Source organism: Astatotilapia calliptera, chromosome 16 (genome assembly GCF_900246225.1).
Source record: "Astatotilapia calliptera chromosome 16, fAstCal1.2, whole genome shotgun sequence".
Lineage (NCBI taxonomy): Eukaryota > Metazoa > Chordata > Actinopteri > Cichliformes > Cichlidae > Astatotilapia > Astatotilapia calliptera.
The window spans coordinates 25,421,194-25,565,372 of record NC_039317.1 but is presented as its reverse complement, the minus strand read 5'-3'; the positions used below and the strand labels follow the sequence as shown (position 1 = coordinate 25,565,372).

Here is a 144,179-nt window from a genome sequence, read left to right as displayed (position 1 = left end):
GGCTCTTTTTCCAGGGCAAGGTGTGGAGGGTTGTGTCCGAAGCACCTGTTCTTTTCTTGCCTTCTTCCCAGCTACATGAGAGTGAGCCAACTCTCTTGCAAGCTCCACCAGGAAGTCCACCCGTCTTTCCTTCGTCCCGGTGCATGCTAAGAATATAGACTGTCTTGGCCGCATACGCGTCAGCGTGGCAGCAGAGGTTGAAAACACCTAAGAAATAAGATAAATTGTTATTTCCATAGCCCTTTTACACACAATGAAACACATAAACATAGAACCACAAAAGACCTGCAACATACCTGAGTGGTGAATTCACTGCGATCTGTCTGTCTAGCGGATTGAGGAATTTCCCTGCGAATCTTGTTGACTGTGCCGAGGATGGTGGTTTTCCGTCTAAGATGTTTTTGTGCAAGTGAAAGCGATGTGAAGAAATTGTCCGTGGTAACATTTCTGCCCTTGTCTAGGAATGGTTCCATCAGCCTCATCACTACATTTTCAGACAGTCTCTCCCCACTGGGACGATTGGGGTCCTTGCCAAGATATGGGAAGACATTGCAAATGTACTTGGATTTTAGGTCGCAAGCCACCCAAAACTTGATCCCAAACTTGTCAGGTTTACTTGCAATATACTGCAGGGTTAGGGTTATACTGTGGGTTTCCCAGGTTTGCTGACCAGCAGTCATGTAGTGATGGAACCCTAGTAAACCCCCGCATGATGACAATTGCATCCACCTCAACACAAAAGGAAGTTCACAGCTTTTAGCAGCTCCCCACCCCCACACACAAACAAAGAGGCAGTTGGCAGTTAGAAATCAACAATCATTCACACACCCCCACTTCTCAGGTAACGACCTAATTTACATATGAATTGAGGCTAAAAGACTAGCCAATTTAGCTTCCACTTGGCTGACAGAGGGTTAGAAAAGCCTGGGACTACCAGCATGAACCTTGACCTTTTTCTTTACCAAACTTTAACCAAAGTGCTTTTTGACTTCTGTCATACAGTTATTCTAGAAATTATTTGGATATTCTTTTTTGTGTGTGAAAAAATTAACCAGTAACAAGCACAATGTATAGCCTCAGCAGGTAAGAAGGTGGGGTAGTCTGTTCACATGGAAAAATGGAGCTATATTGATTAGTCGATTAATTAAAACACAACGATTTATGAAGTCGCCTCAGGAAAACTGTGATGGACATTTTCACTCAGTCTTGTCGATGTCTTATGAACCAAACGATCATCTGGAAAAAGAAAAGATGAATCAATAACGAAAATAATTTTCAGTTGCTAATACAGCTCATGCTTTGAACTAATAAAGCTACTTAAACCCTGGTTCAGATGCATGGATTGCTGCCTTTGAATTTCCTATGCTTTGTCCTACATACTGTATATCCCATAAAAATGAGGTGGTGCTCGCAAAGCAAATGAATTAAATTACTTTGTTTTACTTTGCACTCCGATGGCGGTGTAAATTAACAGCGAAATCGGCAACAAAAGCCTCCACTAATGGTGACACTACTTATCAAGTACCTGCTGAACACAATCACTTCTTCGCCACTGAAGCGGTATGTTTTACACACCCCCTGTGGTGCTTGTTTTACAAAATTTAGTAGTTTGATGTGAACAAACAGAAAACAAATGCAAATTTTTGCTTTCTAATTAGCAATATATATGAATTCTCACTGAGACTGATGCAAAGCAACCTTTCCTCCTCTCTACTAGCAGCATGCTGTTCTCCAACAGAGAGTCTCGCATCAGCAGCAGAGGGAGGAGGACAGAGGACAGGAGGGTGCCACCAACTGTTAGCCTGTCATTTTTAAATTGAATTTTTCAAAATCATCGACTGGGGCTTTGTGCACTCCTAAACTTTCCCATTGTTGCGACGGTTCACGGGATGAGAGGAACCAAATGGAGCACACCGGAGGCAGAGTAAAATCCAAATGTTTAATCACCAAGCAATGGTCATACACAAGCAATCAGTCAGTGTGGCTGAACAATCCCCGCAAGGGGCAGACAAAAAGGTTAAGTGCCAAAAAAAAGGCTAAAGTAAAAAAAAAAAAATACTACAAACACAAAGCCATAAAATACATCAGGAAAAATAGGAGAACACGAGGAATAACAGCTTGAAAACAGAGCACGTATTTATACTCAGGTTGAAGGCTGAGTACAAATATGATCTGCCAAGTGCAATTTGAAAAATGGCTACAAAAGTATACTGCTTAATTTAACATATATGGTATAGAAACAACTCGGGAAGGAAGAAACTTACAGTTATAGTGACAGAAATAGATGACAAACAGGGACTATAAAAAAAAGGAAATAACTGAGCTGATGAAATGGTAGTGGTGTTGATTACAAATGTTTTTATCCTTAAAGATGGCACTCCTGAAAATAAACCACCAAGAGGCGATAGAGATAGATGGGCGTTACCTTTCTCTTAGAGCGAGCAACAAGCTAAACACACATAGCTCATTTTGGTTGTACTGCAGAGCTGCCTTAAGGGGTGCACATTTAGGAACTGAGTAAACATCTGATCACTTATTTTACACCGTTTAAATATAGATTTAGATTTTACAAATCCATAACGCTCTACAGAATCTGTTTTTCACCTTTTTTCTTCTTGCTGTAACACGGTATAGCCATTATTGGATCCAGTGAGAACCAGTGAGAACAATGCAATAAAAAAAAGCAGCCTTCTGCCTTTATAGCCCCGAGCTCTCAGGTCGTTGAAGGTAGCAAGCTCTTCTTGTTGGAGTTAAGTTTGACAGTCAGCCATCTCACGTATCACCTACATTAGATATTCTGACAGGATATCTTATTATATCTTGTCATAATTTCAAGCGGTTGGGATAATGGTACTTTAATTAGTTAATCTAACAATCCTGTCACAGCCATACAACATGCATCAGGTCTAGCAGTATTCCAAATTACTCACCAAAATGCGAGCAACCACTATTACAATAATTTATTAACTGGTGCCAATTCATTTTCCAGTGCAATAGCCTGAACAATGTTTGTTCCTTATGCTTTATTATGCACTAAGTAGCTGTGATCCTCAGATTCTCCTTAATGTCCCCTTTTATATGAGATGAAGTTGGTTAATAAAACTTTTGTGCTTCTTTTTTGTGTGGCTTCCTCTGACTGGAATGAATTGCCTTCAGATATCACCTCCTAGTTATCATTGTACATTTTTTAAAAAGGTTTTGTTTTGTTTTTTTATTCAATAACAAATTGCTTTTGTTATTAGTAAAAGCAACATTGTTGCTATTGCTTTTTATTCACTATTTAATTGTTCTGTGTATTTACAGTTTTGTCTCTGTAATGCTGTTTTTGGTATGTGATTTGTCTTTGTGTCTAAAGTTACTTTGTTTTTTATTATTTATATCATTATTTATATTGTTTTTTAAATGTTATTGTTTATTTTTCATTTGTGAATATTAGTTTGGACCTGCTTTAAACGCATGAGGATGGTCTTTAAGCAATTTATTCAGCTATAATTGTATTTTTTTTAATAATGGCATATTTTAGAGCTAAAGCATTTGCAGTCACTGAACCCAGTAAAACTCTGTCCACATATAAGGCCATTCATTGGCTCCTGTTTGCCCCGTAGATGACGTTACAGGCTACGCTTGTGTGTATGTACTGTACAGTAACTCTCATATTTTAGCCAACAATATCCTTTGCTTCTTCTGATTTTCTCACCTCAAAGTGAAGATCAATTTATCCTGCTCTCTGTTGCATTACGTCACTAACACTTATTTTGCCTGTAGCTTCATCTCCACAAGACACTGAATTTCATTGACATTTCATTTTTTCTGGGTGCTGCTTGTCACCTCTTGTGGGTACTGTATTTAACATAGCGTAAGAAAAAGGGCAGGGCCAGAGTAAAACACAGAAAATGTAACCAATAATCAGAGTATGTGCGGGAGTTGCATTTCATTAGATGTTGATTATTGCCTCATAAGCATTTTCCTATAAATATATGATTTTTTTTATTCTTTTCAGCTTCTTAGGACACTTCAAAGCCATCAAGTCCTTGGAGTGACATTAGTATTCTGCTCATATGTACAATTGCCTGTAAGCAATGGACTTTGGATTAGAGGAGAGGTTTATGCTGAAGGTATGGCCATAGAGCACATTAATCTTTTATTTTCTGTCAATAATGTGACACGGTAATGATGAGGGAACGATTAAGCTACAGTGAACACAACATGTTACACAGCGTGTAATGGTCCAACCTTTATATATAAGACCACATTATGTTATGTGTGTGTGCATGTTAGTATAATTTACAGACAACTGGACAACAGGCTTAAGGCTCATGCATTGTTTTGTTAGGGGCCTACAGAAAGCTCTAAATGCAAGGTTCAAATAATATAATGTTCGAATATATTTGATGTCCAAAAGGTTGTATCCTTCATGTAGAGGGGGGATGCTGCAAAGCACAATGAAGGAATTCAGGCTTTGAACATTGTGATGATATCTTGGACACATATGTCACACAAAACTATAAAACAAGACGTTCTTCATTAACAGGAAAGCTTATTCTAAAGCCGAGCACTTCAGCACACAGAGTGCAAAGGGAAGGAGCTCTTGCCCCAATGCCAGTGATGGCATAATTCTCTGAATGAAAATCGGTGGAGTCTTGGCACAAGGCGGCCTTTTGTTCAAGCGTAATGTAAGCCCTTGAGCATAATCAGAGTGCTGTGGAACATTTCTTGCAGAGGACTGTGCTGAGTGGAAATCCACTTAATGTCTTCTTGTTTGCTGCTAAATAGCAGATTAACCCCAGAGGCTTCAACTACCCCACAGCTGGTGCACAGTATTGGAAGAAGGTGTCTAGGGACCCCTCTATCTTTAATCTTGGGGTTTTTTTTTTTGTTTTTTGGGGGGGGGTGGAATCTGAATTGCAAGAAGGAGATTTTTTGTCACAAAAGGTCAACAAATTTCAGGTTATCAGAGGAAAACAGACAAAATGGGAAGAGGATCAAAAGAAAGAGGGTTTATACTAATGATGAGGTTAATTTTTATCAGAGAATTTGGATTTTTTTACAGCTTCACACTGACTAAGAGCTTCAGTGTTTAATTAAATCAGATCCCAGTCTCTCAAATGCATAGTTTGACAATTTTAGGACTTACATGTTTTTCTGTTTTCAAGTATTAGGTAGCACTAAATGCTCTGTTTTACAGATAGTTTCCCTTTTCTAATCTTTGTGCCAAACCAATCCACACAACCGGATTGGTGTCTCTCAAAATGTGCAGGTTTTTTCTAGCTAGCAGTAACTTGCTTACAATTATAAATATACACATTTTACTAATCAGTCCATACGTCCATTATATTCCTCTTATCTGAAGTCGGGTCATACATCGCTTCCAAGTTTCTCCTGCAGGATCCCAAAATCTTCTCAGACCAGGTGAGCTACATAATGTCTGCTGTGAGTTCTGGGTCTACCTCCTCGTCTTCTCCTAGTTTTCCATGTCTGGGAAAACCTACAAAGGGAGGTATTCTAGCCAGATCCCTGAACCACCAGAGCTGGCTCCTTTTGAGGTGATGGAACAAGGGATCTAGTTTGATATCATTCAGGATGTCTGAGCTCCTACTTCTATGGCGTAGCTTAGCCACCTCAAGTAAAAAGCATAGATGCTATTCTGAGGCCCCTCAAACCAACACCTTCCTCACCCTGACAATGCTTTGAGATGTTGGAAAAGAAGATGACAGACAGGATTGTAAATAAGGGGCAAGCCTGGTGCAGCCCATTCTCCTACAGTACAACATACAGTACAACATATTGTGAATTTGTGTTATTGCTGTTGATAACATTGATCCCCCCCCCCATTACAAAGCTGACATCTTTAAAAAATGCCCCCCCAAAACCTACCTGTTGTTGCCTGAAAGCTTAATTTAGATTCATTTTAATCAGTACACTGGCTGCTGTCAATGTCAGCTTCTAGGCAAGGTACTTATTTAGAAACATGTTTACAGTAGTTTAATTTAAGAGTTTGTGCATGTACTTTTTATACAGTTCAGTTGTAACTGCCTTAGGTTATTGAAGAGTTTGCCTCGACACGCTGACAGAGACTGTAAACATTGTTGGGGTAATTGTCTGAATAAGACAGGGTTCAACTTTGATATGCTTTTTAATGTCAATTTATTTCCACCTGCTTTTCTTTTTTTTAAACAACATGATTTTTCATGTGTCATTTTCTTGATACGTCTTCCTTTTTCTGGTGCTTTTTACTAGAAGTTTTCTGCCTAGAATGAGTCCTGCAATGTGTCTTATGAGAGCACAAACTATACGGGGGGAGTATTAGAGGCCCTCTGCGTTTGGGAAGAAAATTGGCAATTTGTCAGTCACATTCGAGCCTTTCTCCCATTACTTGTACAGACCCATTACAAGCTACAAGTGCAGTAACGCCTCGTGATCTATGACAGTTAGATAGCAACCAATGAGACACGTGAAACGTGTGCAGGCGTGTTAGCTTTATGCTTATGTATATGTTCCCACTGTGGGTTTTAAAGCTTTGTTTATTTTCCTTCTTTAAGGTTCAGTTTGTAGAGTGTTTTCCTGCTTAAAACCCCCAAAGACTTAAATTCTTAATGTCTGAGATTTTTTTCCCCCCCTATACAGCGTGGCCCTACTTCCTGAGATTATAAAGCCAATGACATATTCAAAACCGCAGAACTCATTCCTTCTGCTCAACAGTTTCCATCCCCTTTCAAGTCCTTGCCACAGAAGGGGAGCTCATGCAGAAAGGATTTGCCCTATCCAAGTATTGTACCTGCTGTAAATGATAGATTTAGAGAGAGGGAGAAAAACTGCACAAAAAATAAAATAAAATAATAATCTCTTTGACGCAGGACACGACAAGTGAACAGACATAAAAAAGAAACCAAGCACACAGAAAATTGGATTTTCAAGAGTGCCTTGTCTCGCAAAAAATGACCAGTCAGAGGGTGTTAGTGAGGCACACTGGCTTTCATTAGTGTAGTCATTTGGCATCACTGAACCATGAAGATGGTTAAGTGATATTATGTTAACCTCCTGTTTTACATCTAGAGTTGAGATTAAATGTAATTAGGTGGCTTTTGTACTTCCCACATAGTCTTCTGGGTAATTGATGACTGACTGACTGAAGTCCTTTAGTGACCGTCTGTGCTTTTGTTCTGATCACAGTCCTGCTGTATGCCGTTTTCACAATGATTGGCCGAGACCACAGACATCAGCTAGTTGGCTACGGCTTTGACTTTCACTGTGGCCACATCAAAAGCAAAATGGTGTGCCCTGTTTAGCAATTTCTGCTATCTACGCCTTATTTTTAGCCCAGGGTTGGCTGAAAAGATGTGAATAATGTTGAATTTCTCTAATATGCTGAAAACTCTCAAACACATACAGAGAAAAGTGCAGCCAAACACTGAAGCATTGTCCCTAGTGTAAGGATATGTTTGACACACTATTTCTGTTTTGAATTATAATTGATCGATCTGATTCAGGTGGGAGTTTTACTAGACACATCAACTCTTGCGGCGAGGAAGCATTTTTTAAAGCTTTACTCGGTCTGCACTGCAGTATTACACAAAATGTGCAATTTTTAAGCAAGTGGTAACCTGAGGTGAAAGGCTAAATTGTCAAAAGTCGTTTAGCTGCTAGTCCCAGAGGTCAGTCAGTCTCCACCTTGCTAAAATGCTCCATTTTACATTATTAAAAAACATGTTTACAGCCTTGTTAAAAAGCTGCAAAACCATCATTTCTGTCTTCATAATAGCTCCAGGGGGGTGAAACATTTATAACTCATCCACCTGGATACTGGCCTTAGGGGTGGAGCTTCAGGTAGTTGTAGCCTCACAGGCCACGCCTCTTCATTGTGTTTGTTGGTAACATAACAAATATTACGCTTGCTTTGTGGAACAAGCTGTCCCATAATTTTGTGCGTCTGTTTTGGTGAGTAAACCTCGAATATTTTATTGGTCCGTTTCTTAGCAGTGTTGTGTTGCAACTACACAGTTTATGCATGCAGCTTGCAAGCCAAGTATGCTGGAGATAACCGATAACTTTGCACTCTGTCTTTTCATCTAATATAGGAATGTAAAAAAAAGATCAATGTCCAAAACCAGTAATGGGTGGCATCACATCCATATTTTATAGAGTCTACTCTTTGCAGTTATGCAGATTAAGGCTATTTTGAGTGACGGGTGGGTGTCGGCTAGGCCACTAGCTGTCTGCTAGGTCACCTCAGGTAATTGGAGTCACTGAACTGGAGCTCTGGACCATGTTGTTGTTGGTTAATTGTCTATACAAAAAGTTTGAGCTTCCATTTTGGCGTCTGAAATTGTAGTTTTAGTAGTTTTAGAATCCTACTTGACAAGCAGCCATATAACTTTAGGATGGAGCTTGATAACAAGACTTGCTTGCTATAGTTGATGATTTGGCATTCCTGCCTACATGCATAACTACATACCTGAATTAATGAAATCCAAATATGCCTGCACAAACCAGTGGGTGAGGTGATGGTGCCCACATTCATTTTTTTCCGTCTTGAGGACTAATGGAGGAGGAAATATGCCACGTGCAGAGACAGCTAGAGTACCTAGTCAGTTGTGAGAGGAGTGACGTAAATAGGTTGGTGAATTATACAGTCCCTTAATTAAATCTTAATGCTATAAAGCAATAATTTGCACAAGAGACTTTTAATCACACTTACATAATATAATCAGAGGTTTCTGTGGCCCATTTAATCTACAGGTGTCAGACTGGGAGCAGCTGCTATTTTAGGAGGGCCAGTTGAATTAACCCTAGGAGCTCTCAGTGAGCAGCAATAATGTAATCTTATAGCTTCATTTACGTCTTCAGCTCTGTAGAACAATTACAGTATAGAATAAAAGCAATAGGAAGAAAGGGTGTAAAGATTCTTCAAACTTTTTGTGAGATTTTCAGAGAAACTGTTTCATGGCCCCAAATTTAAGTCTGAGTTTAATTAATTCTTAGCTTGCATACAGACATGACTTCTTACTGAATCGCCAACAAGCATTGCACCAAGATATAAAGTTTATAAGAGAAAAGCTTAGAAATAATGCATCCAAGTCAATGCTAACTCAAAGACCTTATACTGACTTTGCATTGCAGTTGTCCATCCACTCTGTGTTTGTGTCAGCGCACATTCTCTTGAGTGTAATTGCCTCATGCTCAAGTGTCTTTCTGGCTTATTAGCGGTAGATTGTGTTTCTCCGTAGCCTCAATTTATTGTAAGGAAAGTTTCAATGTTGACTAGTTTTAAGTGAGTCAGATGGTTGCCTGTTTGTAAAATAATCACGCTGTTGCACATTGACCCAAAAAGAAATTAATCTCATCCCCCTTTTTTTTTTTTTTTTTAAAACTGTCTACTTACTGTAGAGCTTTGGACCCTCTGGTAGCTCGGGTGCCAAAAGTAACGAGAAGTAAACTCAGTGTGAACCAGAAGGCGTGAACAAATCAGACAGTCAGTGACTGAGTTTGATTCATTAAATCGTACTCTACGTTTGCTGGACGAGCTTGGAAAATGCCATGGAGAAGATTGTGAAGTAACTGTTAGAGGTGATGTTAACTGGCAAGCTGAGACTAAATATTTAAAAGCCTCTGATGCTTGTTATTGCACATATGAATACAAACCTGCTGAGAGAATGTGTCAGTTTCCTGTCACTATCATTATTTACGCAGGGCATGTGGGAATTTTCCGGTATTCCAGCAGAAGTTAGTTTTAAATCAGCCCAGAGAATATTTGCAGTGCTATAGCATAAGAGATTAATAATTTGTCAGTTATTATTTTCAGTAAACATCACTGCTTACATGCAGTGGTTACTTTTAAATCTCATCAATGGCTGTTTTAGGTGTTTGTTTACCTGAGTTTTATGAGGGTTGTGGCCTTAACATGCTCATCGGTTGACAGGATTTTGGTTTATCCCGTGCATTCAAATCGGTCAGCATTTGTCTACGATCCTTTACTTCTCCTTTTACTCCCACTGAAGACCAATTTTCAACCCGCTTTGGTCCATTATCTTGATTATGACCTTAGTTTGCACAGTTTTCTGGAACAGATTTCATACAACATATTTCTGTTGCTGCTGGCTAATCTTTCCTCCTACTTTTCTTCCCTGCTGGATGATAAAGATGATAATCAGAGGAGCCTTGGGGCTATAGAGGCAGATGGACCCTCATCCCTCCCTCCTGCCCGCAGCTGGTCTGACCTCACCATCCCTTGAAAGCATGATACCTGTGAATACCCTGATTATGGCCAGGCCAGACTGCACAGGCCCACGACCCCTCGCTGTGCAGCTGAGTGTTGAGGCAGTAGAGTGGGCATGATTGACTCTCACTGCAAACCCTGTTGGAGAGCTGCGTTCCAACAGACAGACAGAGCGAGTGGGAGACGAGGGGGCAAAAGAGAGAGCCCGCCCTGCATTCTCTAATTAAGTGTTATTATCCTGCACAACAGGAGGTACCTGTGAAATAATTGGCCACAGCCACAGCTAAATGTTCCAATCTGGAGGTGAATCCAGAAGTACAGCAAAAGGTCACATGCCATTATGCATTGTGCTGATCTTATTAGTGCAGCAGTCCATCAAAAGACCTACCATTAATTCATAGCGAAAATACCTCCTGGATTAAACTGTAGTGTCTTTCCTTGATTTAAAGTCAGCCTTGTTTAGGTGAGAAAATCTTTTTTTTTTTTTCTGACCTCCTAGTCAAAGAGAGAGTCCCCTTGAATTTTATCTTTTTATGCCCACTTACCTCCTAATAGTTGACTCTTTTGTAGTGCTAATGTCAATTTGAGAAAGGAAAAAAGAAAAAAAAAATATATATATGAATATGTGTTTCCTCAAATAAAGGCAGTAGTGAATTAAAAGCCGAGTCTCTAATAATGCCTGGGTCATGGCTGACATAAACAAACAGTCAATCTTCTAATACAGGCAGGGAAAAATGTTTTTACCAGCAAATGTCTCACAATAAAAGCCCATTTAAGAATTAACGTTTCTCCTACTGAAATGCCTTTGATTTAAAACTGAAGTGCTGAAATGCACGTCTTCATAGAAAGACGAAGTCGTTGTGTATGATAAATACGTCTGTGTTCATAAATGCGTACAATTTGTCATAAATCAGGGCAACTCGTGATAGATCGGCTGTAAAACAGCTCTGTAGGAACTCTTGGTTCACTGTCTTACCCTGTCAATAATTTCTTGTTATCATCAATCACTTGAAGATATTTTCAGTGACATTCAGACTGAAACTTTCAGACTCTGGTGTGAACTCATTCATCAGCTCCTTCAAATCTTTGTATGGACTGTCTTCAGCAGTATTGCTCATAGTGGCCATAGCCATGCCAACAAGCTGGGTCGTTGTTTACGCAGCTGGTCTGGTCTGACACTCGGTGCTGCTGTGTGAATGGAGAGAGGAGTCCCAGCTAACGTGGATTTATTCTCCCGGGAGCTGTTTTACAGAAAAATTAATTCAGTACAGCATCTTCATTGGACTGGGCTCCTGCATGCACGCCTCTCCGCAGCAGGGTTTCTGACTGACTGAGGAGTCAAAGGTCACTAAAAAAGATTCCAAAAATATAAATACACAAAATTAAATGAGTATATGCAAAAAGATAAATAAAATACTACTACTAATAATAATGACAAAAGCAGAAAATTAATGAGGATGGATTTTCTGTGGCATATACTTTTTATTGTAATATACCATTTGCACTCAACCATGTGCAGTGTATGCACGTCACAATACTCTTGCAATAGCGTGGGTTACTCTGGTGAAACGAGTAACGCCACGCTCTTGAGCTTCTAACGCCATTTTCTCATTTCATCGTTCACTGGAAGCACGAGTAAATGCTGCCAACCACTTACACAGTTCTCCATCGAACAAGGTTTTGTTACCTTCTGCAGTTGAATTTAAATAAAAAGGCAAATCCACCAAATTAGTGATGTACTATTTGATCAATTTACTCCTGTGTCCACACAAATCGTTCTTTATAAGAATTTTGTGGGAATTTTATCAGTATAAGCAAACACTAAACCAAGTAGCTGTACTTGTGCAATATAGTCTTCTTTCATTATTAACCTACAAATATCAAACTGTTGATTAATGACTTCTTTAAAATGTACATTAAACATTCAAATATAAATTATCTTGATTATCAGCCATAAAAGGCTGGATTTCGGTGCTGCTAAATTGAATATTAAGCTGAGCCTATCGGCCTGCAGCTGTTTATTTATCATGCTGGAATGACGACTTTCAGTCCGACTGCGTGGCTAAATCCTGTTGGAGTAAATGTCAGCAAGGCAGAACACACAAACTGAGCCAAACAGCTGAGCAAAATATTGAAATAAAATCCCTCCAGCTACTTTGCTTACTAATTATCCCAGATCAGCATCCATCACTATGCATCATTAGGTGGATACTACAAAAAATAAATAAATAAAAACCACAGAGAATCTTCGGTTTGTCAGACTGTGTCAGTTTTTGCAGAATACATGAGCCGGAAGAAGCGACGTGATACCCGAGACTGAACTTAGCAGGGATTCCAGCTGTTTGTTTGGGTTTTGTTTTTGTTTTTTTAATCGAGTGCTGTTCTTTGCTTTTGTCTCCCTGCATTTAGAGACTGCAAGTGCTTCCGGGATATGTGCTAAGTTTCTTCCGTTCACATTAAATCTAATATGTTTTTGCTCATTTCACGAATATAATTGTGCACCTTTTAAAACTTCTGCTTTACTTTCTGTGTGAACACGTTGCAGCAAAAAGTGCGTTGTGTTTAGGTTCAGGGTGATAGACTGGACTGAGTCTTGTATGAGCTGTAACTGATGATTAAACTAGATACTGCAGTGTCGACTCTTAATCTATTGCAGGAATACTTACTATTAATTATAATTTATAAGGGTCAGGGTTATGGGAGGGGAATAAAGCGAATGCTATAACAATAATAAGGGTTTCAATTCATGAGGAGAAATGTGTCTTTTAAGAAAACAAGTAAGGGCTCTTTCAATAAGAAACACTCCTATTTTATTTAAATAACTCTGTTTTGTTTTTTGTTTTTTTCTAACTGTATAATGGACTTAATAATATCACTGTTAAGGCAACAATATAATCACACTGTCAGCAATGTTGCTAAGGTCTTTGAATGCATGAACATTGTGTTTTTGTCCACCCATTTGTTCTTAATATGTGCTTTTTTCTTTCTTTCTTTCTCAATTGCTTTATTGGAAATCAATCTTTTATTCTTGGCAACAAGGCTGTACTTGTAATTTGTGTATACTACATTCACGTCTTTACTGAGCTACACAGATGTATCTTCTTAAAGTAGGAATTTAAACTGGATTTGTTTAAAAAGAAATAACCCTAATGTGAGCTCTTAGAGGCATATTCTTTGATGGAGAAGCTCGATGGTCAGTGGGCTGCTGTGGTTATGTAACATGGCCTCAGTTTCTGATATAGCTCTATTTAACTACTTTGGGCTGTTGTGTGGGCGTGTGTGGTTCTTCTATCCCTCCTGTGTTTTCTCAGGTACTACTCTTCTTCCTGTGGGGTTGGTGGTTTGACCAAATCTGACTCGACTCAGTCAATAGCCTGGGGGGTACATATAGTTGAGGCACATGAGATGGCTAGGGCCAGTGTAGTTCAGGGCAGCGTGTTTGGGGCAAAGTATGACCCTCGTTTGACCAGTATTTTTGATTTGTTAGTTTTAGAAGCATTTTCGAAGCTCTCTCAGTAATTCAATAATAAAACTCTGCTGTCTTCTTTTATTCTCCGGAGTACTTTTAGATTTCTTTCCCTCATCCCACGGACTTTACGGGGGGTTTAACCCTCTCTAATGACCTTTAAGAGCAAAGGCCTTTGGTCAACACTTACGGACACTCTGTCAGGACATCTTGACATCAAGTTTTAGCATAACCTTTAGCAAAAATTTTCAACATTGTGATGCCCCCCCCACCTCCCCCAAATAACAACAACAACCCAAAAAAAAACTTAGCAAAGTAGCTTTGGTTGTCTGATCTGACCAAATGGTCAGCAGACATACAGTCATGTCAATAAGCTAGCACACACTCATTCAGTTCTAAGGTTGTACATATACAGGACATTATACATTCTTAGATGAACAACACATGACATATTACACATAGCTATTATTTAACAAAATCTTGGCCAAAATGTAGAAATGTGTGTAGAAGGAAAAGTTTTAAAGTCCACACCATGATTTAGGAGCTTACAGAACCACCTTTAGCAGCAATAACTTGAAGTACTCGTTTTCTGTATGACTTTATCATTGTTGGGGGAACAGGTTAGGCCCACTCTTTTTACAACATTGCTTCAGTGCGTTGAGGTTTGCAGGCATTTGTAAGGTCCCACCACAGAATTTCTACTGGGTTGAGATCTGGACTTTGACTGGCAAAATTTGTTTTTTGGTGAAAACCAAAATGTGCTACTGCGTATTTTAGGAAAACGTATCCACTCTGGTCTCATCTGTCCAAAGGACATTGTTCCAGAGGTCTTGTGGTTTGTTGAGATGCAACTTTGCAAACCTAAGCTGTGCTGCTGCTTTTAGAGAGAAGAGGCTGTCTCCTAGCAACCCTTACAAACAACCTATATATGTTCAGTCCATCCATCCATTCGCTTCCGCTTATCCTTTTCAGGGTCACGGGGGGCGCTGGAGCCTATCACAGCTGTCATAGGGTGAGAGGCGGGGTACACCCTGGACAGGTCGCCAGTCTGTCGCAGGGCCAACACACAGGGACAGACAACCATTCACACTCACATTCATACCTAGTGACAATTTGGATTATCCAATTAACCTATCCCCTCAAGCTGCATGTCTTTGGACGGTGGGAGGAAGCTGGAGTACCCGGAGGGAACCCAAGCAAACACGGGGAGAACATGTAAACTCCACACAGAAAGACCCCGGCCTGATGTTGGAATTGAACTCAGGACCTTCTTGCTGTGCGGCAACAGTGCTAACCACCATGCTATATGTTCAGTCTTTTTATATTATTTTGTAATTGTACTGTCATGAGATTTTACATGAATATGCTAACTGAGCCTGTAGAGTCTGCGTCCCCTCATAGTTGCTTTTAGGGTTTCAGGCTCTGTAAACAACACTTCCATGGATAACGGAAACCTTTACTCAAGAATACATATTTTATGCCATTTTCCATAGTCATGTATCGGGATTTGCTCCTCCATGCCTGTAGTCCGTTATGCATGTCAGTTCAACAGTGGCTAAAATATAATCCATCCATGCTAAAGGTAAAAGTTTGCCTTTACAAAATAGAAAGTTCTTGCTCTGTAAACAACCAGGCATTGTTGAACTTTTACTTTTTGGAACAAAAAGGTCATAGGCCACTTTCACAGTTGTAAACACTCATGGGTGTTACTAATTTGATCAGTGATGGCTCTGTTCTGCCCAAGTATGCCAGTGACCTTGCATTAACAATAACAGAATCTAAAACTGAAGTAGCTAAATGGAATTCTTCCCATACTGATGTTATTAACCTGGGATTTTCTACTGTGACTTGTCAAAATATCTTCTCCGAAGAGCAATAGGAACAAATTACTGATGACAATTTAAGATGTCATTGGGGAAACAAACAAACAAACAAACAAAGTAAACCCTCTTAGAGTATTGCCTTTTAAAAAGTATAAAGCCCCCGAATTGAGCAGTGTGCCAATGTGTTCAGTAAAAAGCAAAACGATTCACCGTAAAGTTAAAATGTTCCCTAATGAGCAAAATAAGAAAATAAGATTTCAGAGTGAGACTCTTTGTTCCTGCTGTGAGCATGTGTGACATGAATTAATGGGCAACTAGTAGCACAGTGTGTTGTTATTTCACAGAGTGCTTTGATGAACTGAAGGAGCCACAGCAATACTTTTAATACACAGGATTATTGCTTTCTTTATCTTTGCTCCGCAGAACAAAATAAGAATCGACGCGCATTCATAACCTGCCCGAACAATATGGGGTGTTGTCAGATAACTGAACATCATGCTGTGAATGGCCACATTTTGTTATTAACAACTGACCTCGAGTAGTGTATTATTCAAACAAATAATACACAGCAACCTTCTCTAAAGTTTGCACAGGGCTGATGCACAGACCAAATGGAGTAAAATGGCCCATCTCTATTTGTAACAGCAAGTTTTGTTATTAGTGTGTTTTGCTTTTCACCCCTTGTTGCCCTTGATATAACAGCGTAACCCCCACCAAGCTTTTTGTCAGCCAATTATTCACCTGATGCTAATGACCAGTTGCCGGCTGTACTGTCGCTCAGATATTGTGCCTGAAGACTGATATATTGATCAGGTGAGATTGATCAAGAGAGGGATGATACAGCAACATTACATGATTTATTTGGGTTCTAATGTCTTGCGTCAGGACTGCCCTCTGGGAATCGGCTGTCTAGGCCCAGTGTGCTTTCATCTTCTGTCTAAGTATCACACCCTCTTTATAGCCTACAGCTTCACCTTTTCCAAAAGCAAGAGGCAGACAAGGTAGTAGAAAGAAGAACTATTTAAATAAATCCCGGCACAGCTTGAAAGCTAACATATTATATTGTTGATGGAGGAATGTTTTTGCTTTCTGTCTCTCGTTTTATTGGAATAATTTGCATTCTGTGGATGGAAAAATTTAAAGCATTCAGATAAGCAGTTTTCCATTTCACAAAAACAGGCCTTAACCAAAACATGACAATCTAACCTGTCAACATAACATTAGTATTCATCACTTGGGGAAACTAATTTGTGTTGCATTAGACATTCTGACTACATGCGGATGTTTTACTTAGTGTACTTATTCCATTTGTTTAGAAAATCTCAGAAACGTAATGAACACAAAATCAAACCGTCTCCAAGTGGCAAGCAATGAATTTGTTCAGGTTTCAGCGGGGCAGTGAATGAGGCTGCTCTGCAGAGCTGACAGTAAACAATTTCAGGTTTTCGCTCTGAAAAATATATATAAATAAATAATTAGAAATGACCATATGATGCCCAAGGCTGTTTGAAGAGCAGCTGAAGCATTTTAGTCTGCGAGAGCTCCATCGGGGTGCCACAAAAACCTCGCACGGCTCGTTCACGACAGCGAGCGCGCTGTATGTACAAATTATATATGCAATGATGCAACATTTATTTCCGAGATGGAAATATGACCAGTTTGATTTAACTTTGAATATTATTTCTTTTTAAAATACTTTGTGAGTTACTCAGTAGACCTATGATCTAAACAGCACTGAAATAGCATTTGGGAAAATGCACAGACTGTCCCTAAACCCACAAGCACACAACATTTAATGAACATGAACAAACGCATTAAATGATAATACAAAAGGATGCAGAGGAAGTGGAGAGAAAGCGAGAGAGGTCACGGACATGCATGACTGGAGAGTGTAACGTGATTATAAAACAACTTCTGTGCCTGCCTGAACTACCAAAAGCTCTGTTATGTTTCCTTCAGTGGACAAACACCAGTTTATCACTATTATTCAATCAAATATATCATTAAATGAGCTTATTTTAAATATATATGATACTACTTTGCACCATCAGCCCTTTTTTCCCCTTGCAGTCTTTTTCCAATAATAGATATTTATGCCATGGTTAATAAAATGTCAGATCCCTAATGAACAGGAAGTCTCCCAGTGGCGAGCAGAGAATTTGTTCAGGCTTCAGCGACCCAGTAGCTCAGGCTGTTCAACACAGGTGGCAGGCAAAGCTCACGCTGTTGTTCTGAGGGGCTGGAGGGCAGGTGAGCTTCTGTCAGAGGAGAGGATGGGTCGGACCCGTGAAGCATGTGGCATGTTGTTGGTGCAGCTGATGGGGAAGGGAAGGGGGTCGGTGGTACCTCCCAGGCTACCCATCCTGTCCCCCCCATCCCATCTGTGCTGCGCTGACAAGATGTGCATAGAATAACAAGTCAGCATCTGGCCAATAATGAGGTTCCCAGCTCAGCATCAAGATATCAGATGCTAACAGGTAGATGATTGTAATTATTTAGACTCACTCAGTTTAGTCAAGACCATGTACTAATAAGCACACTTAAAGGCTGATCAAAGTGTGGTACAACCAAAAAGAAAAGGGAGGAAGCCACAGTTATCTTTTATTATAGTTATTCCTAAGCACTAGAAAAGAAGCCATAATGTTTCATAATCCTACATGTGTTAATTAAAAAAGACAAAAAAACTTAAAGTACAAGATAAATATTCAAAGTCAGCCTGATTTACAGACCAAATTAAAATCAAATTAAGTTTTCAAATACGTTTTCTTTTTTCTTTTTTTAAAGTGCAGTGTTGGTGAGGCTCTGATCTGTGCCGTAGTTGCTTTACACCAGTGTTTCCATGTCTGAGTGTACGGACATGAGCTCTTGGGCACGAGTGATGCAAATTTTATCCTCAGAGGGCAAACACGAGGCACCATGTTTTGGACTTGTCCATGAGACACAATGCACCAGCTCCCCATGCGTCCTTCAGACAGATTCTAATTGAAAATAATACAGTAGGAACAGCTACTCATCCACAGCAGCTGTCCGCGTCTGTGTTTGTAAGCGAGCATAATTCCAGCCTAGGCCTGGACCTTAGAACGGCGAGGGGCATCTGGTTGACAGACCTCAGTGATCTTGTGGAAGTGTGCAACGTTAAAAGATCAAAGAGGTGTGGGAGTGGGTGCTATCCCATTCATTGACTTAAAAAATAAAACCAGTGAGCCAATGTGGAGAAGCTCATGTGAAATGAGCCTGTTAGGCACTGAGCGACAGCATTTTAGATCACTTATGGGTGAGAAAGCAGACTGACTGTGTAAAGCCCGTAGTGTCTGTGTTGTGGTAGTCAAGCTAAGATAAAATAAAAGGCTCAAGAACACAAAAAGCTTAACCTTTAAAAAAGATACGTTAAAAGAAACTGGCGCTTTCAAATGCAGTTATTTGTTTATCAAGTATCAGTATTTTCACAAATGTCCTACAGTTTGTTTTTCTTTGTAAAACCAAGGCTTTTCATAACCCTAGGGGTCAATGTCATCAGTTAGGATGGCGTAGAGGTTAGGGGGTCGAAACAACACATCTGTTAATTGAGATTAGGCATGTTTTGTACCATCCAGGTTGTGATGTCCTCCAGGCAGTCCAATAAGGCCTTCAGATAGGTCATGGCTTTACCTTCTCCAAAGCATATTAAAATGTGAGTCATCTGCACAGCAGTGGAACAAAATATTATATCGCTTAAAGACTATAACTTTAGGCAAGCACATATACAGCTTGTATTTGGACAATAACACATTTTATTTTGTAGTTTTCCCTGCAAGCTACAAACAATAAAATTAAAGTTCTCAGAGGCTCAAAAGCAGACAAACCGTCCATTCACACAGCAGTCTGTTTGAGAAACTAATATCATTTGAAATAGAATTATTGTTGCACACTGATGAAACTTATTTGCAGTCATTGACTATCTAAAGAACCAGTGGATCTCATCTAACATTTCCTCCCTTCAGATGCTCTGCTAGACCCTTACTGCAGCCACCTTCAATTGCTGTTTGTTCGTTGGCTTGTTTTATCTTTAATACCTAAAAAGCATCCTCCTTTGGGTTGCGATCAGGTAACTCAATTGGCCATCAAACAATATCCAATGTTTTATGCCTTGAGAAGCTCTTAGGTTCCCTTGCGGTATGCTTTTGGGTCATTTGTAATGTGAAATGCCATCTGACCATTTGGCTGTCTCTGAGCAGAGAGTATAACCCTGTACAGAATACATCCTGATACTTCTATCAGCAGTCACGTCATCAATAAACACTACTGACCAAAGAATTTCTTTTTTCAGAACTGTGCCGACTCAGAACAAGTAGTTTAGTATTCTTAGATATACACTTGTTATTTGTTGAGACGATTGATAAGGCTACACAGTCACTGTGGCCACCTGCTGCCTTTTTGCATTTCTGTTAGTGGATGCATTAAACACATGGGACATGTTAATTAGGAAGTTTGAAAGCTGCTATGTGATTATGGTTTTAGTTTGGATAGAACCAGCGAGATCTATACTTGGTATACATAAATTACTTAGATAAAACCTCCTGTTATTTTTTAAGTTTCAAAAAGAATAGTAAAGTAAAAAACAAGCAAGCTCCTCTCTGACTCCAAGACCATAGGAACCCTACATCTTGTCTAATTGTCTTTCTAGGTTTGTTCTCATTTACAACCAACTAAATTAGCTATAGCGCCGGTTGTGTTCTCTCCCAGCTCTATCTCCTCATTTTGCCACTGTGACTCAAGAAATCTGACACCATGAACTTTGAAAAGTGTGTGTTAGTGTGCTTTTCTTAACAGGCTGTTGGGAAGTAAGTTCATTTATTATTTACGATAAACTTCATATATTGTAGATGTTTCGCATCGTTGGTTTGTCAGTCAGAAAAGATTCAGTGGTGACATTTAGCTTTTGTTCCACTTGCTTATAGGAAAGAGGATTTCTTTCATTTTTTATGCTGGGGTCAGTTTAGAGAACTAACAAATGCACTTTAGAAGCAGGAGGCGGAGACTCGCCTCAGTTACCTGTTTTGCTGCCATGACCTTCAGTTATGAAGGTAGCTCCCTGCTATTTTGCAAGTCGATTACTTGGTGCCCTTTGACAAAGGCTGTCTTTTTTGTATTTACTGTTGAAATAAACTACTTTTACTTGTGTATTTATTGTTGTCAAGGGAACAGTTGTCAATCATTTAGAAGAAAGCGCTGTTGTATATTTAGTGCCAGGAATATAACAAGTTGGTACATTCAACTCAGTGGAGACACTATTGCAAATGACAGTATGGTTGAACTGAATGTTTAACTTCTTTCCCTTTTTGTGGGCACATAACTATTGAGGGTGTCTTTGAGCATTGTGTTGCATTGCCGCATAGAACAGCAATCTGTTTGTAGTTGAAGAGAAGTGATCCTCAGGGCTATAAAAAAGATCACTGAACCCTGCTCCTTGCACTCATGTGCAAAGCATGGCAATTCCTCAGTCCACTGCACAAGCTTCCCATATTTTCCCCTTCCCTTTGGGCAGTGTGTTCTTACATATACAGAAATATGAGTACCCATATGGTCCTTCAGTAGATAGTACAACCTTAATAATGAGAGCTCTCATTAGGCAGTGAAACCTCTGACTTTCATCTACTATTATTACATGGTAGCAGAATTTGTGCTCGCAAAGGCTGAACTAAGCTACTGAACCACACCATGTCCAATCTCAGCATTAATGCAAGCTGATATGTTACCTAGCAAGCTACACCAGTCATTTCAGCATTTTCAGAGATGAAAGGTACAGTAAAACTCAAGTGTTCTGAATTTGTAATGAAGTGGTGAGTAAATGGCTCCAAATTTTCTTTTGCAGATGCACAGTGAAATCAGCCTAAACCAAAATGAACAAATGAACAGAATTTCGAAGGATCACAATATGCTTTGCTCAGATAATTTTACATCACTGTGCAAGCAGTCATGGCAAACCTAATCCTGCAATTTAAACAAAATCCACGGCCTTCCTCTTTTACATTCTCTTAACTGGGAGGATGTTTTGCTTGATCTGCTTTGGGACTTTTGCTCAGTGTAAATAATCGGTGGCTTGCAAAGCTGCTTGTGTTAACCACCTTAACCTTTTATAATAAAACAAGCATACAGACAGCAAGTTAAAAAGCCGGTATCTTGACCTAGAATTTATAGAAAATAATCAGTTGCAAAATGAATTAACCAAAGCAAAATTGGTGGTTGCACATTCTGTTAAGACTGTTTATGGCATGAAGCAAAACAAAAGCAAAGTAAGAAAATCCTAATAAAATAAACACAACTATATAAATATCTGTCCATATAAAGGACAAGTCATAGAATAAGATTAAATACTCTTTAATGCCTTCAGGGAAATTTATTCTCTGCTTTTACCTGTATGAAGTAGGACCAATGAGCAGCCACTGTGCGACACCTGGGGACCCAGGACTCTCTTTCTGTGAGGCATCAGTGCTGCTACAGCTGCCTAGAAGGCAGATGCAAAACAGAAGCACAACTCATGAGTCATAGTTTTATTAGTAGGTCATGTCAAGCGGTGTCAAAAATAGTCTTCACACCGTCTGGAGATTGACTGAACTCTGTTTGCTATAATGGATCTGTCCTACCTCTTAAAAACACGGAGGGGCAATGATGGAAAATAATATTTTTTTTCTTAGCTGCAACATGCCTCTTGTTCTATCAAGTATCATAACTGTTTAAAACACACCTGTATAAATCTGTATATAAAAAAAAAAAAAAAAAAAAAAAAAAAGGAAAGCTGAACTTGTCTGCAGTACATACAGTTACTAATGTTAATTGTAATCCAGAGGCATTTATAATTTTCTGCACATTTCAAGTTTTCCACACCAGCATCACCACTGCAAAGCTCAGCATCTGTGTGCACTCCCTACACTGCAGCGGAATAGTTTTGAATTGAACCAACCCATCAAATAAACATTTCTAAGGCTCAAAACCCGACCAGTTGGCTAAATAAATATTACCAGTGCAGTGATGTGCAAACTATGTGAGGCACAAACATTTTCAGTATGATTTATATTCAAACCCAGTTGATGGCACAAACCTTAAAACTATGGTTAAAAAAACTCCCCAAATTTGTTTAAGTAGAGGAGGAGTAGATCTGCAGAGCTGATTTTGTGTTCTTGTCAATTAATTGTACTGTTTGCAGAGTTGCAGCTGGTGCTGCCTGTGTAATCAGCTGAATGATTGCTGTCAGTGGCATTTACCGTTGCTTCTCAACTTTCAGTATTTACACATAAAAATAAATAAATAGACATGCCATCCATGACTTACCACATGAACATGACATTCCCGGGAAAACATAAAGAACCATTGTACCAGGAATTCTGCCAATGCACCGATGCATGATCAAATAGTGAGATTTGCTACAGCGGCAAGAAAAAAAAAAACTCCTCCATTTCCCTCCTTCTGCAAACATCATTACATTCATGTATAGAAGAAAAGCACACTCATTATTATTTATATTCAGTTTTCCACACAAACTATTAAACGCTGATAACTGCTACCTTATTTTAAGTAGTTTTATGTATATATATATATTTAAAAAAAATCCAGTTTAGTGCAGGTATGGGAAAGGGGGCAGAGCTTTTTTTTGTTTCTAGAGTAATGCAGCTCTACGGTGGTCACAGTCCTTTACTGCTGTGATGCTCTACATGCTGCCATTTTAGCAGTGCATGGGAAATTCATGTTAAACCTGAAGAAAAATATTAATGTAACACAACAGATGCTGCAGATGTTGTAGCTTCCTTGAAATGGCTGTTGCTAGTACCCCATTTTCAATGTTGTTATCCAGTTAAATGGCTGTTACCTCATTTTAAGGTGGCTATGTTGGCCCCAGAGTTTTAAAAGAGAAATTGAAGTCTGCTTAAGGGGACAGGAGGAATAGCAATTTTATCAGTTTTATCTGCTAAACTTGAGCATAAGATCTATTACAAATAGGATGGAAGGTCTTTACTTTGCCATTACTGTATTCTGCCACGCATCGTGTAATAGCACCATTTCATTTTTTTAATATATACATCTATGCCTATTTTTTTTCCTATATCCAACAACTCTGCAACCAAAAACTGAAAAACATGTTAAAGAAAAATGAACTAGCAGACACATTTTTGAATCCAAGTTTTGTTTCGACACACTGTTTGCTCAGTTATTTTCAGGCACCGCAAATATTTGGTTATGGCAGTAACATTATATCAGGAATAGACATAGCACTGCCCCCAAAGAGCCAATCATCAGCAGTGTTGGTCAAGTTACTTGAAAAAAGTAATCAGTAACTAATTACTGATTACTTACCCAAAAAAGTAATCCCGTTACTTTACTGATTACTTATTTTCAAAAGTAATTAGTTACTTAGTTACTTAGCTACTTTTTAAAAATACGATTTACAACCTGAATAGGTAATAAAGCGATAGATCTGTCAGGCCAATTCTACTTTTTCTGCATAATCCATCATACAAAATGTAATCAAATGGAAAAGTCTCTTTTTAAAACTTGTTTTATTAGTTTTAATCTTTTAACTTTATGCATCAAGCAAAAATTTAATTATATGCAACATTCTCTGACTTGAAAAAATTAGTTTAACATTTAAACCTATTTTCTGCACATTCCAGCACATAAAATGTTTTTTTGTGTGTGTTTACACTCACTCTTTCAAATAGATGCAAGTAAAACACAGCAGAAAATAAATAAAGTCACAGACTAGCGGTCCTGTTGCTCTATTTTCACCTGTAAAGCAGGAGCAGGGTAGGCGGAGGTTTACCCTGGTGCAGGTGTGCCGCAGCAGTCAGTGGAAGAATCCGCGAGTTTCTCTGTGAATTTCCCATTACTCATAGCGCACTCGGTGCTTGCTTGGAAGTTTAGGGATTTTTTTCACTGTAAAAAGAAGTTTTCTTCCCACGCACAATGGACGCTAATGTTTTTGTCACTTTTTATGGAATCAAACTCAAAATAAGGTCAGTACTTCCACGCTTTAAACACTGCACGCTCATACTCTCTCGCACTTGATATATTATCCATTGTTGATCTGCACAACAGCTGTTGTCGCTTACGTCACTGTCATGAGACATTCTTGCAAAAAAATCACGGTTTTAGTAACGCAGTACCGCAGCGTTCCTACGGGAAAGTAACGGTAATCTAATTACCGTTTTTGCAATAGTAATCCCTTACTTTATTCGTTACTTGAAAAAAGTTATCGGATTACAGTAACGCGTTACTGCCCATCTCTGATCATCAGTCAAAACAGGAAATTTTAACCAGTCATGCTGCATTGACAACTACACTGAACAATAGAGGTTCATACCTGCATGCATAGTAGAAGTATTAGAGAGAAAGAGGTGGTTTATATGGGATTTTTCTAATGTTTGAATAGATGTGGTTTTTATAGCACTACAACTAAAATAATGTCTCTCTCCCTATTCATTTACATTAGGGCTTCAAAGTAACCAGCTATTGTTGTGAGACTTGCTTGTGAAAGCGTTTTGTTAGGGTTTGTAAAAGATTGTGCTTTGGCCTTTGACAACATAACACGTTACGAAGCTCAGGTTTTTATACATTTCTAGGATAATTCCAGCAACTTCTAGGCGCCTCTTACATAATCTCTGTTTCTTTCTGTTTATCAGGGATTAGAGTGAATGATAACACATCTTTAGGGAGGTAGGTGCAGGAGGGCACCTACTAGCCACTATCTATGTGAGTGATTACAAATGATGCGAGTCACTCAAAAGGATGATAACATCCAAAGCAGGTGGACTTGTCAAACTGTCTATATAACATCCTTTGAAATATAATTGTGCAGGTCTGCATCGACAATGGCTGTCATGACCACTGATCTTTTTGTGATTTTTGCATGGGTCAGATATAAATGGGTTTTCAGGATGCACTTCTCTCTTATTTTTTTTGCTCACACAGTGATGAAGACGGCTTTTTGCACGAGCAGTGCTGTTTATCATAGCTTGTTTATGCACGTCGTGTTGAAAATACATTTTTTGTGAACAAGACTGAAACTGGTTGCTTTTAGTTGAAGCCCCCAAGGCTCAGAAACAGCGGAAATTTCCATCACAACATAATTATACTGAATAGAGTTCAGTGTATAAAGCTCTACCCACAAAATAGACTGAAGAGGTAAAACTACAAAAACTATGACATTGATTTTTAATGAAAATGTTACATCAGTTCTAGAGATGAAAGAAGTTGCGCATAATACAGAATATCCTTAAAACAGAGGCTTTAAAAAAGGTGAGTCCAGGTTAAAATCAGATGTCAGGTGGGAATGCAGTAAAAAAAAAATCACAATGAGAAGCTTCGTGGAGACAGACTTCAGTAACTTAACTCAAGTACCCTTCAGTGTATTTCCTCCCTAGATTGTAACAGTTCAATCTAAATTTCCCCCTCATTGAGCAGAGATCTCTGATGTTTGCTCAAGGAAAAACAGAACAAATATCAACCCGCTGTCTGCGGCCTCTACAATTCTACATCTTCAAATATGAATGATATAAAAAAAGAAGAAATACAATATTTTGTGGCATTTATGCAAATATGACATTTCCCCTGCTGGCTCCACAGAGCAGGGTTTTGCTGTTGACCACAGATACCTGTCCGTTTTGGTGCTGAGGTAGGAGCAGCCTCTGCTGCACTGGGTCTTCATTATTTGTTATCAACACATTAATATATCAAATACAAATCACACACATGCAAGTCTAAGAGCTAGGCTGTTTGTGCTCTTCATCTGAATAGAAAATACATTACATGTCAAAAAAGTGCACAGGCATATCTTTTGGCTCCACATTGCAGTGCATAAAATGATTTTTATTTCATTCAGTTTTAGTGAGAGAAAAAATACTTGTGCCATAGGCATAAGCAGAATAGATCTATAATAACAATCGGCACCTGTGCTTTGTCTTCATTTCCTGACGAAAAGTAAATACAGGCGATTCACAATATCCATGATGCATCGACATTTAAAGAAACGACTGTATTATTAGGCGATCGAGTGAATGTAAGTCTTTTTAGCAAACAGTGCTTTTAACAAAGGTAATCAAGAGTAAAAAAATACACTTTGCATTTACTGTCTGTCAGTTTAATGGAAAATCTAATGTTTTGTTCTTAAACCCTTTAAATTTTAATATAGACCCTATATCGTTTAGATTCTTAGCTTATGTCAATTTTGTTTTTTTGACTTTTAAATTTTAGGTCAATTTCAATTTACTCTTCATTATGCAGGCATTTGTAGCTTCTTTATAATTTTAGATGTTGCACTTGAGTCTTGCATGGCCTATTTTAATTGATATCCACCTTTTTATACTTTACCTCTTCTAAGCCTATTGTTCATGTATTTTTGAGAAACATGCTGTTTTTTTTTTTTTATAAGTGGTATTTAAATAAACTCAAATTTTTATTTTTAAAATTATTATTAAAAGAATGAGAAAAGAAGAAGAATGCCCCATCTATTTATACCCATTTAAAATCTTGTTTGTCTTACACCACCAACAATGCCATATTCAAAGCAACTTTTCTTACCTTTCTGATACTTGGTTTGAACTTCAGCAGATCCTCTTCACCATAGTTACGATCAAACAGTCATTTGTGAGTCTGAACTTTCCCAAATGAATGAACTGAGTGAAATTTGCTGAAAACATTCATGCTCTCAAGGAGATAGATACATCTGATTTGAAAGATCTCTTTAAAGTTTAATGAACACTGCAACCTCCTGGGAAAGCTAGTGAGGAAAAATTACAGTACATTAGTGCGGTCACTCGCAGGGTGAACACTGTGTCTTTTTAACTTGAAAAGAACTGAACAGTCCCGCAGGTTTCACATTCAGCAGTCTAGATCAAAATAATGCAAATGTCTTCACTTTTCCTTTAGTTTCTCCCTTAATTTACACACCGTGTGCATTTTATGCATCCTCATATTTGGATACTTTAAATTTAAAAATTCTTTTCAGTCCATCATTGACTAAACTTTTAATTTTCTGCTTTTCCCCCACAGCTTTCTGGGAATACAAGACCATCAGCTCACACAGGTGGGTACTGTTTGGTTTAGTTTAACCAAGTCTTTAAGTCTTATCCAGTGTAAATTTTGAGCTTGTAGATTGCCTGTAGTTTAGCTTTAAGGCGGTGAAAGTTGAGGTTCAAACCACAATTTAGCAATAATCGATCTTGAATGGTAAAAAAAAAACTTTACAACGACCATGGCTTCACATTTGGCGCTGGTTTAGGCTTTGCGGATGTGTCAAGGAGAATTTTCCATAGGTAAATGTTTGGTTTCTCAACCAAACTTTACAGCTCCTACAGTGTATCTACACGTTTGTAGTGTAAGCAAAGTGCTACTTGTCTGGTGAAATCTACAACCAGACATTAATTAAAACCTAAAGCAAAGCAGTATTTTGTCGTGCATCTCAAACAGTATTTTGTCATAAACCGTTTAGCTTGTTTGCATCCATCTATTAAATTACTGCCATCTAGTAGGAAGTGTTGGCTGTTCTCCCTGGAAGCAAGATTAATTCTGTTTGACTCTGACCATGACCATGTCCCGTTTACACTGGCTTGAGCTTTTCAAGCCAAGTAGCATAGACAGTATAAAAGTAAGCATAGCTACCGTGATATCACTGTTTCCATCTTGGTTAGAAAAAAAATGATGTGATGAGAAGAGTTCAGTGTGAATGTGAAACCACTTGTGCATTGGTTTGTCAATGAACATACCACAGATAATTATCCTGTATGACCAGGATTTACAAAATTGACCCCCCCCCCCCCCCCCCCCCATTAGTCAGAATCATTTTTCTGCAGAATAAATGCTTTCATCATTTATGTAAAGTTTGCCAGTGATATACTTTAACGTCGAGTGAAATGCTCTAAACGGTTCTAAAGACATTCGTCCATCACTCGTCAGTGTCAGTTAATAGTAAGCACTTTGATGATCCACACCAAGAAGACTTTCCATGAGGTTTAGGAGAATGTTGATGGGAATTTTTAACCATTCCTTCAGAATGGTCAGACACTGATGATAGGTGAGAAGGCCTGACTTGCAGTCGTGGGTCTAACTTATCCCACATATTGTATCAGTTTGGGTTGAGGTCAGGACTCTGTGCAGGCCAGTCAAGTTCTTCCACACCAAACATGCTTGTCCATGTCTTTATGGACCTTGCTTTGTGCACTGGTGCGCAGTCTCGGTAGAAGTGGAAGGGGCCATCCCCAAACTGCTACCCGAAGTTGGGAGTATGAAATTGCCCGAAATGTCTTGGTATGATGAAGCATTAAGAGTTTCTTTCACTGGAACTTCACTGAAAAATAGCCTCACACCATAATCCCACCTACACCAAACTTTACACTTGGCACAGTGCCAAGTACAGAGAAGACAAGTACCCCTCTCCAGGCACCCAAACTTGTCCATCAGTTTGGCAGATGGAGAAACGTTTTTTGTCACTCCAGGTAACACATTTCCATTGCTCTGGAGTCCAGTAGTGGCATGCTTTATAGTGGCATGGAAACCCATTCCACGAAGCTCCCTATGCTCTGTTCTCTGCTTGTCTTTATATAAAACTCAGCCCATTTTACTTCATGTTGATATACATAATACACAAAGAATGGAAGCCATGGTTTTTCCTGAGTGGACCTGAGATACACAGGGTGAGTATAAACAAGAAAAGGGTGTAGCCATTTAGGGAGCACACAAGTGAGTCAGGAATAAGAAAACTTTGTCATTTCATCTGTGGATTTGTTCTGTTCATTTGCAAAAGTGAACCGCACAACAGGAAATTGCAAAGAACAACTCCGATACGCAATTTTCACAATCATCAAAACGGTATTACAAACAATGCAGTCGTTTTTGAGTCCATCACTGATTGTTGCGGTAAATGCTCTCCAACACCTAATTCGTTGTATTCCTGATTTGGATCCTTAGCTGGCCACCTACCACGGTACCTGGAATAGAGAGTCTAAAGCAAATATAAAAACATATTTTTTAAGTGCAAAAGTTTTCAGTGTAATGCCAGATGTTGTTTCTTTAAACATTTGTAGTTTTCATATGCAAATACAATCAGTTAATTGTTTTTTTTTCTTTGGTTATCATTGGAATGACTGCCCAAAACCATCTTCTTAAAACTGTAGTTGATGATTTGGACATTTCTCACTCTGTTACTCAGTTGACATCAAAGCAAACACTGAGTACAGAGACATCCAATAGATGGAGCTTTTTGGACAAAATGATAAAGCTGTCAGCCTTTTCTCTAAGGGAAGGCATCATGTATCCACATCTTACAGCTCTGCAAACTGCTTTCATTTCTCAATAAACAGACCAAAAAGAGCGATTTTCAACAGCCATTTTGAAGCATTTTCTGTCTCAACTGTACCTTGTATTTGAAAAAGAGAAAAAGCACTTTGTGTATGACTTGACCGTGATGCCCTACAAAAAGCCCCTGCTGATGTTGTTGCAAAATGAGACATTATTCATAGTGTCAAAAATAACTTGAAGGTCAGTGACATTTAATCCATTGTATCTCATTTTTAGGGCATCAGACACAAAGCAGGCCTGGGGTTTGGAGTGTAATTGACTCTGACAAACATCATGACAAATGTAATGCCATCTACTCCATGAATAGTTTTCATGTGCCAGATGTGTCTGCATGTTTTTTATTCACATTTGGTATTTAGTCATGGCGTGGACTGTGAGCCTTCATTCCCTCTGTGAGACAGTAAATAACCCCAGCATCCTCTGGGAGTGACTACATAAAACACTCTGTGGTTAGAAGGGCTCTGTGCCTGCCAGAGGCATAGCTAAACCGTGGATGCTTAACTTGTATCAAGTAAAAGCAATATTCTACATATATCTGTTTATCTAGCCGAAAAACACAACAATAAAAACAAATGTCTAAAGATCTGAAATGACAAAACAAGACATAAAGAGAGAAAATGGCAAAATTGGGAAATTCTTCTTTTTTTTTCAGTGTCTAAAGAGGAACATTGTTTTTATAACCAGCCAAACAGATTACAGTTTTATTTTGATTATTTCTAGAATCTTATGTCAAAAATGATTCTTCTGTTGGTTTTCACATTTTATGTAAATCACAAGACCTCTTTAAGCTGATTAAGAAAATGCAGGGCATTTTTCTTTTCTTTTTTTTTTTTAAGTCCCCTTATTTGCTCCTTTTGGTCTCTGGTGCTCTTTCAGACTTGACTTGGCACGTGTGTTTAGAGCGGTTGAATTCACTTTTAAATATGCCTTTTCTCTAGAGGTCCCAGCCCCTTGTGATGTGACCCGCATGACTAATTCCATTTAAAGGGGAATAACATGCATTAGGGCTCTCACTTTTCTGCCTTCCATTTGCATAATTTTGTTTGGCAACTTGGAAAAGGGCCATTAACAGCACTGAGACACGCACTGTAAAGGGTAGGGACGGAGGCAGATCGATACTCGATTTCAACGTCTTTAGCAGCATCGGGGTCCAGATCAGGATGCATTCACTAATTCAAATTCGTGCTGGAGTCTTGTGATGCTACTATTAGTTCCTGATAAGGAAACACCGTTGTACTGCCTCGCTTAATCTCTGACAGACACATTCGCTCGATCGATAGTCTTTTACTTTTTTGTTGCAAAGACAAGATTGATTGCCAGGGGTTAGCTCGTGCTCAATTCCACTGCTTGCACCGCTCATTATTGTTTCAATTAGGCATTCTCTAGAGACCTTATTCAGTGTGGCATGAAAATGCCGTGACCCTCTGCAATTCACATCAAACACCAGATGTTTGCCAGGAGAACCTCTGACACCAACTTTATTCAGGTTGAGAAGTGAAAGCACCATCCAAACAAGTGGATTAAGCAGGAGGTGGTCTGTCAGCGGGGAAGCATGGGGATGACCGGGGGAAGTTGCGACTCGCGCCAGTGAGGAGGAAATAATGACAATGTTACCTTCTCGTGAATTATTAAGTGCCCTGTTCTTATTTTAGCCCGACTCAAAATGCTGCATTTTCATCTGTGGGTCTGAGGCTGTGTGCAAGGGTATTTTTTTTTTTTTTTATTTATTTATTTTTTTGACAGCTGTATTACTGCTGATAAGCGAGACTGTGTGAGCTGATCAAGTAGTGAGACAAGCGTTCAGAGCAGTAGCAGCACAGCAGCAGCAGCGCTGTAGTCACTAGGAGCCGTGGCAGCAGAAGCAGCAGCAGCACTATCAGTCACAGCACAGGCAGCAGCGACAGCAGCAGCAACAAACTCTCTCCCGTCTTTTTCTTTTTGGAGTTGTTTCCTGCACAGACGACAAAAGGCGAGGAAGTGGGAGAGAAGTGATCCAGGGCTTATAGCTGTCATCAAAAACAAAACCAAAACGCAGACCTGGCTGCCCCCATGCCTATCGAATTTGTTTGCAAAATCAAATTTGCAGAGGAGGATGAGAAGCAGAAAAGCAAGCAGGATGGGGACAAGGAGAGCCTGATCGAGGAGAGCTGCACACCTCCGGCCAAGGACCTGGCCGGGTTTGCTAACTCCTGCTCCCTTCATGGGATTAACCATATCTTTGTCTCTGGTCGGCTGGGCATCCGGCAGACTCTCTGGGCTCTTGCCTTTTTGACTTCACTGGCACTCTTTCTGTACCAAGCAGCTAAGTGTGCCATCTCTTACCTGGAGCACCCTCACGTCACAGCTCTGAATGAAGAGGCGACCCCCGAGATGGTTTTCCCCGCTGTGACCATCTGCAACATAAACCGCTTTCGCTTCTCAGCGCTCACCGATGCTGACATCTACCACCTGGCTAACTTGACAGGTCTGCCCCCCAAAAACAGGGACGGGCACAAACCCACTGATTTAATGTATCCTGCTCCTGACATGCAGGACATTTTCAACAGGACAGGACATCAGTTAGAAGAGATGCTCATGAGCTGTAATTTTAGTGGACAGAACTGCTCAGCCGAGGACTTCACTGTGGTGAGTGTAAAAGTTTCCCAAAGTTTTGTGTTTTGCTCGCTCTTACAAAGTGACACCACTCAGTTGTGATTTATTGGCTTCAGAAAAAAGCTTTTATTGTTGTTGTTGTTGTTGTTCCTGCAAAAGCAACCTTGTTAAACAAGTATTTGAAACATTAAAGGGGCCACAAGTGTGTAAGTGAACAATATCCTTGTTCACACAAAACTACCTGTAAGGATGAAAGCGGTAGGATCTCGTTAAGACGAGCGGTTTAAATTCTCTTTGTGTTTCTACTCATCTCTTGGGGCCATGTGGTTCCCACGGTACAGTTCTGCATGCAAGATTCATGTCTTTTGTTCAGTCATCGAGCTGTATCTCTTCTCACTAAGTTCTAAGCAGCAACAGTGTTTCTCTTCAGCCGTGCCTCCACTAGAATCTATTATGTCAAAGAACAAAGGCTGCTCCCAAAGAAGAAAAACAGAGAGCTGTTGTATGTGGTTGTGTACTTTTCCAAGGCAAACTGCGCTTTAGTGCTGCCTCCAACCCTACTAGCTGAGAGTGCATGGCAACAAAATTGCCATCAAAAATAGCCGAGTCTCTTCTTCCTCTCTTTTCCATCTCTCCCTGTCGCTTCCACTCTCTCTTCCTGACATTGCAGAGCAGCTGCCTGCCTCTCTCTCGCTCTCCCTCTCGCTGGGCTCTTGTACCTTTCAGGAGGGAAGGAAGGAGTAATGCTTCTTCAACGTTGTATTTCAATCTCGCTGCTGTTAAGATTAAATATTTAAAGACTGACATACATGATTTTTGCATTAGCCAGATTGACTAAAAGGAATGAAACAATTTCCATGAGAGGGAAAGTGTGTGTGTGTCTGTGTGTGTGTGTGTGAGAGAGAGAGAGAGATGGAAAGAGAGAGAGGATCAGGTGAAAGAGGGAGAGTTTGTGCCTGTGTTCTGTGCACTATTTATTAAAGGCACTGTCCTTGCAGGAGATGGATTTCCCCATCTCTCCTGCAGGAATAGGAATATGCAATTGCTTTAGTGATGATAAAGTGGGGATGTCAAGTCTTAATAGGGTATGTTGAACATTGATATGCTCACCTTTCTGAGACCTGAAGATTCTGTCTTATCACAGAGATGGCACTACATTATGTCTGATGTGCCAAATTACGCTGAAGAAATAATGACGTCTCTCTGCTTCTCATTTGATTTTTCCGACACTCTAGCACGGTATTTATTTTTTCTTTATTTTGTTGGCAAGGCAGCCTTTTACATATACACATAAAATTACCTGTGACATGAGCGTGGATTCCCCTCCAGAAAATGTTCTCAGTTGTTCTGTCGAGCAAAAGAAAATGTTGTGCTCCTCAGGGTACCCAAAAAGTTTTGCAGTATTCAGTCTGATGCAGCATCGCGACTCTAAAAGTTTGTAACGTGCTTCTGGCAGGTTTGACGGCAATATCCTCTGACACTTTGACACTCACTCCTCTCCGAGTACATTAATTAGCAGACAATTCTGACATCCAGGAAATGTCTGTTCCATGTCGATGAAACGTCCTGTAGCTCTCTTTGGACACTGGGTGACTTCATCACAGATTAGGATCCTGTTGGAAGTTCCCTAAGCTGCTGTTTCCTCTCTGTCAACTATGTGATCTGCATTTTCAGGGGCTGTCAGTTAGATTTGTTACAGACTACTTGCTGCCGCCACGCATGAAAAATCACTTACTCTGAGTCCTGGTGGGAATCTGCACTGGGAGTGCAAAGAGAGGAAGGACTGGGAGTTGTGGGATCAGACTGGTGGGCAGAACGCAAAACAGGACAATGCCAGTGAAGCTCATTTACATGCATGCGTGCCTCTGTTTTTATTTGTGCACGTGTATATTTCTAACTAGAAATTGCATGCAGCAAGAAGGCCATTATTACAGGTGATGTGCTATTAATCACATGCAAGCATGTTCAAAAAAACTAGAGTCCTGCACAAACTGGTCATTATTCTTCCTCGTATAGGGCCCTGCTTCAGGATCGAAATGTATTTTCTTTTGATTGATCATTCTGGGAGCTCCAGATGTTATATTTTGATAAAAGCTTCATGGATGTGGGACTCTTGGGAAAATTGTATGATGAAAAATAATTGTGACATTTTCTGACATTTGAGCTTTTCTGTAACCAGACCGTGTTCTGTGTAATAGACCTCCGGTTTCCAGTTTTCCTTTTATTTTTCTCTCAGAATCTTTATTATATCTTTTAGTTTTTTTATTTGAATTACTATAAAATCCCAAATCTAAATAGCCATGACTGAAACGGTTTCTGCAAAAACACTAAAATCTCAAAAATATATCAATATTTTTCTCTCTTTTTTTAAGTTTGTTTATTTCAGAAATCATGACTTGCCCTCTGTGCATTCACTGATGAAAGAGTCAAATAAATATGAGTCTCAAGGCCAGGAAAAAAAAAGGTCTGGCTTCTCTAATTCATGGCAGAAAAATACATAATCACGTAGCAGAGAAATTTGTTTTCCTCTTTCCAGCATCGTGGACCGGCGTGATTATTTGACGTAGGTAATAAGGCCATTCTTTATAATTAAAGATTACATTATTGACTTGGATTAATCACAGAAGATAAAGCTGATTCAACAAGCCATGAATAAATAGATTAATATTTTTCTTCCAGTCTAACTCTGAATAATTGTTCATCTATTGTGTGGTGCTGTCGCACAGATGAGCAGCGAGCCCTTTGGCTTTTTTTAAACAGAGCTCTGAATTGGTTTGCTCTGACTCTCAGCTGTGTTTGCTGCTGCATTATCAGATTTTGCTCTCAGCAAGGACAGATCCCTTCTGCATATATTCATGGAGATAACTAAACAGCTATAGGGTGGCATGCGAGGTGATCTATAAAAACCTGGGTTAACGGGGACAACACTGAAGAGCTCTCCGCCTGCAATTTGTCATTTCACTGACTGAAGCCTCCATTGTGTGTTTTATAGATAATTGAATGTGTAATGGTGTAAGCCACAGATGATTTTCACCCCCTTCCCCCGTCATATCCTTCATAGTAGAACAAAATCCGAAGCCGCATTAATGTAAATCAATATAATGTAGAAAATGGCACAAAAGAGACATAATTGGGAGTTGATCTCAATAACTGTACTGCTCCTGTGTGGGTCATGAGAGAAAGATGGGAGGCAATGAAAAATTATAGTGAGAGCGTAAATAGGGAAGCGAATTTAAGTCTCGATGGTAACAAGCTACAGAACTGGCATACACCTAGACTTAGAGTTTTATATGTAGCTGGCGTGGATTCACATAGAGCCGACTTTCAAAACAAGTTTTTACATTTTTCTGATATGCTGAAGCCATGCACAGTCTCCACAATCTCCTACTTGGGCCTGATGTGTAAAATGTGTCTCCTGAGCCCTTGCATGAGTGTGACATTCCATGTTACAACAAGAAATACATCCCCGACCTTTGGCGTTGTCTTTGAGCCCCGCAAAAACTCAGTTACAGGATTTCATTCTCACTTATATATACGTGTGTGTGCATGTGTGTGTGTGTGTGTGTGTGTATGTATGTGTTTGCGCTCGTGTGAAAATCTGTGTATATGTGCAGATAACTGTAGGAGTGACATCCGCTTCCCTAGAGGCTCCAAAGTGTAACAGCACATACACACACACACACACACACAGACACACACACACTCTTCTCCCCCAGCCTGCCGTCTTCCCTCCTGGTGGAGAGCGAGGAGTGTGGGAGCGTGAAAGTGACTGGCTATCTGGACTGGCTTCGTCTTCAACAGCCTGTCAATTAGCCATCTACAGTTCCACTGCTGTGGGAGTCCCTGCAGCTTAACATGCTGTCTGATATCGGATTCAACCCTAGAGGCCAGCGGTGAGCGTTATTACATCCTCCACCACCCATAAACAAACAACTCTTTTCTTGTCTTTTTTTATCATCTTTTACTCTTCTTGCAAAATGCAGGAGGGAAAAAAAAACCCAAAAAACTGATCGCATATTTTTTCGAGGCTAAAGGGGGGACTGCTGCTTTTGCAACCCAATTCAGTGCCACTGCACTCCTTTCCCACCTTCTCCTCCTCTTCCTCCTCTTCCTCCTCCAGTGTATCAGAGGAAGATGAATTACAGTGCATTTGGTCTGTTGCTCCTCCTGATATGCATCACCACTGTCTAATCAGATTAAACCCACCTGTGACCAGCCAATGGATAACACCAATATGCAAACTGTTTATATTTGGGAAGATTTACCTTTTCCATCGCTCCCTGAGCTGGTTTTAAAACCTCTAACTGTGCCTCGGTTTAGAGCGCTCGGCGTGATGAGGAGAATCTGCGGCTCAGGGATGGCGGTGGCTTTTAACTCGACGATAAAGGCTTCCGATGTTGTGGTACAGCTAAACCCCCTTTCTCTAACCCCTGGGAGTCTTTTACTCACACAGACATTTGTCTCTTTCTGACAAGTCATAACACTGAGCTGTTGGTAGTGTTAATGTGGCTGCACACAACACACGCATGCACGTAGGCACCCACACACAAACATGTGTACCAAAGGGTGTATAGTGTAGATGGAATACTTCCCCACACAAACACACACAGGTCTCATCACAGATTGAGAGAGTTGGCTTGCAAGATTGATCATGACTCCTGACTGGGTGCCCCTCCCTCTCTAGAGGATCAATACATCCTTCAGTCAGATTGCTTCCCTGCCCTTCCTACTCCAAGCCTGGTGTGACTAATTATCTTGTGCTTGTGTTTTGGGCCCAGTCTCAGCTGCATTTGTTAATGCTGCCAGAGTTAGTGAAGAATCTGATCTTTGGAACAAGATATCTGTTTGTTTTAGCAAATATCCAACCCAAATCAATCAATATACACTGTCTACCTTTCCCCTAAAGGGCGCAGAAATTATCGAGCAATATAAGATGACTCACGACTAGAGCTGAGCTGAGATGAGGAGGAAAGAGCGTTTTGATAAAGCAATATAAAATTTACAGACATATCTGAAAGCCAAAATGCATATTTTTCATACAGCTATAGGACTCCCCCCCCCCCCCCCCCCCCCTACAAACAGGTCTTAAAACGGGTATTGCTCCTCAGGCTCCACCAGATTAAATGGAAGTCTTTTTCTTGAAAAATAAACCATGTGTTTACACGTTGTGCAGGTGATGGAGCATCTAAGCAAAAATCTTTTGCTGTCTACCCAATTTTCATATCGCAGATGTTCTCCATATTAGCAGGTGTGATATTTTCAAGTTGGGTATGTCCACATTACCAATTTAAAAAGTTTCTCTTGCAGCTCTTCTGCAATATGAACACGGTTTGCACCATCGATTTTTGAAAAAATGCCACAATTTGTGTAGTTTTTCCTCAGTACAGCACCACAGTGGTTTTAAATCAGTTACTCGAGATATGATTCAAATGCAGACTTTCGCTCTTGGGTTGATTTTGTGGTATGCTTTGGGTCTGTCAGATTAGTTTTATAGCATTTGTCTGAACATGACAAGAGAGTGTGCTGCTTCTATCAGCAGTCAAATTCAAATTCAAATTTTATTTGTCACGTACACAGTCATACACAGTACGATATGTAGTGAAATGCTTGGACAACTGCTCGTGACCTAAAGAAAACAAAACACTAGTCAATAAACACTAGTGGCCCAATTAAACTGGAAGCCATACATACCGATGCCATAACACAGCCTCTACCATGTTTGACAGTGAGGTATGCGTTAGACCATAACACTGCCTTTCCTTCTCCATACTTTTTTAATAAATTTCTTTTTTTTTTAAAATCGGCTAGAAGTTGATTCTGATTTCACCCGCTCAAAGAATTTTTCCCCTGAAATGTCCAGGCTGTTTTTAGATGTTTTCTGACATCATCTATTCTGGCCTTTGTGTTCTTCAGCGTAACCAGAGGTTTGCACCTTGTTGTAAACCTGCTGTATTTAAATCATGTAGACCTTGACACCTACCTCCTTAAGAGTGTCCTGGACTTGACTAGATATTGTAAAACGTTTTGTTTTGTTTTTTTTAACCTTGGAAACAATTCTGTGATCATTCACTTTAGTTGCAGTATATGGTCCTTCAGGTTTGGTTTTTGCAGACCTGGTTAGTGCATTACTTGCTTTAAGAATTTACAGACTGCTGATCTGAGCAAGGTTTTTTATTTTTTTTATTTCAGTTTTTGTTAGTGCTGTCAGCGTTATTCTCGTTAAAATGACGTTAACGCCATAACTGCATTAACGCGGCAAATTTCCGTTAGCGAGTTAGCATGGATTGTCCAGTGCATGCACAGTGTCAACGTGTTAGCGTGGTTAGCTCATTAATGGATTAGCCCCGTGCGTTCGGTGCGAACTCGCTAACTGGGGTTTGCCCCGTTAATGCGGGTATGGCGTTAACGTCATTTTAACGAGATTAACGCTTACGGCACTAGTGTTTTGGTTTGTTTGTTTGTGGTTTTTTTTTTTTTTTTCCAGCCTAATAATGCTTCCTTTATTTGCATCAACATCGCTTTTTGGAGATCCAGCTACCAAAAGTTCAACACTTAAACTCCTGCTCTTTGTCTACTTATTTTGTCATGGAATAATGTGAGTACAGGCCTCACCAAAAATTTCCAATTACTTTAGAGCAGGGGTGCCCAATCCCGGTCCTCGAGAGCTACCGTCCTGCAGCTTTTAGATGCATCCTTGTTCCCACACACCTGAATCAAATGAATGGCTTGTTGTCAGGCCTTTGACAAACATGATGGCATGCTGAAGAGATCAAACCATTTGATTCAGCTGTGTTGGAGTAGGGATGCATCTAAAAGCTGCAGGACGGTAGCTCTCGAGGACCGGGATTGGGCACCCCTGCTTTAGAGACTCTGAAAATGTTGACTGTGTATAAAAGTAGCTCTAATTCCTAAACAGTTGATGCAATACTTTTGTTGAAACCCTCGAATTAAACCTGGGAGTCTGCACTTGAATTGCATCTTGATTGATTGTTGTAGTGTACAGAGGTAAAATTACAAACATTGTGTCACTGTCCAAATACCCATAGACTTACCCATACAGCTTAACCACAGCACTACCCTCAGTACTGCTGCTGCTGTTCCTCTGGGTTTTTTTTTTTTTTTTTTTTTTTTTTTTAAAGAACCCTCATTAAGCAGTGATTTTGGAAAAAGTTAATCAGTTATTTAAGTATGCATTTTCTTGAGTAAAGTTTAATGAAGTATTTTTGCACATGTGTCATAATAAGGCTTTTTAAAATACATTGCAGTAATGATGAATGGCATTCACTGTGAAGATAAGTATGATTATGAAAGTCTTTGGCCGAGACACTTTAAATCTACACTTGTCTTCCTAGCTGCCAATGTGAGCCTTTTATTTTGTCATGTTTCCTGGGCTCTGAATACATTAGTGGAAATTCCTCTGAAAAATTAACCAAGCTTGCTTTTAGGCCACCACATAATGGGTTGGTGCTTCTTCATCCCCCCAAGATTTAATTACTTTGAGAGAGATAGCACATGCAGGTAGACAAAAAAAACAGAGACACCTTACAAAGTAATTCTGTTTTATACACTTGCATTATTTTAATCAGTAGAAAGTAACGTAGAGTTCTGAAAAAGAAAACATTGGTTTTATGAAAACTGCAATGCTACAGTGGTGGTAAAATAAACAACACAAAAGTGTCTTGGTTTTCTCTTTGTTCTTTTAAAGCCTCATCCTAAAACACTGGAAAAAAATGTCTCATAGGACTGATATTACTTGAGATCATGGGCTTGAGCTACCAAATTAAAGGTTTCAAAGAATTTATTTTTGTGGGATAATTTTAGTATGGACCAAAATTTGTATTTAACATAAGAGCATGCCTTCTGGCAGCCATTTGTGGATTGTAATTTAAACTGAAAGACTAACATAATATCTTTTAAATGCATCCCCACTCCCCCAGTAATGAGGTCTTAAAAGATTTTAGGAGGGGAAATACAAGACAGAAAACAGCTGTAGTGACTTTCTGTATAGTATACCATGGATGTCTAGCAGAATATATGAAATAATGCACACTGGTGCATTGGTTTAATGTTACCACTAAAGTGTAGATGGTATTTCAACCAGAAATGCAATTCAGTTTTTACTAAAAACTATTCAAAGTTTCCATTTCACTGTCAAATGATTGTGCATAGATATGGCAAACCTACTTTTTAATATAATTTAATAACTGTTTTACTATTTGAAGCCATCCTGACTTCAAAATGAAGTAAAACTGATGTATTTCCAAAATAAAACTTCATTGAAACAAGGGAGGAAAACTAAAAAGTAAATTAGATGAAATCTTTGAATACTAAATGAAAACTGCGGCTGTTTCTGAGGCTGTCGTTGCATTGCTACTTCTACTGTTAGGTGGTCTCAATGTGTGCAGTCCCATTCTGTCTGATATTTTAAATAGACAGAAGTGGAGAAATCGTGGCCAGCGTTACTTGGATAAAAATGTCAGTCGGCTACAATTCAGCCGATGGAAATCGCACGCAGCACAAATGTCATACCGAATATTTACCCCTGGCACAGTCTGAACATGAGGGCCTTGTCTATCCGCTTGGCTGGACACTTGGCCCTTATTCTGAATTATGTCTAATGTCACACACTTGGCTGTGCCCCTTGCTGCTTTTTAGAGTTTGCGTCCACATATGCAATGTTTTCTCAACAAGCATGCTTATTAATATCCTTTTGCTTTCTTTTTTTATTCTACACTCAGTTTCCCTCGTTACTGTTTCCTACAGTTAATGCAAACAAGGTTAGAAGTCTAGTACATAAACGCTAAGGTGTTATGACAGGTGTGATATTTTGTCAGAATCTGAGTTTGTTTTGTGCACCACCTGAGCAGCCCTTCCAGTATGATGATTTTTGGTATACCTTGTTGTTTCCTCTCAGGAGACACGAGCAATGATTAGTCAAACGGCTTTGGGGCCGGCTTTCCAGCAAAAGCACTAAATGCATTTTTTAACCTCAGTTTAATATCGGTTCCTTACATTGTATATTGCTTAATAATGTACGCCCTGCCTATAGAACAGTATGCTCTGATAGAAAATGCTGAATTATTCAAGCTAATGCTTTCCTAATGCCAATAGCTCCTGGTGGCCATCTTTGAGACCATTTGCTGTGGAGGGACCTTTGTTAAGTCTTTATGCAGTTTTATAGGCTGCAGCTTGGAGGGAAAGATTAAAAATTTTCCACCAATATCACCTTTTCAAGAGCAACTGCACTGCTGTAGACACAGCTTAGACAGCTAGAACAGAGCCACTCGATTCATAATATCCAGAGATGAGAAGAATTCATCTGTACCCTGGTTGTCCAGTCGGCTACAGAGCCGAGTGGGAATCATCTGTCTGCAAATATGTTCTATGAAGTGAACCAGTGCACATTATGTATAAACAACACATTTAAACCAAATTTATTTCTGGATGAATATGATCAACTAAAACACCATAATTGCTGTTCAGATCCTCACAACCTCATCTTTTATGAACCAATCAGTCAACTTCTGTGCTCACAACCTTCGGATATAGCACTATACAACCATATTTGCTGAATATCATAATGGAAAAGCTGTTGGTTTTGCTGACAACTCACTGTTGACAGGTCTGCACTGTAGCCGGCTGAGCTGGCGTTACCTTCACACACTGACAGGAGAAGCTTTTTCACAGTTCCTGGAAGTCCTTATTCAAAACTTTTAAGAGGAGATGAAAGAAGGATATGTTTTTAAAAATTTAACTGAGATTTTCAACACAGTTCAGCTGTCACTTACACTTGGGAACTCAAGCTGGTTCCTAGCTGCTCAACCGTAATATATGTAAGGCCATGATCGATGTTGTTTACATTGTTTATGTATGCTGTAACAGAAAAGATACGGCTTTTATCACTTTGTTTTCTTTGCCTTTATCCAGTTGTTTATAATGCATGCACCAGCATACTGACAGAATGTTAATCAAACAACACCCAAGATTTCTATGGTTTTAAGCTAACTAGAGCAGTACAGTGTTTACATTTTCATTGGGTACATTTTGTGAAGATAGTTATGTGTCCTTATTTATATATAAAATTACAGTTACTGTTGCAGTGGTTGATGCCTGTTTTAAACATGGACAAAGTTTCAAATATTGAGGGCTGGTAGTCAAAAACCATTCTCTAAAAACACTTCTTTTATAGCTATTATCAGTTATATATGTGTATGAAATCAAAGCAAGGGGATGTCCTTAATATGATCAATTCAGACACCGGCTATTAACTTGTAATGACACTTAAATTACAATTAAATTGCAAGTTTCAATATAAAAACAAGGCATTGCCAATTTAATGTAAAAGAAATTGTGAATGCAAAGGGCAAAAATACAGTCATTCAAACATTTTCTCCACTTGTAGCACATGCTGCACATTAGTATGTACCTTGAGCATCCCCTTCTTTTTCCCTCAGTGCAGAAAAAGCAGCCGTCACCCAGCCAGGATTTCTTCTTAAACACAATACTTTCACGCCCCTGTTTTGGTAATATGACGACATCAAATCTTTCACCTGATGTTGGCAGCTTTATCATCTGGGTCTGTCCTCTGCTGACAAAACACTTGACCTTCAGGTGTGGTGAAATGTCATCTGATTTAGCACGGCCAGTTTGAATTGCCACCACTCGTTTTGTTATCCAAGCGTTGCTTTTTGGATTGCAAGTGTCAGAGCAAATGCATTACAGTGAAATAAGCCTGTTTAAAAAGGAGAGTCACGCCAATGGGGATTTCTAGTATCATTTCAACGTAGCATTTAAATAGCTGTTACTGTATATTTATGCATCTGCTTCTGTGTAATTTTAAAGAATGCGATGATGGATATTCAACTCACATTGTCTGGTAGCTTTGGTGATTTGTAAGTCAAGTAAATGTTGAAACAGCTCGACCTCTTTTTTTTTTCCCCAGCACGACAGAGACACTAGATTTATGCACTACAAATCTTTGAAGTGGCGTTCAGGCGGAAACGCGTGATTTTATCCAAAATGACAGAGGGGGAAGCCATGATGCACTCAGGTCTTGAAACATTGAAGATGATATTGTGGATGGCGTGTTTTCTAAATATAAATGAAACATCGCTGCCTGTGCTCGTCCCTTTTTTCTTAATTTATGCTTCTCCTTCAGTTGGCACAGTAGTAGCTTTTTGTCCAGTATAATGTCTGTCAAGCTGCTTTTACCGATATTTTCACCTCGCCATCACCAAGTCACTCTTAGGCGTGTTTGCTTAAACAAGCATGTAACTGTCATCATGTTATCCGATGGTGTTGTCAAGATTAATTCTCTGTTTTCTTAATGCATGCTAATGAGAAAGTTGTGTGCATTTGATTGTCAATAAAGTGAAATACGGCTCTGCTCCCTAAATGCTGGCTCCGTTCAATATCCTATTAAAGTTGAATCACAGATAACTTGGCGCGCATCAGGAAAGCAATCTGAAATTTGTGCTGACATTGATCCAGCAGGAAGGAGACCTATTGCTCCGATTAACACTGCTGCCCCAGGAGAGGAGTCCCTTGGCCATTAATAGCCCTCTGTCCTAGATTTTACTTAGACCATATAAAATGCTTTTATTTATGAGACAAATACTGCAAAGCATTATGGATGTAGAAGACGAGTACCAACCTTTTTGGCTATCCCTGGGAGCTCTGCGTTTCATTTCCAGGTAATACTTTAGCCCATATTATTTTTCTCATCTGTTAGCATGACATCTTTGCTGATTGTACAATGTTTTAAAGATTACTCTGGAGCACACATATAAATCTTAACCATGCTGTTATTGTAGCATTGGGAGTCATGTGTATTCTGAAAAATCTGTTGTGCTACCATGTTTGTCTGGTGTCGGTATGTTGCTGTTGTTCCTACAAAGTCATATTAATGTTGCTTCAGCACCTGACCAGCTTGAAAACTCGGGTGTGTGTCCCATTTGGTGACTCGGTGAACCTCTTATTTTCTGTTTACAAAAATATTTTCATTTTTCAGACGCATGTTAGTTATGCATAGCTACAAAAAACTACTTAACTTTTTATGAAATGGTTTGTGTTTAGAGAGATCCACAGTGTTTTTGGCTTGGCCTTCTGGTACAAAGCCCTGAATGCTTTGCGTGTGTAGTCTTTTTTTCTACCAGGTTTCAAAGCTATAACAAAAGCATGGCTGATCAGTTGTAGTGATGATACTGGGGCAGCATTGATTACGTTGCAGGGAGAACACCAACACAGGGATGAGCTGACATTTGGTGTAGCCTTATCCTCACAGTCAGAGTACGAGGCTGACCTCAACATAAAGCTAATGGCTCAGAGGAAAAACAGAATAGCAACCATCGTGGGACTAGGAAAAAAAAAAACAGTGATTTCCTTATGATTGAGTTGATTGGGGGTTTTTGCATGTAGTGACCAATTCCAGGGAGTTTTTGCAACCAACTGGTAGACAATAGGCAAAGAGACAACTCTAGGGGAACATTTGCTCAGGTTACCCGATGGGAGGCAATGTGTCACCCGTGTTCAATGCAACCATTTCAAAGACAACAAGAGTGCAGGTTTATTGCACAGGGTCGCAGAACATGTAGCAATACTATTTTGCAGTTTGCTAACATTCATATAAAGGGGGGAAAAAAGGGAAATCTGTGTCCAGAAGGGAAAAAAAGGAAAAATTCATAAACGGAGTAATAGATTAAACTGAGTGAATACTGCTCAGTAATGAGTCCTGTGGATGGTGAGTTCATTTTATACCCTCATGGTCGAAAGCCCATCTACTGTGCATATGAAAATAATATAATCAGCAGAAACAAAACCTTGGAAGGAAAAAAACAAACAGGCAATTTTTGTTTTTTGTTTTGTGTATTTTATGTTCAATATAGGTATTTGTTGTGCCTGAAAATGAATAAATAAATGAATGAAATGAAAATGAATGAAGTGTAGCTCTATTTTGGTTGTGACGAAACACAGCTACCGTAGTTTTTTCTTTTTGGTCAAAAAAAGAAAAAGTAATTAATTTTTGGGAACCTTTTTTGTGTGTGTTTTGAAATTGATTACATTATGCATTATCAGATTTGTTTATAAACTCTTTTTTTTTTTCCTTTTTTTTTTTGTCTCTATTTTTTATTATGCTTCAGAAATGTGGAATTGAAGGTGTGGTTAAAAAGGAGGCTGAGCATTTGCAGACCAGGATTTCTTTAATTCTCGAATAGATTTATTTTTCACGTTTAATCATCTCAGATCCAACTAATGGGTGTCTCGACAAATTTTAAATGGTTCACGAGAACATCTGTAAAATGCCACGCACCCTTTCTAAGTGTGCCAATTATTTGAATACCAGATGTCTGCGTGCGGCTGTAGTCTAATGCCAACTCAGGGGAGGCTGCGATAATTACACCCACTCATAATGTGATTGTCTGATCTTACGACGCGACGAAATACATGTAACATGCATCGTGGCAGAAAAAGACAAATAGCTTATTCATTAGGCAAACCCCAGGAGCTTGGAGACAGAAAATGACACATCTTTGTCTTTCTTCTTTCTTTAACTGTGATCTCATCTGTTTAATTACAAACACTGTGATAAGGGCAGCGTCTTGGAATAAATATGACCAGTAATGAACTATGGCATCGCTGTTTATGCATGTCCTTGACATTCACTTGGAGAGGGGGGGGAGGGGGCTAACAGCATCCTTCTAAACAAATCTTAAAAGTCCACTGGAAGGGATAAATGTCAGTGGGCCTCACTGAGAAATCGCCGTGCTTTTTTCTTCTTGTTTGACCTTCACTTTGTCTACTCTAAAGAGAATTAGCAGGATATTAATAAATAATTGGTATGTGGTATATGAAAGTGATCCCCAGAGACAGATTGAATATGTCTTCCATAAAAGCATGCCCTTAAACTGACAATTAATTAGTGCGTTTAGGTAATGATAAATAATTAATTAGTATGACATTGAGGGACTTCTGGGACAGCGCGACAACTAGATAAATTACCAAGCTCCAAGATCGGCTAAATAAGCCTAAGACGTGAGCCCACACCACATAAATCCATTGTGTATTTGAATATCAGTGTAATCTAATTGGTGTCATCATATCTCTCTTGGCAAGTGCTTCGCCTAAGGATACTATTTGGCTGCTTCAGTGGAAGTGTGCTGTGAACAGATCAATAGATGTAGTGGGCATGATTATGTTACGATTATACACTGGAGAGAGTGAGAGAGAGAGAGAGAGAGAGGTGATTTGAAGAGAGGTGCCACACCTCTTGGCACAGTTCCTTCCGCTGAAAAAGCTCAGTGGGAAACAGAGCGGTCAGCGAGCTTGGCTGCAGCCCTGCTTTAGGACCAGCTGGCTGGAGAGCAGAATTAGAGCCTCCCCCCTTGTTTCCACCTGCCGTATGCTGCTCAAGTGTTCCAAATCAAGCCATTATTTGCTTCATTTCCTTGCTGTCTGACTCAGCTTGCAAGTAAGTCAGCTGCCCACCCCGTGGCATGACATGTGACTATTCTGAAAGATAAGTCTAAAAGAAATCTAAAGGCAAAACAGAGCACACTTATTTAACTACAAACAACAGGAAAAACAGCAGGATGAAGTGTGTTCTTTAAAGTCTGGGTAATAAATGTAATTCATGTTTGTCATGCCTCGAAAAAAGTATCGCAGCCTAATTCTAATGATTTAAAAAACTGCTATAAACTGTAGTTGGTGTTCAAAATTCTGCTTTGAGGCCACTGATCGACAGGTTGCAATCAGCCCAAATGAACAGCACTAACCTGCAAACCTGCAATAAATGTGCAATATTTGCAGATGTTTTCGAGTGTGGGACATGCAGAACCCTGAAAAATTAACTGCTGATGATGTCACTGGAAGATTTCTTGATATTTAACATTAAATGCATAAATTCTTATCAAAACACAGTTACTGAACCTAAAGAGCCACCGTGGACCTTGTTCCCTATGATACTGACTTCATGACTCCATAATGTGGTGGTTTACAGATTCATCTAGCTAGAAAAAAAAACCCCTGGTCGATCTTGGAAAGAGACACAAATTGGAGTTCATCAGGAAGTTCAGCTGACACAAAAATCTGCCAAATTAAAGCTGTGGCACATTGTTATGACCTCTTGTGGATAAGGGAGCAGCTAAAAGTAGCTTTTAACCTATATTTAACAATAAGGCGTCTTAGACTCATTAGCAGATGTGTAGTTTGGATGACAGCAGATAATGGCGGGATATCAGGATGTCGTTCAGTTTGTCCTGTTATGAAGCAGCAGTGGATTATTGATCAGTATCAGTATAAAATGGGGATGCTGGTGGAGATTTTCAACTCTCCATTAATTGTCTCATTTTTGGGAAATTCAATTCAGTACATTGAGTTGATGCAAATTCTAGCGTCATGAGAAAATGCATTTGCATTAAGAAGGCAAAGCTAGCAAGCGAAACTATATGTTACTGTATAGCACCAGTAGGTGTAGTAAGCAAGGACCAACCTCCAGAGCTGCAAAAACAAAGTCAATGCGAAAGTAGCAAAAACTGCAGTGGCAAGGTGCCAGATGAAGCTACGCAAAAAGGAAAGTCAGCTCCGCAGACTTCTATGTAAATATGTGCAACTTTATAGCTTAATGCATTTTTACAGCCTGGTAAAAAATATAGTTTTAGCCTCTGTTGATAGTTTTCCCCTTTTATAACATCTCTACTTGGGCTATTTCTTTTTAAATAAATCATCCCCCTAATTGATTTATTTAATTGACTAGTCACTGGAGCAGGCTTTGTTTTCATGTTCAATTTTGAAGCATTTTTAATTGATTTCCAGACTAATATGTGGCTTTCTGTGTGGTACAGCCCACCCAAGTTTGTGCTACAGATTTGATTCAGTTCAGTTTTATTTATGCAATGCCAAATCACAACAACAGCTGACTCAAGGCACATTATATTGTAAGGTAAAGACCCTACAATAATGCAATTAAAACAGAGAAAACTCCAACAATCATATGGCAAGTGCATTGGCAACAGTGGGAAGGAAAGACTCCCTTTTAACAGGAAGAAACTTCCAGCAGAACCAGTCTCAGGGAGGGGCAGCTGTCTGTCCAACTGGTTGTGAGTGAGGGGAGGAAGATGGAAGAAAGACAATCTGTAAAAGAGAACCAGAAATTAATAATAACTAATGATTAAATGCAGAAATTATTATTGTTATTTTTGTTATTTATTATGGTTTGATGCTACAGTTCAGCAAAGTTGAAAGCCCATCAATTCCATTCACACAAGCCTTAAAGTTCTTTTTTTAATGGGACCACAACAGAGTCTGTTTTCATTCCTACGTCTCTGAATAATTGAAATCAGCACTCCTAAAAGCTACGGTGTGGAAAAATGAACCAGACCTGATCCTCACAGAGGTTGCGATGATCCTCGGAAGAGGTCACCTTTAACTGTGGCTCTTTCTCATGGCCAAACTCTGGTCTGATCTCACCAGACATCGCCTTTGTACAGAGTAGATGCCACTGAATAAATAAAACCCTCACTCTTTGAAACGAGAGTGTAAGATTCCCGGATTAGCATCTCATTAGACAGAACTTGCACTTGCACTACGTGGACAAAGAAGTGAGAAAAAGAGACTGTTTATGCCAGTGTCTTTGCAAAAGATCAAATTTTTATGTCGAGCTTGTTAGAGGCTTGATCTCCTGTTCTGTTATACCAGCTGCATTATTTCAAAAATGCTCTGGGAGAGTTGTTGGCTTGGGGTACGAACCATTTCACAAAAGGAAAATTCACCCTTGTCATTCTTTAAAAGTGCAAGATTATTGCTTAAACCCAATCAGCTAAGAAGACAGTGCAATCTAGTTGATACTTGCGCTGAAAAACTTAGTGACAGTTTGCTTCTGAGATAAATTGGCCCCGGCAAAAGTGTCTCCTGCTGGTGGCCAGTCTGTGTTATCTGTGCCATGAACATGCAATTTCTCCTTGATTGTACTCCCCACGGATAAGTAAACATATTCAGCAGAGCAGTAAACTACAAAGGACAAGCATTCAAAAGACAGTAGTAATAATCTGGCTGAGGAGACAAATTCAAACCCTAATTCACAGAGATTCAGAAGATTTCAGGTACTCGGATTGTCAGCCGGCAGTAAACGCGATTTTATTTTTTATTTTTGGGACGATTCATTTATTAAGATAAAACTTGCTGTCAGTTTGTTCTTCCTGCATGGCTGCAGATTACGAAGCAAAGAACTTTTATATCGTTCTGATTTCCTAGATGTCTCTGAGAGATGGACTATACCTGACAGATATGAATGAAATATGAAATGCCTTGGCAGCCCGGACTATCCCAAACAGCACCTCAGTTTTGCAGTACAAACAGCACTTTGCAGTTTTACATGGCCGGGTTAATGTTGCAGACTTGCATGGGAAAAAAGTGCAAGAAGAAGGTTAATGCTAGCATGTAAGTCCCAGGTGTGCCGTGCAGCAGATTTAACCGGAGGGGTTTTGTCCCATATGGATTGTGAAACATGTATTTTCATATCAGAGGGGAAACGATAGTTACGGCACTCTATGTTGTAGCGCGTATTTAGATTGAAATGGCAACGGCATGTTTACCTCTGGCTGTTGATAGAGCCATAATCTCTTTCAAACTGTGAGGACTGTTCCTCGTTAGTGTGCAACAGTATCATAAAAATCTTTATGTCACCACGAGCAGCACAAGAATCATACTTTGAATTTCACTGAAGTTAAACTGCCTTCTCTTGTCATCCTGTAGGCAGTCTGAAATTAACTTTTTTGCTCACTTCCAAAGGCTGTAAACTAAAAGAATTACCTGCCAAGAATACCACCTCTTATCAGGCAAAATATATATATATATTTTTTTTCATCAAAGTACATCACCCTGTAACTTCTTTGCCTTTTTGAAGCGCAGCTTTAATACACACTCACATAAGCACTTGTTTCCTCACTTATTTTCCCATAATAATTTAATGTGTCAGACCTGCCACGAACAGTAATCGGTGGGATACTGTTAAGCGAGAGATGACATTAATTTAATAATATGACATTTGTACTCGATGGTTCACTGAACAGTAGGCTTTCAGTTGTTTTGATTTACTAAAATATGTCACGAGTTGATTTCGCAGAGAGAAATATTAAACCTCCCCTCCTGCTGACGGGTTGGAAAGGGTTTTGTTTGAGCACACAGTGAACAGTCCATTAAAGATTTTTGAAGCTGATACAAAAGGGCAAATGTGGCGAAGAAGAAAAAACCCCAGAATTACACAAAACACTGGAACAGCAGTGTGCACACTACTGTGTCTACCATGGAAAAGACATATGTGGTGTTTTAAAAATGTGTGCCATTTCATTTGCCTTGTAGTGAAAAAAAGAAGATATTCAGGATACGTTGGCTATTACTTTGTCTCTTCTGTTTGGTTTCTTTGGGCTGGAACAAAGGTTCAAAATAAGTTGTTTTTCACCAAAGACAGTTTTAGCAAATTTCCCTGCATCATGGTTGGTGCTGTGATGCGGGGACTGTTCCTAGGAGCCCGTTCAAGGCTGTTTTCAGGGGAGAAAAAAGTACCTACAGCAGCGTAAGTGCTCCTAAACAGCCCTGAAATTTTTCCAAGCAGGACTTTGTGCTGTATTATGTTTTTTTAAAAAAAAACACAACCCAAAAAACAGTAGCATATCAGAAACAAGATGAAAAATAGCAGACTGCTGGTCTCTCAAATAACTGCCATCAAAAACACAAAATTTGCCATGCACACCGATGCCAAGGTTTTATTTCATTCATTGTATCAAAGCAGGAGCAATTCAGAAGCTGAGAGTTTAGTCCGGAAAGGGTCTTTTATTTAGAAAATTGACCACATTCTCCATGCCTCCTCCCGACTTCCTCCTCTCCTCGTCTGTTTTGTACAGTCTGACCTATCTCCTATCAAAAATAGATTAATAGACTCGCTGTGTACTTTTAGCGACACAGAGCAGAGAGCTCTTTCTGAAGCACTTCCAGGACACGCTGTGGCACTTCTGGTGGAAAAGTATTGTCTTGAGTGGGAGCAGTCAGCCGTGTAGCAGCGGTTTTACGTCCCCCCCCCCCATTTTCACAATTGTTTTGGTCTCAAATTAGAAATCCTGCACTGTTTTGGGATGTCCTAACTTGGTGTCGTGGCAGAACCTATTCGAATTATTCCACCTCACCTCTGGAACGCAGTGGATCCTTCATTGCCATGGAAACAGATAGCCTGAGAGGTCCGTAAATGTTCTGGCCACCGAAGAAGGCGGCTGCACTGTCGTCCTTGAGTTGTGTCCATTCTTTGGGTCATAGCGACGTATTACAGACCACATGAGCTAGACAGGAAGATACGCAGACTGCAGGTGACTCTTTTATTTGATAGTACTGGTCACTAATCACCTCGCTTTGTTAGGACCTGCAGGAAAAGCAGAAAACACAGTTTATTCTGGTGACTGACAGCGAGCCTGCACTCTATGGCTTCATTAATCTTCTGTGGTATTCGAGGAAGAATGGCAAACATACTAGAGCTTACATCTGTGACATGAAAACCACAACTTGCATCGTGTGTCATGTCAGCTTATTTGTAACTGGGGCGTGTTGACATCAGCCAAATAGTTTTTGTGCTTTAAAGTTGAACATTAGCAGCGTCAGAATAATTTCATCTGAATTACATCTGTAACAGTCATTTCATGTACACGGAAAATGAGTTTTTTAAGCATTTTTAAATAATCAGTTGTCTTTCTAAAAAATTGTCTTTTATCTTTTTTGATCAATATAGCTGAATGTTGCCTTCCTGTTTTTCATGTCCTCTTTCACTAGCAGCAAGTAACCAGTTACCAATTTTAGTTTAATCTTTTTTGTTTTTGTTTTCATATCTGACAAATACTGCAGGATCATCATGGAAATGCTGGAGATTATCCGTGGAATAAGCATCTCTTAATAACTGCTCTATTTTTCTTCTGTTTTGTATCCTTACCTAGAACTGTCTATTATGTTACTAATTATTCATTTAAAGCCTCTTGAGATGCACTTATTTTATGAAAAAAAAACATGGTTGCGTAAAGGCTTCATTGAAATTGTGCATCTGTAAGATTTCCTGTAAATGCAAGAAAGCTCTGAAGAAGAAGAATTACAGTGTAAAACTAGTAATAATTATCATCTCAGGTAGGAATCAAGAACGCTTTCAGCCTCTTACTTGTAACTATTTCACCCATTTTATCAGCTAATATTTGTGCCATCAGAGATGTAGAGATGATAATGAAGTTCTCCGCTTGTTTATGTGGTTAGTATTACTCGGGATCATGCTAGCTGGAAAATGTATTATTGTCATAACTCAAAAGGAAAGAGAAGGGCCATGATCATATGATGGGAAAGTGGTGGGAGGCACTATCATCCTCTCTCGAGGCCAGCCATGTAATTTCTTTTTTAGATTCACAGGCACAGTGAAACATTATCAAAGGGGACGGAACTGAAACCAAAAGGCTCCAGTTGCCGAGCAAAACCAGGCGGTGGAAAAGCAGAAGTTTAAACGTTGCGGTTTTGTATGGACTGAATAATAGAAAGCCACTCGGAGTCATTGTTTTGCTTTGATGTAACTAGCAGACAGTGCATGGAGGCAACGAAGAACAAAGAGTGAGAACAGAGACATTCAAATGCTGCTGTTCTTTTTACCAAGCGGTAATAGATACGCCAGTTAGAGCTTTTAGGGTCCTGATTAGCCATAATTGGCTAAAAAAAAAAAATTGACATTTTTGAATTTGTGTTTCCAAAAAGATAAAGGAAAAAAAACAGTGCAACAGCATGGAGGTTTTAAATGAGCTGAAAGAAATGTCACTGTCTGTGCTTCTGATATCTCTTTCTTTTATGCAAGAGTTGCACATGAACACAATCTTTAAACATTTATTATTATATAGTAGAATTGTGTAAAGAGTCTGTATATATATAATATAATCTTCAAACCTCACTTTAGTGGGATCAATGTAGCAGGTGAGATTTAAACTATCTTAAAGCTGCACCATCCGCCTGTGAAATATTGATAATTGTGTCTGGGAACTGCTACTCCATCAGTCTCCCCATGCTGGAAAGTTAAGATCATTTGATCACCCACCTCAGAGACATCCCCGGCAGTGATTTACTCCCTGTATTTTATTTTATATTTTATCCGGCCGATCATCTATCTTGGCCTGGCACATGGAGCTTGGATTTGCCCTCTGTATTCTGTCTTCCAGATTACACCAGGTTCAGCAGCCTGTCTGCCGCCCACTGCTCAGCTGAAGCCTTCTGTGGGGCTTGTGGCACATGGCTTGGTGCCGATGATCCTGAGATGTTGCTTGAGGTTTAATCCCCGGCACTGTGAGAAATGAGGTTCTCTCGCCTCTCCTCCTTGCTCCTGCAACTTTGATCAAGCTCTAATGTGATTAGGCAGTGACCCTGACATGACTGGCCCAGCAACTTGTAAAAGAAGTGTGGAGAGAAGGGGAGAGGGGGGTGGGAGAGCATATGATATGACCAGTAAACCAGGAGAAGAAAGGAATTATTCTGAGGGTGTCTTTTCTCTGTTGCTGCTCTGCCTTGTGGGTAATAAAGGTTTCATGTATTCGTTTTACCCTGGCAAAAATTGCGATCTATAATGACCTGACATTTCTTTTTTTAAAACTAGCCAAGAGGCTCATGATTTGAATGTTAACAGGGCTTTACTTGACGTAAGGTGCAGTCTACTGGGAGGAAGCTTCTTTTGAATTCTACACAATCCGGCCCCCTGTCAGACGAGTCGTCATGGACACTGATGTAAATCTCCCGCTTTCTGTATGACAGAGCAAAACATTTGCGTTCACTTCTTGTCACGAAGCGTAAATAACACATTTCAGCTACTCGCATAAGATTGGCCTTCGCTACACCCCTTACAGACATGTCTTGTTCCGAATCATGCACTGAGCCTGTTTACTGTGTCGTGTACTGGACTGCTCCCATATGTGCCGAACATTATTCTTGCCGTCAACTCGCTGATGATGTGTGGGGTGAAATGCAGTGCCTTAACATCAGAGGCCAAATGTGTCAAGTCTCGATATATTAACTTCACTCTAATGGACTTTATCAGCCATAGTGCAGAAAGTCATGGAGATTAGAGTGAGAGGGAGTGGATGCTTGATTATTTTTGCATTCTGTTTGGTTCCCTGCACCATGTCAGCAGCTGCATGCGGATAGTTAAAATGCCTCTTGGAAACAGTTGAATGCAGCTAGGGCTGGGCCATATTATACCGTTCACGGTAATACCGGTATAATGTTAGGCAACGATAGGAAAATGAAATATCGTGATAGAATGGGAGTAAAACGCGCATGCGCAGTGCCTTTGTTTTCATACGCACATGGCCGATTGTTGAGTGAAACAGATGAACCAGAATTGGTTTGTAAAAATGGTGCAACTTCCGTGATGTGGAACTGGTTTGGTGTTTGTCCGTCAGATACACAACAAAGCACATTTTTTTGCAGAACATGCAAGCGGCCGTTGTTATTGTCGTATTTGTCGGACTAAGATGCTCTTAAATCTGGGAGTAATCTGGGTCCTAAACTCCTTATACTTCAGGTCAAACAACACTGCAGCATCACTTAGAGTTAAAAACTGTCTAAATTCTTTCATCTTTAATAAAACGATCAGCATTGCTGCTTTACCAGGTGTAACTATAAAGTTTAACTTCCAGGCATCCATGAAAACAAAAGTTATTACATTTAACGGAGTTAGAAGTTAGCAGGAAGCTAGCGGAAGTTAGCTTGCTAGTTTCGCTAGTTACCTAAGCATGATATAGCATGTTCTGACTGAGAGATTTCTGAAAAAAATCTAACGTACAGCTCTGCTATCACTTCCAACATAAATGAAGACAGGAAACTAAACAGCAGTGACGTTTGTAGGGTTACTGAAGTTGGGCTAGCTGGTATATAATGATGTGCTACGTGATCGCTAGCGACACAGCTATGTTAGCATAACATAAACAGTGAAGCTGGAGGACGAACACTAACACTTTTCCACTTATAAAAGTTAACGTGAAGGTTCTTCATGGTTAGAAACAAATGCAATCGCATGGCAGGATGCTGTAAACGGACCAAACTTCAGTCAGGAGAACAACTGAGATAATCCATCCACAATACGAGGTTAGTCATTAATATACTGCAACAACATGGGAATAGAGCAGCTGCCAGAGAATTCAACATTAATGAATCAATGGTACAGAAGTGGAGGAAGCAAGAAGAATGAGTTTAATAAAGTTTGATTTATCTGACTGCTTTGTTTCGCTTAATGTGCCTTATAATCCCGTGCACCTTATGGTCCGAAAAATGCGTACTGCACACTGCAGTTTAATGTTGCAAAGCACCTCTTTTTAACTTCAGTGGATATTATACATGGTTATGCTCAGTATATGTCAGCCCATTTCTACTGGAAATGCCTTTTGGTTAAACTTTCAGCAAGGAATTTGCATTTGCACTGTTACATTTTTATAAAGCTTTAATGTACATAAAAACCAGCTTCTTGTTTAAGTGAAAATAAATGGAAGGTTGTCTTTTTGCGCTAGTAATGTTGTGGAGTTGTATTTTGTCTCGCATCAATTATATCGTCGGTTATATCGTTATCGCAAATTTTCAAATATATATCATGATAAATATTTTTGGCCACATCGCCCTGCTCTAAATGCAGCATTACCTGCATTTCATGTGCTGATACAGAGCTGGGCCACAACCCCGATTGACTAAAACTGAGTTTGAAACCTGATACAATTTTGTGTATATTTTATTACAACTATGGGAAATATGTCAAGCAATTTATTGCAATGTGAGTTTCTAGAGTTCTTATGAGCTTAAAAGTCAATATTTGGTATGATCACCTTTATTCTTCAACACAGCCTGAACTCTCTGAGCAGCTTTCTTGTAATTTCTTTTAATGGTCTTCAGGAATAGTTCTCTGGGCTTCTTGAAGGACATTCAAAAAGCTCTTCTTTCGATGTTTGCTGCTTTTTGTTCTGATGCTCCCGCACTGCTTGAATAATGTCGCGATCCGGGCTCTGGGGAGGCCAATCCAGGACTAATAGTGTTCCTCTGTGTGTTTTTTGTTTGTTTTTTTTTGTTTTTTTCTATTCTGGTATGCTTTTACTGCATTGGCTTGTGTTTGTAATCATTGTCATGCTGAAAAATGAAGCCACTCAGATGTTTTCTAGATGATATTGCTTGGTGGATCAAAATCTGCCGCATTCGTAATTTCTTAAAGTTTGGAAACTAAACTGAACTAAAACAAAACTATTTAAATATACAAAACTATAAGAACTCGACACCCCCTCAACCTTTACATGCAATGGGATCACTGCGTTTTTCACTTTCAGTGTGCGTATACAAATGACTGTGTTCGAGAACTGTATTAATATTAAAGTCAAGGTAATATATTCTACATGTACACTTTTCCTTAATATGTATTTCAGTCAGACAGCCTAGCTTGCACCTATGTATTGTGCATTTCTTGCTTTCTTTGGCAACTCCAAAGGGACAATGTCAAAGAAGAGACAGAATGTGAAAGATGTCCTGTACAATTGGCAGTGAGATGGAAAAAGATGCAGCACCACCAGGGATCCTTCGCCATTAGTCTAGAATGAGAGAGCTGGTGTAGAATGGAAATAGGCTGATTTACAGCCACGATGGTGCTTTAGATCAAGAAAAAATGTGTCAGATAACTCCCACTGGTGATTGCATTCAGTGTCTAATTTTGACCAGGCATAAAACAGTAAACAGTATTTGTTCAACAATTAAATATGGACGCAAACCTGACAAAGGCCCATTTACTGAAATACATACAGATACAGCATATGCAGCAACCCTGTGGCATGTTTGGATTCAGTGCATTTATAATCTAACAGTGGTGTCTAAATTAATGCACAAATATCAATTATAATCATAATATGATGTGTATTTGTGTGTGCATGTGTAAACAGAAAGAGTAACAGGTGCATGTAGGACTTTGTTTTCTATGCATCAAACTAACTGTAATAGTTTTATTTTGACAACGGTACAGTTTCATATTATGTATGTTATTGAACTCTGGGGGAACCTGTGACTATAATAAACAAGAGCAGTCAGAGAGCACAAGTCCTCCCGAAGGGCAGTGACTTTACTAAAACTTTGATGTTTTAAGCTGGTTTTTATTAAAACATGCTGACTTCAGCCTCTTTTTATTATAGTATGATGACATAGATATTGTGGCATCATTGTGAGATTGTTTGGCATTATATTGGAAAAAATAGAAAAAATAAAAAGTGTGTTGTATATCTTATGCATCTGCATGTCTTTTTATGCTAAATGGTTTCTTCATATTTTTTTCAAGGCCAACTTTTGACCTTGTGGGCTGACGATGAAGGTCAAAGTCAAACGCTTAGTCACCTTAGGTACTCGTGTCTCTCAAGTCCTAGTAATATTGGTGTGGAGTTTGATGACTTTCCATAAAAACTGTGGGTAATATAAGGGCTTTACTGATTTTCACATTTGTGTGACCTTGACTTTGACCCAATTTTCAACAAAATTAAATCAGCTGAAGCTGTTATTGGTATCTTCAATCACACAAAATTAGAAAATCATATCCTGAAAATTCTGGATGCTAGACTGCTAACAAACAGACTGACAGACAACAAACTGAAATGATTATATGCTCCCTTCAGGGGGAGAATAAAAGCATGAGAGAATGAATAGACCTGCAAATCTACGTATGCAGACACATATAGATACGTACGTTAAGAGATCAAGAGTTTTCCTTTTGGGACTGAAAACAGATCAGGAAGGGAAAATTAGTCACAAACATCAACATTGCGAATTTTCAACTGAGCGACTTTTGTGCCCGTGCAGATTAAAAGAACCAAAACAATACAAATAAAAGTGGTATTTGAATGTTTAGCTGGCACCGGGAAAGTTATTTGCTTTATAAATGTCATTATAAACCAAAGGTTGATTGGCTAGCGAATAATGACACATCTGCATTTAGACTGGTTCCCGTTTCTCTTTACCTCTCAGTATGAAATCTGTGTAAATGAAGGCTCGACTGTGCCACTGAATCAGGAAGACGGTGGTATTTTTGTGTTCTGTGTTAGCTCATGGTAGCTTTCTGGAAGCTCGCAAAAGAAATTAGTCCCTTAGGGAGAGGGATAAAACCAAAAGTTAAAAAGGATCAGCATTCAGTTGATAAATGGAGCTTAAAGCCATTATTCTATAAGATCAAGCCTATTGATCACAGCAGAAGGTGGAAGGGACCTGGTCTTTGTAACACAGGTAGGTATATGGAGAGTGGATTTGACCTTTAAAAATGTAAGTTGGGATCAAATGTAAGTTTAAAAAACTTTGATTTTATGCACACATCTGGGGTGAAGTAGACAGTTTAGCATAATATTGATTTTAGCTGGCATCATGTCAATCTAACCTTACCACATTTTTTTTTACATTTTATATATATATATGTGTTTGGTGGAAGGAGATTTATGTGCAGAACCTTTTACTCCACTTTGGCATCCAGCGAAACAACATGCATCAGTAGAGCAAAAATCTTCCTGAAAAACGACTTTCAATTTTGACAAAAACCTGGAAAACGCTCTTCTCTGCTTCATTAGGACTTATCATGCTTCCACATAGCACTCGTCGGGCACTGGGAGTCCAAAATCACTGTGTGCCTCACTGCATCCCAAGTCCCACCTCGTTCAGAGGCGTAATTTGACACTGTGGAGCTAGACAGGAACATAAACTAACAGAGATGCCAATGTGATGGCCTTTCCTAGATAAAGTGACAAATGCATCATTTGAGCGAGGTTCATTAATTTGGCTGGCCTATCTTAAGATTGTTTCTGCTCAGTAAATGCAAGATCATGGATTGAGTCATTTATAATGAATTAAGCGCATCCTGCTGCAGCGTTTCGGTTGTGCACTTTGCACAGTTTACTTGTCAATTGTTGGATTAATCAAGCTGTTTTGAATGGATGAATGCATCTGTGGCTTATAGAGAGTGAAACTTTTCCAGAAGGAGAGAGAGAGACTTTTGCTATTAAAGTGAAAATACAGGTTGAATAATGTGTCATCTATCTTTTTTTAAGTTTAGAAAGTAGAGCTAAAAATTTGGAAAATTTCTTTAGGTGAGAAATTCAGTGTTCATCGCAACCGACAAGTATGCTGTTTAAATTCTCTGCAGGCCTGAGTGAATAGATGTGGACATGAACAATTATGGTGATACCTGTGCTGTTCTGCTAGTAGATGCTAAGCTAAACTTCAGGTAAACACAAAATATTCATACATCATCTCCTCTAAAGCGATTCTAGCAAATGAATGTGGACCTGTCTGTGGAAGGTAATCTTCAGGAACATGCTCCACTTTTTAAGACTACTGAAACCACTGATTCTAGCCTGGATGTGACATCATAACTCAAGCTTCTTAAACCTATATTCACACATGAACTCCTGGCAGTGTTGAGAGAATCAGGAAGTGGAGAGAGACTCGTTCTCACTACTGGAAATACATTGTTGGGTTTTGGAGGGACAGCTACCTGGAGACCAGAGGCGGCATTCCCACAAGCTCGATGTGAACACACCACACTGTTGTCCCATGAGCACAAATCTGGCATCACACAGATTTTGGACTTAGAAAGCTGCCAGGTTAAACATCCATTAATGTCAATCTAACTGCATCAGATTTCATATGCACCTATGGTGGGTAATGGTTAGAGTAATTCAGGGCGGCTGTGCATGTGTGAAAATGGCATAGGAGTCAGAAGTCAATGATGGACAGGAGCTAAAGAGAGCAACAGCTAATTGCTGGTCTGGTGCTTAAAGAACTGCTGGATTTAAATTTCAAAGACAAGTGCATCACTTTGCCTTCAGCTAGGCCAGACACTGTGTGTAAAACTTTAAAACCAGATAATTCTCAGAAGGACTGAATGTTTTTCAATCGAATGATTCTCAGAACAGTATCCTTGGAAAGTAAAACAATGTGTATCGTGTCTGAGTGTTCAGAGCAGACTGAGTTTCTGAGGCAAACTGTGGCATTTGGGGCAGGCTTCTGTTCTTTTTCCTTCGCTCAATATCTTTGTCTCATGTCTTGTTGCCCTCACTGAAACTCACTGTGCAACCATATGGCAGTCTGAAAACTTCATTGTGGTATCACTGCATGTTATAAAAAAAGAGTTGCGGTGCATTTGTTTGATTAAAGAACATTGTGGATTTTGGCTTCTCAGATGAATTTGCAGTCCTGATATGTAAGCCTTGGATTGCATTGGCTCTTACACTTTGTTCACGTTGTGTTGTTCATTTCTTTACCCTGTACACACTTTATTTTCCATGTTGGAGCTCTGAGCTAAAAAATGAAATGCATGGCAGCTTTCCTTTTCTACCCAGAATAGAAAACTCGTTTACATCCCACACAGAGTGGGCCAGACATTTCACCTTCTCCTGTGTTGGCCTTTTGTTACTTCTATTCTCCAACATTACACGCACACACACACAAAAATATATACCTGCTTTAGCTGCATCATGGACCAGTATATAAACAGAGACCTCAAAGTAGTCCTAAGTCAGTGTCCTCCCCAAGGTAAGTCAATCAAAGCCTCCCAGCAGTGAGCCATTTCTCCAAGCCTAGCTGATCATTTTCCCTCTAATATCCTCGGTCCCAGCAGCTCAGAGGCTGATCAGTGTTGTTGAAAACAGAAAACTGTCCATTCTGTCTGGGAGCAGTGGGTGAAGTGAAAAACACACTGAATTGATGACTTTGTAAATGAAAGCTGGGGTAGACTTTGTGAGACCAATATGCCCCCCACCCCCACGCCTCAAAACACGTCTCCCATCGCCCTCATCACAAACAAATTAGCAATTCAGAGCGTTGCCCTGGGGTTGCCAAGTGTTTATGTGGATGCCTAGTGTGATGAAGCCTCACATTTGTTTTCTGTCACTGACCTGTCACTCACTTGGCTATTAGACCCAAAGGCTACACTGATTTTAACCTTAAATAGTTAGAAAGACATTGGTAGTGACCAAAGAGGGGAGGACGGAAAGATAGAAGTGAGAGGAGAAATGTTTACCAACCCACTCCACTCCCCCTAATCATCCCGTCACACACAAACAAAGCGGGCGTTATATCATCAAGGCTTTCAGGGAGAAAATGCCCTTCACAAAACTGGTGAGCTGGCACACTTTCACACTAAATTATATGGTGTGAGACTTGCAGCCTGTTTTGTTTTTGTCTTTTTAAATATTGTTATATGGGATCAATATTTTTAATTAACACATCTAAAGAAGACTGAAGTACTTGTCAGGTTTTTTTTAGATTATGGTTTCCAGTGAGTGGATCAGTTAGCTCTTTGAAGTGCCATTTCACCTTGTGCATCGTAGTCTTTTAAAAGGCTGCTTAACTTTGCATTAACTTTACTGTAGTCGAATATGTGGCCCAGCCCCGACGCACGCACCTCTCATTGTGAAGTTTTGATTAGCTACATGAAAGTGGAATTTAATGCTGTACGTCAATCTGATGCAAATACCACCTACAGGTGTTAAATGAGATTCAGTGTGAGGAATGCTATAAAGGTATCGGCTTGTGTTATGCAGGAGGTTATTTTATGCATGCCATACCGTCGTTTTACAGTGTCTGCTCAATGTATGTTGGTTTTTGGCCAATAGTATGAATTCAAATGAGAGGTTTAAGCTTACGTGACAGTTGCCTCCCTCCTCTTTAATTTTTGTCCATTAAACCTGTTCATGATTAGAGGTAAAGCAGAGTCTGTCCACACACAGATTTTTATTAGTGCGCTTTTTTGACCTGATGGAAAGAAATCCATGTGAACAAAACAGTCTATATTTAGTGTACAATTAAAACAAGACAGCTACAGCAACAATTATACAAAATTATACACAAACAACATATTGCCTGCACAGAGAAGACGAAATACAACAAAATATCCTATAAAAAATGGAGAAAATACACGAGGACCATAACTAATTAATAATTGCTCTAGGTCCTGACATGGGAGGAGACATATAATTAAAGCAGGAAAATTTTAAAAGGGCTTTATGGCATATTATTAGTATTTAAACAGTGTGGCCTCACTGTGTGTGACTTGTATGAATCCAAAAAGAGTTTCTTTTCCTAGATTACAATCTTTAGGAGACTTTTTTCAAAAGCCAGTATAACTCTGGCTGCTGATTGCCGGGCCCACCTACTTGAACTGAGCTGTTTCTGATGACGCCAGCACAGCTGCAGCTCTGTATGCCCTGAAGTTTGTATTTTTGCACCCATAATGCAATGTACTATCCAAACAATAGTGTAAGCGCCTGGTTACTACTCCCAGCACAACAGTGTAGTAATATCGTCCAACAAGGAAAAAAATAAATAAATGGGAAATGTGTTTTCACAATCATCTGTATTTTGTATTAATGTTATGAAAAGAGCCAACAAACCAAAGTCAAACACATAAACCTGCAAGGCTGTGTGTTATTTATTTATTTTTCAGCTCAGTTTCTTGAGATGTTTTTAAATGTGTGCATAGAATGAATATGTAGTGTAAAAGCACGTTGAGTGCTCGGTAAGAGAGGGGGAGTGCAATTTATTAAAAAAAGAAAATTCAACATCGCGTCGCTAGTAATGACACTAAAAATGGCGGTTTCGGTCTCTTTTAAGACCTCTGCAAAGGATGGTCTCCTGTATTCTCACTCACGCCTCCACTCGAGCAGCCAACCTCTCACAGGACTGGAAATGGAGACATCCCTCATTGTAGCAGACCATATTGATTTCCAGGCCACCCGAGGAGCAAGGAAACGTGAAATAAAGCAAATTAGGAGAAGCGATTGTTTACATCCATGATTTCTTGCTAGCGGTTTTCTTCATCCTCGCCCTTCTTCCATGTTTTGCCATTTGTCGTGTATTACTTACACATTTCCATCTCCACCTTGCAGTGGAAATGCGTCAAACGAACGACGGGCCTGCATACTCTGCCGAGCGAGAGAAAATGCGTGTGTGCACGAGATATAAGAAAACGATTGCTCCACAGGGCTTTTAACCTGCATTAACAGCATATTTAGGCAGCATATGTGTGCAGCATCCGAGGCTTTAAACACATTTTATCACATGATAAAATATGCCGATGTGTTGAATTAGTTCTCAGAACTCTTACTCATCCAGCATATGACATTAGCAGATATTTACATTTCTTTTATTTCTTTTGTGTTTATTTGATTTTTGTCTCATGTCCTCTAACACTTAAAAAAAAAAAAATGCTGAAAACAGGAGAAAAAAATGAAAACACATAAATGGGCTCAACTTTTTAATTGTACAGCTTAGTTATTAAATGTTTCACCAGCTGGCCAACCGTTTTCAGCTTCCAGAAACATCACACGAGAGAGCAGTAAGAATTAACCAAAGCCCTTAGGTTAAAGCAATAAAGCCAAAATAATTAGCTGAAAGAAGCTAAAGCTCTGTAGGAACGCCTGTAGAAATAATAGGTGGGCAAACAGGGAGGCAGATGTGTGATTTTTCGTGAACAGTGGGACCTTGAGCTGTGTGTGCTGCTTAAACAAACTCTGGGGGAAGAAGGGGTGAACAGTGGGTAGCTCAGAGGCGGCTGTAGGCTGCACAATTGCATTTTTTTTTTCTATTGGCTTAAATCGATCTTTTTAAATTTTGTCACCGAGACTCGTAGGTGGGCCTAGCTTGCTTGTAGCAATCTCTGGCTTAGCTTACGCATTAATTTGATCAGTTTACAAAACATTGATTTCTTTGACCACTTTAGTTGCTGTTTTCTTAAATCATTAACTGCTGTCTACCACACTTGCATCACCAGTTGTTAGTTAAAGGTTTGCACTCGTTTATTCACATTATAATAACAGAGCAATCCTTTTGCTTGTGTTCTGCTACTAAGTTATTGTCTGATAAATAGAAGGCTTTGCTGCTGAATTATTATCATATTAGACACCTTTAAGATTGTGTTCCTTTTAACATTCACTTGTATATTAATGGGATTCAGTATTTGTGGATCGTGATAAAACAGAGTGCTGCTTGCTGCAGAAAGAGCCTAATCAACATGTTGTTTCCTACCTCATTTTTATCCACCAGCTCCATATAGGATGACAGCTCATTGTGGCTGCACAGTCTTATTAAATTCAATAGCAGTCATATCAGCTCAGGGTTTATATATGTGGTGTTTGTCCATTGCTGACCCTAATTATTTAAATGTAGCATTAATCCTCAGAATCCGGGGGATTGTGAAGCTGAAATAGGGTCAGCCAGAGGTTAATGATGGTCAGAATTACCTGGGTGGTTCTCTGCACAGTCTTCTAAAAATCCTGAATTTAATGTGGCTGCTGTGTGATTACACCCCGCAGACTCGCTTTTCACCGCTTTGTGTATGTCTCGTTTGTGTCCCTATTTTGTCTGTGTGGCCATTTTTAACCTTTACTTTGTTTAAATATCAGCTGTATTTTTAGGCCCACTTCCAGATTGTTCTTTCTGTGTTTGCCAGATGTTATCTGCCAAACAAATAGCCCGTTTAATAGTATAGATCTCTGTGGGCAAAGTGTCAAGGTTTGACTGTTTTTGATTTCTTTGAAAGCGTTGTGAGTGTCTGGTGTTTCAGTACGCTATTGCCTAATCAATAAGAACTTGGGTGGCCACTTACATGTTCTGCATGAAGCCATTCACTCGGCTACAGTTCTTTGAAAACAAAGCACCAAACGAATTGAATGAATTTTGGTAGGAAGAAAAAAACAGCTGCGATCCTGCAGGTGAAAAACTGTGAATATTAATTCAATATGTCTTGAAAGCCCTTTGATGTGATTTTGATGTGAGTTTTTCTTCAGGCCGCACTTCACTCTGCGCGATTAGCAAGTGTTACTGGAAGGTGAGCAAGTCTATCAAGTGCTCCTTATGCAAGGTTTTTATAAATAATACAAATAATGGTATAAAAGACCTTCCAGGTGTTTTTCCATAGTCTGCTATCAGATAAAGTGGTTGTTTGCCTTTTGTTCATTCAGTATTAGTCTCTCGGCAGTGGCGAGATGTGCCTGTGTGTTGGTCAGATTACCACGAGACATAATGATGATGATAATAGTGAAGTTTTTATTACTCTGTGATGCATTTTAATATTCCCAGGCCGTGCTGGCTTAAAAGACTCCGCTAATTAATATAGACTAGATCGAGACTGCAGTGCAGCCATTTCTTACAGAAAGCAGCAATTTCCTGGACTTGATGTGTGCAGCACACTTCACTATAACCTATGGAAATGTAACCTGCAGTAGTTTTAGTGAAAGACTGCATCCTGCATTCATTTCTGTTTCTTCATCCCGTGTCTATTTGCCAGAATCAAGCTTTGGCTCGTCTTTTAAACTCTCAGTCTAAAGTCGTACCGCGGTTTGGATGCTAACAGGTGCTGCATGAAACCAAATTTCAATTGGAATATCATTACCCTTCATGTTTGTTTTTCTACTCATCTTGCATGTTCTTTTTGGCGGTTTCACCTGCACTCCTGAGTGTTGACCTGCTTTTAAACACTGTACAAAAACAACAATTACGTGACTCAAATATGCAAACAGAAGTCTGGATTCTGGGCTCATTATGGCAATACTTTAAAAAGTCCCCAAATCACTGCATTTTGAATTAAATTAATTTAATTCATTTTTTAATCTCCTACATAGTGACATTTTCATAAAGCTCAATACATTAGCTCACTGCACTCACCACTCCACGCTCAGAATAGCGGAAGCAGCCTGAAGCCTCACCTGTTTGTGATCCTAATAAGGCGATCTGGCAGCCTGACAAAAAAGGGCTCTAACTTAATTAATAACATGTCATAGCGTAGCTGGCATACATGTTGCATTAAGCACCCTACAGCTCCAATCAAGTCTAACATGACAGCGCTGGTTACCCGTGACTTGGCATAAGCAGTATCTAAGGAAGAGTGCATGGGACCCAGGGGTGCACTTGATTTGGTCATCAACATAATGAGGTAATTTTAAACAGATTGCCGCTGAGACAGATAATAGGCACATCATCAATGTGCCAGCCTGACCTTTACTAACAAACCATAAAACTGTCTTACTCTGGCTTGATATTCATGTTCTCAGTTAAGCCTTCAGACCAAGTGATGAAGCTTCAACGCGGCTTTTCCTTCTTTGATCTCTACCTAACGAATATGGTGATACTAATTAGTATGTTCTACCCAGCGATCGTACTTTATTATTTTGCTTTTTTTCCACAGTGAATTACGTTAAAAGTGTAATCTTTGATTTTTATGGAAACTCGTAAACGCTGACATTCCCAAATTGCTTTTCATGATCCAATGCCAAAACAAGCTTGTGTTTTTAGGACTTTTTTAGCAGCTGAAATTATGTTTCCAATCTGTATTCTGGGAGGTTTTTTTTTTTTTTTTTTAAAGTTGCATAAACCTATTGATGCTTTAAATAACAACTGAACACTGTGCAGATTTTTTTTCAGAGATCAAATCCAGCTATTGAGAAGGAGAACAAGCTTATACAGTCTTCCATGTGAGTGAAACTTTGTTTTTCAACACAAATTGAATGCAGCGCAGAAAGCTGAGGAAAATTTCATTGAAATCTGTCCAATATGTGACAAAGGTATTTGAGTCCACAGAGAATTCCTGGTTCAATACACCAAATGAGTTTCAAAATACCATTTTTTAAAGGTTTGTTTTATCCGACAATAAAATGTATTTGTGAGTCTTTTAATAAAGGTCACTGTTTCGTGATTGTTTGAAATGATTACATGTTCAGCGGCGGGAAGGATCCGGCTTCAGTCGAAGCCGCAGCACATTAAACGCCGGAGCTAGTGGTGTGTGAGCCTGTTATTTACTTTGTACAAATTGACAACCTCAAATAGAAACTCTGCTCTGACTGATGTTCTCATCTCACCGTCCTGCTCAGTGAAAGATGCACACTCTATCTCTGGTCAGTGAAAAATTGTGAGTGTTTTTGCATAGATATGTTAACTCTCAGCAGGGCTCCGACTGATCTGGTGCAGCTGTAGACTTTCATTTTGAGCGCACATGCGATTCTGTGTGTTTTCTTTTTTACCTGCTGCACTGACTTTCCACAGCTCTTGGGGACATGAAGCCTTCGCAGCCTGTTTTTCTGTTTTAGGAAGCAAAATGTCACACAGAGACAACGTGGCACTATTTGGGACGGACAAAGTGCAGGTTGAAACCAATCTGCCAATGAAGCAGCTCTTTGTGGCATTTTAACTGCGTGGGTAATTGCAGCTTTGACTTGAGACTTTTGAGAACAATAATCAGCCCATCATCTTGTAAGAAAATGTCAAATGCAGAGCAAAAGAAATACAAATGGACTAAAGAACAAATGTAATAATAGAGCATAATAGTCCCCATGCATCATGGCTTGTTATGATGCCTGTTATCAACATTCATGGCATTAGTCATCATAGACAAATGCTCACAATAGCTGGCAACAGACATTACAGAGATGGAAGCCGCCAGTGTGATGAAGAATGTGTTGTCCATATTTCTCTTGCATCCAGACCCTTGAATGATTTGTTACACTTTCTGTGACCAATTAAATCCGTTTGCATGTAAAAGCTGTGACATGTTTATGGCTTCCTCTTTATAAATCTATTGTGGCGTGTGTTTTACATGCTAAAATCTCATTAGATTGGCATGTTTTTCATAGAAGCAGTGAGTTATCTTGTGTTTTTTTTTTTTTTTTTTTTTATCACTTACATATATTGGACAAAGAAAAAAAGTTTTATGATGGGAACTAAATGTGTTTTCTTTAGATTAATGTCTCCCCTACCTCTCAGTTATTGTCGACAGTACAGTAGATCACATCACAGGGAGAGGCACTGCAGATTAAAAATGTCAATTTCAGACGTCACCCTCTGCTCTGTGATATACAGCCCAGGATTGGAAACGCACACAGGAATTTGAGCAAGGATTCTTCACTCGGATGTCACAGAGAAAACACCTGCTGGAGCCACATTCACTTGAGCACACACAGGACGTGACTGTCTTGACTCCTCGTGACACGACTATACACTCTAATCTCCGTCAGGGTTCGCCCGGCGTGCTACGCGCCTCAGCCTGAATAATGTTTCTCCATCCTCTGCCTCCTAAGCCACGCTGGCCTTTGACTTGTTTACACAGATTAAAGATGTGATGTTGAAACATGTGCTGGCTCAAACAGCGGCTCTGCCGAGGCGTAACAAATGTCAGCATGATGAAGGTGAGGACTCTAATGCTGTATTATCTCTGCTGCATTGGGAAGCAGGTGTGATGAATGTCCAGCAGAGACAGACGCACATTTCTACCTGTCTCCACCTGTCTCGGGAGGGGGAGGGGGGGAAATCTATTTAGCCGTTGGGGGAGGGGGTGTCAGGCAATCCAATCTGAAGATGTTTGCTGGTTGACGGGGTGGAAGTGGTGAGCGGACATGGCACGGTTTGGCCCTGGGAGATTTCTGTCTGACACGGCCAGGGAGGATGGACAGGAGAGGGTCGAGAACAAAATGGGAAGGTCAGCACAGGACAGGCAGGTGTCACCTGATGTATTGTGGGTTAACAGCTTCCGAGTAATGTTGCCATCGGTTCAGACCACAACAGAGACATCAGTGAAACAAAGCTGAATTCCTCTGAATGCCTCTGATGTTACGGGACTGATTCTAGGAAATCCTGTCGTACTAATTTTCTGTGCGGCCGATCTATGTCCAGGCTGCAACGCAAGGAAACAAGACAACAAATGATGGCAGTAATTTACCGATTCATCTGGCTATTATTAAATAATCTGTTTTAAGCCATATGGTAAAGACATTAAAAAAAACAACCCTGTGTTTCTGAGAGTAAATGTTTCTGTTTCTGTCACTTGTCAGTCTCAATGTAGCATCAGTTTTGTGAGCTTGTGTTTAAGGTTTGATTACATTTATTGGGTCATTGGTGCAATGCTTAACAGTAAAAACGACATCTTGCCGGGACTGAAAACAGCCGATGTTTATTATGTCCGTGCTGGTCTGGTGGGAGGGGCTTATATAGGGATTGAGGAGCTGCAAGAAGACTCGGAGCTTGTTTTTTGCTAGGGGCCACCCAAAGAGGCATCTTGCTCACCCAATAAAGGAAGTGACCAGCAGCAATGTGGCAACCAGACACCACTGAAAGTTAATGACATTTGGTGACCTCAAGCGACTTTGGGTGAAATATCCACTGGCAGCACAAAGCGCGCAGGTCCCGAGTGAAACTTTTCACAGCTTTGAAACGAGCGATAGCAGCGGCCGAACACAGCGCAGGATGCATCTGATATATGACTGCTGGTTTTCAACCCGAGTAAACATAAAATATAGAACAGGAGAAACACTTGACCCCTTAATGCCTAGCGTGTCTTAGTTTTTGAAACATTATCAGTGTGATTTTTTTTTTTTTTTTTTTTTTGTATTTTAGCAATAAATAGTAAAAAATGTTGGACTTGGCAAATATGAGAGAAACTAAAAAGTTATAAATGTATTTTAAATTATTAATTACTATTATATATGTTAACACTTCACATGTTTTGGTAATTGTTTCATGGTTCAGGGTTAACAGAGTTAAGTCATGTTATTTATTGCTGATTTTTACCGATGATAGTTTAGGATCGTTCACAAAAGCAGTGATCTCAGAGAGAGGAGATGAACCTGCAGGTTCTCAACCTGCTGCTAATCACAGGGCTTCATCTTGTTTAAGTTCCCCACCTGTTATTTCCAGGTGCTCTTTACTTTCAGTTCTGCTGTTTTTTTTTATGTTGTACGTTGCTTGTATTGCTTCTCTCTGCACCTTTAAGTGTGGCATTTGCAGCTGATATTTTCTGACCACTAAAGTCGTAGTGGTCTAACATAAGGAATATGGTGGGCAAGTTTGGTTTATGGCTTCAGCTGATGACAAGAAACTTTAAGCACTTGCTAATAGCGTGCTGTAAAACCACAACTTGTCATTTTTACACTTAGATGAGGTGGGATGAGTTTGCTATTTTGGGATAGAGCCATTCACGGGGTTTGCTTAGAGCAACGAAAGTGGTAGATTACCACTTATTGGTGGTTTTTGTTTAACCTCCAGTTAGGATAAACCTACTGCTTTGCATTTAAAATAAGAGCTTACTTGCTATAATGACCATCTCCCCCTTACATTAACCATGCTGTAGTGGCCCTGTGCTATCTTTTTTTGCAGAGCTGTCAAATATCTTTGATCTTCTCACTGGGTTTTACCCTCCTGACCTCTACAAGTATTTGTGACGCTTTGAAAATGCCTTTGCTCCAAACTGCCAAGGGTCATGCTTCAAACGGCAGCTGGAGGCAGGTTATATCGGGGCTTCTGAACGAGTGATAAATGCTGTTGTTTTTCTCTTAAGGATAATAAAATGAATAATAAGTTTCCATCAGTGGAATAATGAATGATGAATCCCATCGTGTATCGGTATACAGCTAATGTTTTACTCTCACTGAAAAGACATCAATCACTATGGCTGCATGAGTCAAGTCAGTCAACAACAGCTTCTCAGCCTCTTCAGATTCAGATAATGAATCGCGGAGCTTTATCAGCAGTCAGTGGTGGTGAAGCTTCCGTTGTATCAGATCATAGTGGTGTCTTATTCCTGTGGGTGAAAAAAAAAAAAAACAAGCTCTGGTTTCAACATGTTAAATAATTATAAAGTAGCACACTGACCTTTTCTCTGACCCTTTTTTTTAAAGGCTGTTCTGCTGACAGGCTCTAATTAACATTAGCCTCCAGAATCTGACTGCTGTCTTCTGGGAAGCGGAGAACAATCCTGGCCAGGCTGTAGTCCTGTAAAACACAGCAAAAGGCCATCAGTTCATCTGTTCATCCCCCACCACTCCTCCTCATCTCTTCCCACTCCCCCTCCTCCTTCTCATCTCCCACTCAAGTGAAAGAAACAGCTGGAAAGATGCTCGTAGACGCTGCCATTAGAGAAGCTTTCTATGTGTTGCGTTGCATTTAATCTTTTCACTCAGTTATGTAGCTGACTGGCAGCTCAAAACATGCTGATCATTTTGATGATTTTACAGCCTGACAAGCAGTAAATGTGTAAAATGCGACATGATGCTCACTGGGATTTACGACCTTTTGGACACTGGACGTCTTAGAAATGTCCTGTCAGTTTGGAAAGTAGATTTTGGCACCTGTTGCTCTCTTAAAGCCCCAGGCTGCCAACAGTCTGAGAGCCCAAATGTTCCAGAAACTTCAGTCTTTTAAAGATGTTTATTTAACTCACCACAAGCAGAACAAGTCAGCTTGTGAAAACAGTGCTATGACATATTTTATGGAAGCTTATTTCTGCCACTGAAGAGAAAAAAATGCCATCCATAACTTGTAATTTCGAGTTAATAAGTCAGAATTTCGAGTTAACTCTGCCAATTAAGAATCTCTGTGAAGGTACTTTATTTCCTTGTTACCCGAAAGCAGAAGGCAGAAGACATCAGCTCCCAGTGCGACAGCTGCAGACCATGATTTAAAACTGCAGAGCACGTTCAGCGGGGTTTTACAAATGATGGCATCCTTGTAACTAGGTGGATCGTGTGACATTATCTGGACAACAGCAATTTGTTCATGTTCACTATACATTGGTATCTCACTGATGCCATCTCTGCCTGATTTTGCGTGCGCCTGTTCCTGTGCAGTCTGCTTCTGGGTAACAAGGATGATGTCATTCACGTTGATTCCTGATTATAGTTAGAAAGTAACTAAAATTTCAAGATATGCATGGCAATTTTATTATTGTTTTTTTCCAGTGGCAGAAAAAAGCTTCCATCCTTTCCTGAATCTAAAGGTTTAAAACATGGCTATTGTATAATGATGTAATAGTGATGTCATCAGGGTCCATTGAGGCTTGGATTTGAATTTGTCAACAGAAATCTTCTCTTACCTTGAGGCGTAGGAACAAAATGGAGATGCATTAAGGCAATGATTTTAAAATCTGCATTCAACTTTCTGGCAGATGAATTCCAAATAGCTTAATGCGCCTTTTTTATGTCTTGTATCGAGAGTTGTGTGTAGTGTGCTGATGGGAAATGAAGCAGCATTACACAACACACTCAGTATTTGTCCCTCTCCGGGCCCTGCTGCTAGCAGAGCAGGAGCTCAATTAAAGCTCAAACAGTGAGAAATTGTTGAAAGTGAGAAACAGTTAATGTTCTCTTTATACATTTTTCTTTATACATTTTTTTTAGTATTTTTTTTTTTAGCATTTTGTGTATAATGAATACCCAGAAGTGTGGCCAAAACTAGCAGAACTAGAAATCAATGAATGCCCTCCACTCCCTATTCTCCCTGTGAAGTTTTCTCTCCTTCATCTCAGAAGCACCTGAATCAGCGGCACATTGCTGGAACGTGGCCCCTTTCAACTTTTCGTCCTGATATTACCAGTCTTATGACAGTTGAGGCTGACATCACATAAGTGCTGTTTGTGTGCTGTATTTACTCAGGCATCAGTTAACCCTTGCTCGTGCCGCACTCTCTATATCGATTTGTTTTTTCTTCTCAGCTCTGAAGCTGTCGGCTAAATCATCGTCTCACTTTAAACACATTTACCTCTCCAAACATGATTTTCTGGCTTTTTCCCTTTTTTTTAAGTTCTATTTTTCCAGCAATAATTGCCTCTCTGAGTGTGTTTTCTAATCTGTGACTGGTTCAGATTTTTCAGTCAAGGTCAAACCACTTCTGCTCCTGAAATCTCAAAGCTTACAGTTTCCCCTCATTCTCCATGATAAATTCAGGTAGCATGAGAATACGTAGTGAAAACGATTCCCCATTCCTTCTGCGATTCGTGTAGTGCCGACAAGTACTCCCCACGCACCTGCCATTTTTCACTGAAAAAAATCAATCAGCTGCATCTGGGGGCTCGTTTTCATCATCACTTCATTGACTTTCTCCCCAGCTAAATTTTCTTTACAACTACCTAGTGATACTGCTGGAGGCCAGGGAGATCATAGCACGTCTTAATGAGCTTGTGTGTGCAAGCATTGCTTTTTCCTTTAGCCTTGTTAGCTGACATTTAGTGAAGGCGCTCATGTTGCTGACAAAAGCATTCCCAGTAATGCTCTTGGAAGGTGAGGCACGTATAGCTCTTTGTTTGATCTCGACAGCTCAGAGCCATGATCATCACACAAGCGGTCAGAGGAGCAAACCAGGTGAGACGAAAGCACCATGCTAGGATTTTTTTGTTGATTTAGCAGTTTTGTGGTTTACATTAACGGGACATATTTCTGCTGGAAAAGATAAAGCTGCAAAAGGTGTTTTATTTAAAACTTTCATGAAAAAGCTACAGAAAGTGTTGATTTTCCCCATGCCGTGCCCCAGCATGATCTGGTATTGATCGTACGCATCTCTGAAGCTCTACTCAAGTCTCACAGGTGTTTAGTAGACTGAGATCCGGTGACTGTGAAGGCCACAGCATATGACTAACACCATTATCATCCTCATCAAATCTTTCAGCGACCTGTGTGCCCCGTGGATGGGGGCACTGACATCCTAGACCAGGCCCCTGCTATCAGAATAGAAATTTTTTCATCATAGAGTAAAGGTGATCACTCAGAACAACTCTGTATTGATTTGCAGTGACCCTTTCACCCTTTCACTTTTGCCAGCAAAATGTCTCCCCACAGCATAAAAGCGCCACAGGACTTCTTAATGTAGGGGTCAAGGGTCAAGGTTTTTCTTGGGTTATAATTGATGTAGTTGGGACAATAAATATTTGGCACATTTACATTTAATCGTTATTATTTTGCATCCTGTTTAGTTTGTTTGGGGACGTTTCAGGCCTGTAAATCATTAGAAATGTTTCCTGAAATCTTTTCAAAGGCCTCATATACCTCATGTACAGTCCTGTAAACGCAGTTTGAGTTGCCCCTCATTTCTTTATATGAAACTGTAAAAAGTCAGAAACACGTGCAGCAAGTTATGGTTTATAAGGTAAAAACTGTTTGCTTGAATGTATTGAATGTTAAGCTTGAAAGTTAGTTTTTAGTAGGGCCTCCTTTAGGCTTCACACAGCCTGAACCCTCTTTTCCAGGCTTCCTGAATGACATTTAAAGCTCTTCTTTGGATATTGGCTGCCTTTAAAAGGCTGGCATAGTAATAAAATATTACTATGCCAGTCAAACTGTGTTATCCTTTGCATGTTTCTTTTCTTTTATTTCTTCTTTTTTTTGTATATTTAAGTAAAGAAATTGGGGAGGGGGTGACAGGGTACTTGTAATGAATTACCTAAAATTTGTTGTGCTTAATTTCTTTGTATTTTTAACCCAAAATTACAAATTTGGATTACTAATACCTAGTAATGAGTCAGTCCTATACTACTAAAATTATTTTATAACCTTTGTTCATATTTCTTGCTCTCTTTCTTGTATGACTTTATCTTGGTTCACCAAGTCATGCAGCAACTGCATGGTCCAGAATAGCCCTGTTTTGTCTTGCGATCACGATAATTGCGAGAAATAGCAATGTTTGACTGTATTTTTTGTATTAGCAAATTTGTGTATTGTTAACTGAGCCGTGAAAGTGAAGAAAATCCCCTTTTTGAGTACATCTATATTTGGGAAGCTGCTGTGGTTTTCTAACAATAACCCATTTCGAGTCAGCTCCATCCTTATAGCTGTTCAGTTCTTCCGTGCTTTTCAGTGCTGACCTTACTCCCAGCATGTGTGATGTGATCCAACATGACATCGAGTATGTCTCCTCGACCATCGAATGGCTCTTAGTGCTGTGTGCCAGAAGAGGCCCAGCTCTCCGGTTCCCTCCGCTGTCCTACAGGGAACCAACCGATCGTCTCTTCTTTTCAAATGGAGCTCAGGTTTTTCACTGTCGCAGCAAGAGTGTCCCTACAGAGCTGCTACTCAGCTACTCAGGTATGTGGAAAGGTGTGAATGAATGTCACTGTGGGAAACAAACACATGTTTCACCCCTCCACCCCGCCGCCCCTCCCAAAAGCACCCAAATGACTGTGCACAGTTGCTTATGCAGCGTTACCTGTCAGGGTTTGTAGTGGAGCTTATGTTCAGTTTCTCTCTCTGTTGTTTCTACAGCATTATTTCACCACACCCCACACATTTCAGTGGAATTATTTACCTGAAACCTGATTTGTTCTAGACATACATACAAAATATAGTTCTTCTTGGTCTTACCTTTCACAATAAAAGCCCCAGAATTTTACTGTGTGACTGTTATACTTTTGGGGTTCTAAAGAGAACTCTTACTAATATATTTAGAAGTATGTCAAAACAATTTAGGATTTATCTATATTTTTATGATTGTTTATAGTAGTTTTATATCTAGTAGTTGCTGTGACTGTAATTTTTAAAAATATATGAATTATATGATTATTTAAATTACTACAAATACATAATGTAGAAATGTATACAATATGATTTTTCTGGCCTTTTGCTTCATGACAGAAATTCCAGCCTCTTCTGAACAAATAAATGTATATTTTTCACATTAAGCATATTTTCTCCAACACATGTAGTCCATTTAGTAAATGGGCTGGTAGATATATAGTGTCCTGTTATATAGTCCTTTTCTACTCTAACTCGGCACTCAAAGCACTTTTCACAAGCATCAGTCACACATTCAATCAGGTCTTTATTCAACACCTTTTAGCGATTTCTAACTTTGATGCACACACTTATGAATGGATTTAGGGGTTCAGTATCTTTCCCAAGGACATGCAGACTGGAGGAGTCAGAGATTGAGCCGACCTTCCCATGGGTGGGCGACCCAGTCTGCCTCTGGAGTCACAGCCATCCCCTAAAAATGGCCCTGAGGCATTTATCAACATAAAGTCTGGCTTTGATTCACAAAAACAAATACATACACCAACACAAAGAGAGAGAGGTCTGCTGCAACAGCAGAAAACAACTATAGTAGAGTATGATGGGGGAAAAAACATATTTAAACAAATGAGCAAAAATATATAGCCTACATGTCTATAGACCACCACTTATCTAGCTGAGGGGTGCAGCTCCCACCGAGGCATTGTACACCATGGACAGGTCATTGCTCTATTGCAATTTAAGTCTCACTAATCAAGGTTCAAGGTTCTTTATTTGTCACATGCATAGTTATACAAGTATAACACACAGTGAAATGTAGTAATTATTTAACATATCAATATTAAATTATTACAGGTTTGCAGTATTTGATTTGACAGTGACAGTTAGTAATGGGCTCTTCTCCTTTTTTGTTCTTAATCGAGATGGAACAACAGCTTAAAGGTGCATTAATGGCACCTACTGTAGCATTTGTAGTGCCTAATATACTACAAGATATGGGTAAAAACAAGGGGAAATGTGTTTTCAAAGAAATAAATTACATTCATTGGCTTTTTTAAAAACTTGACATAATAAAGTAATGTGTACTATGACTCCTATGAGAAGGGAGCACTGAAGGTCACCATGACACAGTATGCTTACTCATGTCTAAAAGCACTGGTATCTATCCTAACCAGACTGATTATTGCCTCACCCACGGGATGTGAACTGTGTTAATGGAAATCAATGATATCAGTGGCATTTCAAATGTGACTTGATGACATGTCGGAAGTTACTGGGAGAAACCCATTGATCACGTGAATATTGCTGGCACTGGAAAATGTTTCGCAAAGGCAGGAGTTTGGTGACCTTTAGGCCACCTTCATCCAAACACCATTAAAGTCAAGTCCCAGCTTTAAATATTACCATAGGGAATTCCAACCAAGAGACAGTGCCTCAGGGTTAATAACAGGTAAATAACCATCGGGAAGGAGGAAAAACATTAGGCGAGAATCCTTAAAATGTTAGTCTATGATAGTACTAGTTAAAATACAGATCCCAAATTGACGTTATGTGGGTGTTGGATGTGTTTTAGATGGTCCCCCTTGAGGTTTACGGTGAGAAATGTTCTTTGCCGAAGGAAAGGTAGAGAGAAAATGCATTTCTGCTTCTTTGCTCCATGATACACAGTTCAAAGGTGAGCTGCCAGCCTCCTCATCCCACTTTCTCATTATTTTAGAACAAACAACATTCTTGCTATGTCAAAACACAAAAATAAAACATCTTATCTCTTGCTTCCTTCACGTTTGTGCCATATAAAACCAATGATCTGCATGCATGCGATGCAAACACTTGTTTGGTCTTTCTCGGCAAATAAATGACACAGAATCAGCCGAGACTAAGCTCAGGCTCAATGCCTATTTCCACCTGTTTATTTTTCAAATATACATTTCCTAAAGGCACCATTTCTATTTGTATTCTCAAGCAGAAGTATTATAAGAGGATGCAGCGAGTCTCATACATATAACTGCAATGTTTTGCTTTGCTTAGATAAAACCTTAAGTTATTTAAATGTAAATACAGTGATGTCTTGTTATATTTGCAGTCATTCATAATTATTGAAAACAGCTCTTATCAGTAGATTACTGTGAAGGAGATAACTCCTGATAAGAACAAAAAGGGGCATTAATGCATTTCATTAGCTTAATGTGCGTTTTGCTTGACTGCATGTTGAAAGCATGTCGGTGTGACTCTTCAGTCCTCTCTCATTGACAGGCCATGAAAGAGTGAACGTCAGGCTTCTTGAGACCACTTTGATAGAAAAATTATGTAGTGGCTTCGTGTTCTTTAGATATTCTTTGCCATTAAATGAGGATATTGTTCCACTGGACAAAGAGAACGAAGTCAAAAAGAAACAGCGGAAAGAACAGAAAGCCACCCATTTGGCAGACAGACAGTTTCTGCAGCTCCCAGCAACTCTCTGTGGACTGTGCCTCTGACAGTCAGGGATAAGTGGCCATTAAAATCCCATGATCACTTAATACACCTGTCATTAGCCATCAACTGTGCATTAACACTGCAAGCCGGGACTTACTACAGAGGAAGAAATAGTCTTGCCTCAATTAAAAAAAAAAAAAAATCATCCCAAATTTGTCGGCATGTCTGTATAATAGTGTGCACTGTTAAGTGCGCTCAGTAAAGTTAATTGATTTATCTGACTATAGAAGTGATTATGTAATTCAAGTTATTTTTTTATTTTTACTTTATAATATGCGAACACAAAACAGTTTTTATTACAAAGAGGATGCTGAAAAATGGTTTAGCACTCTCAAAGCAAATCTCTTCACTGCTACATCATGCATTTATTTAGATTGCACTGCTGGTTGTTAGTGGTCATTTTGAATTCATCTAATCTGCACTTTACCAAGAAAGATATTAAGAATTTTGGGTTGCAGGAGATGCACTTCATTCATGAAACAGAAAGGATGAAGGGGAAATGACTTGCTGCCTAACAAAATAAGGTCCAACAACTCATCTTCCACAAATTGCTAAAATTACTACTTTTGCTCCTTTTAAGGCAGACCTTCCCAAAGTGTGGGGCCCGCCCCCTAGGGAGGGCGCAGAGCCATTGCAGGGGGGCGTGGGAAAAAAAACAAACAAGGCTTGGACACTGCTAGCATGGGGTGCCCACAAAAACGCAAAGCAGGAGATGAAGCATAGCTGAATATGTTTCCAAACCAACTTCATTCTAAGCCAAAGACTAGAAAATATGGTGAAGCATATCTTCCCTTTGGTTTCACCTGCACAAGTGCCAAGGTAGGTCTCCCCTCCAGAATTGATTTTCCCTGCGTCGGGAGCACACGCTGGGCTCTCCAAATCACGGACAAACAGTATCCCACATTCTTGATTTTTAGTTCACAAACATTTGTTGTAATGACTAACTACTCCTGACATTTTGGAGATGTTAGCTCTTTATACAGTAAAGTTACAGCGGGATACAAATAATATCAGGCTGATCCTGCCACGATTTGTTCCCCTGTCTAAATCACGGACAAACAGTATCCCACAGCTGTTTATGTTTTTAAACTCATTTTGCACAGAGAGGCATTTTTTGAAAAATGTATTGATAGCAATGTTGAATATTATTACACAGGAAAAAAACAACTACATGTAAAATAATCACACCGTGACACCTCTGCCTTTCTAAATGAAGGGACAGTAACTGCGTGTGTGTATGTAAGCGTTTAAAATCTGAAGATAGTCAGATTAACAGAAACAGTATTTTGTCTCTATCTGCCATTCTGCAATTCATCTCATGTAAACAATAACGTGGCGCACAGCATGACGTGAAAAAAGGCACATACCTTTGACGTTGCGTGACGAACTCTGTATTCCTCGTCCACAAGTAAACGCAAAAAAGGAGTTTTAAAAAATCTCAGTTTTCGGGGATTCGAAACGCCGTTTACGTGTGGACGAAACTGCTGCGTTTTCAAAAATACCCGTGTAGGTGTGGAAGTAGCGTAAAAGAGTTAGTAGTTTATTTTATTACTACCTGTAATTTATTGCAGATTACTTGTATTTGCTTAATTGTTTACTAAATGTTTGAGGTGTGAAAAAAAAACGCAATGGAGCAAAATATGGGTGTGTGTGGTTGGAGGATGTGTTTGTGCGTGCATGCGTGTGCGCGCACGGGGGTGGGTGGGCGCGAACATTTTTCATGTAAAACAAAGGGGGGCCCAGCAAAAAAAGTTTGGGAACCACTGTTTTAAGGCAACCGATCATGCAGTGGGGATGTGCAGGGTAACCAAGAACAGGCAGACGGTTGTAATGTTCTGTATTAATGTCAATTAATACCCATCTAATAATCCCACACAGGACTTCAACCTTCTTTTCTGGAGAAAATTCTTGTCTTTTGTGCAACCACCATGACATTTTTTCTCCCTATGCAGATTTCAGCAGAATGAGGAGCTCTTTGGAGTTGAATTTCACATGAAATGTAATTCAGAATAAAGTTCAGTTGTATGCAAATGCAATCTTTTGGAGACAAGTTTGAATAAACATTAAGAAATCGAATTGGGTGATCGAACTGGTAGAATATCAGACACAAGCTACCACTGGTTTCAATGTCCCATGATTTGAACAGCCTATTCGTCCTTCTCAGTTTCCCTCCTATGATACATCGCAGCTGTGTAAATACTTTTATCTCTGTTGCATTAGAGTATCTGATTGGCCTGTGTTTTAATTTTTCTGCAGTCTTAGTCTTAGTGTTTTTAATCTTTCCAGCTTTCTTATTATTATTTTTGGAGATGACTTTGTGCTCAGAACTCAGTTCTCCTGATTCTGGCATTTAGATAACACAGACAAGTCATCAGTGTAAACAAAACCGGTACCGGCTTCAGCTTTCCCAAATCCCAGACATTTTGATGCACAACTTCTGTTTTAATTGCAGTTTCGTCTGTAAGCACAATTTCTGCCAAAACAATGTTTTCTACCATTTTACAAGGGGAAAAAGAACAGCAACAAAGCCGGGACCAAGGCCAGTCAATGAAATGTTATCATTAATAGAGTCATTAAAAGAATAGCAAGCTGTCTACGTATTAATGGATTTTCTGGTAATTGTTTTTGTTGCCTGAGGCCTTGGACGTAGATTTGTTTTGTTGGTCTGTTTGTTTCTTTCAGTATCATAGCTAAGGGTCGCCCATTTTCTGCATGGATATACTATTTGAAAAGGGTAAGCACCAGGCCATTTTAATTAGGTCCAAATGTCCAAAACAGGACTTTTTTTCTGCCAATATTTCCTGCAGATAGAAGAAGAGTCACAAATTGAGACTCAAAATTGGACTGTGTCAGAAGCTGCCCATTTAACCACCTTCTCTACCTTCTACTAAGTCATATCACTGGTTACAAGAAAAAGGGTTGCAGAAACGAGTTGTACAATATCATAATATTCACCTTAAATTGACAAGAAAAAACAGAAAATACTTTTCTCAATCACAACAAATGGCATGACAGAAATATTCTGGCATTAGTCTTGCAATGCCCATGCAAGCATCAGAAAATTGTGAAGAAATTTTAATGGTTAGTGCTAAGAAGTCTTTGAAGCCCTGTTGGCAAAGGATTTGTATCACCAGGAGACTTGAAGTGATTTGGAAACCGTCACAGTTTGTGTCCCGCACTCACAAGCGAGAACCCAGTTGAATTTATTTACATCTACGGTTGCCTGCCACAGACCCAAAATCATTATAAATAGACCGCAAGATAATAAGTTGAGCCAGTTGAAACACCCTGTGCTGCAATGGATCTTATCCATCTCATCATCTTTTGAGATTTGAGATTCTGAGATGGATCTGCACACTCCTGAATTTGCACCCAAAATGCTGTCCAAACTGTCATTTATAAATGCCAACGCAGCCCCCATAGCTCATGTTGGAAAGACACAGGAAAAAAGCTGTTGTGGGATTTTTACTAAGTTGCGTAGATGGCAGAGTCACACGAGATTACAGACGACATGCGCATTTAGTACTAATTGCTAGAGATCCCAATCGAGTAGGTCTTTGGAATGCAAAAGAAAAAAAACAAAGAAAAGAAACTCAACAGTTTAGTTTTCCCACAAATTAATTATCTATGAGCTGAATGTAAAAGAGCTGCAGGGTTACTTGTTGGTGATTTTTTCCAAACAGGCAAACAATATAAGGTCACTCTCCATTTGCGGCCATCCAGGATCCTGTTATTATTTGGAGCCCTCCAGAAAAGTCTGCTGAAGCCGAAATGGTGGTTGTTAGGTCAAGTGGAAACTATCGTCAAAAGATTTTGAGATCCGAGTTCCTTTCACTCTTCCTGAAGGCAGGTCAGTTGTTTCGTGATGTTTTGTTGTGGAGATGAGCTTGCGGCAGACCTGAAGTAGTAGCTGAGATAAACTGTGGTGAGATGCTTTTGGTCAAACATGAATATCCATGTTTGAGTTAGCTAAAATGCAAGCCCATGTGGGATATTTTTGGTTGCTTTGCTGCCTGAGGGTAGCTGACAGCTGTTTGGTTTGCCAGCAGTGCTGTCAGATAACAGGCCAGCGAGTTCCAACGTTTCTTCGTCGACTTTTTCCCTTATTGCAGTTTCACCAAATAAATGTGAAAACGAGGCTTGTCGGTGCTCAGTCCCACAGGAGCAGAACTGGCGGCATCGGGCTCTCTGTGGTCGTCACAAAGCCGCACGACAGGGAGGGTGGGAGGTACGGCGTGTGCTTGTGGTAGCGCTGGCTCTTAATGTTGCTGCAGTTAGCTTGTGCTGTCTCTCCCCCTTCACCCCAGCAAATCCCCACCACCTAGCACTGAGTGATGTCAGACAGTCAGGAATGCTGGATGCTGAAGGAGAGCGCAACGGCAGCAGGCGGCAGAGATAAGGTCCCCCATACCTCCACAGATTAAACAGCAGGATTAACCTCTCTACTCCACCACTGCCACCACTGTGTCTTTCACCCCCTTATCTACCCCCCACCTCCTCCTTTTCTCCTCCAACATTTGCCACCATACATTTGTACAGTTGTCATGATGTGGGAAATTGCTTTTTAACCCTATGTGGCTTCGCTCTGTCCTTGCCAATTGAAACATAAGAAAATGGAGCAGGCCTTGCCAGGAAAAAAAAAAACATTACTGTTTTGCCCCAAAAGGCTTTCTGGTCTTGTCCCAAGCCAGACATGAAATAGTATGTCTGCAGGAATATGGAGAAAAGGAAGAATCTGCTGAAAATGTCGAATATTACATCAATTTTGTCAATTCCTGTCAGCGTCTTTTCTTTGAGCCAGACTTAATAACTTGAAGATTCAATTGCTGCTTTTGAGTTATCATGTTCAAAGGAGTAAGGAAAGCACCAATAAATAGTCCAACAGATAATGTCCTCAGCAGTGGCACCCTGAAGCCACACTACAGAAACGATTTGCAGATATTTATTTCATGCTCCAGTGTTCAGGGCTCCAGCCACACTTCTCACAAAACATGTCCAGTTCTCAAACTTTACGGTTATTGGATAGCAATCAGAAAGTGTATATGTTTAACGAGTCCACTAAAATGGAATGGTGTATATTTACATAAAGTGTACGGCACAGTATTGCTTCACCCAGTATCAATTCAGAAGACAGTGCATCTCAACTATCCTTGCCCACGGCTTTTACTCCAGTTATATAAAAACTACATTTGAAATACTAATAGTTTTGTTATTCTTACACAAGAGTTATTATGTTTTCTAATCTAATCCATTTTCTTTGTTTGTCCCAGGTTAGCCTGTGGGTTCCAAGTTGAGCTATTCAAAGGGAAATGAGATAGTTGGTATGCTCTGCGTTTTGCCTGGACATTTTGTCATGATAATGAATGCATGTTTACTCAAAATATAAAAGAATGCTCATAACTCGATATGTTAACAGTTTTAGTGCCTTTAGCCTTTTGTTCGGCTGCCAATAACTATCATCGGTCATATCAGATCTTCTTTTTGGTTTGGGCTCAGAACGATGGAGGAAATGTAGATCCCCAGCTCTCCAAACCAGGCAATTAGCATTGCATCCCCCTGTGTTAGGTACCTGCGATAAGAGGGCTAGTGACCAAGTGAGCTATGACATTCCATTGATCCAGAAAATTGCTGCGGAGCCAGCCTTGAAATTAGTTTAAATTGCTGAATCAAAAAATGTTATCCTGGGTTCTGGCAAGGCCAGCGTAAACCTCATGCCTCTAATCCCCAGACTGATGTGAAAAGTTGTCAGGGATCGTGTCACCCACCACCACGATTGATGGGGGACTTTGGATTACGCGTGACAGAGAGAGACACATGCAAGCAACTGGGATTTGACTTGGATGGCACTTATGGCTACCAGGGTCGTGACTTGGTTCCAAATCTGCAGGCTTTGGGAATTTCCAGTGTGATCCAACACTGGCTTTGTGCTTTTCAATTCAATTACACGCCATCTCTTTACTCTGTGACAATGTCAGATTGCAAGCTCTCTTAAATGCAAGTTGAGTCATAAATCTAAGCTTTGACGCTTGGTTCAAGGATTGGTGGGGGGATAATTTACCATCAGTCAGGTGCCTCATTTTATCCTCTTCGGATACTCTTAAAATAGCAACAAACAGCCACATTGGAGTTGCAGACTGATGGAAGGAGGGCGCAGGCAGGAATATGTCAACTCTAAACAGCTTTAATGTGGAATAACTTCTGGTAAGAGGATCACTGAAGCAAACACAGAAGTGGATTAAAGTCAAATATATTCTGTAAGTATAATCACAAGTCAGTTAAAAGCAGGGTGTTACCCAGAATAGTAGTGTTGTGAATTGTAGGTGATGCTTAAAGTAAATAGACAATGATTGCTCACAATGGCAAACACAGCAGCATGTTAAACTTAGAGCAAAGTAGTGATTTGAACTTTAAGAACTCACTTGCGCTCCGGTTAGCGTATCATATGTTTTACGCAGTAATTAAACAGGGAGTAGACAGTCTTCTAAAACAATTTGAGCTCACTGCTTGGCTGCAGTGTGCTGCTGCCGCCGCTCAGGTGTGCTTCAACTGCTCACTAATAAACGGCTGAAATATGATTTTACCACCACTGCACAGCAGCCTGCCACAGTCAGATGCAGCAGATGCTGTTTTAATCAGTTCTTACAGGGAAAAACGTGGAGCTGTACAGTCGGTGCTTCCTCCAGCTGACATCGCTACACTCGGCGTGTCTTCTTCCCTTCTTTGCCACAATTGGCTTGTTGTGTATTCACTTTCACTGTTAAAGAAATTCACCCATCTTCACCACTTAGTTTTGAAAATGTCAACCACCAAAGAAGAAGGTATTTTTTTGTGCCAGTTTGACAGGGCAATCTTTGCACCACCCGTGTTTTTTTTTAGGTTTGTTTATCACATCCCACAATGTCAGCAAATATAAAACTGGTCTCTGTTTCACTTTCTCTTTTTGACTTATGTGAAAAAAAGTTCTGCTCTAAGTGGGTGAAGCCTTAAGTATCGTACATAATCCCTTTTGCTTCTGACAGGAATAAGAAACTTGCTCTAAAGACCACTCAACAGAGTTTTAAGTTAGTGTGTGAAAATCCAGCAGGATAAGAGAATGCCCCACTGGATACTCCCGGATTAGTATATCTATTGATTTGTGTCATCATGAGGAACACAGAGTATATTACAAGCACATTAAAAGACAGTATCTCCCCACATTAAAATGTGAAGCAAAGGGAACGAGGCAGGGGCACTTCAAATGGCTGCTTAGAAGCTTACTGATTTGCTGAGTGTGTTTCTTCCCAACAGGTATGTATTAATGTGCTCTCATTAGAACTCAAAGCCACAAAAGAAAAGAAAAGCTATTCTTTACTAGGAACAGCTGGGGACTTCTTTGCTTTCATTATAAAGCTCAAGAAAAAAAAACTCTTCTAACTTTAAAAAAAATAAAATAAAAAAAGAATGTAGGATGATGAAGAAAGTGCTACTGCAGCAGCCATTTCTCTACCTGAGCAATCATCAGTGATTTGTGTGCTTACAATCTCCCATTGGGCAGTGAAAAACTATAAGGCCTGACAGTGTGTTGACTCTGCAATGTGTTAAACCCGTCATGCATGTCACATCAGTACAGAGGCTGATGTGGTGCAAATATAGCCAACTATAGCAAAGTCAGTATGTGATGGTTGGCTATAAAGCTAAACAATGTGTGTGCTTATCCAAGCTGCAGCTTAAGACTTTTTATTTTCATTCAGTTTAAGCCACTTTTATTGAAATGGCTCCAGTTGACAACAATAGCTCACTGTAAGGAAGCACTTGGCAACAGTGGGAAGGAAGAACTCCCTGTTAACAGGAAGAAACCTGTGTGCTCAGCGGTAAACATCTGCCACAGCTCATTAGGGATGAGGAGAAAATGCTGAGAGGATGTAAACTATGGTATATATTAGATCACAACTACAAAAACTTAAACTAAAAGTAGAGACAGGGTATCGAAACAGGGCTCTGGTTCCAAGGGAGTGGGGGCTGTTACCTGAAGCCTCTGGCTCCCATTCTACTCTTGTAAACTCTATGAACTAGAAGGATGCAGGCTGAGTGTTCTATGGTCGTTAAGTGATGATGTGACGAATCCTACTTCCGGGCCTGAAGTAGTCTGTGTTTAACTCATTCACTGCCATTGACGTCTATAGCCGTCAATTGCAGTGAATGAGTCAATGGGTTTAACTCATTCACTGCCAATGGCTGGCAGTGAATGAGTTAATATGGCTTTTGTGTTGTTAACATGTTTAATGTTTTGTATTTTTCTTCTATTTAATCTCAAAAAGCTCCTAAAACAGTCAGTGATCACTGTTGACCTCCCTCGGCTTTTATTACCGCTATTTATTTAAGCTCAGTTTGTAAAACCTTAGGATGTAACTACAGCCCAGCCCATGCAGCAGTATATGAATGACTAATCTCGTATTGTGGATGGATTATCTCAGTTGTTCTCCTGGCTGAAGTTTGGTCCTTTTACAGCATCCTGCCATGCGATTACATTTGTTCCTGACCACCGAGAACACTCACGGTAACTTTTATTGAGTGGAAAAAAAGTTAGCTTGTTTATATTATGCTAACATAGCTGTGTCGCTAGCGGTCACGTAGGACATCATTATATACCAGCTAGCCCAACTTCAGTAATCCTACAAACATCACTGCTGTTTAGTTTTCTGTCTTCATTTATGCTGGAAGTGATAACAGAGCTGTACGTTTTAATTTGTTTCCAAAACCCCGCAGTCAGGACATGCTATATTGTATTTAGATAGAAGCTAGAGAGCTAACTCTCTGCTAACTTCTAACTCCGTTAAATGTCATAAATTCCGTTTTCATGGATGCCTGAATGTTAAACTCAATTGTTACACCTGGTAGAGCAGAACGCTGATCATTTTATTAAAGATGAAAGACTTTAGACCGTTTTTCAACTCTCAGTAATGCCATAGTGATCGTTTGATATATGGACCTGCAGCGGAGTTTAGGCCCAGACACGGCTAGTGATGTCAGACTTAATGACCGGATTGGGATAATATGGTAATAAAAGGACTTTAACATATTATTTTAACAGCCACTATCATTGAAGAACACAAACATAACTCAATTGCAAGGCTGTTATCATAATGCATATTGTGCACTAATACATACCACAGGGAGTATCCCGCTGGCTTGTTGTATAATTTGTAACACGAAAATTGCTAACCATAAATAAATATCATGCAAGCAGACCAGCCCAGATGCTAATGTAGATTAATGCAAGAGCTTTGGCTGAGGTAGTGGATGCAAACACTAAATTGTTTTTGCACAGTCCTGCATTTTGTTCTGGAGGAAAAGGTTTAAAAGTGCAGTTTAGAGTCTCAGTTGTTTGAAGAACAGCGTCTTTGACTAGAAATCTAAAAGGCTGAATAGTCATAATGACGAGAAGAGTACATGACCTTCTGGGTTATTTTCAGAGGATGGAGAACGGATAAAGTGCATCGCTCACCTCCGTCATGATGGACATCATCTAGTTCAAGCCTGTGAATCACAGTCTAATTTAAAGTCTTTGTCAAGACACTTGATCAGAGCTACTCATCAGCTGCTGCTTCGTCAGGCGGATTTTGGCCTTAGCACTGACGTGTACACTTTTCTAAATGAGCACCGGAACCTTCTTGGATGACAGTGTTGTTGATGTAATTGAACGACAAGGACAATAAATCCTTTTAGGTCAATGGTTTTACAAGCAAAGGTCAGACACTGAAGAGGAGATGTAAGGACGTAAATTTTAGGTGGTTCTTATTGGTTGCTGCTGTCATGAAGATGTGGGAGCTGAACTCATATTTGAGTGACATTGAGGAGACGTGTATTATGGACAGGGTGAGGACTGAGAGCAGCAGCTGCAGGCTTCCCATCACACCGCAGTAACAGATTATGGATGTGTCCTCAAACTGTGAGCTGAAAATGAAACAGAAAAGATACTGTCACAGCGTGAGGACCCTAATGAACTCTTATCCTTTGGATCTAACTTGACGTGTGAACGAACGGCAGAGCAACTGACTTGGTATCGAAGCATCAGTGTTAAAGCTTTCAAGGAAAAATAATCTAAGATGTCTTATCAGAAAAGGAAAAAAATGTCTGCGGATTTTTTTTCTTGTTGCTTATTATATTGATTGCAGCTTTATTGACATTATCAGCAATGCAAAATGAAAGCGATATTAAAGTAAGCACCTTGGAAGGCCCCAAACAAAGCTTCCACTGGAATTGACACCAGTATGAATACCAGATTAACTGGAGAGCACTTACGTGACTAACCTTGAATGTCTTTGAGCTGTTTTTCTTATTGGCTTGAAAAGATTTTAACAAATTCTCAAACTGAAACCTTGAAGGGGAAAATAAAAGTTCTATCCTTTTCTGTTTTGTTTTGTTTTGTGTTTTTTACTTTCAGCTGTCTGTTCATAGCCTGACCCTCTGGGAAATAGACTTATAATACACATCCATCTCCACATATTGATCAGGATTATAATACTCTGAACATTCAACAATGAAAATCTTAACAATACCACTGCTCACTATAACAAAGTTGAAGGAACTCAAGGCCACCAGACTAAGGCTACTTATTACTTTAAAGTTCATTATGAAAATACACACCTATTCCTTTAGCTTTACATTATTAGCACTTGGAAAATGTGCTTGAAAACATTGTAACTAGTACAATTTCAACAAGAAAACAGCATATTGAACACTGAAAACTTGAAACTAGTCATGAAAGTTATATTGTAAACTTATTTTTCGTTTGTTTGTTTGTTTGTTTTAATTGCATTTCTTTAGTTGATGTGACGCAGACTTAATGGATTGGATTGCATTTATATAGCGCTTTTCGAGACCCTCAAAGCGCTTTACAATTCCACTATTCATTCACTCTCACATTCACACAATTGGATGTTAATTCAGTATAACTATTTATGGGATTGCCTAAATAGAGGTTTTTAATATCATTTTCATTAACCTTCCACACACACACATTAACACGCAGGAGAAAACATTTGAATTATCTCACAAAACGTGGCCTGTTTATACTACATAGTATATAACTAATATGGAATGCCTCCGAGTTAACACATTTGACCTGGCACTTGATCAGAAAGTTGTGTGAATAATGAAGTGAGCTGGGGATATTTGCTTTCTGCAGCCAAAACAGAATAAACTGTAAATTACAAAAACATTATGCAAATAAATGACATAATTTTTCTATGCTTGGATATTTCGGCATGAAAATGCATGAAAACCGCTACTGAAACAATACTTGTGAATTTTCAATGAATACATACATCAGCCACAACATTAAAACCGCTGACACATGAAATGAACAGGCTTGATTATATAGTTACAAAGAAGTATTCTGGTGGGAAACTTCGTGTCCTGTCATCCATTTGGATGTTACTTTAACTTAATATTTAATTTAATACCGTCTCAGACCAAATGCAGAGCCGCATGGAGCGACATCCCCCGCAGAACAGTGCATGTTGTCTGCTCCACAATGTCCCAGAGAACATGACAAAGAGTCACTGATCCAGCCATCAATCTCCTCAGATCTCAATCTGATTGAGCATCTTCAGGATTTAATGGAAGAAACCTGATGCGGCACACGCAGGGGATCCCAATAGAACATTCCCAGAGGTCTCATATCCATAATTTGAAGGGATCAGTCCTCTTGGTGGTTTTGAAGGAATTATTAAGGGTGATTGGTGGACTGTAGGTAAGATTTCCAAAAGACATTATTATGAATGTAGCTGATCATTATGAAACTATTGTTTACAAAGAACACAAAGACTTAATAAACAAAGTGAATAATAGTATATTTGATTTATTTTGTGGGATTTAAGGCGGTTATTTTTTTTTTTTTCATATCACCTCTGTTTTAAAAAATGAAACCTACTTTTTGCATGAATAAAAGACTAAAATAGTTCAGAACTGCACTACGGTGCTTGTCCCATGCAGAGCTTCGAAGAAGATCAAGTGAGGACTGTGCATATAGGCAGATTATTTCATGCTAAGGTCAGTCATAACGACAATAGGAAAAAAAGCATACCTTTTAGTTTCATTCAGCCAAGCTGCTCCATCGTTAAATAGTTGCTGTGCAAGGACCTCCTGGGAAATTAAAAACATATTGTGCCACAATTTCCCTGTGACTCAGAACATCCCTCGGGAGAGAACTTTTAAAATTTCTAATAAAGGAGACTTCAAATTACAGAGAGGGGACCTGGCATTAATTAAACTGGGGATTTCAGTAGGGTCAACCTCTCATATTTATCTGTTTATATCCATGGTTTGGTGCTCTGTGAAGACTGTTTGGTGTATTGAGGTCACAGCTCATGGGTAAAACAAACATGTGGATGTTGTCACATGTGATACAGAGATTATTTATGTGTTACAATAAGCTAAAACCACGAGGTTGTAAAAATAAACTGTGCGTCGAACAGAAACGTGACAAAGTTTGCTTTTCTGTGAGCCACGCTCCATTCGCTTTGTAAAATTCTGCTGTGTGGGCCATAATTGTCAGACTGTAATGTTATCAACTCATCTGTCCAGCTAACCTTTTAGGAAGATGTGCAGTGAGAGTCGTTTTGATGAGGCTTGCAGCATGCATCGCTCTGAATCTGTCTTTATTTCTGCTGCATCGATGATCCCTCATCAGCTACCTGCGCTTTCACAAAACTAAAAGCAACATTTCTTTGTGTCCTTCTGCTGAATATTTGCAGACTAAACTTGTGGCTGTTGTTGTTTCCAGCCTTGACCTAACTGGTTGAATTTCTGGCTGTCTGGCAATATGCGAGGAATATAAGATGTTGTTTTTCTCTGTGTGTTGTGGGTCCGTCTGAAGCAGAGCTGTGGTCGTGCATGACTGATATTCTACTTAACTGTTTTAAGAATGCCTTCAGCTTTTTTTGTCCCATAGCCGTTTAAACACAGCCATGTCAGACAGATTGCTCAAGTCTGATGATGTAAAATGAAGTAAAGCCAAACTGATGGAGACGGGTGGTGACATTTATGGTTCCACATGATTTAGGTGATTTACTTTCCCGAGGACTAAATTTCCTCGAAAGCACTAAAACTAAAGGCCGAGGCTGAGAAATTATTTGTCAGTAATTATGACCTTCAGAGGTTAAATCCTAGCACGTAGCAAATCCCTGACCTTTCCTGTAACAATGAACATCTCTCAACTTAAGAGTTTCAGTGCTCCCTGAATGAAGTGTTTATATTCAACATTGATGCCAGAGAGAGCATTGATACTGGGCGTTTCAGGGGAGGAAAAAGCCTGATTTACATTCAGTGACATTTTTAGAGCATTTCTAATCAGTATTTTCATATTTACAATGGAACAAATAAATGTCTGTAAAGTGAAAGGTGGCATTTGTGGTGACAAATCCTGGGAGCATTACAGGCGGACTCTGTCGGCTCCGTTTGGTTCTTTTATCTCTCTATTTTTATTTAATTCCCAACAACTTGACTTTTGGTTCATTCTCACCGCTCCCATCAGTGCCTCCTTGTTTTCAGCCACAGCAGGCAACAGAAAATAATATAATATGATCTATAATAACAAGTGACCTGCTAAAGGGACGGATACTTCCCTCAGGAGCTAGCAAATAGCAAAGCTGAGCTGAACGAGGGTTAATATTGCCCTTAATTAAACAAAACAATATCAAAAAATGCTCCATTTCTGCAAATCCAGTTGCTGTTCTTTCAGTTTTCTGAACCCTTTTATCCAGCTACAATCTGACCACAACCCACTGCCTACACTGTTACCACTGCTCTCACATTACATTGCAAATAGATTCATAATAGAAAGAGAAAAGAGCTTTTAGTGCAGCAGCTCAGTGCATGAATGTAAACACACTTGACAGACGCATCAATAGCCGTATCAGAAGCTACTCGCTATCGGCCTCAGCCTTTGTAAAGAACCGTACAGCTTACTCAGGATCTTTTAAGAATTGTTTTTGAAATAAGAACACCTTTTATGTTGCTGTAAACAGTGTGCTGCGTCAAAATCCTCCTTATGATTTCTTTGGCTGCTCAACGATTGCTATTTTCAGCCATAGTTTGTATGTTAAACACCGATTTGTGTTCAAATACTCACCAAGTTTAGTGAAATTTAAGAGTGTAATGCAAATTGGAAACCCTGAATACTCGCCGTCAATTAAAAGTTGTGCCTTTTGAAACATGTTACCTGCTAAAGATTTATTTTGAAGGCGAATGGTCTCCCTTTTCTGTCTGTACTACAGTTTCATTATTACTCTGAGAATAGTTGGCAAGTGTTTGTGGACAAGTCGGCGTCTTCCATGTAAACTACCGCCTTGCAATCTGCTAACAACCAAAGCAATTGCAAGGCGGTTTTCGGTGCTGTATAAAGAGTATATCTTTATGACCAGTTTGACCTTACGACTTGCAGAAAATCCAGCAAATGCGAAATACACATCTTTCCCTAGAAATTCCCTCAGAATTTAACAATAAGAAATGAGAAATTAAAGCTTGTTGCGGTGCCCCCAAGTGGCCAAAGCAATAATCTTTTTTTTTTTTTTTTACTGTTGCTGCTATTATTGCTACTTGTATTTGTCTGTGATTAAATACATACATTTGTTAATAATGTTGTTAACTAGGTATTTTAATCTGTTCTTTAACTAGTGACTCCAGTCTTTTATTTCCTGTTTTAGTTTGTTCCTTCGTAATGTTACTGTTTATACTGAGTCTGGTTTTACTGATGTTCTAGTGTACTGGAAACAAACTATGTACTATGAATTCTTAAACTCTTTAATTAGTGCACCTTAAACTTCACATTAGCTGACTGGCTAAATAATCGATGGATACAAACTGACTCAAAAACACTGTCTCCTGGGGGGTAATTAGCTGTAAATGTTGAGATTACACAAGCATGTATTTGCAGACACACTAAAAACAAAACTATGTTAGAAGTCTGTGTCAGCACAGAATCTGAGAAGAAGGATGTGGCTACATGTGCTTCAGTTCTGGTACAAACCATGGTTGCATGACTTTAATTACATTGTCTGTTTGGCAGAGCTGTGGCACATCAATCTTATCTGCTCAGCTGCAAGCAACAATCCCAGATCTCAACAAAAACCTCTCAGCTGACACAGGGCCTGAAGAAGTACAGCAAACATTGTAATCCTCTTCAGTTTGAATGATTTTAGCATCTCACCTTGCCTTAAGATCTGTCATATTAGGTATGCTGAAACAACAACAAATGTTAGAAACCGTTTCCCCCGTCGAATCATAAATCATAGAGTAGTAAGGAAAACTGGAACAAGCTGATGATTGATAGTAGCACTAACACGACGACTGATGCAGAGGACATGAATGAACCTTAACAGCCTTACTGTGTACAGTTGTTATCATTTCATTATTTGATTTTTGAATTCTATGGGCATCATGTTCATCACTGCAGAATAATAAAGTGGCAATTGTCTGTTAATCAATATTGCAATGAAAATGTCTTGTATGCCTTGTGAGCCTATTTGTTGTGTTTAGCATTTCAGATTAGGTTTTAACAATGTTTGATCAAGCTTAATTGAAGATAAGGCCAACTTTATCTCCCCTTCAACAAACAGCAGGGTAGAGCCAAGTAGGAGTGATGGATGGCTCCTCCTAGCTTCTCTTGTTGTTTGTTTCATCCCTCGCTGTGTTTAAAAATGACCCTTCAAAATGGTACCAAGGGTGGAAACTAGTGTTCTCGTCTGCACCGAAGGAGGACATGCTTGCTTGGGTAATCCTTAACCATGGCTTTTACAAGGGCCTTTCTTGGCACCACGGCGCACTCCTTCAAACATCAATATCAGCTGCGTGCTATCCCCTTTGGGTAGGTTCAGTTGATGGCTTTCCGTCTTTGTATGAGGGCTTTCTGGCAGAGATGGAAGCGCCATGGGAGTGGACTGACATTGATTTCTTCATCCCAATGCACACGCTGATGTATTGACTGCCATGCTGATCAGTTAGAGACATTGTTTCTGTTTGGTGGAGCTGAAAGATGAGAACAGAATTGTATCAAACTATGCCACCATTCAAAGGCCATATTAATTTCTTTTTTACTGTAGCACTCTGATCTTTTCTGTTTCTTTCACGAGGAAAAATTCGACTTGTGTTTGTCTGTGAAATGCTGTCGGAGTCGGTTTAGAAAAGAAGCTTTGACTTACTCTTCGAGCTATGGCACCCAGTGTGATTATGTTGAGGGTGTCAGGCACAAACAGTAAGGTCCCGATTCTCTCTGTTGCATTTTCTGTCATTCAATTAAAATATGCTGCTCGTGTTTAAAATTTCTATAGAGTCTCTGAAGAGGAAAAAAGGTATCTAGAGTGGGGTGGGCCTTCCCTCTTTTGTCACAGCGAAGAGCCTGTGATTCATTTCAATTTGTAATCATAATTTAGTCATCTCACTGGAGCAGTTTCTCACTAATGATGTAGTCATGCACAACACAGAATTCACAGAATTCAGGATGTTAAGGCTTCTGATGTGTTCAGAGGTATATTTTGCAGCCTGTTGTCACAGTGCAGCTAAAATAAACATGCTCTGTTTCTGACATCTGTCAGAGTGAATTATAGATCTCCAGAAGAGTTGCAAAAGTCACAATTCTTCTTCTTGGTGTACGGCTTTGTTGTTTGTTATAAAAAAGAGGTTTTCAGTGTGCCTGACTTGCATCTAACTGATAACACATACTCTGGAGGCAGAATACGAGAGCAAAGCGCACTGCAGCTGCTTCCCCACCTTCAGGTAACGAAGCTGATTGTGTGCATGTGTGTTTGGTGGAAGAGTGCAAATGACCTTCTAGCAAGATAAATAATTCTGCACGCTTGTTGACCTAATATAAAAATGTAAAAGCTGAATTAATTGCATCTTAAATTCAAATAGCTGGTAATTTTCCAAATCCATCGCTTGCTAGATATGATGGATATGTAAAATGCTTACAGTGCGTCACCTCCGTCCTCAGTCCTGCCACTGAAAGTGATTGTCACTGGAAGCATTCGGGATGTCTTTGTGTCTGTTAAATCCAATGAAATTGCTCTGAGTTGTATTAATGGAACTCAGTCACAATTTGAGCAGCTAGGGACAAGGTCAAAGTCGAGCCCACCACCTTTGAAATTGATTTGACACCGATTCATCCATGTGGAGCAAATGTGTGTTAAAAAATGCATGCCTCTTGATATTTTTGTATTATAAATGTTGAAGCCACATTCACCTGTGACATAGAGGGGGAAAATATATCAGTTTCCTTTCTCTGAGTTAGCAATTTATCAGGCATACCTCAGTTTTCACTGGAAATGATACATAAATGTTTTTCATGACTAATATACAGGATTTTATTACGGATGAAAATAAAGTAATTTTCAGTCTTTCACCCAGCACAGTCCAACTGACTAAATAAGTATAAACACCAAAAGGATTGTTTACGTAGTGAAGCCTGCGTAACAAATGGCCAAAGTTCAGTGTGATTTTTATTTGTCTCTGAGTGTCTGAATCACAAGAGTCTTTCAAAACATTCTTTGCCCTCCATAAACATGAAACAATAAATCTGAGTAAAATGCAGCTGAGATATATATTATCAGAGTTTTATTTATTTCAGTAATTAATCATTTGGAAATGTTCTTGATATAACCTGAATATATATAATTCAAGTGAAATTCCCATCAGATTGCATTACATTTAGAGTTTTACATTGTACTCATGTAACAACATTACATGTAAAAATTTACATGTAATCAGATTATTTAAAGTCAGCGTTTTTAGGTTCAATTTCCTTTTAGTGTGTATCGTGTGTGTTTTCTGATAGTGTGCTGGCTGATTAAACGTGTGAAGAATTGTGCAGGTCATAATAAATTACTGTCATATATGCACAAATAGACTAATCATGTTTTCACTGTTTATGAGTGTTAGGGGTTTTGTTTACCAAGCTATAGAATGAATCACTGAGATTCATTGAGCAACAAGAATGTCAAAATCAAATTTCATAGCCATCCATCTCTTAGCTGAAAAAGAACTCCTAACTAAAAGTTGAAAATGCCAGGAGATCCCTTTAGAAACTTTGGTTAAACTTTGTTCTGTTGTTATTCTAGTGAATTATGTTGTTTAGGATCATTATTATTCTCATTATTATCATCCTATTCAAAGGCACAGGAGCTTGCTAGCAATGTTTAGCCTGTTGGTGACTTTAACAAAATTCCACCGCAGATAAATATTTGGATAACTATTAAATTATGTAAACTGAGAACGTAACACTGCATTTACAGGTCACTAGGCAACGTGATGACATCATGCATATAATGCATAAGTCAGCTTTTGTGGATATAAATAGGACGTTACTATCATGAAATTAAAACGATATGATGCTTCCACAAAGATGGTCTAGATGCATAAAGGCAAGAAGTAGGTGGTTGCTCGGCAACCTGATGATGTCATAACATCTGATGTAGATAGGTACCCCCAGGGGTCTATGATATATCTGTGTGCCAAGTTTTGTTGCTCAACCTCTGACAGTGTAGGAGGAGTTGGCGGACAAAGAAACAAACACACGGAGAGAGATTTGGTGTTTTATAGTGAGATTATAGTGATTATTATTAATGGTATTTCTAGTAGTAGTAGTAATTGTAGTAGTAGTGATGATGGTGGTAGTGGTAGTAACATAGCTGTATCTCTTGTGGATGTGTTTATTTGGTTTTAATTGTACTCTCAGCAATATTTAAAATGGAAGAATACTCTCATCCCTTTGTTTTAAGTTCTAAAATGCTAAATAAAACATTGAGTGTATGAATGCATAAAATCTGCCTCTGGGGACCAAAGCTCAGGGAAAGAGTTTAGGTTTTAAACAGGGAATGGCTCATTCATTGGTGCGAGCTGGAAACATTCATTTTTATTTCTTAATGCATGCAGTGCAGATGTTACAACATGTTTAAGTCATATTTAATTCATGTTTTTACGCTTAGTAAGAGGAATTTGCTTTCTTTGTAAAAACATTTGCACTTGTTTGACTCATTGTGAACTCCTAAACAGGGGGTTTAGATTTTCCCACCCAATGCTGTGGTATAAAAACTAGAAACACTTTAATGGAAGACTCAGTGGATCTGATCTAGGAGATTCTCTGAGAGTCGTAATTATCTATAGACACTTAATTGATATTCCAGCACGGATGAAACTTTTACTGACATCACTGGGTTACTTTCATCTTTTAAATGCGTGGGATGTTTTAAAAAAAAATTAACTGGAAAGTTGAACATTTTCAGTAATTGTTTGATGTTACAGTAAGAGTAGGAGTGTCTTTGTCTTTCTCCCAGACTTGGTCAAGTTGTGGCTTTCCTGGTTCCAAATGTTTACTGTCAGAAAAGTCTGTTTATGTGCACATATTTAAACTCCAAGAATAGAAATCTTAAAATGTTTTGGCAGCTCACCGGTTGTTATTTTTTTAGCTATAACATGCTCATAGCCAGTCCAGTCTGAGCATTTTAATCAGCGTTCCGACATGGTGGGAAACTAAACTTCCCTGCTCACACTGTACAAGTCAAGACACCATGTGGAGCTCCTTCCGAACATAATCAGAAACTGTAGCCTTCTGAACCTTGACTCTAAAACTGAATTACATACAGAACCGAGAACTCCCGTTCGAGACTGCGGCCATCTGTCCACTTTGTGTGTCGAATGTTGCATATCTGTTGGTCTTTGTTCTAATTTAAAAACTGAGTAATGTGTTTCAGTAATGCACCACATAATTGCAGCAATCACCTTGGCCGGGTGGCACAGACTTACTCTGAGGCTTTGGCTGTAAATAACAACAAACAACTTCAGTGTGAATAAACTCCCTGGAAATCAAATGCACATTGACAGTCAGGGCTTTAACCACAGGAAGCCTTCCAATATTCTGAGGCCCTATCACAAGCAAGTTCTTTAACTGACAGTCAGAACCCAGGCAGCAGGCCTGGGATTGTCACGACTGTGGGATATACAGAGCCCAACATCAGCTCTTTCTAATCCACGCTGAGCTTGGTGGTCCCTGAAGCAGGATATCAGGAGAGCCTGTTAAGTTCACAGAAAATTAAAAACGTAAATGTGAGGCAGCCGTGGCATCAACCTTTTAAAGGTGTCAGGAGCAAAGTAAATTAGCTTGTTAGCAAGATGTGAAATTGATTTTATGAAAAAAAAAAAAAAGATCCATTTCAAATTGATTAGTGTATAAAAAAAAAAGTGGAAAGTTTATGGAATATTCCATAAAATTGCAACTATTTGCATTTAAAAAACAAAAACAACTATGACTACAGGTTTGTCCTTGACGTTTGGGAACCTCAGATGCTTCCTGGAAGGCATCCTGTGGTCCCTTGATCCCCATTTGGCATAACTGGACTCCGCATGCCAAACATCTGGGCAGGTGGCAGCCAGCCACTCTGCTAATAGCAAGCCAGATATCTTGCCTGTCTTTGATGTGCAGACAGGGATTACTGTGGTTCTCAGCACTCACATTTAATAACCTGGTTTAAAAAGAGCATCAAATCATCTGTAATCTTTATCGACCTCCATTGACAAACAAAACGTGTCACAGCAGCAACGATAAATCAGCCCGAGGCACGGACGTGATAGTGAGGCAAGCGAACTAACCGATCAAAGATCGAACAAAAATGTCAAAAAAGAAGTGATGGAAACTGAACTAATCACACTGCGGAGTAATGTTATTTCTGAACGCGTTTAATATTCAGGAGTGAAATGTGTCGTTGGTGCTCATTTGTACTTCAGTGCTGCTCTGTGTGTGCATGTGGGTGGGTGGGTGGTTAAATGTGCCTGTGGAGTTTTTATTCCAGAATAGAATAAGTAGCGGAAAGCGAGTTTATAATGCCAGAAATGTCACCACCTCAATTGTAATCATTAATTCGCTGAAATTAATCATCAACTCTATCAGTGCCCTGCAGGTCCACTGTGCAGAAATATGGTCCTTTTGTCATGTAAAAAAAAGAAAAGGAAAGGAAAAAAATTTGACTTTTACTTTGATCAGATGCAGTCAAGGACAGAATCCATGGTCCAAGGTTTTCAATTCCTCTTTGATCTGCCTGCCCTTTGTTCCATTGCTGCATTATCTCCTTCCTTAACTCAGCCATTTGAGAGGCCAAATTAAACCGGGTGTGTTTAGGTGTGCAGTTTAAAACTCTGTGTCTGCCAAACTTCCTTGGGCTCCGGCTTTAGAGCCAGCTTAGTCTAATGGACTGTGAGATCTGCTTTTGACTCAGAACAAGCTCTTTCGCCCGAGCAAAAACACTAATCAGACTTGTTTACTTGAATGATTTATGTAGCATGAAAAACTTGAATTCCCATGCTCATAAATGTTACACGGTTGAAAAGGCAAATATTGTTTCACTGTTGCGCACACAAAAGGAGAAGGTTTAGATAAGTGAGGCAGTAAGTAGTAGAAGTGACTAAGTGCACTTATTGCACCATCTTGTGAATGAAGCAAGTGTTGCATGTCATTAAAGGTTCGACGACAATAGGCTTGTCACACTGGTGGAGGGAAAAAATATCTCATGCATAAGCCACGTTTCATAAAACATGTGCAATCACAAATATTTGTATATGCTCATATAGTTGCTCGGTTATGAATAACTTGTCACAAACTGACAAGAGCTAGCAGCTGATATTTATTTGCATTGGCATCACTCTCGTATCCCCGAAGGGACACCGTATATTAAATTGATGATTCACGTCAAGAGATAGTAGATCCTGCTTCTCCTTTCCGGAAGTTTCATCAACCCCAACATGTGGCTCCAATCCAGTAGATATCATTTCCCCCGAGTCGCCGGGAAAGAAAAACAACCAAGCAGGTGTCTTGGTTATGATGAATACTAAATAAAAGGTAGGCCAGGGAACTGTGCTGGCGTTTCTTCAGTGGCAATTGGGTGGGAGTGTTTGTGCTCTGGAGTGGGTGCCAGAGTCTGAGAGAGGCAGAGTGGCGTGAGATTGAGCGCTTCGGAAATTAAATCATGTGTTAATGACAGAGTTACCTAATTAAACCTGAATATCTAAATGACTGCAGAAAAACAAAGTCGACAGTTAGACAAATGCCTAAGGCGGGACTGTGTGTCGGTGCGGCGCCCAGAGCAGGCTTCTCCTCGGCTTTATCAATTTATAACACACAGGAATGACTGATCCGAGCTGTGGGCAATATGAGGTGAAGTGGAAAAGTAAAGCACACTCGGCTCATGTATAGTGGGCAGTATGGTCCTTTTCCATCTCGAGAGCACCATTACACTTCACGTTCAGTATGACTATGCTCTACTTCTCTATTCTGAGCTGTGCCCTCGAGCTTTGCTGTGAAATATAAAGCCTAGAATTTGTAATTCTCCGGAGGTCAAAAAATAAACACATTGCTTAAGCAGAGGTGCGGTTAAGGTGTGACGAGGAAGACGCTAAGTGACTCGGACGACTTTTGCAGGACACCTCGAACTTGTTCCTAGGAGCTTAAACATGTCGTGACTTAAATGGCATCAATTAGGCTGACCCATTTTAACGGTGATACATTTCAAATAGTGATAATTGTTCCCAGGAAAGCACAATTAATAGGTCCTATTTGACTTTTAAGGACAAGAATTATCTGTTTTTGTAGGACCCAGGCACAAGCTCTAGCTGCAGGAAATGATTCATAATTACGTGTAAAGACTGATTAGGGACCTGTCTCACTGTGGTGATCCAGATGAATTATCTCCCATTATGACAGTACTTTCTAATCACATTTATAAAACAAGGTCTTTATGGGTCCATGGCTGTGATGTTAGGGCAGACTGTACTCACAGGAAGCTTTCATGTCTCTGAGAGTGCTGGATGTTGTGGACTGCTCTGTTTGCGAGTTGCTGTATTGTGCTGGAGAGCCTGTCCATTTTCAACCGCTTTTTCAAGAGCATCCCTCACCGCTCCATTAGCTGAGTATGCTTGGATATGTGGAGAATTGCAGAGTGGGGTGAGTGGAGGGGTGGCGGGGAGGTGGCTGAATGCGTAGCTCCGGCTTAGGTGCTCAACTAATTTTTGATGCTCTGTCAGAGGCAACCAGAAAGAGGAGGGCAGCAAAGAAAGAGAAGAGATTAGTCAGAACTCCTACACTAATAACTGAAACAAGCCCCGCAGGTTTGCATCACAGTTCATCATTTTAATCTATGTTCTTTAGTCAGAGTGAAGGGCAAAAGATGCAGGCAAACTACTTAAAATGATCAAGTAAGATCATTAGTTTATAACGTAAACCGGCCTCGGTGTTTGCGAACACAGCGTGTAATCTGAAACCCCTCAAATTCCTTTTATCAAACATTCATTTGCATTTCTTTACAGAACTTGTCACATTTATAAAACATGCTATTCTACCCAACCACGGAGTAAGCCCAACCATGATGACTGAGCAGTGTTTACCTCACTTGAATGGCTGTATTAAACTACCATTGAGATCTCAGCACTCAGTTGTGTAATGAAGGTTGGAATTGATACACAATAACTGTAATGTGTTGAATTGCAAGCGAGCGCGGTGTCTCTGGTGGCGCGTTTACAGACCGACATTGCGATGGAGGTTAATGATGCAAAACTTGTGTGTTTCACATACCACAGCACTGTTTGGGCTTCATGTCTGAGCTCTGCCTGTGTTTAGTCAAGCTGTGATTCCCTCATATATAACTGAAAGGGGGGTTATGATGGGGCCAGATTTGTATTTACCCCCAATGGTTGAATGTAGAGATCTTAAAGCGCTGACCCTCGATAAAAGTAATCCGTCTGACATTTGATTGAGGATTATATATGAATTATACAGCTTAACCACGGCGCATGAGAAGAAGAAAGGTCTAGCAGTGAGTTCTTATCACTCCATGTCAGTTTTTCCACAAATCACTATCATTTTTCTTTCCTAATCTTGAGCTAAAATATGTTTAGAATTTCTGCAACCTTGATGTTAGCCTTGCTCGCGGCTTCTGAAGTCTCTTTTAGGCTGTGCCGCAGTCATGAGAAGGTACTCCCATCACATGAGCTGCATTTCTAAAGGAAATTGTTTGTTGGGTTTTGGATTAATTAGAAAATACAGTGAGATAAAACTTGATGTCCATGTCAGTGCCATGTGTTGAAATTGCAATAACTGACAAGGAATCATATTAAATACTGCATACTGTCATAAACACTATTGTGCATTTTTAAGCCAGCCGTTGTTTCTTTATATGTTTCTAGGAAACTAAGAAAATAGGTGCTGCAAATTACTGTGAAAAACATGTGGAAATGCAGTTTATGTTTCTGCAATTCTAGCAAGCTTGAAAGTCAGTATTGGTATGATCATCTTTATTCGTCAACACATCCTGAACTCTCTTTGCTTTTCCTGTAATTTCTTTAAGTAGTTCTCAGGAATAGTTCTCCAGGCTTGTTGAAGGACATTCAAAGCTCTCGGTAGCCTTTTGGTTTGTCTTCTGTCCCACAGTGATCAATAATGCTGAGGTCCAAGCTCTGTGGAGGCCAGTCCACGACTGACACTGCTCCATTGTGTTTTTTTCTATCCTGGTATCTTTTTGTATTGTAGGGTCTTTAATACTTTGCAATATAAAGTGCATTTAAGCAACTGCTGTAGTGATTTGAATAGAATAGAATAGAATTCAACTTTATTGTCATTGCACATGCACAGGTACAGGGCAACGAAATGCAGTTGGTGCTATAGAAATAAAAATTGAATTGAATTATTGCTTATGCAGTGCATTTGAAACCTGTGCCAATCCAGATGCTATTGGGTGGTGGATTAAAATCTGTCTGTTGACTCTTATTGTTGTACGTCTGTCTTAACCTCATCTGTAGATCCTAATGATGATGATGATGAAACATTTCTAATTGTCAGTCCAGTTCTTGTGTAACTCAGTCTTTTCTCCCCGTTTCCCTTCCTTAAGCTTGCATTCATGACAGTCACCCTTCCACTGCGATCATTTCAGGCTTTGGTGAACGATAGATGGATCAACTGAAGGGCCAGATGTGTTTCTCGGGTCCTGTGTCAGGTCTTTGCTGCATTTTATGTCTGTTTCTTAAGGACGTGGCTTTCAGATAGCGTTCATGTGCTGTGGACAGTATTTAGGCCTGCTACTTGTTCCATTGTCTTGTTCAGTTTCCTGTTTTTGTGATTTTTTTTTTAACTATTTATTTGTTTTTATGGCAGGGTTTTAGTAACACAGTAGCTTAAGATAAGAAAGAACTGCTTTTTAAATTCTAAGTTGTCTGTTATCTGTTGACAAAATACTGGTTTATCCATTGTCAGAGCTGCCTTTTTTATATTTGAATGATTCACACGTACGTGTTGAGTGACTTAACGAAAAAATAAAAAGATTCCTTTGAAAATAGTCACAGAGGAGGACCTGGGTGAAAATGAGTGAAAAAGCAGACAATTTCCAAAGAAAAACTTTGAAAGACCTTTGGAGAGCCTCAAAAGCTATTGCTCAAGAGCAGTTAAAAATGACAAGTCTGCCTCTTTGGAAGCAAACTACACTTTTGCACAGTATTGTTATTGCTCTCGTAACTGGCTGCACTATAGTGAAAAGTCTTTTGGGGCAATCATGATGAACTCTGGGAAATTGTACAACTGCATCAAGAAGTATTTGGAAGAGCAAACAGGTGCTGCAGAGCATCTCGTTGAATTTTAGTGTGGGGACGAATTTCAGCAGGCTGTAGTTTTGTCCGTTATTGAATTAAACCAACACCAGAAAAGATCAAGACAACAGATTTTTCTTCCACTGTTCTTACCTGTGAATTGCTTCCCTTTTCTCCCTTTTGGGGGGGAAAATACAGAAAGCATACCAAAAAAATCCTTTTGTGTCACATAAGTGTTTTTTTTTTCCCTAGCAGTGCAAGACGGCAGGTGAAGGGTAGAGCTGAAAACTGCTTATACAAGTGATAAAGCCGTGGAGATAATCTCTTTTTCTCTACCTCTGAGTCGTTTAAAAGTAGATCACATACAATTTAAAGATATGTCACTACCCTTTACTGTTCTTTTCCATGCAGTCTGGTGGTGAGGGCTCCGTCTGTAGTGACAGTGGGAGACGAAAGCAGTTAGTTCATAGAGAAAAGTTTTGTGTAGGAAGTCCAAAAGGAACAAATGGGATGCTGCAAAAATGTGGTAGCTGGCTTTGTGCCCTGCACTTAAAGGCTATGTTCACTCTGTAAATTGTGTTTTATTTTTTTGAAGACTCATTCCTCACATTCTTCTTTGCTCTTCTGTGTTCAGAAGGAGCCTTGAGAATAAGACATTGCATTTTTAGTCTGCCTTCTGATGGCTGTTTACAACAACAGATTTAAAAGAGCTGAGTGGTCGCCACAAAGGCTTTTTAAAATGGCTACGTGACTTTAGCCTTTGACCATTAAAACACATCGCAGCATTTGTAAGAAGGTGATAAAATGTGAACCGTTTGTTGTTGTTGTGCTGCACCAACATGTAACTTGTGTTGGTTGAAATAAATGTTGTTTTTCATCCTCTCATTTTGTAATTAGACTGAAAATCATTGAAATAGGATTTCATATTCAGCTTAAACTAAAATTATCCTTGATCCCTTAGTCCCTTCTGTACTTCTCTTTACAGGTCGAGAAACAGATTAAACATATAACATTTTAAGCTGTAGATAGACGTTTACATACACTCATTATATAGAAAGAAGCTCAGATTTATACATAGACTAAACCTTGGTTGAATGTCTTTTAGCAAGTTGCATCTCAACCAGAGACTTTTGGTAGCCATTAACAACCATCTGGTATTTTTCTGGTTGGATATTAGAATGCTTTTTAGGTATAATTCATTCAAATCGTTAGATTTTTGTGGCACAGATCCAGTTTTTAAGTGTAGTCCACAAGTTTTCAGTAGGCTACAGGTCGGGCCTTTGGTGAAGGCCATTCAAGACGTTTAATGTTCACCAGCTTTATCCACTCCAGAACCAGTTTTGATGTGTGTTTGGGATTATTGTTCTACTGGAAAACCCAATTGCAGCTAAAATTCAACAGTCTTATCTGTTGATTTGAGGTGCAGTTTAATTTAAGGGGTGGTTCTCCTTCTTTGTTATTACATCCACTTTGTACAATGTATCAGTAGCAATGAGAAACAGAGCATGATGCTATCACCGCAATTCTTGACCGTTTGGTTTCAAAGCCTGAACTTTACTCCTCCAAAAATACCTCTTGTCATTGTGGCCAAATAGCTCAATGTCTTTCTCATCTGACCATAAAATCTTTCTTCAGAGGTAATTCGGTTTGTCCATGTTGGCAAACGTGGACAAATCTGAGTCAGTCTTGAAGGTTTTGGAGCTGGTGGCTATTTCTTGGTTGACACTTCCTCAGCTCGATGTAAAACTCTCTTCTCTGTGGACAGTGACACTGGTGTTCCAACAGTTTCCACTTCATGGCAGGCTTGAGCCTTGGTTGTTACGGAATATCATAATCAATTTCCTCTCATCTGAGGGTGACACTTAGGGTCTTGACAAAGTGATGACACAGCTGAATAACTTATACTTACATCTAACAGACCTTCTCAACTTCTCCTTGGAATTTTAAAAGAGTTCCTTTGACTCGCATTGTTCTGAGAATTGATCAATCAAATCAGTGCAGTCAAACAAATCCTTTTTATACTGGCAAAGAGAAACTCCTAATTGTAGTGAATCGTGATAACTAATGAGAATTTAACGTTTAACTGAGTGTATGTGTATATTTGAGCCTATATGGATTTTAAAAAATCCTAAATAAATTGTATTTTTTCCATTATAGATGTATTCTGTATAATTATTCCACCCTAGAAAAACAACCGTTCAATGAAATCCTTGAACTCCCCAAATTACTGTGACGTTCATACACACAATATATTTAAATGTCTGATCACAATTTTAGAACTATAGATGAAAATACATGAAAATATACACTGAATATACACTAAATAGGAGGATGAAAGAGAGAGACTTTTGCAGTGAACTGCCAGCCCTGTTGCATATACCATTTTTCCTGAAAAAACATTTTGAAATATCATGTAAATATTCAGTTTATGCCACACTGTGATCCAAGTCTTTCTGCTGGGAAGTTGTAATGAAGCCATTAAATCAAGGATCGCTCTGTCTCAACCTTAAGCCTTCATGTGCCAGCCTTAATGGTTTTCAACTGCCAATCAGCGCTCTGGCATATTCTACCACCCTGCGTAAATGAATTCAAATCCTCCTTCCTCGTACTCAGAGAGCCACCCGATGACACGCAGCCTGCCTGGAAATGGATGTCCTCTGGAGAAGCACTGAAGTGACTCCTGTGGGTTATTTAAAAGGAAAAGTTGGGACTGTCAGATCACAGTCATAAAGAGGGTGTTTAAGGGTTTAGCCCACCGGGGCTTATGAATTACATGGTAAGGGGTTGGTCTCTTAATGCATTTAGCATGGAGAGACGGAGACAGAAACAAGGCACTCTAGGCGGAAGAAAAACACTGGCAAAAGACACATAATGAATTGACATTTAAAGCAGATGCATTATAATTGGTGAGATACAGGATAAGCAAATGACATGATGACGGGAATCTTTCCAAACCATGTTGCAACTTCATCTTAATGCATTTGTACTTTTAGTGCTTAATCTATTCAAGTTGAGACAACTTTTTTTATTTATGTTGCCAAGAGAAACAGATTTGTGTCAAAGCCTTTATGGTGTGAACATAAGACAAACTATCCTAGAGAGAAAAGAAAACACAAAATCCACCTTTAACAGAAAACATCCCTCCTGTACTGGATGGACAATAGATGTTACATATATAGCCAGAGATAGTCAATGCAGAGGGTAAATATAGGGATAGGACGCCATATTCTTCCTGCTGTCTTTGTACTATTGATGTGTTCTCGTGCGCACAGCAGGCTCCACTTAATAGCTTTATTAAATTTTGCACAGAGACTCAGAAATGAGCCATTACTAATGTTCTGTGATGCTTTTCATGTCCGGGTTTGTGACCTCAATAAACACAATGCAACATGTATGGATAATTTCATTTATTTACTTTTGATCACAAATGTGGGATGAAGACATTAAAACGTGTATTTTTCAAGTACATTAGGTGACATCACTAAATGTCTTAACTTTATGCTTAAAGTTTGCTTAAGTATGAGGTTTTTGTGCCTCAAGGAAGAATATAGCTCGCTTTACTCAGTTGGTAATTCATCTCTGAATAGTCCAACTACTATACAAAGAAACAAGTTTAGGTTTCTCGCAGACATAACTGCCAGGATAATGCAGAAACTGAGCACATGTTTTGATCAATTTTTCATTACCATCTAAAACACTGTCACATAGGTGATGTTGTTTTAGATATTTTGAACAATGCTGCATTGAGTGCTGCAAAATTTAGCTCCTGAGCTACTCAGAGGAATACAACGCTTCTTTTCATCTGGTTTGTAACTACAATGCCGCTGCACTGTTTCAGCTTGTCAACAGCAGTGCCAGGTCCCCACTTGGGATTTGCCCAAGTCAGTCCTGTTACCTTTACTAAATTTGGTGCAAGATTTAACAAGAGAAAAATGCTCCATCAATCACGTTGTGGATGCAGGAAGAGGAGATGGAGAAGGAGAGGGGAGGGAGAAGGGGTAGGTGGGAACTGAGAAATAAACCAGTGGAAGCTCTGCCAACATCCATTTCCTGGGTGAGATGATGGGAAAACTTTCTCATATTCTCTGGGGGATATCATTTGTGAACACACGGCGTCCTCCAGAGCCTGAAGTTTTAGAGCGTAACCCAGGCACTTGGTCTGGGTGTTTTGAGCATTTCTGAAGTGAAATCCTCCTTTGCCTCTGTTGCTTGCTCCATCAGATAAAGACTGCCAGTCGAGGCTTAAGTGTGTCAATGAACCCAGGTGGGGGCGGGGAATCAATGATAAGTGCAGCTTACCTCCTCAGCCGCACCGCACCAGCCAAACAGAGATTAAACCATTTCAGCCTAATAGCACATGTCAGTCAAAAGTCACACTTGAATACTTGAACCGTCTCTCCCACGGGCCTCCGCCCACACTTTGCCACGTCCCATTATCTAATCACACCAGCTGAGAAGATGCTGCAATTTACAAAAATGCATATTGGCTGCTAGAACTAACAGAGAAACCGTTTATACCACAACAGAGCGCGAGCCGAGATCTGTAATTGTCCAAAAATTGTCTGACTCCTCAACCAAGATGCACTTTGAAGGTAACTATTTGAAATTCATTCAAAAAAGCACACACACACACAGACACTCAGTGCAAACTAGCATGTACAAAGAGCCAGATCAAAGGCCCCGAGGCCTATTACTGCATAAAATATAGCTGTCCGTCTAAACAGCTTTTGTAAACAGTACTCATTTCTTGCTCTAATCACTGTTGTGGACATTGCAAAATTGCCAACTGTTCCAGCGAATTACTTGACTGAACCCCACAACCATGGCTTTGATTTGTTGTTCAACCATCTCAAATGTGGGTACACCCTGTGGTCTGTAAATGAGAGCTTGTGTTGTTCCGTCAGTGTCCCTTATTTAGACATCACAGCACTCATTAGGTGGATCAAGCTGATATCAAAGTCAGATCACAGGCATTCTATGTTTTTGTGCATGCAGGGACCGTCACTGTCTCTTTAATGATATGTCTGCTGTCTGCTCAGCTCAATTGTTATTTCACTGTCATTTCTCCAGTGCCTTGTCTGTTGACCTCTCCTGCCATGTGATTTCCTAAGCTTGAATACTTTCATCACTGTCCTCTTTTATTTGATGTTTGGATAAAACGAATCCAACAGATTATTTTTCGGCACTCTGAGTGGGGAAAAAAATGGGTGTTTTTCAGCAGGGAAAGCTGTAGTCTGAGAATTTTTTTAGGGATCTGCATACACAGCAAAGCTTATATTACAAGTGCTGTTTGAATCCATCATTATTTCTTCATGAAACATTGAGTTCACACAAGTAGACAGAGACAGGCCTCTCATTTTTAGCTTGTGGTCTCCAGTTTTACTGGATGAAATGACAGCTGTGGTGAACATTTTCATCAGCTGCAGCGAGCTGGTTAATTTAAGAGCAGCTGCATGAGTTGGTAGGAAATACTGCTTTTAAATATTTCTAGCTGGCTTATTTTAAAAAAAAGGTCACTTTAAAGAATTCTCCCGTTATTTGTTGCATACACGAATAACAGGTTTAGTGCAAAACAACCAAAGACTGTATATAAAGATGGATGTAGCCAAACTCTATGTTAGCGAGCGGTTTGTGGTGGTTTGAAGCCTTGAGTTTCCATCTGAATCTTTTAAAACCAAAAGATGTCATTAACGGAAAAACCGAAATTTGAATGTATTTTTGTACAACTGAGTGCTGAATTAGTGAGGCGTAGATCTAAATGAGAACCCAAAGACACTGAATGCTCGTAAGGTAACAGTTTATATGCCACAAGGTTGCCAAATCCTTAACCCTTCATATGTCATGCTTTCACTGTATGGTAATTCTTAAAGAGCGCTTTATATAGCATGTCTCAGTCACCCATTCATACAAGCTCTCTTTTTACACCTAAGAACTTCACATACATTCACACATTTAGATGAGCACATTTGAAGCACCTCAAAGTTCAGTATCTTGCCCAAGGATACTTTGGCATGCGGAGCAGTAAAGTCAATTTTTCATTTTTGACTCAGGCCAGGAGTTAATATCTAAATTAAATTTTCAACCACAGATCTATTTAGACTGTGGTTCAGATTTTTGAAGAAAAACTTTTATGAACACACATTCTCATTATGCCTAACATATGAAAATATAACATTTAAATATATTTTATTGCAAGTGAAACTGGGAGGAACTGTTGGGATTTATTATATAACTTTTAAAACCATTAAACACTGTCCTCACTGCTATACTTAAAAATCTGTATAGCTACCATCTATAATTATCAATATTAATTCAACATTTATTAACACATAGAACACGTAGAACACACTATCCCATGTAGTTTAATCTCCCTTAACTCAGAATAAATTGATTATTATTGTTGTATTATTTAGAGTTTTCTGTTGCATTGTGGGTGCTTCTGCTTGCACATCTAGGTGCAAATGTTATGTCATGTTCTTGTATTTCTATAGCACTTTTCTAGCCTTACTAACCACTCAAAGCACTTTTAAATAGAAGTCACACTTTAACCATACATTCATACAGCTATACACTTGAAGCACTTTATCTGCCTCACATCCACGGTCAATTTGGAAGCACCAGTTAACCTAACATGCATGTCTATGGACTGTGTGAGTAAGCCAGACTGCCCAGCAGACATCTACACACACACGCAGGCATGACGTGTACAATTTCACAGTTTCAAGATTCCCTAAAACCAATCGTTTTCCTTGATTTGACCTACACTGGTGGATCTAAAATCCATCTGAATGGATACAACATCAGTTTAAAAAGATCAGTGTGAAGTTTTACAATATTTAATTTTGTGTATTTTGGGCCACTTGATGAAAAGCCGTTGAGATTTGACATTCAGAATATATGTACGTAGGGTTAAGTGAAAAGGTGCGATCAGACTGAATGTACCAAATATCACAAGTATCACTACCTTGGGTAGGATTCGTCTTGGTTTCTTACGTTTACCATTTTTTATTTATATAGATAAATGTTCCGTATCTTTTTTTTTTCTTTGCCTTGGAAACGGCAAAAATTAGCCATCCTCAGCTCTCTTGACAGTTTCCCTCTGGCTATCGAACTAGAGCTTGACATCCTCTAGTTGAACGTGAGAAGAAATCCAAAGCTGGACACCTGCCATACCTGGTGACAGAGTTTAAGCTATGATTGTATCATCATTGTTCAGATGAAGGACTCAGCTTTTCAAGGAATAAACTGCCTTTAGAATCAAACCTTAATCAGTGTCTGTGAAAGACTTACAATCCTGGATATTGGTGGTGCTGCTACAGGACCATTTTCTTTGCATGTGGATCACGGATTGTGCCTTTAAAACTGGCTTCAGATAACAGTTAAATGACTGGTAAGAATTATATTTTCCACAGTGCAGCAGTTTAGATGAGAGGTATAAACAAAGAGATGATGTGTTCCCTACTGAGACAGCTCCCCTGATAGGTGGTGGTGTGATATCTTACTTAAAGCAGCCTCTCTCTCATTGTCTTTTGTTTTCTTTTGAAGAGAGATTAAAGAATCTCTTATGCCATTTGATATTTCAGTGGGATGGTGCTACTACTGAGCAGCATTGTGCAGGTTTTGTGTGGTGGGTGTTGGAAATTGATTCAAATACTGCTTATCAAAATCCGCGAGGGACTGAGCCGTTCACTGCATCCAGAGGTTTGTGGGTAATATACAGCGACTTGTCCAGGCAGAGATGCGGCTTGTTTATTTTTTGCTCCATATCTCTGATTTCATTTCAGTGCGCCTGTATGAGCGCGTCACGTGCGGCATCTGGACTTTGTCACGCTTATGGTGATGTTCATGATATCAATCTGTTCTCTCCCAGGTGTACACCAGATATGGGAAATGCTACACTTTTAATGGCAACAAGACTACATCCAGGAAAACCAAGCAGGGTGGAATGGGAAATGGGCTGGAGATCATGTTGGATATTCAGCAGGATGAGTATCTGCCAATCTGGAGAGAGACAAGTAAGCTTCAGAACTATTTGTCTATTGTAATCCTATCCTGTGCAATGCTGTGACATACCCTCTGCTGCAGTTTAAATCAATAACCGCCTGCATCTATTTGTCTTGGTCATGTACTGTAAATAATGCATTTCCTGATTGTTTTGCTCCACCTGCAAATGTGATTTGTAAAAGGGAATTCCTAAACACAGTACACTTCCTTTGATTTGTGTATGCATTGTACTTGTCATATAAAATTAATCCCTACGGGCCTATTTTTTAAACATGACTGATAAATGATTTGCGGTTAACATCAAACCGAGCCCTAGCTGTCAGATGAGGCAGCCATCTGAAATTCCCTTGTATTTTCTCTTTGCAACGATCCGTGCTCCATTTCATCCTGATGAGAAGATGAGACATCCCTGGAGGCCGGCATCCGTGTTCAGATCCACAGTCAGGACGAGCCTCCTTACATCCACCAGCTGGGCTTCGGTGTCTCTCCGGGCTTCCAGACCTTTGTTTCCTGTCAGGAGCAGAGGGTAGGTCGTCTTCATCTTAGCGCACCATCCCTGCCCCCGCTGACCCGCTACCACCACCCACCACCAGATTACTGTTCTCCCAGCAACCCCGGTGGCTCAGACTGGGTCTAATAAATCTTTGTGTGCTTAGCTGACCTACCTGCCCCAGCCCTGGGGGAACTGCCGCTCCACCAGCAAAGAGAAGTTCCCAGGATACGACACATACAGCATCAGTGCCTGTCGCCTGCTCTGTGAGACCAACGAGGTCCTACGAGTGTGCAAATGCAGAATGGTGCACATGCCCGGTAAGATCAGCCCCTACATTATCTTTACACAGAGCGGCACATGTTTCAGGGGGAAAGAGGATTGTGTGCATCATTTCAAATGGACACACAATAGTAATTCATTCTCTGACATGTTGTATAAGGTGCCAAACTGTGAACCGTAATGACTAAATGTATGATTGGAACTTAAAATAGTCATTCCAGGTCATGAAATGGCACACGACAACAATATGCGGAGGAAAAAATACTAATCAGAGTTGGTATTTTCAAGTATTTCCTTCTGTTTTTAAAATTGTTCGCCTTGTTGACCTGCTGTAATTGAAAAGCCAGTCTGCCCAGTATTTGCCTGAGATTTGATGAACCATTGTGCAAAACAAGTCATAATTTTTGGCCCACTTGAATCACTCCAGCATAGATATAATTTGGACTGCCACATGCCTGACCTTGATGCTTGATATCTGGAGTGGTATGCTCTTCTCTGCTGCCAGCACTTTGGCTACAGGCACATCAGACTAAAGTCTCAATGAGGTTTGGATACTTTTGCTCATCCATCTCCATCTGTCCTGGAATTGTTCTGTTGTCCTCCCACAGCCATTATTAATTATTATGATTGATTATTATTACTGGTATTGGTCCTGTTTGGTTTCTACTGGTAGGTTGCTTACAAACTGCCCTTAGTACTGCTGCTTATATTGAATTATTTGGTTATTTACTTACATCATGACATATTGCCTAAGGAGCACATATCTAATTTAAACTCGGTCTTGACTTTAATGAAGCACAAATTAAAATAAAGCTCTGTTATTTTTGTGTATGATTTTGTCTCTTTATTTTATCAACATTAAAGAAAAGAGAAAAAATTCCTGAATGTGTATGTCACTCAGAAATAGCTGAATTTAGAACTACTGTTAGTGTTTTAAGCCAATAACAAGAGTCTAAAGCCAAGTTAAGTTATCTGCATAACTACATAGTTCCATAGTGCAATTTTTCTTTTCTCTGTTAAGCACCCCTATACATCAATTGCAGACAGCTTCTGTTGAATGGGATTAATAGGAAGTGGCCAAAGTTAGCAGTTCATCTTGTAATTAGTTGTTTCACACAACACTTTGACACTGGAGGGAAAGCAGACCATGAATGGATGTACAAAACCTACAAATTTTTGAGACATGATGTAAAAATAGGTCTATCAGGAAACCGAGAACACTGGTTAGTAATATGTCACCATTTGAGCAGTTTTCCTCCCAGTGTGAGGATATGTCATAGAGTTGAGTACCAGAAACACAAAATGAGCTCTCTGGACTTTTTCAGAGTGTGCGTCATCATAGCTAAAGAGCAGGAAGTCACAGAGCTGAGTCACTGGATGCTGGCTGTTTGATGTGTCTAGCAAGTAGGCATGCTGAGAGTGGTCACATTTAAAGTTAAGACAAGAAACTTATCATGTATTCTTTTTCATTTCCACTTTTGCATTGAGTGCAGCTGACATTCAGAAACCGATTAAATAAACAAGTATGAGACAGCTGATTCGAGGCCGATCTGATTCATCACATTTTTTGACAGAGCGATGCTGTGGTTATCAGCCTACACATTTACATAGCAGTCACACATTTTAATCTTGGATTTGCAGACTGAAATGGCAAGACCAAAGCGGTGGTCTGATCTCGGAGAGATTGCGTGCCTTAAAGGAACTTGCTATGTCATGATTTGGGAGGAACCTGGTTATAATTGTTCCAGAAACATTTGCATTTGCATTTGCATACACTCTGTACTCTGAAAACCCAGCAGATGAGAAATCCACAGAAAAAAAAGTGCCTACAGAAAACTGTAATATACTTGGATAACACTGTGAGAAAACAGCTTTTTCAATTATTTATTGGATGCAATATTCTCCTGTTGGAATAGTAAGCATAGAAGCTGTGTTAGGACACTTGCAGGGTCTTTTTTTCATTTGTTTTTCTGTTTTTTACACTTTTTCTATTAAGAATTTTCAGTAGGATTTCAATCAGGTCTTTTTAAAACTTTAAACCTTAAACACTATGAGTTTCCCAGCTCCTGAGGCAGTAAAATAACCCCCAAATCAAAACATTTCCACTACCATGCTTCACAGCTGGTATGAGGTTCTGACCTCTTTTGGTCTGTGCTAAAAACATCTGCTGTCTCTGCGGCCAAGCAGCTCTATCTTTGAATCGTTTCTCTGCCACACAGGCCTGTTATTTGCTTATATGTTCATTGACAAAAGCCTTTTCCTGGCAAACCCCCCAGATTCTCAGATTCATTTCAGGTTTAATTTGTGGAATATGCGGTTGTAGACGCATGCACTGACACTAGCAGCTGCAAGAGCTCCCTTTAATGACGTTTTGCGGTTCTTAGACAGTCCTGGATAAATCGTTTGAAATCTCCACAGTTTGGTGCACATTGGAATTTCAAATGCTGCACTCAGCAGCATCTTTTTTTTCCAAAGGCCTCGGAGAGCTCTTTAGATCTTGGCATGATGACACTACACACATCATTGGCAAAGACAACACCTGGCTGTCAGTGTCAGAGGTTTAAATAAGACAGGTTGTACCTGTCACTCTCTGAGGTGTATCTAATCTTTGGCACCAAATCTGGAGCCCCTAATTTCTGCTGTAATAAATGCAGCACGTGTTTACTTTTCTCACGTGGCTATTTTATTAATTTTAATAAATAATTAAAATGGGAATTAATATGCATTATATCGCCCTTTGTAATGTTAAATGTTTGGCCATCCAAATATGTAAAAAAGCAAAGAATATCCACATGAATTCTACTTTTTTTTAAACTGCCAGAATAGCCCATATATGCAATTTAATGAATGACAACAGCAAAAGGGAAATCTTTAAATCAGTGAACAGGAAGGACAGAGCAGAGGTGGTTAGAAAAACCAGCAGAATCACATTGCTTTCTGTGGTGATGTATCACATCAGATATGATATTTATTATGTCAGAAATAATAAATGTGGAAGCTTTTCCAGGTCATTTGCTCTCAGAAGAGGCAGATGAGAGCTTTGCAAAGATAGCGGCTAGCTCGCATTAGTTCACTGCACTTATCAATAATGAATAACATTTATTGTTGCTTATTAAATTTAATTCTGGGGTTGCTGGTTCAAAACTCATAAGGGAAGCTGAGGCGGTTCAGTGAACACACCCTGCTGTATCACTGAAAAATAAACAAACATGGCCACCATCTGTTGCATTTTGAGGTGGTCAAGTCGTGGCCAATTTTAAATCTCACGACTTTTGAACTGTGAACCGTAGAAGCAAAATTGTGTTTTGCTTGGATCTGTGTTAATATTTTAGTCTTTCAGTCTACTTCTATATTTAGAGGACCTCCCAAAAAAGCTATTAAGTTGTTCTTGATGTGACGACAGGACTGCTTTTGCTTTCAAAGTCAGAGCGTCTGAAAAAATTAAATACACAAGGCAGTTAAAAGGATAATGTTTAACAATGAATAATATTTAATGATGTTTTTTGATATTTCTGCTCCTGGAAAAGAGGCATATCTGTGAAAGTGTGTAAAAACACACTCCTCAGATCATCAGATGTAATTTTGCTTCCTGTCAATGAACATTTCTTAGCGTCTGGGAAGGAGAATTCCACAAAACATTAACCCCATGAACATTTCACAGACAGACAAACACACCTCTGCTAATTAATTGTGCTGCTGATGAATACCTGTCATTAATGGCCTGGGCAGCATGTTTTTCTGCCAGGAAGTGACTCATTGATTGGTTTTTAAAGACTTTCTAAATATGCCTCGCGGGTGGAGCCAGCATGCTCCATTTCTCAGTGCAATCAAGGACAGACTTCCAAGATGGCCCAGACTCCGTGGATGGAAGTCATCCTTTGTGTGCCTGCCTTCATTTGGAGATGAATGATAAGCTGTGGAGTGTTGTTCACAGCCACGCTTCCTCATTGCAGCAGACACGGGTCACTGATCATTTTGTTTCTGATTGATCAGACTCATTTTCTGTTCTCCTTTGCAGGAACCGCAGATATCTGCCCTCCCAGTAAAATCAACTGTGTTGACAAAGCGCTTGGTAAGAAACAATCTCCCTTCATTTCTTTTCTCATTATAATTGACTCCCCCGAAGGGAAATGGAAACACAATCAGTAAATATGATAAGGATTTTTTTTCCCCTGTATTACAAATACCTGGAGGTAGACTGGGTTTTAAAATGACTTTTCCTCATTGTGATTTAGTCACTTTAGAGCTTGATGACTGTTCTGCTTCCATTGTTGAACTCTTAATATGAAAACCCCTTCATTCCTGCATATCTGGACTCCTCAGCCTTGCCCCTGCAGCAGATACTGAACCTTGATTTCAAAGTAAGAGTATTCCAGTAAAAGAAAGGCTTTTTTTTTATTGCCATAGTGGACATAAGTACAATTATCATGTATCAGCCAAATAAGCCAGAAATTTAATTAAGTCTCTCTCACCGAACTCATACCCAGCTTAAAACATGGCTGAATGAAATTGTAGATATAGCTTGCAAGAATGGACCATATTCATGGGGGTCATATTCCTGAATCAGACAGTACTAATAGATTCAGCCCCCATGAAAGGTAATACATTAAGATGTAATTTATATATTTATATTATAAAGATGTTTTGTTCCCACATCAGACAAATGATGTATGCCACCATGCTCCTGCATACAAATAACCTAATTGTTTGAGTTATAAAATTCATAAATCATCAAATTATAATTATGCTTTCAGTGCCTCCCGTACCCGTTTTTGTCTGGACTGAATGCATTTACAATTTAAAGAGACAGGCTGGGAAAAGCTATTTACTCTCCTGCATGCATTGTGATGCTTTAAAGTCAGGACTATAAAAACGTATTTGCCAGTGTGCGAGCATTTCATACCTGCATGTTAATTAGGCCTAATGTAGCCCTTCTTCACCATTTATTCTCTAAGTGGATATTGCCACAGGATTACTGGAAACACCATTACTATAGTCACTGTCTCTTATGTAATTTGATTAGACTAACAGATAGTTTTGTTAAGATGTTTAGACAATAAGTCGTGTGAAAATGGCCAGCTGCCATCTTCTCTTGGCAAAATTAATTTTAAGTGGACTGAGGCAAAGTGGAAAAATTGTTCCGTGATTATAAGAATCAAAACTTGAAATTCTGTTTCGGTAAACATGGAAACTGCATCCTGCTTAGCTTTAAACATGTAGCTCTGATAGCACAGGCTCCATAGGCGCACTTTAGCGCCTATGGAGTTGGCAGCTTGAGCATTTGGAAAGGTACCGTCAATACTGAAAGGTAAATAAGACTTTAAAGCAACATGTGCTCCCAGTCAGATGATTTCTTGCACCTTTCAGCAAGGATGGTAAACATGACTTTGTGTTGCTTCAATCAAATTTAGAATGAGCTAATATTTCATTTAAAATGGTAAATTTTCTCTTTTTAAACGTCTCAAATGTCTTCTGTGTTCTACTGTGAATAAAATATAGGTTTATGAGATTTTCAAATCATTGTGTTCTGTATTTATTTACATGTTATACAGTGTCCCAACTTTTGGGGCGTTATGTTGTAAAAGCTATGATGCCTTCTGTCTGTCTTCCCACAGACAAGAGCAGCTTCTAAATTTCTCTGACTGGTCAGTAAGACTAATAAAGTGCAATGTTATTGCGAGTCTGAGCAGTCTGACACCACGCCTAAAATTCAGAGTGTGACTAAAACAGTGTGTAAACACAATGGCAGAATCATGCTAATATTTTTTTTCATCAGATTTAGAAATCCATGCATATGCAGCATCCACATTTAATAATCTCGGCTATTGTGGATTTTTATGCACATGCACGAGCCTCATTTCCACTCCTATCTTTATCCATGGAGGGGATGTGGGCACGCCCTTATTTCCTCATTGTATACAAATTTGCACCTGAAATTATTAGATGTTTGAATTAAGCCGGCAGCTAATAGGGAGCTCACATGTACCAGCGTGAAACTGAGACGCTCACCGGAGGAGAGGAAATGGAAATCTCAGTTCTGGAATCACAAACACACGACCAGGGAAAGGGATAAAAAAAAGGAAGGAAAAAAGCGAGCAAGAACAAATGTATGTAAATTCAGAGTAAAAGGACCCTGGCCGAGGGCGAGAAGCAGGACGAGCACATTTGTAGCTGTTATATATAATAATATCTATAAAATACTAGATACATTTATAATAATAATGAAAAAAAAATACATTTGATTTAAAAAAAAAAAAAAAAAAGAACGCAGATGAAATCTGTGGGTTTTTTATACTACAGTGTGAGATTTTTATGCACATTCTTCCAGTTTACACATCAGCACTTCAATGGATGCCTTTTGTACATGCATCTTTTTTTTACATCCAGCCTCAATAAACCACTATGTACGATCTGGGCTTTTCACAGTGACATCACTGGAATGAATTGTACTAATGGCTTTTTTTCCTCCCACATAGCTGGTAGTTTTCAGTATTTACTTACACAAAAAGGCAAAAAGTTAATTGAATTAACTGTAACTTTGTATCAGTGTTCACAAACCACCAACAAGCTGCAAAATATCATCTTCTTCTTCAGTCGGATGCTCCCTTCTGTCACACCAACTGTCTGCAGCTTCTCTGTTGTCTTCCTCTTTTCCTCCTCCTCTTGCTCCATCTTCAGCATCCTTTGTCCATTATATCCACTATCCCTCCTCTGCACATGCTCAAACCATCTCAGCCTTGCCTCTCTAACAGTGTCAGTTGGGAGAAACATTAGCAAAGAGAAGTTTGCATGGCACGGGATTAATATGATCAAACGATGCTTAGTAGTGGCACAAAGTGTTGCTCTACCCAGTAAAGCATAAAAACAAGCCTATTCATCCATATCAGCCAGTATATACAAGTATATGTTGTACTGCATTAGCACACAAGTGCGCTTAGTCTTACTGAGTGTAACAATTTGACTCTGGCAAAACAAAACTGCACAAATGAATCAAATAGTGATTTATAAAGCAAGAACAAAACTGTACATAATGATAGTTACCACCTGGTATCTGTGTTGCGGATCTCTTTTCTGAGGTGAAGTGAAACTGACCCAGTCTGTGTCTATTAAACAGCACCACTGCCATTTTGTGTTGCAGCACAGCTACAGAAGAATAGCGGGGACATCTGTCCATGTGAGACGCCCTGTAATCTCACCCGCTACGGTAAAGAGCTCTCCATGGTCAAAATCCCCAGCAAGGGCTCAGCTCGCTATCTCTCCAGGAAATACGACAAGTCGGAGGACTACATCAGGTACGGCAGGGAACCTTCAGCAGGACCTAACACACTTATGAGCAGTGATGTGGTGCTCAGTGCTAGTGCCATAAACAATGACCTCCAGGCTGCAATCACTGACAGACCCACACCCATAAAAATAAACAAAACTCAATTATATTTTGTACAGTATTATAAAACTGCTCGTCATGCAGTAGTGTGTAGATGTATGAGCATCTTCCTTTTTATTTAATCTGACAATGTGAAATATTTATTGTAGTATAAGATTCTAAGTTTCTGTGTCTGTATGTTAAAGACTAAAGGTGACCTCGGCTGCTTTTTGGTTTTTCTCTCATGTACAGTTATGATTTAAAAGAAAGAAAGAAAGAAAGAAAGAAAGAAAGAAGACCCTCTGTCAGTTCTTTTACATATCAGGACATAATAAAAATCATCTGGTTCTTAACTGGCCTTAAAATTAGATAAATAACACTCATATGAACAACAACACTTTGGATATCCGGATATTATATTATTATTATTATTATTATTATTTTGATAAAATCCTGATGTATAAAATCTTTGAATTGACAAACCTTAAATATATAAATTTTACTTTATATATTTAAGTTACTTTGGGGTCTTTATGATGTCAATAAGAGCCAATGTCCATAAAACAGACATCCCAGGCCCTCTGCTCTGCCGGTGAGACCAGCCGCTGTCCCAACCTTTAGTTTTGGAAGGGCAGCCAATCGATCAAATCAAAACACGGGGCTGTGAATAAACATGTTTAGTCTCTGTTCCGCAGTATCTTATATAGATCATTTGCTAATATTTAAATTATAAGTAATTCATTGCAGTTCCTCTCAGTGCCTAATTGTTGGGGATGTGTAGAAAGTAAACATGGCTAAACGAATGCGCGTATGATGCCTCACTACATTTAATATTACCAGCTTTTCTAAATCCGCAGACATCGGGGACGTGGCAGTGACTAAGCATGCCGTCAGCGCACGTTCAGCTCGTCTCAGTTAAACCCTGTAACACCTCATTATCTCGCAAGCGCTGGTTAGATCTGTGTAAAGCGCTGAAGGCCTGGCAGTTAACAGTGAGCATAAAGATGACTTGATTTTTTTCTTCTTCTTTTTTTTAAACTACGTTATATTTCTACCAGTGAATTTCACTGTTCTCTATGGTATTCACACTGTTTTTCCAGAGACAACTTCCTGGTCTTAGATATCTTCTTCGAAGCTCTGAACTATGAAACGATTGAGCAGAAGAAGGCATACGATGTTGCAGGTTTATTGGGTAAGTAATTTCTGCCTCTTTTTTCCTCTATTTTCAGAATATGAAATGCTCTCGCTGGAGCCGAGTGAAAGCTGTTTTTATTGCAGCGCTGCTTAGTTTTCATTATCATTAGCAGAAAATGGGAGCAGATTGGGTATTGTGTCCGCTGGGCCTCTCCTTCACTACTTAAGTCCTTTCTTTTCAGGTGACATTGGTGGACAGATGGGTTTATTCATCGGAGCCAGCATCCTGACAGTCTTAGAAATACTGGATTATATCTATGAGGTACAATGTGCATGCAAGTCCGCACGTATCAGCCAATCACAATATGAAACCAGACCTGCGGTAGCTGCGGTATAATTAGCGATAATTAACAGTTATTGTCCCGCTGGTTTTCAGAAACCAACCAACAGTCACTATTTATAAAACACATTAGTGCTTCATTGTTGCCTCTAATTGTCATCCTTTTTTTTAATTTCCAAATGTAACCACTGAGCATGTCAGTATGTTCTTCTGAGACAAAATCACCTGAAATTTTAAGGAGAGGCCTTGCAGTGTGAATCTTATCACTTATTATGCATGTGAGAAGTTTTATTTGATTCCCAGGCAGGAGAAACTAATATCCGCTCAGGTCGGTGCTGAGGACATGGTACTAACGCTGATCATGAAATGAACTCCTGCCTCATCTGTATCCCCTTTAAGCTTCACACCCAGCTGCCTGCTGACTGCCAAACATGTATGAATAAAGCAAAATCAGAGGCAGGGATTGTAATGCAGACGTCATGTCAGATGAACCTTTCACACCGCTGCGTGTCTTGTCTCATTCCTTCATCTGTTCTCTTTCACCCTGCCTGCCGCTGTGGTCTCGGTGAAACCAGGTGATCAAGCACCGGCTACAGCGTCTGCTGAGGCCGCAGAAAGAGGAGAAGAAGAACAAGCAGCAGGCCAGCACTGTTGCAACAGTGGGTCTAGAGGAAATGAAAGCAAAGGTACAGCACATGGTGCAATGTAACAAATGATGCTTACAGTGGTTTCATGCCGAGTGTACAACTTCTCCTGCAGCACTGGAACTGCATTAGAAAACAACAAAAGAGTGCGTAAGGGAGAAGCAAATTAATATTTTTCCCCCCCCCAATCCTAAAACAATAAAGAGTGTAATGTTCCTAATTAGTCCTAACCACTGCGCAAAGCACATCCTCCCCCCAGAGTTCATATTAGCTCTTCCACAACTTTATTTGGAAGTTGCTCATTTCTGTGTGAACAATGGGCTTCTTATCCGACTATGACTGTCTTACGTCCACGCTGCATGCCATGACAAACTGTGTCAGACGTTGACTAATATCGTATTTTGTTGTTGAGGTCAGTGGTACAAGCGGTTGTGAAACGGTTATAAATACAAGCAAAAATGCCACCGCATTAAAATCCATTAACAACTTACAGAAAATGAATCAACGCTGGCCTGGTGGAGATATTAGACATCTTACATACAGCTCTGAAAGTACTTTAAATTGGAGCTATTGTGTTTTCCTTTGCTTTTTCTGTAATATTTATACTGTTACAGCAAGAGATGCCGATGTTAATCATGCACCAGTAATCCCTGTGATCCATAACCTTAGGCTTCAGTCGGCTCTTAACACCCAGTTCCTGACAGTTTTTACTCTGTAAAAGGATGATGGGGTTATTGTCAGCACCCTGCCAGGCGGACAGGCGGTAGGGCTGCCTGGACTCCCAAGTTTGTGAATGTGATAACTCCAGAACGAGGCAACGTATGATTTTGATACCATACGTGCATCTACTATAAATCTCGGGCGAGTGCAAGTTTCAGTAACTTTGAAATTAAGATCAAGGTCAGAGATCAACTTTTCTGAAAATCAACCAGGATTTTCAAGTTTACACCATAGTAGCACTGGCAACCACCTGTACTTTTTTACCCTACTTTTAGAGCTTTATCACTTCAGTGAGAGGGGATATTCCTAATATGGTCATCTTGGGACACAGCTCTGGCTGTTCAAACCTCATGGTTGCGATGGGCAGCACGTAAGAAGAAAGTTGGGTTAAAGAGAAGGTGGCCTTTGAAGAAAGAAGAGGTAAAACAGCTTGTTTCAGGCTGCGGATGATGTGAATGACTGCATCAAGGCCCCAGTATAAAGTATAGCAAAAAAAATTATGGAGGTGGAAATGAGCATAATAAAACCCCCTTAACCTAAAGCTTTCCTTATGTGATGAGAAAGGCTAATCGCAGGACACAGAAAGCAAGTAAGGGTCAAGAAAATTGACCCAAAGCGGGAAGAAGTTCAAGGGCATTTTTGACAACTTGTAGGTTAACATCAGGCAGGTATGCTAGAGTGACTGACATGTGCAGCTAAAACAAAAAGACTAAGAAAAACTAAGAAGAATGAAACAAGAAGGTGGGTAAGCATGGCACCGTACATCAGACACAAGAGAATCTTATGATCTGACTAGCAGCAAGTATTTCCCAGGGATAAGGGGCTTTTCCTTTAAATCAAAATGACTTATACAGGGAGTGCAGAATTATTAGGCAAATGAGTATTTTGTCCACATCATCCTCTTCATGCATGTTGTCTTACTCCAAGCTGTATAGGCTCGAAAGCCTACTACCAATTAAGCATATTAGGTGATGTGCATCTCTGTAATGAGAAGGGGTGTGGTCTAATGACATCAACACCCTATATCAGGTGTGCATAATTATTAGGCAACTTCCTTTCCTTTGGCAAAATGGGTCAAAAGAAGGACTTGACAGGCTCAGAAAAGTCAAAAATAGTGAGATATCTTGCAGAGGGATGCAGCAGTCTCAAAATTGCAAAGCTTCTGAAGCGTGATCATCGAACAATCAAGCGTTTCATTCAAAATAGTCAACAGCGTCGCAAGAAGCGTGTGGAAAAACCAAGGCGCAAAATAACTGCCCATGAACTGAGAAAAGTCAAGCGTGCAGCTGCCAAGATGCCACTTGCCACCAGTTTGGCCATATTTCAGAGCTGCAACATCACTGGAGTGCCCAAAAACACAAGGTGTGCAATACTCAGAGACATGGCCAAGGTAAGAAAGGCTGAAAGACGACCACCACTGAACAAGACACACAAGCTGAAACATCAAGACTGGGCCAAGAAATATCTCAAGACTGATTTTTCTAAGGTGTTATGGACCGATGAAATGAGAGTGAGTCTTGATGGGCCCGTGGCTGGATTGGTAAAGGGCAGAGAGCTCCAGTCCGACTCAGACGCCAGCAAGGTGGAGGTGGAGTACTGGTTTGGGCTGGTATCATCAAAGATGAGGTTGTGGGGCCTTTTCAGGTTGAGGATGGAGTCAAGCTGAACTCCCAGTCCTACTGCCAGTTTCTGGAAGACACCTTCTTCAAGCAGTGGTACAGGAAGAAGTCTGCATCCTTCAAGAAAAACATGATTTTCATGCAGGACAATGCTCCATCACACGCGTCCAAGTACTCCACAGCGTGGCTGGCAAGAAAGGGTGTAAAAGAAGAAAAACTAATGACATGGCCTCCTTGTTCACCTGAGCTGAACCCCATTGAGAACCTGTGGTCCATCATCAAATGTGAGATTTACAAGGAGGGAAAACAGTACACCTCTCTGAACAGTGTCTGGGAGGCTGTGGTTGCTGCTGCACGCAATGTTGATGGTGAACAGATCAAAACACTGACAGAATCCATGGATGGCAGGCTTTTGAGTGTCCTTGCAAAGAAAGGTGGCTATATTGGTCGCTGATTTGTTTTTGTTTTGTTTTTGAATGTCAGAAATGTATATTTGTGAATGTGGAGATGTTATATTGGTTTCACTGGTAAAAATAAATAATTGAAATGGGTATATATTTGTTTTTTGTTAAGTTGCCTAATAATTATGCACAGTAATAGTCACCTGCACACACAGATATCCCCCTAAAATAGCTAAAACTAAAAACAAACTAAAAACTACTTTCAAAAACATTCAGCTTTGATATTAATGAGTTTTTTGGGTTCATTGAGAACATGGTTGTTGTTCAATAATAAAATTATTCCTCAAAAATACAACTTGCCTAATAATTCTGCACTCCCTGTATTTAATGATAAATATACTTACTGACCCCCTTTGCTTTGTTTTCAACAGGAGCCCAATGACATGCCACGGAGTCACCCAGAGGGGGCCTATGCTAACACGATTCTCCCCAACCACCACGTCCCTCATCCTCACCCCCATCCTCATCCTCACCACCACCATGCCGGACACCATGGGGTGTTTGAGGACTTCGCTTGCTAAAGCCAACCATTGTTTCCTGTCTTGGTGACAACAGAAGATAAGAGCTGTCTGTGTTGAGACCAATAACAGACCCTTGGCATTTCCGTCACTCCTTTGCTGTCACCAGTGAAAAGCTACAGCCAAAGTCAAACACCAAACTTGTGCTGCTAACAAACCACTTGTACGTACAGTATGTAGGCACAAAACGGACACGGCTTTTTCTCCTTTCCTTTTTTTTTTTTTTTGCTCTATCTCTCTCTCTGTCTCTGGATGGGATCCCACTCAACATCGCCCCGCTTCATGTTATGATTCAAGACACTTTGTGATTTCAGGACCAATTTTTTGGTACATGATCACTACGAGGGAACAAGAGGAGGACTGCATGTCACCTTGATCCAGTTTATATTCCAAAAAAAGAAAGAAATAAGAAAAAAAAAGATTTATTTATTCAGCTAGCATCTCAGATTTTTTTTCTGTCTGTATCCTTCCATGTATGTCTCTTGAAACTGTTTCTCTTACTTCGAGGAGAACACAGTGTACCATATCAAGTCATCTACACAATATATTATGTAATTATTTAAAGAGATACTATTATATGTTCTATATTGTATACAAGATGACAATAATTCAGTAAGCATACCTTATTCACCATCCAAAGTATGAAGGGAGCTATTTAGGCTGAAATATATGACCTTGGCTTAGAAGATCTATCAGCATCTTTCCACATGATACACTTTGTCTGGTTTGTGGTTAAGGTGTTAGAGAGTAGCATTGTACCTGTACATAAAGTCCAACGTAAAAATGAGAAAGTTCTAAAGGTTCTGTTTCGATGGTTGTTGTTTATTTTTAGTTAATATATATCTTATGTACTATTAATTTTAGTTATTTATACATTTTAGAGACAATTTTTATAAGAAAATATAGCGATCACGATTGTAGCAATTACTGTACACTTACAATCTGCAGATACGTAGACTGCCAGACATCGATACTTTCGTCCAGGTAACAAGAACGGACTGAATGCATTGTGACTATTATATCCATCATTTCCTTTAAGATGTCTGAGACAACACAAACATGCTTTGCTTACGGATGAGGATCGGGTTATGTTTTCACATATGACATGGTTGCGCTTTAAGTATTCCTCCTATTCGACTCATTTCTGCCCACCATCCACTCTTCATCTTGGTTAGCATCCTTACTTAAAGCTGACATAAGCAATAAGAGAATTTTTTACACATTTTTTTTGCAAACTCATCTCCTTCAGAACTACTGTAAAAGTACAGCAGCTATTTACAGTGGGGACCCAGCGTGTGTGTGTGTTTGTTTATGTGTTTGCATGCGCACTTTAACATTTTGCACACATGACTGAGCACATTAGACTGACACAGCTCAGATGAGCTGATCCATGAAAAAAGGAGGGATTACAATCAAAAAGCTGGAAGAGTATTACTGCGGCGGGAAGGTTTTATCAGCTGAAGCCACCTCTGGAGATCCAGATGTGGCAGCAACGTAAACAGGTACTGTGGCAGAGCCGGATATATTCTTATTGGTTTATGTAAAAAAGGACAGAGGACAACACAAATTTTTAAGAGCACAAGTAAGCAAAGGGAAATATAAACTGATTCACTGATTCACGACTAGTCTCTTTTTTTCCACTGCAGGAACTTACCAGACTTCCCTTAGCCACCTAGAAATGCATATTTGATTTAAGGCTCTTTCTTGCACCATTCTTTTCAAATAAGAAACTGGAACTTACAACAGCATTGTCTATGTTTTATCGTATAACCTAAAGTAGATTATTGTTTATGATAGCAGAGATGGGATGGACAACCTTTGAAGCATTGCCGATATGGATTTTTGTTTCAGGGAACTAGTAGGACCAACTCAACCAGAATGGGGTCCTGTGCGGGGTCAGCCACATCATAGTCAGACGTTTCATCTGTTTGGCCGTGTGTCTGTGCTTTGTTTTTAATGGTTAAATAGGAGCTCGAGTGTGATTTTGAACAGAAATATCCAGTTCTTTCTTGAAATATTTGTAGTAGTAAGATGGCAGATGCTGCTCACACTTTTTTATCTTGTGACAAAGAAATCTGTGTTTCGTTTACTTTAGCAAATCCTAAAGGCTGGAATTTGCTTTTAGTTCATTATAATAAGAGAAGAAAACAACCGGGGGGATTAGATTGTTGTTTTGCTTAAGTTCCTGCAGTAGAGTAGTGGGGGCTGTACATGAGGTTACCCAGTAGCCGGTAAAGACTAGCTGTGAGCTCCTCATTATTTTCTTTTGCAAATTAATTGCATTCTGTTACACCCAAAAGAGAGAATTATTCAGGACTGATACAAGTTTTTGTATGCTTTGCTAGTACAAGCCTCTAAGAAATTTTAGAAAGGTCAGCGTATATGCTAATCCAGATCGGTGACATGGGACTGCATGTTTTATATCACAAGCACCTTTAATCTTGAGTGAGGTTTTTGCAGATGTGTGCTCTCAAGCTGTAGTTTGGACTTACACGTGTCAGAATAGGTATCACGCAATGCGCTGGTGCAGAGTGTGAACCAAATTCGTTCCTACACAGAAGGTGGCAGACACTCCAGTGTCTGAGAAATGCAAGAATACCTTACACGATACAGAATTTCATGTTAACAAATGACAACATCATTTTTCCCGTTAATTTGATAGGTGTATTCTGTTGCCGCAATATTACCATACATCACTTTGGCTCACAGTGAGATTCCAGTCTCCATCTGCCAAATCCCCTCCTCCTTTCAAGTAATCATGGGCTATACATGGCTGTTTAATATTCATAATCATGTGTCACTTTGACATTTTCAAAAGGTTCCCAATCTGAGTCTCTGATGGCATCCTGTACAGGCTATGCATAACAATCTTCTCCTCTGTCATCAATAATTGTAGCTATCCTCAGAGAAGTCACACAGGGGTTGGTGTGTTGAGATGAATACAGGGCTGCTTTATTACTGTAGAGTTTTATTTAAACGGAAAAGCCTAAAGTGGATGTGGAAAGGCTTTTTTAATCCTGAAGACAGTGTGTTTAGGTTCACTGCAAAACACAACTTCAGATAATTCTGCATTCGTCAAAAAACACAGATAACTTTACAGCAGCAGCAGCCTGTGTGAGGTGCCACATGACCACACGGTGGGCGGCAGGTCTGTGCTGTAGCAGACGGGACAACTTCCCTTCTTAACAACATGTAGCTCACATTCCTGGGATTCCTACTCCGAGCTCCCTTTACATAGGGGACCTACCTATGTTTTTAAAAGCTTAAACTACCAATCAGCCTGTATGTGCTTGCTGCATTACCCATAAAAATTAATGTAATCTCACTAGCCACAGATGTTAGGTTTTGAATATCTGCCATTTTCCTGCTCATTTTATTTTATTTTTTTCAGCTGAGGCCTCGGAGAAAAATATAAGTGCAGGGTGATGCAAGGAGCTGTCAGGAATTCAAAAGGAGAAATTTCATCCTATATCTGACAGAAATGGAAATGGACTATCCCTGCAGTGACAAGGAACGCTTACATTTTGTATATAAGTGTGATCTTGTGATTATTTCTTCTGTTAGAACACATTTTATAAATGTTAAATATGGTAAATACAATGAATATTAAAGTTTAGATAAAAACCAGTGCCTCTTAAATCCCATTTCACTGTATGCCGTCTTTTTATTCCCCTACAAACCACACCATTGAATAGCAATTCAGACTCTGGCCATTTTTATTTCCTTTTGAATGACCTTTAAGGTTGCATAAAGACATCTCGAAGGCTCGCTCCTACAAGATGAGAGCAGGATTATTGATAGAGATGGTAAAAAATGTGTTATTCTGCTTGTTAAAAGGTGAATTGTTTGGGTTTTTTTTTTGATGGTTTAATTTTTTTAATTTTTTTACTGCTTTCTGGAGGACTTAAAACAACCTTGTCCTCACACGACAGGAGAAAGTCCTGGGATTGAACATAAAATAAAGTACAAAATAATGGCTTACAATTAACTCACAGCTGCTCTGTAGTTATGCGGTTTTACAGCATGCCTCGGGGCAGTACATATAGACCCTTGAAATAACTAAAGCTGTAATTAAGGTTGCGACGTTTTCCCTGTTTTTACCCAACCCAGACATCAGGAATACCCAAGTTCTAACGTGGGCAGCAATATTGCTGAGAAAATGTTGCTTATTTCTGTGAGATTAAAACAGTCTTCTTCGTATTAGAAATGTGATTTCTACACGTTCAATCCTCTGCTTGTAGCGACCAGTAGCCATTACTGGTCTGGGACCTGCGCTGCTGACAGCAAACGCATTCTTCTGCTGACACCTAAAGGACAAAAAGGATTCTGTTCCTGCATTGCCAACCATGTTATATCACAGCAATCCAGACAACAAAAGGACAAAATGTCATATTTAAACATCCTTTATTTAAAAAAAACAAAAACAAATAAAATTACAATTCACAGCTTATTGGTAATTACAGCACACATTTGGATGTGATGAACTTTAAATTGAAAAGTATTGCTTTGGTTTTACAAGTACCCACGTGCACTGAACACTAAACCAACAGGTTCAATCAGCAATGGAAAATTTTAAAGAAAAAAAATGTTTTATTTTAAATAATTTGCTTGATCCAAAGTGAATTTTGTTTCTGTTTGAAAGCAAAAGGACAAAGCAGATACTTGATTCCGTCACAAAATAATACAATAGAAACTGGAGTGTAAATAAAGCTTAAAAAAAAAAAAAAGTTTAAAAATAGAGTGTCTATAAAATATTTATAGATGCACAGAAAATGTCATGGAAGCCTCTGTTAGCGCTGAAGTGTTTAGAAGATGCATAATTTAGGAGATATGACAGATTGAATAAATTATGGACAAAATACTTAAGAGACTGCGCTCGGCGATGACGGATGTGATAATTAATCTGCCCGCTCCTTTAATTTTGGGCTTCTCGCGTCTGCAGAAGGCAAAGACGACGCAGATCACCACAATAACTTCATATTGTAATCTCAGCACTTTCAGCAATCTTTCACAGATTATATTTTCAATTATGCACATTATTAGCATCGTACTCTTCAAAGGATTGAGACAAACATTCATATAAGCTGGTGCACCGTAATGGTAAAAAGAAAGACTCATCTTGAAAAAAGACGCGTCAAGGAAAAATAAAATGTTCACATGGCAGACAATACAGAAAACACCTTTCAGGACCACCAAAGTGGATGTAGTGTTTCCAACATATACATCAAATCCACTTACAGTTAAATAACAGGACTTGCCTTGATTTTATGTATTTCCAAGTAAACCGGATGATGAAAAGTGTCTAGTGTCAGAGAAAATACATTAAAAGGTCTTGTCATAAGAAATTACAGTGTATTTACTTCGTATCAAACAGAAAGAATGAGTCACGTACAGTATTTTTGATATACACACTGCTTTCGAATGAAAAGTCCTCCATCAGACATATTCAGCTGTGTTATCTGTAATATTGCACATTATAATATACTCAATGACATTATGGTGTCCAGTACCGCTACCTCCACCAGAAAAGACCCCCATTGGGCAGCGTTACAACTGGGAGAAAGCAGCCATTTGTGTAACTGAGCACACCGCATGGGAGGACAATGATGCCAACCAGTGACTTACAATATCTTAACAACACAGTTGAAATTCTTTAAAAAAAAGCAAAACAAAAACAGTTTCTTTTGGAGTTCTCAGACTGCCTACACCTGGTGAAATGTCTTCATACATTCTTTATTTCAGCTGTTACTAAACTAATTCAATTCTAATTTAAAAAGTACCGTACATTTCAAAAGGGACTCTTGAAAAATCTGAGCAATCGCTACAAGCATTTAATAATGAGCCCTCGCCCTCATCTACTGCCTCATGCAAGCAAGTTTTCTTGGAAAACTTACAAGTAGACAACCTCTGAATAACTTAAAAACACAATGCTGGCCTACATAAAAATAAAGGTTTGTATCTATTATATAAAAGTTCCAGCAGCAATTTCTCAGAAGCTCCATTCCCTGCTTTGAGGCACATGTGCAGCCTGTGGATAGCTGGTGGTCTGACATTTCTGCGATAACCACCGCTGTATCAGGCTTCATGCACAGTGAAAGGTAACACCTCCCATTTATCCAAAGCGTTATTGATTTTATTCATAAATCTAAAAAAATATATAGATGTACAATACCTCGTGGAGTCATTTTTGTCAAGGCACATATGCAAATATGCACTTTTGATATTTACTGATTTGAGTATTTACCAAAGTGCAACACTTCAGTGCCCCCTTGTGAAGGGACACATAGGTTACCAGTAAAAAAAAAATAAAAATAAAAAAAAAATAGACAGCTCCGCTTTAAAATACCTTTGATATCGACATTAAATTAAAGGACATTCCCACTGAAAAAGCAACAACATACTAAAAGTTTTTGCAACTTGTTTTGGTTCGTTTAGTTGAGCAGCTGCAGCCAGTACATCAGCTCAATCATGCCTGTTGTATTCAAAATAGTCAAAAGCACAAGCATTACATCCAAGTGTTGCGAACCAAAATCAAGGTTATAAATCCCACTGAATGCATTGGACGTCTGAATCATAACAATCAAGTCAATACTGCAAAGTTTCTGCCCTCTAGTGGTCAAAGCCTGCTTGACGCAATCATTAAAACTATGTGAAAAGGTTTTATTGGGAGTGTACTGCACTTATATATAAGTGCAGTACACTCCCAAACTGCCCTTAATGCACACAGGAAGACAGAGACAATCACTTGTGTTACCTGACTTGGTGACTAAAAGTCACCTACACCCCTAAGCAGGAGTTGTACTTGGTAAAAAGTTTAAGCGATGGGTGGTGGCACAACGGTTGCCCTCTTCACCCTAAATTCAAGCCTCGAGACTTTTTTAGCGAACGTGCAGGAGCACAGGTTTCACTGCTATTTTTAAGTGCTGTTTCCGTGCTCTTGCTCAAAAAGCAGCATGGCAAGTTGGGAGCGAGAACCGATGCTCTCCAAGTTGCTCTGAACACATCTGTGATAGATGTCCTCACTGAGTCTTGGGTTGCAGACTTCATAAAGGTATTGCTGGCGTAACGCTGGCTCTATTGCCCTGAATACGTGCAGACCTGAATACTTTACGAACATTTCGTAGATATCCATGTTCTCTAGAATCTCCTCGTTTTCTTGGACGTCCGCCACCATCCGACTGCGCGTCGTCATGTAGTCCGAGTTGTAGAAGCACGTTTCATCAAACGACCTGCGGTCAAAAAGGCCCGCGTCCTTGACCAGATCAAGTGTGTCTGGATGTGGCTGGTTGTGATAAGCCACGTCGGGGTTGTACTCCTGAAAATGAATGGGGAAGAATACTTGCCAATTGTTAATGGCATTCATGCGACAGCGATTCAGAAACTCCGAATTGATGTTTGTGTTGACTTCAGCCAGGAAGAAGAGCGTGTCGACGGGGTGCTTCTTTGAGATGATGTCCATGAATTTGATCTGGGATGGCGTTTCCGTCTTAACACTGATCCACGGGATTTTAACTGCAGGGTATTTGCGTTCATAAACGGTTATCTGAGACTTCACGCTGGCAAATATATCATTCTGGCTAACTTGTTGGGCCTCCACTGGGTCATAAATAAACAAGAAGGTTAGGATTGCATTTTCGCTGGTCTCAAAGGCATTCGAGGCAAAGACTTCAAGAAAGTGATCGACGTAGCTCCGGTCCTGCAGAGTAAGCGGTATAATAATGTGGACCCTTGTAGCTTCAGTGACATATGGCATGGGAATGATCTCTATCTGGCTCAAAGGTCGCACCAGATGAACCCTCTTTGTGATGGAGCGGCTGTGACCTTTCTGATTAACAGCCTCCAGCTGAAGGTCTAAGGTGTACTCCATCCCCCTAATGGGGTCAAAGCGTCTGTAGCCATTAATCAGTTGCTGCTTCTTTAAGTGTATAATGGGCATGTACTTCTTGTTCAGCTCTCCTATGGCGGTGTCAATGACATCCGCCACGTCCATGCGGTCAATGCCGCGCAACTCGCACTTGGGTGAGCCATCAATGCACGAATAAATCTCCTCCTCTGTGAAGTATTCCCATTTCAGAACTTCAAACCGAGACTTTGGTTCAAAAGGAGGATTGATCCCCACTGGCCACTGGGCGCTTCGATTCCCCTCAAAAGCAACAACACTCACATTCTTTATTTCTGCCTGTGGAAACACAATAAGTGTTAAAATAGACACATTTAACCCAGCTCGTACTACACTGAAATTGTGGTATTTTTGTGCCAACAATGGAGGCGAGCAGGCAGGTTTTTATTTGTGACTGATCCATGGGTGATTTGCGACACTTGAAAATCAGCTTACCTGCAGCTTAGCAATCTCATCATAAGTCTTCTGGAGTTCAATCTCAGTGAAGAATCTGTGCAGGCGGTACATCTGCTCCGGGTCAGACACTGGATGGACGGTCAGGGCTTTCTTAAACTCTTCACTCTGTTCTTTGCTTGGATCAGAGTTTTTTGCCAACTCATAATGGTGGTAGTGAAGTCCCTGAAAGGAATCACACAGGTCCTTTCATGAGGTGCGACGACACAAACACGCCTATTGTTATTCCAAGCTGTCAGCTGTTATGCAGCGCTGCTTTCATTCAAACAAACATTACATGCCATCCAGGCAGCATCTTGTGCTCGTCTCTGCTGCAAGGCTGACCATAATTGCACAGTGAACTGTAGACAGATTCTTTTTTTTTTTTCGTTTAAATAAAACAAGACGGTTTATAACTGGAGATTTTTACAGTTAGACTTTTGGTCATTTTTAGGGATGTGTTTATTTTGGGCACTCTTAACGGTGTCTCTCACTTTAGTAACAGGCTTGAAGGAGGAGAAAAAAAAAAGGAGGAAACTAACAGAAGTGACTGACACAGGCGGCAGAATCCCACTTACAGACATGGTCACTTAAGCTGAAAACAAAGTAACCACCTAAGGAGCTTGAGTGATTAAAAAAAGTGAACCCAATCTGATCAAGCTATTAAAAGAACAAAGAACAGAGACAATGCTTAACTGAGCAGTGAAGCAATTCTGTTGGAAATGTTTGCCAACTTACACCCTGTAGCTGAAGACTTAGTGAAGCCTAATTGTCACCAGTGTTCTCTTTCTTAGCAGAAAAAAAAATGCCTGGGTCTGTGTTCAAGCTATTTTCTTTAGCCATTTGAGGCCTTTTAGCTTGCCTCTGTTTCTCCCCTTATCTTGGGGGTGTGGGAGTGTGAGGGGACTCTGGTGGAGCTATTCTGGCTCAGGGCACTTAAGATAGCCAAGTTATTCACTCTCAGCTATGGTACAAGATGGTTTCCTGCTTTGGGGGAAGGCCAAGTAAGGGTAAATAGAAGCTAAAAAGATTTTTACATGTATGGAAAATAATACAAACAAAACCAAAACTTTAGTATGGGTGAAGCAGACTTCCTGAATGACACAACCAATCGCCTAAAGGGTGGTCAGACAGAGCTTGTTTGACCTTAAATGTTAATGACATTACAGGCGCAGAGCATGTTGACCCACAGGGGATTTTCACGCCATTGAATCTAAGCTGAACTGTGAGCTGTGCTTTCTTTGCCTGTTTGCTTATTCCACAGTGCTGCTGGAGATGCAAAAAATGCAAGGCTAAAGGGTATTAGCAAACCACTCTGTAACACAAATACCATCTCTGTACTTGCATGGTAATTACAGTTTTATATAGCTAGCTGTCCATCAGCTTTAAGTGCTTTCCCAGAGGCAAAGCATGATTTGTACTGTGAGGGCTAAACTAAAAAAAACTAAAAAGTTTTTTAAAATAACTGCTATGACCTATCACATGGCTGTTCTGAATGAAAGACTTTGTGCAAGTCTTCTTTATGGTTTGATACACAAATAAATGCACTATTAAAAAGGTGTTTGGTCTTTCAAAGACTGTATAAAAGTTTCTGTGTCCCAAACGTAGATTTAAGTGCTTTAAACCTGCATTACTTCGGAAAGCCAGCAGACAGCGACTTTTCTGGCTGTCAGTATGTCCTATTGCATAGAAGTCTATAGGGTCATAGGATTCTAAATCCACTTCTCAACCTACCTCATATTCGCCAACGCAGTTTATGCTGGTGTAATCAATGATGCATCGTCCAAGCCACTCATCAGGCCGGGCGCTCAGGATGTCGTTCCTACAATTTTCCAGGAAGGGCTGGAGTCGTAGCAGCAAGCTACGTGACAGCAGGTACCCAAACCCTCCATAGCAGTACCTCCCTTCCATCGCCCCACCTATGAACTCCTCAGGCCTGCCCATGTAAAGTTCTCGATCCATACTCAAGTGCTCCACCAGTGCTTTGATCCGGTCGGCTTCAGTGTAGGCGTCATCTTGGACAAAGTAGAACCAGTCGTATTCATTGATGTAATGGTCGAAAATGTATTTGATGGTCTGGAACATGTTCCATATCAGCCTCTCGTCTCCATGAGAAACCACAAACATGCCGTGAGGGATTTTGCGGCTGCGCGAACCAGTAAAGAAGATCACAGCGTCCAGATGATGGCTGATGGTTCGATTCACAGCTACACCTAAGGTGTTAATGGTGTTTTTGGAGGTCATGACCCCGACGAACAGACGCTCCCGCATCCCCAACTCCGTGCTGATGTACTTGGCCCTGAAAGAGATGTCAAACGGTGACTGAGTCGATGCTGCTTTGAATGAAAACTGCCAACAAAAGAACTAATGATCTAAATAGATCTTATATCATAATATATTATTTCGCATATGTAAAGTACTGTGTAATGACTCTTTGGGAATCACCTTGTTGTTCTTTTTAAATAAATTTAACTAAACAAATTTGGTGTCTAAAGATATAATTTAAAATTGGTTATGCGCCAAGTTGTCTGTTATGTGCAGGCACAAGACTGGTTTTGGTGTCTTTTATTCTTGAATGAATGAATGAATGAATGAATGAATGAATGAATGCCATAGGTCAGTGTCAAGTGGCTTAACAAACAAAAATAACATTGCTCTGAAAAATGCTCAAGTACGAAGATCAGATTAACTGCTCGTTAATTCACATTCAATGTTCAAATGAAACATTTAAAAGACCTTCAGAACGCCTTTAGAACTATTGCTCAAAATCAGTTAAAAAAAATGTCAAGAATGTCAGACTCCTTTGAAGTAAAGCAAACTATTGAGGTGTGGCTCAAAAACTGTTGTAGAGTCTTGTAATTTATTGTTCAGCTCATTAAACATCTAGAAATTATTAAATCATTAGAGAAAACAAGGACTAAACAGACATGATGTAGTGACCTATAGTGGTGGATTGTAAGTCTCAAAAGAGAATCACACTGGACTGCCTGATGACTTTACAGCATTTCTGACTAATTTTTTTTTTCCTTCCCCTTTCAAATCTGCAAGAAGATCCTCTAAACATCAGTGTCCAGTCAGGCTTTCGCAATATTTCCATCTTAACAGAAAACACCAAAACAGAGTTTGTTGATTAGATGATTTAAATATCTTGACACACAAGTAACAACTAATGTTCTTCGGAAAAGTAAACATGTAAGAACTTGCATTGTGTTTCATCATTTACCACAACGCCAAACTGATTTTCATTTCCTTGTTATGCTCCACATAGCATTAATAATGGCCTGTTGTTAGAGCTGCAACTGTTGGTCAATAGATCACTCAAGACAGTGGAACAAATTTTAAACAACATTTTTCCCCCAAGAGAATTTGCAGCTGTTCTCTTCACATGTGTGGTCCCACATTAAATATTTGCATTTTGAACTCTCGGTTGGACAAAGAGTATATGTGAGAACATCTACATGAGCTCTGGATATCGGTGACCTGGGCCTGTACCGTGAAGCGAGTTCAAAATCCCCAGCGTATCTTTCTGTTATCTGGACTAATTTAACATAACACTGGTGATTGAGATAAGCAGTCACACAAAGCTGGTTATCAACTCACTAAGTTAACCCAGAGTTTCCTAATCTAGATATCAGCGTGTTCACATGAAAAAGGGGTTTTTGGCAACATCTGACCTGTCACACTGATTATTTTACTGGAAGCTGATTTCGCAAAGAAAGAGTAAACTATGATATTAGGAAAATATGAATAGCTTACACAGATATAACGGAATGAACAGCTGCTGCAGTGTGAGAGGAAAAGGACCGTGCAGTAGTTTAGTGTTATAAGTGATACATGATTTCATTAAATGTTTTGGTCCGTGAGACTGGAAGAGACCTACTATATTAACAAAGTTAAGCCTGTTTAAAGACAGAAAGAAAAGCTTGCAACAATACAAGTTGTGTGAGTTAACAGACTATATCATTAAGGATGAGGTATAAACGAGTATTCCATTAAATGAATGTTTAAATTTGCATAGGACAGTTTTGGTTTTTATTCTTTCAGCTCCAGCTTGATGATGGATAACAGTAAAGAATTGATACAAAGAACTGATTTAAAATGTAGGTTTTGTCTAAATGCAATTGATAGAGAGCGCACAAGTACAAACAGGTTTCCCGATTTTGGTATTCATGTTTGCAGAACAACAAAACTGTTGTAAAATCGTTTGCACCCAACAGAGAAAACATGGCAAGGACAACTGAACCTAGAAGTTTTCTTACTGACTCTTCGGGAAAACAAAGTCAAACTGGAGCCATTAAAAACAAACTTTATAACTTTATACCCTCCTGTTATCAAGGTTAGATATCTTCCAAGAAGGCTGGCGCTATTTTCAGAAAACCTGATTGGTCAGGAGGTGGCGACTTTGTACTTGCTGATCTTTAATGTGCAAGGTTCACAGCTTAAGTTACCATAGCAATGAACCTTGGTAAAAAGTGAACCACCTTAATAGTACAGACCAACCTGGGTTAACACCAAAGTTACCTTGATAAGTCAAAATCCTGCTTGGTAGTACAGTCCTCAGGAGTCTCACACCCTACTCTACATTATAAGACAGTGGTTCACATCTTAATTGGCTCAAGTTTACAAAAGTTAGGATGCAACTGAAAACTGAGGATTACCAGACGGAACAGAGTCTGTAATAACAATGGCTATAAAAGACAGTATCAACCTGATCTGGGAAAGCCTACTTCCTTTAGCCCCACATTTAGCTTCATTGGGATTAGGGTTAGGCATAATTCATAAGAACAATTATAAGATGCACCACCCTTTACTGAACAAACCAACGTTTGGCATAAGCTGCCTCTGAAACCTCGGCAATTGCACGTTTTCATCTGTAGCCTCAGCAGAACTTCTTTACGAGGAAAGACCCTTTCTTGGAATTGAACTGAAATTCAGCCACTGTGGGTGCAGAGGCCAGCACTTAAATAAGGTCTTTACTCAGAGAGGGGGAAAAAAATGCAAGTTTGGAGGCATACTGTAGCACAGAAAAAAAAACTAGCTCTACTCTGGCCAGGGTTACACTGGAAAACAGCAGAGGAAGTGGTGCAGACTTCACGTTGTTAGAAGGAAACAGGCTCTGAATCAGCTGTGGCTACCACTGGCTGTCTTATTAGCTTCAATGATGAGGATACTCAATTATAATCGTATAGCTACATGAGAATTAGTGACTGAATGTGTAAAAAAAAAAAAAAAAAAAGTCTTTGAATGCAATTTTCTCAGCTCCCTCACTAATTAACACTCTTTGCAAACTCCTGTAATCACATTTCTCCATTGAAGTAACTGTTAAACCTGCAATTTCAGCAGCTTTTCTGCCTCTTAATCATGTTTGGTGCGCATCTACAGATGTGCACGTCTCTTGTGAGGCATCTTGTCCTCACTTTACTTGAGCCTGTAAACTTGCGCCAACCAAACCTAGATCTTTGTCTCCACTTATGGGACACAGGGACAATGGTGTGCACAGAAAGTAGGACACCTGGCCACGTTACCCGCGCAGGCGTTATGATGTGAAGTCACACAATGAGTGATTTCAACATCATCATAATCATGACCATCAGAGACCAGTCATCATTAGAGGGGATGATCTACACAGCGGCCTGCTGTGCTGTAGTGTATAGCAACGTGCTGTTCAGGCTGTGCTCTCCCAGTCAAAGTGAACCAACAAACACAAGTTACCTGAAAACTTTCTTTGGGGCGCTCGGCTGGATCTGTTTGTACGGGACTATTCTTGGTTGAAAATCCTCTTCGGACGTCACATCGTTGACAGCAGAAATAGAGTTGGGCTTTCGGGCTCCTTTGAGCAGTCCATCCTTACCTAAAGACACAGCCTCCCCTTCCTTACTGTCCGGAGAACACGCGTCTTCCGACCAGCTCACGCTCAGTAAACTCAGCGTGAAGCCTAAAGAAATACCGATCACCACCGGGCCGAGCGACCGCAGCACAGAAATTAACAACGAAAATCTCATCTTGAGCGTCGGATCTCTCTGTCCGGCAGTCCCGCTTCGGTCGCTTTCAAGGCGTCCAAACAGGCCTCTGGACTGGGACAGCTCGACTCTTCATCGAAGTGGAGCATCCAGAGACAACTTGAGGAAAAGATGCAGCTTCTTCCTTTAATTTTACGCAGGACTCTTACGTGTCAGTCTAGCTCATGCTTGGCTCCGCCCCCTCCTGCTTGGCGTGTCACAGGCGGGACTACTTGCACATTTATGTGTGTGTGTGCGTGCTGAGCGGGGCGGAGGGATATTGGCCAATCGTATTTATCGATTCGTGTTTTGGGACACGGATTTACCCCGCTTGTTTTAGTGTCTCTGAACACAATTTTAATCTCCGTGCCCATGAGCGCCTAATAGATATTTTCCACTTCAAAATAATGACACCCACTCCTGATATCCGATTACGAGTTCGCCTTGGGAAGGTGGGAACGACGCCTCCTCCTTAGCTACATGTTAAACACCAAAGAAACTAAATTAAATTAAAGTTTAGGATTAAAGCTATTTTTATTTTTAAGAACTGGGTATCCTTTTAGTGGTTGCCAGGGTGACCCTTCTCCAGGTAAAGACTCTAGATAACCTGCTACAGGGGCTGCAGACAGGAAACATGCTGAAATAGGGCCATTTGTGTTCAGGTGCACGTACAGATTTTCTTTGGGGGGGGGGGGGGGGGGGTCTAGATCACCTTTCATGGCCTTGGACATCCAGCATGACACGATGAGTTACGACTGACGACAGGTATAAGACGCAGGTGAGGGAGAGCTGAAACACAGCCAAAGGTCCTGTCTACCTGGACCAGGTGATGGCCTCTTTTCACAAGCTCAAATTAAAGAACTTCAGCAGCTGCTGTCATCGTTTCACTGCCCCCCTCCCTTCCCTTCCTTTTTCAAATTCAGCTTACACCGAAGTAACAAACAGGTAACCTTAATAGCTGAAATTAAGGGCATAAGAATGAGAAAACAATGATTGTTTTTATTTTATTCAATCTAATTAATGATTAGATATTATTACAATAAAGAACAGTTAACCTTGCTGTGTTAATAGATAACAGTTTTGCAGTTTTCTGACCTTTTTACTTTTACAGCATACCTTTGCTAATTCATATAGTGTTCCAATTTTCTGAAGTAAATTGAAACTGCCGTAAGTATTTGTGGCACAAATCCTGGAAAGATTCCTCTGAGATTTTGGTGCATATTGACACGATAACATCAGCTGCACGATGATGCCAATCTTTACCACATTCCAGTGCTGCTCTGCTGGATTGTGATCTGGTGACTGTGGAGGCCATTTGAGCACAGCAAAACTCACTGTCATGTTCAAGAAACCAGCGTGAGCTTTCCCCTTCTGGATGGCAATGCTCAGTTGGTGATACTGGGTGGAAAGTGTGCCAAAATATATATTAATTATTATTATTAATGTTAATAAAAACAACATGGTTGTTTCAGGTTGTTTACGCCGAGTTCCTACCTAACTATCTGAATGCTTTAGCAGAAATCAAGACTCATCAAATAAACAAACAACATGTTTCCAGTCTTATTTTGTCCAATTTTGTTGAAACCGTGTGAACTGTAGCTTCACTTTCCTGTTCTTATCAGACAGGAGTGTCACCCGGTGTGGTTTTCTGCTGCTGGAGCCCATCTGCTTCAAGGTTTGACCTGTTATAGTTTCAGAGATGAGTGATTATTCACGTTGCTGTTGCCTTCCTGTCAGCTCAAAGCAGTTTGTACATTCTCTCCTGATGTCTGGAATCAACAGGTATTCTCACACATTGGACTGGCGCTCACTGGATATTTTCTCTTCTTTTGGACCATTCTCTGTAACTTCTGGAGATGTTTGTGTTTGAAAATCCCTGCAGATCAACAGCTTCTGTTATAACCAGACCAGCTTGTCTGGCTCCAACAACGAGTCTGCATCCAAAGTCACGTGAATTGCCTTTTGTTCCTCATTCTGATGCTCGGTTGAGCTTCAGCAGGTCCACAATATGCACTGAGTTGCTGCCATGTAATTGGCTGATTAGATATTTAGGTAAAGTAGCCTTAGAATATATATAATAAGCTGAAATGTAACACTTACAAGAGGCATTTTTCTGCATCTAATAATAATATAATAATAATACTGAAGTATACCTTTATTATACTGATGTACCTTTATTTTCTAGAAGTCGTCATGCAAAACTTAGTTGTATGGAGAATTTTTGCAATGTAATATTTTTCCACTTCAAAGGGCAAACTTCCTCCACTGCTGTTTACACGACATGCAACTTCATGCCTTTCCCTCCAAACACAGGAACACCTTCATTAGTACACTGATACCACCCAGGTGTATCACTACATGCCACTGCAGGCCCTTTTTTCTTCTCACTAAAAGCTGCACACTAACCACTCATTAACTGCTGGACACCAACAAGGATTTTCAACCTCAAATTCAGGCGTTAAATCCTCATTTTATATCAGATGCTACAGATATGGGCTCGCCTGTTTTTCGCTGTAACAGTGAAAAACATTACCAGCTGTATCTTAAGTTTCTCTCTGCCGCTGCCCCGTGTGCGTTTTATTAACAATTTCCGCTCATCCACCTGGTTCTGCTATTCTCTGTTGGCTTCTGTGCTCCTCGTCCAGATGTCGGACGCTCCGTGCTCTGTGGTCTGTGCAGTCCACCCTTCAGCTGCCTCCTGATTTCACCCTCCTCACTGAGACTTCCATTCTCTCCTCCTCTGACATCTGCTGATTAATTTTTAATGGGGGAGTTTAAAAGACATTAAAAGCCTGACATGATTCAATATGGTCTTTGTGCCACTGCTTGCACGGAAGCATGCAATGCTTTCTTTGTGTGTTATCATCTCTTGGAGTCATAGCTGTGGGCGTACGTTGTTTGAACAGACATTAATAGGTAAAGACAGACCAAAAACCCAGGTATCCCTTTAAAAAGTGAGACTTGTTTGATTATATAAGGCCTGATTTCGGTGACTGAATCTTGTGTCTTTACCTCGTGTCATTACTCTTTTTTTCTGTCGTCACAGCTGTTTGTATCTTTTCTGATCCACATATTTGATTTGGCAAAGATTTTACGCTGCATACCGTTCTTTTTCTTTATCTGGGCTTGGGACCAGAACTAGGAAAACACTCACTCATGAGTCCCGCGTGGGTGTGTTGATAATATACTAAAGTAAAATACATAAACTTAAAGTCTCCTCTTTCAGTGTACTACATGCTTTACATCTTCTGTGATTTTTCAGGTAACATCTCCTGTTCATTCATTTAAATACCAAACAGAGCTCTGCTGATTTGGGCCCCCTGGTGGTAGCAAATATTCTCATCACTTCAGTTATATGGAATCTACTGTAGATCATAAGAGTAAATCAGTGGTAATAGAAGACATTATATCACAGCATTTAGCCATTGGTACTTTGCATTAGTTAATATATTTATTTGACCTTTGACCTTTAACTGCTAGTCTGATAGTCTGATTCTTTTTAGACAATCATTGTAGCCCACCGAGTAAATGAAGGGTGATAGGAGCATTTTTTGTGTTCGATTTCTTGGCATAAAGTTAAAAAAAAAACATTACACAATACTGATGATGTTAACTACTGTCTGGTTAAGTGAAAGTTACATCATATTCTAGGGAGGAATGGCATATTGTTTGGCATCAGCAGTGACTGGAACAGAACATTTGATCACTGATGTAAGCACGTATATCATACTTTTTTTTTCATGCTCAAACTGAAGTGCTTTGTCGTTGAGAATTAAGATTGTGTGCTCATTCCTGAGAATCTTCATTACTCAAGGTTTTAATAATCAGTTCACAGTCTGTACACGATAACCCTGACCTTCCTCACCGTCACAATAACTCCCTCAGCTGTGGAAGTAGCTGATATTGTCATGGCACAGCTGCACATGTTTAAAGTACCCAGCTTTATTAGATGACTCATGTCATGGCCCAGAATGGAGGCTACATGATTACATTAGTTACAACTACATTGGAAAGTGAGCCAGTATGAAATATAGAAGCGCCAGGTTTGAGGTTATTGTGTCACCAGTCAAAACTGAGTCTCCAAAGCAGTATCTCACTCACAAATCCAGCTTGTCCTTGAACATTTTTGTCATTAATTTCGAATCTGCGCTTAGAAATCACTGATATAGAGTATAAAGAACACACTGAATACTTTCGGCTGCAAGATTGAGCTTTTTTATGGTTAGCAAAGCCTTGCACACAGATGATATTGTCTCATTTACTCAAACACAGTTTAGATAAATGGTACAGAATATTAAATGATAAAAATCTATCCATCCGTCCATCGTACGATTTGATATAATCGTGTTGGTGTTGTTTCTGGATCAGAAACACCAAACCTTAACCTTAGCTATTGCCCCAATTATGTGTTGGACATCACTCTATCCATTTTCTTCTGCTTGTCTGTGTCCAGGTTAGGAGGCTGCAATTTAACCAGAG

At 39.7% G+C, this 144,179-nt stretch overlaps 2 protein-coding genes across 4 annotated transcripts; one reads left to right on the top strand and one right to left on the bottom strand.

Annotated features, from left to right (window-relative positions):
- Nucleotides 1-31,684: 31,684 nt before the first annotated feature.
- Nucleotides 31,685-129,013, top strand: asic4a (acid-sensing (proton-gated) ion channel family member 4a). Of its 3 annotated transcripts, XM_026145885.1 has the most exons (11): nucleotides 31,687-32,452; nucleotides 111,665-111,809; nucleotides 112,197-112,324; nucleotides 112,455-112,608; nucleotides 116,589-116,642; nucleotides 119,709-119,862; nucleotides 121,034-121,125; nucleotides 121,310-121,389; nucleotides 121,807-121,840; nucleotides 121,983-122,093; nucleotides 125,223-125,290. In XM_026145885.1, the coding sequence occupies exons 1-11, from the start codon at nucleotides 31,877-31,879 to the stop codon at nucleotides 125,231-125,233; spliced, it is 1,539 nt and encodes a 512-aa protein (XP_026001670.1). In that variant the 5' UTR covers nucleotides 31,687-31,876; the 3' UTR covers nucleotides 125,234-125,290. The 3 variants fall into 3 exon arrangements, with proteins under 3 accessions (XP_026001671.1, XP_026001670.1, XP_026001669.1); XM_026145884.1 differs by lacking the exon at nucleotides 121,807-121,840 and having other exon boundaries at nucleotides 31,693-32,452; nucleotides 125,223-129,013; XM_026145886.1 differs by lacking the exons at nucleotides 121,807-121,840; nucleotides 121,983-122,093; nucleotides 125,223-125,290 and adding an exon at nucleotides 121,711-121,800 and having other exon boundaries at nucleotides 31,685-32,452.
- A 3,043-nt stretch (nucleotides 129,014-132,056) lies between these two features.
- chpfa (chondroitin polymerizing factor a) lies at nucleotides 132,057-139,912 on the bottom strand. Its single transcript, XM_026145883.1, has 4 exons — nucleotides 139,414-139,912; nucleotides 135,436-136,000; nucleotides 133,705-133,887; nucleotides 132,057-133,548 (listed from the first exon to the last, which is right to left on the bottom strand). Exons 1-4 carry the CDS (start codon nucleotides 139,701-139,703, stop codon nucleotides 132,286-132,288), a joined length of 2,301 nt encoding a protein of 766 aa, XP_026001668.1. The 5' UTR covers nucleotides 139,704-139,912; the 3' UTR covers nucleotides 132,057-132,285.
- Between the last annotated feature and the right edge of the window lie 4,267 nt (nucleotides 139,913-144,179).

Coding starts and splice junctions, on each gene's coding strand:
- chpfa (XM_026145883.1), bottom strand. CDS start 139,703: ATGAGATTTTCGTTGTTAATTTCTGTGCTGCGGTCGCTCGGCCCGGTG. Junction 133,888..135,435: donor ACTGCGTTGGCGAATATGAG/GTAGGTTGAGAA, acceptor GATTCCTTTCAG/GGACTTCACTACCACCATTA. Junction 133,549..133,704: donor ATGAGATTGCTAAGCTGCAG/GTAAGCTGATTT, acceptor GTGTTTCCACAG/GCAGAAATAAAGAATGTGAG.
- asic4a (XM_026145884.1), top strand. CDS start 31,877: ATGCCTATCGAATTTGTTTGCAAAATCAAATTTGCAGAGGAGGATGAG. Junction 32,453..111,664: donor CAGCCGAGGACTTCACTGTG/GTGAGTGTAAAA, acceptor GTTCTCTCCCAG/GTGTACACCAGATATGGGAA. Junction 112,325..112,454: donor TTTCCTGTCAGGAGCAGAGG/GTAGGTCGTCTT, acceptor TTGTGTGCTTAG/CTGACCTACCTGCCCCAGCC.